Source organism: Melanerpes formicivorus, unplaced genomic scaffold (assembly GCF_026170545.1).
Source record: "Melanerpes formicivorus ecotype bairdi unplaced genomic scaffold, bMelFor1.0.p_v2 SCAF_9, whole genome shotgun sequence".
Taxonomy (NCBI): domain Eukaryota; kingdom Metazoa; phylum Chordata; class Aves; order Piciformes; family Picidae; genus Melanerpes; species Melanerpes formicivorus.
This window is the reverse complement of record NW_027142361.1, coordinates 695049-839227: the sequence shown is the minus strand read 5'-3', so window position 1 is coordinate 839227 and position 144179 is coordinate 695049. Positions and strand designations below refer to the sequence as shown.

General features: G+C 46.3%; 2 protein-coding genes across 3 annotated transcripts; one reads left to right on the top strand and one right to left on the bottom strand.

The window, feature by feature from the left end:
• Positions 1-12479: 12479 nt before the first annotated feature.
• Positions 12480-25326, bottom strand: KLHL31 (kelch like family member 31). Of its 2 annotated transcripts, none has more exons than XM_068142946.1 (3): positions 25157-25326; positions 21613-22816; positions 12480-19826 (listed from the first exon to the last, which is right to left on the bottom strand). In XM_068142946.1, exons 2-3 carry the CDS (start codon positions 22782-22784, stop codon positions 19094-19096), a joined length of 1905 nt encoding a protein of 634 aa, XP_067999047.1. In that variant the 5' UTR covers positions 22785-22816; positions 25157-25326; the 3' UTR covers positions 12480-19093. The 2 variants fall into 2 exon arrangements, with proteins under 2 accessions (XP_067999047.1, XP_067999048.1); XM_068142947.1 differs by having other exon boundaries at positions 21613-22786.
• Positions 25327-77085: 51759 nt separating this feature from the next.
• LOC137443493 (elongin-A-like) lies at positions 77086-138614 on the top strand. The gene is given in 10 exon segments (XM_068143256.1): positions 77086-77458; positions 78529-78694; positions 105443-106205; positions 108033-108132; positions 109974-109997; positions 110000-110134; positions 113662-113763; positions 114347-114486; positions 114488-114524; positions 138493-138614. Coding segments are annotated over 10 exon segments (1962 nt in total).
• Positions 138615-144179: the final 5565 nt, after the last annotated feature.

The window sequence follows — 144179 nt, the reverse complement described above, 5'->3', positions numbered from 1 at the left end:
CTCCGTCAGCCGGTAACTGGGGGAGATGTCTCCTGGCTTTGGGCCTGGCTAGGCCCAAGACCATGGGGGGATGGGCAGTCTCAGATCTGGCCAGCTGAGACTAGCCTATCAGTGGGAGGGGGAAGAAGGAGCCCTGGGGGCCTTGGGTGTACCCTCAGGTGGGGATGGGATCTCTCTGGGTCTGTTTTGGGATTTCTCTTTGTCACTGTGCTTTTGGCTTTCTGTAAAAGTTCACTGCTTTCTATTTAAACTTTCCATCACTTTTGCAATCCCTTTGTCTGAGTGTTTATTGTTGCCAGTGGTGGGGAAGGGTGCTGCCTCAACCCATCACACCATCCTAACGTGCGGCACGAAAATAGCTTGATTTATTGCTTGCTTGAGTCGGACTAGCAAATATTAGAATAAACTAGAATAAACCAAACCAGGTTGGAAGAGACCTTCAAGATCATTGCGTCCAACCCATGAACCAATCCAACCCGCCTAAACAACTAACCCATGGCACCAAGCACCCCATCAAGTCTCCTCCTGAACACCTCCAATGATGACGACTCCACCACCTCCCCAGGCAGCCCATTCCAATGGGCAATCACTCTTTCTGTATAGAACTTCTTCCTAACATCCAACCTAAACCTCCCCTGGTGCAGCATGAGACTGTGTCCTCTTGTTCTGGTACTGGGTGCCTGGGAGAAGAGACCATCATTCGCCTGTCTACAACCCCCCTTCAGGTAGTTGTAGAGAGTGATAAGGTCACCCCTGAGTCTCCTCTTCTCCAGGCTGAGCAATCTCAGCTCCCTCAGTCTTTCCTCATAGGGCTTCTGTTCCAAACCCCTCACCAACTTCGTTGCCCTTCTCTGGACTCGTTCCAGCAAGTCAACTTCCTTCCTAAACTGAGGGGCCCAGAACTGGACACAGTACATCAATAAAGATGTTAAAGAGCATGGGGCCCTGCACTGATCCTTGGGGCACACCACTAGTGACTGGCCGCCAGCTGGATGTGGCGCCATTCACCACCACTCTCTGGGTTCGGCCCTCCAGCCAGTTCCTAACCCATCGCAGTGTGCTCCCGTCCAAGCCATGTGCTGACAGCTTGGCCAGCAGTTTGCTATGGGGGACTGTGTCAAAGGCCTTGCTGAGGTCCAGGTAGACTACATCCACAGGCCTCCCCACATCCACCAGGCGGGTCACCTGATCATAGAAGGAGATCAGGTTGGTCAGGCAGGACCTGCCCTTCCTAAATCCATGCTGGCTAGGCCTGATCCCTTGGCCATCCTCTAAGTGCTGTGTGATTGCACTCAGGATGACCTGTTCCATAATCTTGCCTGGCACTGAGGTCAGGCTGACAGGCCTATAATTCCCTGGCTCATCCAACCGGCCCTTCTTGTGGATGGGCACAACGTTGGCCAGCTTCCAGTCTTCTGGGACCTCTCCAGTGAGCCAGGAGTGCTGGAAAATGATGGAGAGTGGCTTGGCCAGCTCATCTGCCAGGTCTCTCAGTAGCCTAGGATGGATCCCATGTGGTCCCATGGACTTGTGGGGATCCAAGCGTCTGAGGAGAGTTCCAACCACCTCCTCATGGAACATAGGGAAACTGTGCAGCTCCCTGGCTCCTTCTGCCAGCTCTGCAGGCCAGCTGTCAGGAAGACGTTCTGTCCTTCTAGTAAAAATTGAGGCAAAGAAGGTGTTAAGTATCTCTGCCTTTTCCTCATCTGTTGTTACAACATTTCCCTCCATGTCCACCAAGGAGTGGAGGTTGTCGTTGCCCTTCGTCTTGCTATTAATATATTTATAGAAGGACTTTTTGTTGTCCTTCACAGTAGAGGCCAGTTTAAGCTCCAAATGTGCTTTTGCCTCCCTAAATTTCTTCCTACATGATTTGGCAACATCCTTAAACATTCTGTGGGTTGCCTCCTCTCTCTTCCAAAGGTGATGCACCCTCTTTTTTTCCCTTAGTTCTATTAAAAGTTCATTAACCACCCAGGCTGGCCGTCTGCCCCGGCGGCTCATCTTCCGGCATATTGGCACAGCCTGTCCCTGAGCCTTCAACAATTCTTCCTTGAAGTAGGTCCAGCTCTCCTGGACCCCTTTATTATTAAGGGCTTTATCTCAAGGAACCCTCTGAATTAGTTCCTTGAGTAACCTGAAGTCTGCCCTCCGGAAATCCAGAGTGGAGGTCTTCTTGCTACCCCTCTTAGCTTGACCAAAAACCGAGAATTCAATTATCTCATGGTCACAGGACCCCAAACACCCTCTGACCACCACATCACCCAGCAGCCCTTCCCTGTTGGTGAAGAGGAGGTCAAGCATAGCCTTGCCCCTGGTAGGCTCTCGCAGCACCTGGGATAAGAAGCTGTCCTCCATGCATTCTAAGAACCTCCTAGACTGTCTCCTCTCTGCTGTGTTGAGATCCCAGCAGATGTCGGGCAGGTTGAAGTCGCCCATGAGAACAAGGTCCGGAGATCTTGAGACAGCCTTAAGCTGCCTATAGAATGCTTCATCAACACCTTCCTCCTGGTTGGGTGGTGTATAACAGACTCCAACCAGGGTGTCTGCCCTGCTGGTCTTCCCTCTAATTCTTACCCACAAGCACTCAACCTGATTGTCCATGATCTCCATCTCAATGGCCTCTAGTGCCTTCCTGATGTACAGGGCCACCCCTCCACCCCTTCTTCCTTGCCTGTCTCTCCTGAAGAGCCTGTAGCCATCAATTGCAGCGCTCCAATCATGTGAGTCGTCCCACCATGTCTCTGTGATGGCAACTACATCATAACTTTCCTGCTGCAGCAAGGCTTCCAGCTCCTCTTGTTTGTTACCCATGCTTCGTGCATTAGTGTACATGCACTTCAGCTGGTCTGCTGGTTTCACCTCTGACTCTAGCTTGTCACCCCCAGACTCTTGCCTGAGGGGACTTGTTTCAGCCCCTTCCCCCCTCTAAACTAGTTTAAAGCCCTGTCGATGAGACCTGCCAATTCCCTTCCCAGGATCTTTTTACCTTTGGGGGACAGGCCGTTCTCATATACTGTGACCTTTCCCCTTCTCTGGGACACATGTACTCCATCTGTTGCCAGCTGGCCTGGTGCAGTAGAAAGTTTCCCAAGATCAAAAAAACCAAAATCCTTTTGCCTGCACCAGCCTCTAAGCCACTTGTTGACTATAGCTGCTGACCTGTTCCTTATGGTATTCCCTCCTGCAACTAAAGGTATTGATGAGAAAATTATTTGTGCACCTGACCCCTCAACCAGGTCTCCCAGAGCCCTGAAGTCATCTTTGATAGCCCTGGGAGTTATGGTTGCAACATCATCATTCCCTAACTGCATAACTAATAAAGGATAGTAGTCAGAGGGCTGCACCAGTCTAGGCAGCCTACTGGTAACATCATTAACTTGGGCTCCTGGCAGACAACAGAGTTCCCTATGAGATGGGCCAGGCCGACATATAGGGCCCTCCTTTCCCCTCAGAAGGGAATCACCAATAACAATTACCCTACTCTTTTTTTTGAGGGAACAGGTCCTGATGCCAGGGGAAGGCTGTTTAACCTTAGGCTGCTTTGCCTTAGGCTGTTTAACCTTAGGCTGCTTTGCCTTAGGCTGTTTAACCTTAGGCTGTTTAACCTCAGGCTGTTTAACCTCAGGGACAACCCCAGATGGCGTGTCCTCCGGCATCAGGACCACCTCACCCTCGATCTCCAGTGCTCCATATCTGTTTTCCAAGAGCAGCGGGGAAGGTGAGGGGAGGCAAGGAGGTTTAACTTTGCGTCTTTTGAGAGGAACCTGCGTCCATCCCCCTCTGCTTTTTGAATAACCAGCCTCTGCTGGGGGAGCCTGCAGAGCCTGCTTACTCTGATTCAACTCTTTCCTCCTCTGGTTCATCTCTTTCCTCCTTTGGTCCATCTCCTTCCTCCTCTGGTTCATCTCTTTCCTACATTCCCTTACATTTCTAAGGCTAGCAACCTCATCCTTCAGTCTGGCCGCCAGATTAGGCAGATAGTCAACCTGCTCACACCTTATACAAGAGTTGCCCCCACAACCCTGCTTCTCAAGAGCCAGGCTCCAGCATTCTCTACAGCCAGATACCTGGACAGCTACCTGCTTGTGTTCTACCTCAGTCTGGGTCAACACTGATTTTTTTAGGGAGATTTTGCTGCGAGTTACAACCATGCCTGTCCCTGGCCACAGCACATACTGCACAAAAAAAAAAAAGAAAATTTAGAAAAAGTGGGGCGGCGCATGAGTGCACGAGAGAGTACAAGAGAATATGGGCTGCCTGCCGAACAGAGCCCCCGCGAGTGGCAGCTGACCCTTTTAAATTCAGCCGCTCCCGCCACTGGGATCACGAGTCTGACCACGTGAAAGGACGGCTGCTCCTTCCTCGCGGCAAACCTCCGCAGCGGTGGTGATTCCCGCAGCCCGAAAAGGAGAGCAGCGGCTGGTCCCTGGCGACTGCTGGTCTTTGTGCTGTCCCGAGAGGGCTGCCTGCCGAATAGAGGAAGGTGCTTTGGATTTTTAAGCAATTGCTCTTTTCAATATGTTCTGATTTACAAATATTGTTCAGGCCTACTTATCGAACACATAGGTAAATATTTAATGCAAAAATTATATTTATGGTTCAAGTATAAGATTCAGGTTCTGTATTACCACTGTCTGGGGTTCTTTTGGCTTATGAAATACAGAAATGTGACCTCTAGCACTCTCCCGATTGAGATACGGGAGTTTAAGATTCCAGCAGGTGAAAGAGTAATTTTAAGTGATGGCTGGGATCCAAAGGTGATTTGATGTGTGTGAATCTGCTGATGATGATAGTGATTGCGTATTTGTTATATTCTTTGCACCGGGAGAGAAAAGTATCTAAGGCCTGCTTCATTGTTAAGCATAGATCAAAGAAAAGGAGGCACACTTCTGGCTCAGCCCCAGAGACATCTAGTGATGAGGAGAGTGCAGAATCTGTATCAGTTAAAGATAAAGTTAAAAAGCCTATTGGAAAGGCTGCTTTGAACGGTTCTGTTGCTGATTCTGGCAAGCAGCCAGGGGCGGAAGCAGCTTCCAACATGGTGGCTCCCCCCTCTTCGGATACTATTAACGAGGCAAAGTCATTTCCGCCCTCCTTCTCGGCAGGACTGGAAGCGCCCTCCAAAGCAGCTGATCTGTCTCAAAACCTGTCAGCTTCTGTTAAGGTGGCTGTAAATTCAAACACAGCTCCAATTAAGCAAGTAGCAGTTTTAAGAGCAAGAAGAGGAAAAGCCAAAGCTGATCCGGGAGCTGATGGGGAAGAGGAGCAAGATGCTGATGTGGGGGAGGGACCTTCTGCCAGAAAAGATCCTGCTGAGGAGGAAGAGAAGGTTTTTTTTAAAGATCTAGCGGAGTTATTGAGATCAACACAGGATGGAGATGCAGCTAGGACAGCAGCTAGCAGTGGTGCTTCTCAGTTTAAAGAGATCCTTAGGAGAGTGACAGCAGGATTATTGGGACAACAAATTGAGGAAGAAGGGGCAAAGGAGGAAGGAGATGACATTTCTGAATGTTCTTCACCTCGGGAAGAACTTAGAAATGTCCGTAAAGATTACACTAGAGCAGATAAGGAGCCAGTTCAACCTTGGCTTAGTAGATGTTATGATACAGGTGCTCCAGCTCTAACAGTTGGAGACAAGTCAGCAGCTCAGTTAGGAACTCTCTCGAGGGATAACAGAATAGACAGACATCTAGGCAAGGCTCTCGGTAAGGTTAATCTGTGGATACGCCTTTTAATGGCAGTTTTCCTGAGATACTCTTCCTGAAATGATCTTCCATGGAATCCTAAGCCCTGGATTACCATAGATGAGGGAATTAAGTGCCTGAGAGAATTTGCTGTTAGAGAGATACTCTATGGTGAACATGAAACTCTGAATCCTGATGACATTCCTGTAGGAACGGGTCTTGCTAAAAAGCTCATCAGGCTTGCTCCTTCTAATTATGCAAACATTCTGGCAAGCAGGATTGTTGGGGAGAAATTATGGTGGAGCTCCTCCTACGGTTGGCCAATTCACTAATCAAATGAGACAATCGCAGGATAGCATGACACGTGTTCCTTTGTTTTCAGCCATTCAAATTCTGTCTGGAAAAAATGAGAATTGCATGAAAGAGCTGAAAGATTCCATATCCCAACTAGCACAAAGAGATAATTCCAATTCTTCCTCCAGGTGGATACAAGTTTCATCTGTGAGGAACAGACGTCCTCCAAGGAGGTCATTCCAAAACAGATCAAACCAAAACAGACCAACAAGGCAGTCACGTAGGACCATTTGGATAACTCTGCGTGATCAGTTTGGTGAGAACATGAACCGCTGGGATGGTCAACCAACTTCTAATCTTTTCAGGAGACTGAGGGAATTGCAAAGTGGCAGAACCCGAGGTAGCAATACCAGAAGGGTAGCTGTTACTTCCACAGTTCCCCAGAACAACTCTAGTAGCTCCAACAGTGGCTCCAGTTCTAACACTGCACACTGTGTGCAATGCACATGTGGGCATGTTCCCCATAACTAGGGGTGCCCTGCCTCCCGCCAGGGGGAGGAAAGGGATAATAGAGATTACAGAATATATTGGATATGCATATCCAGTGGCCTGGCACATCACAATTTCAGAAGTACAGGGCCTTGGTTGACACAGGAGCTCAGTGCACCATACTGCCATCAAATTATCAGGGATCAGAGTCTATAACTATTCTGGGAGTCACTGGTGGATCTCAAGAGTTAAGTAAGGTGGAGGTTAATATAAGACTAAATGGTAAACTGATTTTATGGTGTTTCGAAGACCCTAGAGGGTACAAATGGGCTTTTGGAGTAGCTTCTGAAAAGATAGATGGACAAAAACTGAAGCTGTCTGTCAGACCTGAGCTTTCTGTAATCCATGATACTCTGGAGAAAGGTGGTGCTCCAGAACACATCCAGTTCATCGATGATATAATTGTCTGGGGTGAAACTCCTGAAGAAGTCTTCGAGAAAGGTAACAAAATCATTGACATTCTTCTGAATGCAGGTTTTGCCATTAAGCGAGACAAGGTGAAAGGACCAACCACAGAGATTCAGTTTCTGGTAGTGCGGTGGCAGGATGGACGCTGACACATTCCAGTGGATGTGGTAAATAGAGTCTCTACCATGGCAAATCCCACAAACAAGCAAGAAACCCTATGTTTCTTGGGGATAGTGGGATTTTGGAGACTGCACATTCCTGGATACAGTCAGATTGTGAAACCTCTGTATGATGTGGCTCAAAAGAGAAAATGTTTCCACTGGGGACCTGAACAACAAGCAGCCTTTGACCAGATAAAGCAAGAGGTAATTCAAGCAGTGGGTCTGGGACCTGTCCGAAATGGTCCAGACATTAAGATAATTTTGTACACGGCTGCAAGTGACAATGGTCCAACCTGCTGCTTGTGGCAAAGAGCTCCAGGTGAGACACGTGGCTGACCTCTTGGTTTCTGGAGTCGAGGTTACAAATTATACTCCAACAGAAAAAGAGATTCTAGCTGCCTATGAAGGGTTAAAAGCATCTTCTGAAGTAATTGGAACTGAATCACAACTTCTCTTAGCCCCCAGATTACCAGATTTGAATTGGATGTTCAAAGGCAAAGGTCCACACCACATCATGCCACAGATTCCACCTGGTCTAAGTTGTTGGCTCTGATAACACAGAGAGCTCGAATGGGAAATCTTGAAAGACCTGGTCTAGTGGAGGAGATCGCAAGTTGGCCTGAAGGTACCAACTGTGCTAAACCTCCAGAGGAGAAAGTAATGCGTGCTGAGGAAGCTCCTCCTTACAATGACCTTTCTGATGATGAAAAGAAATATGCTTTGTTCACAGATGGTTCCTGTCATCTTGTTGGAAACAAGCGAAGGTGGAAGTCTGCAGTGTGGAGTCCAACACGCCGAGTTGCAGAGGCAAAGGATGGAGAAGGAGAATCCAGTCAGTTCGCAGAGGTAAAAGCTGTCCAGCTAGCTCTCAATGTAGCTGAACGTGAGAGATGGCCAAAGCTTTATCTCTACACCAACACATGGACGTTGCTGATCGAGTCGAGAGAATTCCAGTGAAGGTGAGACACATCAATGCTCACATTCCTAAGAGCAAAGCTACTGAGGAACAGCAACACAACCATCAGGCAGATCTAGCTGCAAGAGTTTCTCGAGTGGACATGGACTCTAATCTTGATCTCGACTGGAAACACCGAGGTGAGATATTCTTAACTTGGTGGGCTCATGATTCGTCAGGACATCAGGGCAGAGATGCAACATACCAGTGGGCTCGTGACCGATCCATAGACATTTCCATGGATGCTATCACACAAGTTATCCATGACTGCGACATTTGTACTGCTATTAAGCAGGCAAAACGACTTAAGCCCTTGTTGTATGATGTCAGATGGTCCAAGTACAAATTAGAATAGAATAGAATAGAATAGAATAGAATAGAATAGAATAGAATAGAATAGACCAGGTTGGAAGAGACCTTCAAGATCATCGCGTCCAACCTATCATCCAACACCACCTAATCAACTAACCCATGCAACCAAGCACCCTGTGAAGTCTCCTCCTGAACACCTCCAGTGATGGCGATTCCACCACCTCCCCAGGCAGCCCATTCCAATGGGCAATCACTCTCTCTGTATGGTGAAGCTTGGCAGATTGACTACATCACTCTACCACGTTCTCGTTCTGGTAAGCAATACGTGCTTACTATGGTAGAGGCAAACACTGGATGGTTGGAAACTTATCCAGTTCCACATGCAACTGCACGCAACACCATTCTCGGTCTGGAGAGACAAATCCTGTGGAGACACGGAACTCCAGAGAGGATTGAGTCAGACAACGGAACTCATTTCAAGAACAATCTTGTAAGGAACTGGGCAAAAGAGCACGGCATTGAGTGGTTCTGCTCAATTCCTTCAGTGTCAGGGGTGTACACTGAGAGGAATGGGAGAACCCACACCATCAACAATTGGCTCAGGGGATGGTGCCGGCGGCAGAACTTTGGGTTCTATGACCACGGGGCAACTTTCACTGCACCTGACCTGCTGGGTCCTGATGGGGTGCATCTATCTAGAAGGGGTAAAAGAGTCCTGGCACTGGAGTTGGCAGGGCTCATTAGGAGGGCTTTAAACTAGGTCTGAAGGGGGTGGGTGAGGCAATCGGTCCCTCTGCAGAGGTAAGAATAGGGCGCAAGGTAGGGTTAGTTGAGAAGTCAGGAACCCAGCTGCGATGCATGTACACCAATGCACGCAGCCTGGGCAACAAGCAAGAGGAGTTGGAGGTCCTAATCCATCAGGGCGACTATGATGTAGTCGCCATCTCAGAAACTTGGTGGGACAGCACCCACGATTGGAGTGCTACAATGGGGGGTTACAGGCTCTTTAGGAGGGACAGGCGAGGGAGAAGAGGAGGAGGGGTGGCTCTGTATATTAGAGAGTCAATCTCTGCCACACAACTTGTGGTGGAAGATGAGGTAGTTGAGAGCCTGTGGGTCAAAATCAGAGGACAACCTAACAAGTCTGACATCCTGATTGGAATCTGTTACAGACCACCCAACCAGGATGAGGCGGCTGATGAGTTGTTCTACAAGCAACTGGAGGCTGTCTCAAGATCATCTGATCTTGTCCTTGTTGGTGACTTCAACCTCCCAGATATCTGCTGGGAACTTAATTCAGCAGGGAGGAGGCAGTCCAGAAGATTCCTGGAGCGAATGGAGGACTGCTTCCTGACACAGCTGTTAAGCGAGCCTACCAGGGGACAGGCTCTGCTTGACCTGCTGTTCTGCAATAGGGAAGGGCTGGTGGGAGATGTGATCGTGGGAGGCTGCCTAGGGTGCAGTGACCACGAGATAGTGAAGTTTTCAATATGCAGGGAGATTGGGAGGAGCACCAACAGAACCTCCACCTTGGACTTCCGAAGGGCGAACTTCAGCCTATTTAAAAAACTTGTCTGCAAAGTCCCCTGGGTACCAGCCCTCATGAACCAAGGGGTTCAGGAGGGTTGGACCTACTTCAAACAGGAGCTCTTGAAGGCACAGGAATTGGCGGTTCCCATGTGCCGGAAGGCAAGCCGGCGGGGAAGGCGACCGGCCTGGATGAGCAAGCAGCTCCTGGAGGATTTAAGGGGGAAGAGGAGGCTGTATCACCTTTGGAAGGAGGGGAAGGCTTCTCGAGGTATGTTCAAGGAAGCTGTTAGATTATGTAGGAATAAAATTAGGGAGGCTAAGGCCCAGCTGGAACTGAAGCTGGCCACCTCTGTCAAAGATAATAAAAAGCATTTTTATAAATATATTAACAATAAGAAGAAGGGCAGGAAGAACCTGCACTCCCTAGTGGACCTGGAGGGGAACACAGTTACTGAGGATGAGGATAAAGCTGAGGTCCTGAACACCTTCTTTGCCTCAATTTTTAACAGCAAGGCAGGAGTTCAGGACGAGTGGTCTCCGGAGCTGGGCGTTGGGGTTGGGGAGCAGAGTAATACCCTGGAAATCCATGAGGAGTTAGTTCGGGACCTGCTGAGCCACTTGGATATCCACAAGTCCATGGGACCAGATGGGATCCATCCTAGGGTGCTGAGAGAGCTGGCGGATGTGCTAGCTAGGCCACTCTCCATCATTTTCCTCCAGTCCTAGCTCACTGGTGAGGTCCCAGATGACTGGAAACTGGCCAACGTGGTCCCCATCCACAAGAAGGGTCGGATGGAGGAACCTGGAAACTACAGGCCGGTCAGCCTGACCTCAGTGCCAGGGAAAGTGATGGAGCAGATTATCCTGGCAGCAATAACTGCGCACCTGAAGGATGGCCAAGGGCTCAGGTCCAGCCAACATGGATTCAGGAAGGGCAGATCCTGCCTCTCCAACCTGATCTCTTTCTATGATCAGGTGACCCGCCTGGTGGATGTGGGGAGGCCTGTGGATGTGGTCTACCTAGACTTCAGCAAGGCCTTTGACACCGTCCCCCACAGCAAACTGCTGACTAAGCTGTCAGCCCGTGGCTTGGACCACTACACTCTGTGCTGGGTTAGGAACTGGCTGGAGGGCCGGGCCCAGAGAGTGGTCGTGAACGGTGCCGCATCCAGCTGGAGGCCAGTCACCAGTGGTGTCCCCCAGGGATCAGTGCTGGGCCCTGTCCTCTTCAACATATTCATTGATGATCTGGATGAAGGGGTAGAGTCAGTCATCAGCAAGTTTGCAGATGACACAAAGTTAGGGGCAGATGTTAGTCAATTAGAGGGTAGAAAGGCTCTGCAGAGGGACCTCGACCGACTGGAAAGATGGGCAGAGTCCAATGGGATGGCTTTCAACAAGTCCAAGTGCCGAGTGCTGCACTTTGGCTACGGCAATCCCATGCAGAGCTATAGGCTGGGGTCGGAGTGGCTGGAGAGCTCCCAGACAGAGAGGGACCTGGGTGTGCTGATCGACAGCCACCTGAATATAAGCCAGCAGTGTGCCCAGGTGGCCAGGAGGGCCAATAGCATTCTGGCCTGCATTAGGAATAGTGTGGCCAGCAGGAGCAGGGAGGTCATAGTGCCCCTGTACTCTGCTCTGGTTAGGCCGCACCTTGAGTACTGTGTCCAGTTCTGGGCTCCTCAGTTTAAGAAGGACATTGAGACACTTGAGCGTGTCCAGAGAAGGGCAACAAGGCTGGTGAGAGGCCTTGAACACAAGCCCTATGAGGAGAGGCTGAGGGAGCTGGGATTGTTTAGCCTGGAGAAGAGGAGGCTCAGGGGTGACCTTATTGCCCTCTACAACTACCTGAAGGGTGGTTGTAGCCAGGAGGGAGTTGGCCTCTTCTCCCAGGCAACCAGCACCAGAACAAGGGGACACAGTCTCAAGCTGCGCCAGGGGAGGTTCAGACTCGAGGTGAGGAGGAAGTTCTTCACCGAGCGAGTCATTCGGCATTGGAATGGGTTGCCCAGGCAGGTGGTTGAGTCATCGACCCTGGAGGCGTTCAAGGGGAGATTGGACGTGGCACTTGGTGCCATGGTCTAGTCATGGGGTCTGTGGTGTCAGGTTGGACTCGATGATCCTCGAGGTCCTTTCCAACCTAAGTGATACTGTGATACTGTGATATTCCATATCCCCTACTATGCACCAGCTTCAGGGAAGATTGAACGCTACAACGGTTTGTTGAAGACCACTCTTAAGGCCCTGGGGGGTGGATCTTTGAAAAACTGGGAAAAACATTTAGCACAAGCAACCTGGCTGGTAAATAGTAGAGGTTCAGTGAACCAAGCTGGACCTGCACATTCAGATCTGCTACAGAAAGTAGAAGGTGATAGAGTTCCTGTTGTTAGAGAAAAGAATCTGTTAGGTAAAACTGTTTGGGTATTTTCACCCTCAGGAGAGGCTAAACCTGTCTGAGGGGTGGTTTCAGCTGAAGGTCCTGGTCACACTTATTGGGTAATGCAGGAGAATGGTGAAATTCAGTGTATTCCACAAAGAAATTTAACTTTAGCTGAAAGAGTTTAATTTCAGACTGTTGTACATCTACATCACGTCCAAAGGAAGAATCTATGAGGAATCTACAGTGCACGAACCCTGAGAGCTCTGAGTCAACTAAGAGACCCTGAGAATCCCTGTTTCCTTTTCTTTGCTTCGTCTGCGAAGAAACAAACTGTTTTCCATTTTTCTTCTTTCTTGATTTTCTTGGACTTCTGAATCATCCACAGCTGAGTATAGCCGGAATGGACTAGGAACTTTACTTACAAACTGTAAATATTGTTTTGGATTGGATGGACAGTATAAACAGCCAATGAAATAGTTTCGAAGGGGTAAGGTAATAAAGGCTCCAGTGTCATGCTGTACAGGTTAGTGGCAAGGTAATTTGACAGCCTGGGTGTACCAATTATTCCAGTTGGTTGGTACAAAAGCAAGGCTCATCACAGGGCTCAGAAAACAAAGCATATTTCAACTGCAATTAGGTGTTCATTAAAAAGAGTTCCAACGAGAATAATCTGTTTGTGCCTTATGTTAACATATTTATTTAAAGCATACAATGAAAAACACCACCATGCTGTTATTCCTTGTAATGTCAACTGCTGCACTACAAGTTTTCATTTTTAAGTAGTAACATTCTCCATTCTCTCATTGCACTTACATGTTTGTTTTTTCTTCCTTTTGAAATATGTTCCTTTTTGTTCTCACAGTCCATCCTTAAAGTGTCTAATTAGAAAAGCTATCTGTATAAGCACTATGTCTAACACTTATAAGCCAGAGAAATGTTTTACAGCAATAAGTTATATTTTTAACTTTTCTGGTTGACCAAAAAACCCTGCCAAGACAGCAACTAGTTTAACATCCAGAGTATCGAAATGTGTCTATGCCCACTCTTGCCAACAGAGATTGACTATGTACTCCTTGTAAGTTTACTAACTGCCTGTATTTTTATTGAAAATTTAATTTTCATTGTCACAACAATGAATTCATACTAATCTTTTGCATGGCAAAACTTATCTGGTTTTAACTGAATCTCTCTCACAAGGTGTATAGAATTGCATGTATTTTCTTTTATTCTTTAGGGAAATTCTGTGAACAGAGCTCTGAGCAGTGTCACACTTGCAAATGAGCACCAATGACTCATTCCCCCCTCCAGCAGGCATTCCATAATGTGATTAAACTATAACAATCATTTTCTTTATGGTGGCCACCAGCTATGAGATTTTTTTAAATTAGATTCACAGAGGAGGTTTTAAATACTGTTCACATCTGTGCACTGTCTTTGGTGCCCCATGAGTCACTCGGTTATAGATAAGAAAAGAGAAATTAAAAGAGACAAGAAATACTCCTTTTGCATGGAGGACTCAAAGTATAAATATGTGCATTACAATGCTTTTGATTACTTATACAGATAATATCTTTAACAAAAGGATGAGAAGATAAATTGCAAAAAGGTCAAGGGACTGCAGTAGAACTATTGGCTTCAACCACATTCTCCAGGCAGGAGGATTCAGACTTTGAAAAAATCTCCCATCTTGGGTAAACCTGGATTAAAATGGATTGAAAAATCAATTCATCTGAGAATTCAAGTTAAAGGCAATTGAAAATTGAACCTTGCTTTTAATAAGAAAGGCTGACCCATATCTGTTACAGAACATAAGCAAAGTTGTTGAAGTAGGTGCTTCTTTTCAGCATATATTTCTTGAACATCCTTGAGAACTGTAGAAAAATTTTAGTCAGCTGGTTGTTCTAAGGAGCTCCATCTTCCCCTTTCTAGAAACTGGAGGCTCATACCTTCCTGTTGCCTTTCAATAGATGTTTATCCACCCATGGATTTAGTTCTTGAATTTTAATTTTCTAATTTATCCCCACAAGAATAACTCTATACAGGAAAAGTCCCACTGAATTCAAGAAGGTATGTGTGCTCATACAACTACTTGTGTGACTGTTGGGTTTGCAACTAGAATTACCAAACCCAGGTGATACTGGGAAAAAATATACCCCTAAGCCCAGAGTGAGACTGGAAAGACTTAAAACTGTAAGATCAATTAATCTAGGTTTCAGAGTAATATAAATTATATTCTTACTCAGTCATGTCATTCATCATGTACTTTTTCCTGCAAGAACTGCCATTTAGAAAATCCCAGTAAAAACAACTTTTCAACACCTCGTACTTTGGTTGGCTAATTTTCTCTGCTTCCCTCTTTGACTGGCTAGAAGTTGGCACTTAAGCTTACTGGACTCTTGAGTGATCCACAAATTATCTTGCAGGTGAACTTCAGGAAGAGATTAAATGATTATGATCTGATCTTGATTAAGTACTAAGTACAACAACTTCATTTCAGCATAACTTTCCAACACTAAGTTACTCCCTCACAATCTTGTAACACTCTCATGCACCTACACAAACATGAATAAACATGAAAACAAATACCAAACTGTTTCACTCACAGACTGAAGAAACCTTATTTTCAGATTTGAATTCCTTGGAAGCACAGATTTTTATCAACTATAAAATGCATGTGCATAAGGAATTGTGAAGGTAACAGCATTTTTAAATTTTTTTACTCTTTTTTTTTTATTTTTTGGTTGGTTGGGTTTGTTTTTTACTATAACCTTGCATAATTTTAACAATCTGCATCTCACACAGCTGGAAGCTCTCTGCTCTACTTAATATTACCATACACAGTACTTCCTAAACAGCATTTTAAAATTTCTTTTGGGGATACACAATATTTCAAGTTCAACTGAGATTATTGTTATTATTAAACATCTGGAGATTGAAAAGATGATACTGTACAATAAAAGAACACTGTCCCACAAACCACAACATACAAACCATTTTTCACAGTTCTAACAAAAAAGGATTGTACATAAAAATGTCACAGATAGCTCAGTACATTGTTATGATCAAAATAATATTAAGTACAGCTGATATTGTCACATATTTAAGGGCCAAATCCTGGCTCAATGCGTAGTTGAAGCCTAAACAGATGTTTAGAGAAAATAATATAAAGTCACCCTGAACTGCTATACTGATAGCAATACCATTTTTAATCTACCTAAGATGTTTGGCCTGAAGCATGTATCTAATTTGTGCTACAGGAGCAACACATGGCCAGTGGTAATTGGCTCCTGTCCAGGACATGTCTATGGATTTGTCATTGCCAAGGGCAGTAGAGGCTGAGGAAGTCTTCCTCCTAGGTATGACAGTTTTTGGCAGGCATCTATATCAATTGTCCAGACAGAAGAGTTTGAAATCCTGCACATCTTATTCAGTAGTCCCCCTGAAGCCAATGGAACTTTTTTGTGAGTAAGATGAAAAGGATTTGGCCCCTAAAGTTTTTAACCCTTTAAGTAGTAAAAGAGTAGTTTCATTGCACTTAGCCCTCTTATTCACAAATAACTTTCTACTTGAAAACAGAAGATGGTCTTTGATGCATAGGAAGCATTGGCTCAAAAGGAAGAAAGCATGCAGTAATATCTGACCACTCATTTTGGAACTGAATTCCTAGAAGGAAAAAGAGAGACTTGCATATGACAATTTCATCCAATGTCTATCTGATGTCGAAATGATTGTTTCTTAAATTCCTAAGTACCATCTTATGGGTACATTATGAAACTAAATAACTGGACTACATATACAGTTATACTTGGGTATGTATATGTCTCCACTGGACTAGTCAGAAAAGCAATTTCATCTAACAGTATTAAAATTTTACCAAGAAATATCAGAGCAGATGGATTTTTCAAAGAGCTTCCTAAATACTTTCATATGGGACACATGATCGTGACTTCAAGAAATAAGAAATTTTTCTCTAATCCATTTTTGTATTTCAAACAAAGTAATCTTACTCTGTTACATGATTCCAGGTTCTGTGATTGTGGATTTGAATTATTATTCATTTGAATTAAATGGGATAAAGGCTATCTGTTATCTAATTAAATTAATCAAAACGATGTGATAGTGCTACTCTGACCAAAAGTCATTGCAGTGCAGTATATTCTAGTAACATGCTGTAGTGGTTTGAGCCTTAACTGGGAGTTAAAAGCCCAAATGGGGAAAAAAAAAGCTGAGAATCTCTTCCCCACTCCCCCCCCCCCTTTCCTCCCTCCAAACAGAGAGGGAAAGAAAAAAAAGGGGTAAGGAGCAAATCCACTAAACAACAATCTGGAGTCGACTTGGAAGTAGAGAGGCGAAGATTTTTTTTCTTTAAACTATATATATATGACAATAACAGGAAAAGTTCACAAGGGGCAAGGAACAAGAATGGATGGGAGCGGGACAGAAAAGAATAATAAGAAAACCAGTCTTTCTCTGAGGAGGCGCAGAGGCAGCAGGGAAAAAGATCAAGTCCGGCCACGTGGCTGAGGAGCAGGAGGGCAGCTGCAGTAGCTCTCATCCAGAAGAGGCAGGAGCCAAAAGGAGATCCAACAGCTATGATGTCCTGCCTTTTTATACCCTAGCTGGGCAGGGAGGGGGGAGTGGAACAGACTCAGCTTTCCCAGGGGGAAATGCCCTGCAGGGAGGGCAAAGTACCTGCAAGCCCTCCACCCTGCTTTGTTTTTTTGTTTTCAGAAAAGGGCGTTAACCCACCACACATGCAGAACTCAAAAATAGAATTTGGGATTTAAAGTTGTGTATTGAGGATGCAGACACAAACTCTGAGATAGAACTAGAAAACAGTACTGAGTACCATGGGATTTAATCCCAACTGACAGAGTGAATTACTTCAGCGCTAAAACTGTGTCATGCTCATGCTGATACTCAATATGCAGCTTCAACAAAGCTACAAAGACCAGAGCACAAGGCCTCAAAATGCTTGCCTCAACAACATCTGCACTTAGAGAGAATTTTTGTAGTGTTTCCTTTTTGCAAATGAGATAAAAATGTGGATGCCTTACATACATTGCTAAGAACATGCCTTCCCATTGGTACCAGAGCCTGGAGGTGCATGTGAAGCCTCTGTGATTTGGTTAAAGGGAGTGAACTTCTGCCCTTTTGGTGATAAGAATTAATCATTTTAGTTCCTTGTATTGCTTCTTTCTTTCCCAAACAGAAGGATATAGATATTTTCTGCTGACAGTAGTCCTTCAGTAACAAATTGTCAGGGAACCTTATGGGCTGCATATCCCTTTGGCTAAGGGAATAGGATTAGATCTCATGCTTAATTCCCCCATTGCAGGCTGAAATTAGGAAGAAAAGTTCCTGGAAGGTAATCTAAATTGAGCAAAGATTTCACTTGATTCACTAGGAAAACTTTGCAGGCACAGCATTAGTGTAGTCTTTGGAAAAAATCTGAATAAAAGCTCCATAAACAGGGCTGTAATGAAAGCCTCAAAATGAGATACATAATGGTATGCCTAGAAGAAGGTTACTTTGAGAGATGCTGTGCCTACACCTGGAAAGAAAGGTGTTAAGGTATCTCTTTGTTCCTATTAAAGAAAGTCTCTTTGATTACATCCAGTTTTCCCATGATTTACTGTTTTGCACACATACGTCCCATTCTTAAAGGCAGACCCTGGAGTCTATTTCATCTTCATTCCTCATTCCGCTAGTTATTACCAGAATGATACTGAATAAGAGATACACTCTGTGCATCTTCTCCATGCTCAGACATCATTAGCATCTCCTACTTCCTGGCATGAACTCTTCTTTCAGGTTTTGCCCTTGCTGTTGCAGTTTCTATCTCCTTGCATTGGTGAGGACCTTCTCAGATGAGAGAATAACACAGAGATACATTTCTACACAGATGGGAAGAGTAGGCACAGGAGGAAACACCCTGACTGACCTTCATGACTAATGCCTGGAATGACAAGAAAGTCACCCTGATGTGAGGAGGAGGATGGGGTGGTGGTCTGCTGCTTTGTGTACGCATGAAGGTCAAGAGACCAATATGTCCCGCAAGGTAGCCATTGGGGCTGACCCATAGTGCTTACAGGAGGTAATTTTGTAGATTCAGATGTTAAAGGCCATGTCACAACATTAGATGCAGGAATTAAATTACTTCATGGCAGAAGACAGGCATCTCTTTCTAACTCCCAAAGGAGAAAAATATTGTGAGAAATTTTTTGTGAATAACACTGCCCCCAAAGGAAAAGTATCTACATGCTATATACTCTTTTTTGGGGGCATTTTGGTTTTTTTTTCTCCCTTCTATTTGTCCAAATAGAAATTTCTTAGAAAAGAATAAAGATGATCTATTTTATGATGACATGGCACATTTCTGATGTATGTTGAGATTTATTGCTAGCAATATTTGACTTTCATTTTGGATTCTGAAAGCATTTAAATTCAGTATGAAAAAAACGCCTCACAACAATTTTCTGAAGCAAGTTTATCTCTATTTGGTGGGTATGGAAACCAAAACACAAATAAATGAAATTATTTACCACAAATAGTAAAGTAAGTGAGTGGCAAAGTCAGGAAGAAAATGGAATTGTGTGGTTATAGGCTAACTCTCTCTTCCTGCTAAGAAAATTTATCTTCTCCCTAATACACTGTTTCATGCCACCTGTAATCATGAAAACTGGTCAATTTGCACTGTCAAAACTGTTGCAAAGCCAATTTTTTTTTTCCATATAAGCACAAAAATGCTACTTAAAGGGCTAATCACACTGCTGTGCTAGTAAACATTTTTACTTATTGCTGGTTAGACCCATATTTAAATACTGACTGGGACAGAAGAGACTGAGCTGGCCCTGGACTCTCTTGTCTTGGTGCTGGGCATGGATATTGTACAACAGGATATGCCCACGGTGGCCTCAGGCAGCTCATCCTCCTCCATCCACTCATTGAGATCTGGGTTATAGCACTGGATGCACTTCTTGTATTTTTTCTCTATTTCATTCCAGCCACCCACTAAGTAAACTTTCCCATTAAGGATGGAGGCACCGGCTGTACTAACGCCAGTCTGAAGTGGTGCCACGTAACTCCATTGCCCTGTGTAAGGACTGTAACACTCCACAGGGAGAACATCAACCCTTTCGGCTTGCCCCCCTAGCTGAGACCCACCCATCACATAGACCCTCTCCAGAAAGGACACTGCACAATGCCACCCCCTTGGGGTGCTGAGGCTGGACTTACCCTGCCAGCTATCTTTGCTGGGGTCATACATGCACACTGAGCGAGAGTAAGCATTATTAATGTAACCTCCTGTGACCAGGATACAACCGTCCACCACGGCACTGGCATGGCAGCACCTGGGCACCTCCAGGGGTGCCTTCATCTGCCACTGATTAGTTGCAGGCACATAGCATTCAATCGAGGAGAGGCACCCCTCAGAATTGCGACCACCCACTGCAAAAAGAAGGCCATCGAATACATTCAGGCTAAAGTGGGTACGCTGCTGATTCATGTTTGCCAGGTGAATCCAGGTGTTGAAACGAGGATCGTATCTGAAAGCATTAAAAAAAGTTGGTAACTGTCTCATGTACTGTTCCACTGAATTCTACAGTCCTGTCTCTGCACCACTACTGCTGCAGGTGTGATGTTGCTAAAATTTTAGTTACTTAACCTATTAGAAGTTAGTGGAATGAAACTGGTATTCCTGATTAAATTTTCAAATGTAGTTTTTGACTGGAGAAATGTTACTATCATTCAAATCTGGTATTATTTCACTGAAGTTAATCTGACTCCTCTGTAATTTGACTTTGTACAATAAACTTATCAGAATATAGGGAGAAGATACTTCCAACATACAAGGGAAAGGGGTTTCTTTTTCAGTTTATGCCTACAGCAAAGATGTGAAAATTTACTCAAAGGGTTTTAAAAAATGATAGATGGTGATTTATACTTTCATCTTTCTAGTACTTTCTAAATGGCAAGTATTCCTTCCTTGACACTCACACAATCATGTGGAAAGAACATTTTTTCATTCTAACACCATTCTTATCTGACATAACTTTCTCTCCTTGACATTTAAATATGCAATTTCAAAAAAAAGAAATAGCAAATTATGACTTTTGAAGAAGCTGAGTTTAATAGGCACATACATTTCCCTTGTTGGATGCTAAGGGGATCAGAGAATCACACCAGAAAAACTATGAAAAAGTAAATACTAATTGGTAGCTGTCATTCAGCATTGTCACCTGCAGCTCTGAAAGCAAGCCCATAGACATACTGATGTGACTTGACATACTTAAGGTTAATGGCAGAACAGGGAGCAGAAGTAATTCAACCATCGACCACAAGGATTCCCCCACCTCCTTCCCACAATCAAGCTGTGCACCAAGTACACAGCTCCTTGTGAGAATGTGAGGCATAATTTAAAAGCAAAAGGTCAGGAGAGTGGCTGCATAATCTCCTATATACAATATATTTTTCTGACAAAATGGATTACACAATAAAATCGATCTTGAGAAGATTCCTCATCCATTAACTTTGTATGTTGATATCCTCAGGAGAATTTATCTGAATGTTCCTTCTGGGAGCAGAGAACGAAGCATTAGTGGCTGTGTATTGCCATTGCATGTCCATAGGCTGTTAGTAGATAAAAAGCTGAGTTGTCTCACCTCCAGCCTTTGCTTCAAGCTATTGTCAGCTTTTACACTGACTATTTAAAACCTAGTCCCACACATTTAACTATTGTGTGGAGCCTATGTACTTTGCTATCACCAGCACAGTCCTTGGATGACTATAGATAGGAACTGTAATATTTCAGAAATGAGGTATTATTTGGAGCAGAGACATAACCTTCAAGAGATGGTGATATTGCTTCTAAACTCTCAACAGATAAAAAAGCTAAAGGATAAGAAACGCAGTGTAAAAGCTGCTGAAAATATGGTGGAGAGTGCAGAGAAACTCATGATTGTAATACCTAACAGGTGGTTTGCAAAATATTCTGTGAGGCATCAGAACCACTTTGACTTTAAAAGTCTCACCATGTCTGATTTGTTGCATTTTAGTGGTATCATAGAACATCCTAGTTCCTATTTATTTCCTCTATTCAAAGTAAGTTTTCCCACTTCCCATTGTGCATGTGTAACCATGGGATTTTTTTGCACAACTTGCACATTTCTGGCATTCAAACTTTAATATAGAATATCATCCAAATCTCCTCCGTGCTGTCCCCTCTCCATTTATTTGTTTGGTTCATGGTGTATGCCACAAACCAGCTTGGTTAATCTACTTGCATTGTGTGGAATGGATCTCCCCATCCCTTTTAAATAGCTATCTAGTTACCTGCAGAAATTGCTGACTGCATGCTTGGCTTGGTTCCTGCCATCATTCTGGTCTTCCCCACCAGCCACATAGAGAAATCCATCCATCACTGTGACACACTGATTAAAGCTTTTAGCAGGCATTTCAGTCATCTTCTTCCACCCGTTTTCAGGATCTCTGTATAAGATATCTCTGCTAAGAGACTTTTCTGCTAGAGCAGGGCGTCCACCAACAGTAACTAAGACTCTGAAACCTCCACGGATCCTGGTTCTTCTGGACTGAAGTGTATTCTGGTGGTAGGGAAGCAAATGATAGTTCATGGCATCCACTAGGAGCTTATGGCAGTCTGCATCTTGCATCATTCTTGGCACAGTTTGAACATAATTGACAAGGTCTTGGGCTGAGATGGTACCAAAACGGATGTTACCTAAAAGATCGGCAGCAAACTTCACTCTTTTTTGGTCAAATTCCAGCCATTTTATTGCAGTCTGGAATGCAACAATTTCAGAAGGCAACTGCAATTCATCGTCTACAAGAAGTTCATTAATCTGATCAAACGTGAGTTTTAAGAACTGATCAGTTTCTGAAAATTCAATGAAGTTGTCTCTAATAAATTTGTGTGCTGCATCCTTGGCTGTTCTCAGTCCATATGTTTCTGCAATATTGGCAATGTACATACAATTCTCAACACTGATTTCTTGGATTAGAAAATCACAGCACATCTTTACAAGGGTGTGAATCTGTAGATAAATTGCTGTGGAAATAATACTACCTATTGTATAAAGTGAAAGAGTGAGTTTTCCAGTGTAAGCATAGGTGATAACAGTAGCTAGACCCAATGGAGATACATCATTGAGGTCTACTCTTTGAGTGGATGGATCTTTCTTTAAGATGTTGTGAAAGTAGTCACTGCTTGAAGCCATCACCACCTTATGAACACTGAAGGATTTAGTTTTGGTACTGATAGTCAAGTCACAAAGAAAATTTTCTTGTCTCATTCTGCTTAGACCTTCCAAGAGATTTGGGCTATATAATGGGTCAGAAACCTCAGATGAGATGCAGCTGAAACCATTTCCTCCATCTAAGAGTCCATTCAATCCATTTAGCTTACTGAGAGGGCCATCTTCCATGATGATAGTCATGTCGTTGATATCTGATTTGTTCTTTTTCACATTCTTCTTCTTAGGGGCCATGACTGCAATGAAATATTACAGCTAAGAGCTTGCTAAAAATAAAATTTAAATGTTTAGAGATATGTCATGGTTGTGAAATTTAATAGCTATGTGATTATGAAACAAATCTCAGCTTTGTTGATAACTTATAAAAGCCACAAACACAAACCAAAATAATAATATACCTTCCTAAGAGCTATTTTACTGTCCTGAATTGTAGTGTGGCTATTTATTAGTAACAACCAATATTCAAAGAGTGAAGAATATACCTGGAATTAATTCCTTTTTATAAAAAATAACAAGGTCATAAATTAACATTCACCTATTATCACCATATCCAAGGAACTGAGTGCAAAATTTTGTAAATACATATTGAAAGCAGCTAAGTTATAGATCTGAATTCATTAGTCCGAGGCAAGGGGAAAATATGGGCTCCTGAATTTGTTTGAGAGCTAGTAGAGACTTACAGCAAATTTTAGAATTAGACCAGTAAATATTAATAGTGGGAGAAACTCTCAAAATTTAGAAAAAAAAAAAAAAAAGAAAGGCGAGATGAGACATAAGAAAGTGAATTTTACTAGGATGTTAATACTGATTTTAGATTTAGGATCTGCTCCAAGCTGTTTCCAGGTTTTTGTAACTTTTAATTTTCTAGACTGATGATATTCTATTTCCCATGTCAGATTCACAAATAACTTCCACCTGTAGCACACTTTGCTTGCTTTTCAATATGAGTAATCTGAAATTTACAATCCAGCTTCTAGGATTTGGCAGAGATTTGGGGAGAAGATGTCTAATTTTTATTTGGAAAAATTGTCATGCAAACTCTATCAGGATGTGTTATTTTAAACAACTTCTTTATATGGGGAGGTAAAAATTATTCCCATACTGTCATATTAGAACAGGTCTCTTCCAACCTTAGTTATACTGTGATACTGTGATATTTGAATTATATGTATGAAGTCCAGGCAAGTTCTAGCTCTTGCTGAAATGAAGAGCTAATTTTTGTCAAATGCAATGTAAGACAGCCCCTAAGTAGTTTTCAAAGGAAATAGTTCAAACAAATATATGCCTATGGAAATACATGCAGAAGGAAAGCACTGATCTTCAACAACACAGAAAAATGTGTTATTGCTGAGGCTGACATTCAAATAGATTCAAATATAGCACTTATCTCTGTTATATCCACTGCTTTTAAAACAATTTATACATGCTGATTTTCTCTGTGATGTTGCACTCATAAAAACCAGAACATGAAGAAATGCTCCTTAATGATAACACAAACAACTGGATTCTTTTAGATAACTTAATAAAAAGACCTCAGTAATATTTCAATCTAGAGTCTCAGCACATCAGTGTTTGCTTAGGCACACAGCACATAACAAAATGATAATTTAATTATAGAAAGGAATGGTTGCTGCCTCTGAGCACCAGGATTATTTTTTTTTTTGGTGCTGCTGGGTGCCAACCATTTGCAGAGCAGGCAAGGGAGAAGGCCATGTGTGCTGAAAGTGTCAGTGTCAGCCTGCACTGACATGAGCTGTGATCCCTGAAATGTCAGTGTGCCAGTGTGGGGGTCAGCTGCTGCCCAGATCCCCCTCTCCGGCTGCATTCCAGAAGCTGCATCTGTTGAGACCTATCAGAGTCACCTCCCAGAATAGCAACCTCCCAGGAGCTTGCCATTTTAAGACAGGTTCAATCGAAAGTATAGCTGCTGTTTTAGTATATTTAGTTGTCTGACACAAGTTTTGTTGCAAAAAAACCCACTATGATATTGCAGGTGTCATGTATATTTGCTGGCATAGAATTAAAAAACCCCAAAACTTGGATGTCTTTTAATGCTGTCTTTGAAGTTATATCTTTGCATAGCAATAACCACAAATTCATAGCTGGCAAGGGCATATTATTTGGCAGTTGTATTTGTGGTTCTAAATATTTTTAGAGACCAATAATTTAAAAAGTTTACTACAGGCAGCACTTAATGTTTATTGCCTCACTACGGTATTGCAGAGCTCATTTCAATCCTCTCTGTTCAAAAATGCCCACTCTCCAAAGTTTTTTCCCTAAAACCCACTTTTCCATCAGCAGAAATGTCACCAGCTAGTTAAGTGTATTAGCACATAAGCAACAAAACATGCAAAACCAGTGAAACAAATCAAATGATTCTGTAATAAATCCAAGCTACTTAACTTTGAAAACCCACAGCAATTTTATATTCCATAGCTGCTTGCTTTCACCTGATTTATTTTACCTTAAGAACAACTCAGATTAAAGGACACTCAGGGACCCAAAACAATGATTCAAATATGCAACCTTCAAACCTCCCTTCCCCCCCCCCCCTTAATATGTTATTTTCTAAACACTATCAAAGTGAGGAGTTAAAACCCCCTTACCCTCCTCAGAAAAATGTTGTCCTAGAGCTGTCCAAGAAGCTGTCAGTGAAAATGTCTCTTCCTTGGAAAAATGAGAAGACCAAATGAGAGAAAATGTGATAAAAAACAGAGACAAAGATCAGAGGCCACTTGGTAAGTTCCAGCTTGTGGTTTCCAGCATGATGCTTTACTGTCACAGTGAGCAAAAGAGACCGGAGCCTGTGCTCGGGTGCTCTTTAAAATGACCCCTCCTCTCTGTGTCTCACTCCCTGTCTCTGCCCAACCATGGGACCTCAGTTTCCCAGGACTGCCTGGCCTCCAGAAACCAGCGGGACAAGGCAGATGCACAGGTACAAGGGAGGAAAAGGAATGGAATATAAAGACGGTAGATCCACATCAGGTCATAATTGTTTTGGGTAACTGTAGCGTGGACCACTGATTTCCCCATCTCTAAGCTGGTTGCCTGGGAGAAAGACAGTATGCTCAGGGAGGAGAAGGTTTAGATTAGACATAAGGAAAATGTTTTTTACTATGAAGGCACTGGAACACGTTGCCTAGACAAGTTACAGTATCACAGTATCACAGTATCACTTAGGTTGGAAAGGACCTCGAGGATCATCAAGTCCAACCTATCAACACAGACCCCATGACTAGACCATGGCACCAAGTGCCACGTCCAATCTCCTCTTAAACGCCTCCAGGGTTGATGACTCAACCACCTCCCTGGGCAACCCATTCCAATGACGAATTACTCGCTCGGTGAAGAACTTCCTCCTCACCTCGAGTCTAAACCTCCCCTGGCGCAGCTTGAGACTGTGTCCCCTTGTTCTGGTGCTGGTTGCCTGGGAGAAGAGGCCAACCCCTTCCTGGCTACAACCACCTTTCAGGTAGTTGTAGAGGGCAATGAGGTCACCCCTGAGCCTCCTCTTCTCCAGGCTAAACAATCCCAGCTCCCTCAGCCTCTCCTCATAGGGCTTGTATTCAAGGCCTCTCACCAGCCTTGTTGCCCTTCTCTGGACACGGTCAAGTGTTTCAATGACCTTCTTAAACTGAGGAGCCCAGAACTGGACACAGTACTCAAGGTGCGGCCTAACCAAAGCAGAATACAGGGGCACTATGACCTCCCTGCTCCTGCTGGCCACACTATTCCTAATGCAGGCCAGGATGCCATTGGCCCTCCTGGCCACCTGGGCACACTGTTGGATCATATTCAGGTGGCTGTCGATCAGCACACCCAGGTCCCTCTCTGTTTGGGAGCTCTCCAGCCACTCCGACCCCAGCCTGTAGCTCTGCATGGGATTGCCGTAGCCAAAGTGCAGCACTCGGCACTTGGACTTGTTGAATGCCATCCCACTGGACTCTGCCCATCTGTCCAGTCAGTTGAGGTCCCTCTGCAGAGCCTTTCTACCCTCTAACTGACTAACATCTGCCCCTAACTTGGTGTCATCTGCAAACTTGCTGATGACTGACTCTACCCCTTCATCCAGATCATCGATGATCCCTGGGGGACACCACTAGTGACTGGCCTCCAGCTGGATGTGGCACCGTTCACTACCACTCTCTGGGCCCGGCCCTCCAGACAGTTCCTAACCCAGCACAGAGTGTAATGGTCCAATCCACGGGCTGACAGCTTAGGCAGCAGTTTGCTGTGGGGGACGGTGTCAACGGCCTTGCCGAAGTCCAGGTAGACCACATCCACAGGCCTCCCCACATCCACCAGACGGGTCACCTGATCATAGAAGGAGATCAGGTTGGAGAGGCAGGATCTGCCCTTCCTAAATCCATGTTGGCTGGACCTGAGCCCTTGGCTGTCCTTCAGATGCGCAGTTATTGCCGCCAGGATAATCTGCTCCATCACTTTCCCTGGCACTGAGGTCAGGCTGACTGGCCTGTAGTTTCCAGGTTCCTCCATCCGACCCTTCTTGTGGATGGGGACCACATTGGCCAGTTTCCAGTCATCTGGGGCCTCACCGGTGAGCCAGGACTGGAGGAAAATGATGGAGAGTGGCCTAGCTAGCACATCTGCCAGCTCTCTCAGCACCCTAGGATGGATCCCATCCGGTCCCATGGACTTGTGAGTATCCAAGTGGCTCAGCAGGTCCCGAACTAATTCCTCATGGATTTCCGGGGCTTTACACTGCTCCCCGACCCCATCGCCCAGCTCAGGAGGCCACTCATCCTGAACTCCTCCTGCCTTGCTGTTAAAAATTGAGGCAAAGAAGGTGTTCAGGACCTCAGCTTTCTCCTCGTCTTCAGTCACCATGTTCCCCTCCAGGTCCAATAGAGAGTTCAGGTTCTTCCTGCCCTTCTTCTTATTGTTAATATATTTGTAAAAATGCTTTTTATTATCTTTGACTGTGGTGGCCAGCTTCAGTTCCAGCTGGGCCTTTGCCTCCCTAATTTTATTCCTGCATAAGCCCGCAAAGCCAATCAGATCCTGGGCTGCATCAGGAGAAGTGTGGCTAGCAGGTCGAGGGAGGTGATCCTCCCCCTCTACTCAGCCCTGGTGAGACTGCACCTGGAGTCCTGTGTCCAGTTCTGGAGCCCCTACCACAAGAGGGATGTGGAGGTGCTGGAACGTGTCCAGAGAAGGGCCACGAGGATGATCAGAGGGCTGGAGCACCTCTCCTATGAGGACAGACTGAAGGAGTTGGGGCTGTACAGTCTGCAGAAGAGAAGGCTCCGAGGTGACCTAATTGTCGCCTTCCAGTATCTGAAGGGGGCCTACAGGAGGGCAGGGGAAGGACTTCTCAGGATATCAGGTAGTGATAGGACTAGGGGGAATGGAATGAAGCTGGAGGTGGGGAGATTCAGGCTGGATGTGAGGAGGAGGTTCTTCACCATGAGAGTGGTGAAACCCTGGAATGGGTTGTCCAGGGAGGTGGTCGAGGCCCCGTCCCTGGGGGTGTTTAAGAGCAGGCTGGATGAGGCTCTGTCCAGCCTGATCTAGTGTGGGGTGTCCCTGCCCATGGCAGGGGGGTTGGAACTAGATGATCCTTGTGGTCCCTTCCAACCCTGAATGAAACTATGAAACTATGAAACTATAATCTAACAGCTTCCTTGAACATACCTCGAGAAGCCTTCCCCTCCTTCCAAAGGTGATACAGCCTCCTCTTCCCCCTTAAATCCTCCAGGAGCTGCTTGCTTATCCAGGCCGGTCGCCTTCCCCGCCGGCTCGTCTTTCGGCACGTGGGAACTGCCAGTTCCTGTGCCTTCAAGAGCTCCTGTTTGAAGTAGGTCCAACCCTCCTGAACCCCTTGGTTCATGAGGGCTGGTACCCAGGGGACTTTGCAGACAAGTTTCTTAAATAGGCTGAAGTTCGCCCTTCGGAAGTCCAAGGTGGAGGTTCTGTTGGTGCTCCTCCCTAGCTCCCTGCATATTGAAAACTTCACTATCTCGTGGTCACTGCACCCTAGGCAGCCTCCCACGATCACATCTCCCACCAGCCCTTCCCTATTGGAGAACAGCAGGTCAAGCAGAGCCTGTCCCCTGGTAGGCTCGCTTAACAGCTGTGTCAGGAAGCAGTCCTCCATTCGCTCCAGGAATCTTCTGGACTGCCTCCTCCCTGCTGAATTAAGTTCCCAGCAGATATCTGGGAGGTTGAAGTCACCAACCAGGACAAGATCTGATGATCCTGAGACGGCCTCCAGCTGCTTGTAGAATACTTCATCAGCCTCCTCATCCTGGTTGGGTGGTCTGTAACAGATTCCAATCAGGATGTCAGACTTGTTAGGCTGTCCTCTGATTTTGACCCACAGGCTCTCAACTCCCTCATCTTCCACCTCACGTTGTGTGGCAGAGAGTGACTCTCTAATATACAGAGCCACCCCTCCGCCTCTTCTCCCTCGCCTGTCTCTCCTAAAGAGCCTGTAACCCCCCAGTGTAGAACTCCAATCGTGGGTGTTGTCCCACCAAGTTTCTGAGATGGCGACTACATCATAGTCACCCTGATGGATTAGGACCTCCAACTCCTCTTGCTTGTTGCCCAGGCTGCGTGCATTGGTGTACATGCATCGCAGCTGGCTTCCTGACTTCTCGACTGACCCTACCTTGTGCCCTACTCTTACCTCTGCAGAGGGACCGATTGCCTCTCCCACCCCCTTCAGACCTAGTTTAAAGCCCTCCTAATGAGCCCTGACAACTCCAGTGCTAGGACTCTCTTACCCCTTCTAGATAGATGCACCCCATCGGGACCCAGCAGGTCAGGTGCGGTGAAAGTTGTCCCATGGTCATAGAACCCAAAATTCTGCCTCTGGCACCATCCCCTGAGCCAATTGTTGATGGTGTGGGTTCTCCCATTCTTCTCACCTGCCACTGCCACTGAGGGAACTGAGCAGAACACCACTTGAGCTCCTGCCCCATCAATCAATTGTCCAAGGGACCTGAACTCCTTAATCACCTTGGTGCCCTTCCTGTCAATCTCATCGCTCCCAGCCTGTATCACCAGCAGAGGGTAATAGTCAGTGGGCTGGATTAATTTAGGGAGTGTCTTTGCAATGTCCCTAACCCGTGCCCCTGGCAGGGAGCAGACCTCCCTGTGGCATGGGTCGAGACGACATATGGGTCCCTCAGTACCCCCCAGGAGAGAGTCCCCAACAACTATAACCCTTCTCCTTTTCTTTGTGGAGCTGGTCGTTATAGCTGATGGGGACCGCTTGGCCTTAGGCTTCCCCCCGGAGCTGGTTGTTACAGCTGGTGGGGTCCGCTTGGGCTTAGGCTCCCCTCTGGATGGCTGCTCCTCAGCCTCAGCCCTCTCATCCTTACTGCCCTCAGCCTGCAGGGCCTCGTACTTATTATGCAAGGGCAGCGGAGGAGGAGGAGAGGGTCGGGGTGGATTTCTCTTGCCACCCCTGGCAGGGACCTGTATCCATCCCTCTCCGCTTCGAGGGACCCTTCCCTCAGCAGGGGAGATCTGCAGAGCCTTCTCCCACAAATCTAACTCCCTTTCACTTTCCCTTATTGTCCTTAGCCTAGCTACCTCCTCCTTCAGTTCGGCCACTTCATCCTTCAGCTCTGCCACCAGGCTGAGGAGAAAATTCACCTGCTCACACCTGACACAGCTGTCCTCTCCCACCCCTTCTATTCCAAGTGCCAGGCTGAAGCACTCTCTGCAGCTGGCAGCCTGGACTCCAGCATGTTGGTAAAACAGCTCTGTCTGGGCAGATGCTGCTTTTTTACCCTTCGTCTGAGTGACGACCATGATGCAACGTTTAAGGTTTGGTTTTTGTGTTTGGGTGGGGTGTTTTTTGGTGGTGGGTTTTTTTTTTTGTGTTTTTTTTTTGTCACCCAGCCAATAGGCTAGCTACTGAACCACAATGGCGCCGCACGCACAGCCCGGGCAGTTTTTAAAACTGCCACGGCTGACGTCAGGCACCCGTGCCCGTGCAGGCTCGCATGAGCACGATCCTGCCGGCTCCTCCCCCTACCAGGAGTCCTCCCGACCCACGAAACCCTGAAAGGAAAGCAAAAAAAACTCCGAGAAACTCACAGCTTAAGCGGAGCAGTTCCGGATGAGTGTTCCGGAAGTTATGGCTCCTCATCCCTGGAAGTGTTCAAGACCAGTATGGATGGGGCTCTGAGTTAACCCAAACTAATGAAAGATGTCCCATGGCAGGAGGTTTCATAGTTTCATAGTTTCATTCAGGGTTGGAAGGGACCACAAGGATCATCTAGTTCCAACCCCCCTGCCACGGGCAGGGACACCCCACACTAGATCAGGCTGGACAGAGCCTCATCCAGCCTGCTCTTAAACACCCCCAGGGACGGGGCCTCGACCACCTCCCTGGACAACACATTCCAGGGTTTCACCACTCTCATGGTGAAGAACCTCCTCGTCACATCTAGCCTGAATCTCCCCACCTCCAGCTTCATTCCATTCCCCCTAGTCCTATCACTACCTGAGATCTTGAGAAGTCCTTCCCCAGCCTTCCTGTAGGCCCCCTTCAGATACTGGAAGGCCACAATTAGGTCACCTCGGAGCCTTCTCTTCTCCAGACTGAACAGCCCCAACTCCTTCAGTCTGTCCTCATAGGAGAGGTGCTCCAGCCCTCTGATCATCCTTGTGGCCCTTCTCTGGACACGTTCCAGCACCTCCACATCCCTCTTGTAATAGGGGCTCCAGAACTGGACACAGTACTCCAGGTGGGGTCACACCAGGGCTGAGTAGAGGGGGAGGATCACCTCCCTCGACCTGCTGGCCACACTTCTCCTGATGCAGCCCAGGATCTGATTGGCTTTGCGGGCTGCAAGTGCACATTGAGAGCTCATGTTGAGCTTTTTGTCCACCAGCACCCCCAAGTCTCTCTCCTCAGGGCTACTTTCCAGCCAGTCACTGCCCAGCCTGTATTTGTGCCTGGGATTGCCTCGACCCAGATGCAGGACCCTGCACTTGCTCTTATTGAACTTCATGAGGTTGGCTTGTGCCCACCTCTCCAGCCTGTCCAGGTCCCTCTGGATGGATCCCTTCCCTCCAGCGTGTCTGCTGCACCACACAGCTTGGTGTCATCAGCAAACTTGCTGAGGGTGCACTCAATGCCACTGTCCATGTCACTGACAAAGATGTTGAACAAGACAGGTCCCAGGACTGATCCCTGAGGGACTCTGCTTGTCACTGGCCTCCACTGGGACATGGACCCATTAACAGCCACTCTTTGGGTGCGGCCATCAAGCCAGTTCCTTATCCATCTAGTGGTCCACCAATCAAACCCATGTGTCACCAGTTTGGAGACCAGGATGTGGTGCGGGACAGTGTCGAAAGCTTTGCTCAGATCCAGGTAAATGACATCAGTTGCTTGCCCCTCATCTATTAATTTTGTCACCTGCTCATAGAAGGCCACCAGGTTGGTCAGGTAGGATTTGCCCTTGGCAAAGCCATGCTGACTGTTCCCAATCACCTCTTCACTATTCTTTTGAGCGAGTAGTGACTCCAGGAGGATCTGCTCCATGATCTTTCCAGGCACAGAGGTGAGACTGACTGGCCTGTAGTTCCCTGGTTCCTCCTTCTTACCCTTTTTGAAGATGGACTTCCCCAGACTGCCATGACTTTTGAAATATAATAGAGAGGGGTTTAGCAACCTCATCTGCCAGTTCTCTCAGCACCCGTGGGTGTATCCTGTCGGGTCCCATGGACTTGAAAACTTTCAGGTTCTTCAGATGATCACGAACCTGATCTGCACTTACAATGGGCAGTTCTTCCTCCCCGTCCCTGGCTTTGACTTCCATAACATCAGGAGTGTGGCTAGAGGCCCTTGCAGTGAAGACTGAGGTAAAGAAGTTATTAAGTACCTCAGCCTTTTCCTCATCACTTGTGACCATGTCACCATTTTCCTTTCTGAGGGGGCCCACACCTTCCCTAGTCTTCTTCTTCCCATTAATATACCTGTAAAAGTTCTTAGTGTTCCCTTTAATCTCCCTGGCTAGATTAAATTCAAACTCTGCTTTGGCTTTCCTGACCAGGACTCTTGCTGCTCGGGCAGCTTCCTTATATAGCCCCTGTTCTACCTGTCCTTCTCTCCACTTCCTGTAGAGTTTCCTTTTAAGTAATAGTGTGTCCAGTAGCTCCTTGCCCATCCAGGCAGGCCTCCTAGCATTCTTACCTGCTTTTCTCTTTGTTGGTACACAGAGCTCCTGGACACAGAGGAGGTGGTCCTTGAATACTGACCAGCTGTCCTGGGTCCCTCTTCCCTCCAGGGCTTTGTCCCACGACACTTTGGCTAGCAGATCCCTGAAGCGATCAAAATCTGCATGCCTAAAGTCTAGGGTCGTGAGCTTGGAATACTTCCTCCTGATTGCCCTGAGGATATTAAATTCAACTGCTTCATGGTCACTGCAGCCAAGGCCGTCTCTGAGCCTCACATTGCTTACCAGCCCTTCCCTGTTGGTGAGAACAAGGTCCAGCATAGCACCATTTCTTGTTGGTTCCTCCACCATTTGGAGGAGGAAGTTGTCTTCTATGCAGTCCAGGAACATCCTGGATTGCTGGTGCCTTGCTGTGCTGTCTCTCCAGCAGATGTCCGGGTGGTTGAAATCACCCATGAGGACCAGGGCTTGTGACCTGGAAGCCGCTTCTATTTGCCTATGGAGGGCCTCATCTGCTTGGATCTGCTGGTCAGGTGGCCTGTAGGAGACCCCCACAGTAATATCTCCTTCCCCTGTCCTGCCTTTAATTTTAACCCATACGCTCTCAACTAGCTCATCATCCCTCCCCAGTTGGAGCTCCACTGATTCCAACTTGCTATTGACATAGAGGGCAACACCTCCTCCTCTCCTTCCCTGCCTATCCTTCCTAAAGAGTTTATACCCATCTATGCCTACATTCCAGTCATGGGATTCATCCCACCAAGTTTCAGTAACAGCCACTATGTCGTGGCATCCGAGCAGCACAGTGGCCCTTAAGTCATCCTGTTTGTTGCCCAAGCTGCACGCATTCGCATAGAAGCACTTCAGCTGGGCTGGTCCTGTCCTCCTCTTGTGCCAAATCCCCTCGGTTTCCACCGGATGTCCTGGTGGATCATTCGTGGCTTGCCTCAGGGCAGCAAGCTGAGAGCCCTTACCAGCTCTCCTTCTCTCTACTGCTGGTGAGCTGCCCCTCTGTTTGTCACCAACAACAAACAGGTTGGACTGGATGATCTTTGAAAGTCCCTTCCAACCCAAACCATTCTGTGATTACATAATTCTATGATCTAACATAACAAGCAGGAAATTCCAAGGAACAGCTGGCACTTTAGTTCCACTTTCTTATGATTTCAATGCTTAACCCTAGGCAGAGGGAAGGAGACTGGCTGATGGGGATTCATAGCCATGTCCTATTTCTTGACATTAGGTCATTGCTTCCTGTAGTGGGTTTGGAAGGGGTAAGGCCAAGAAGCCTCCTCCCTTCCCCCTTGTAAAGTAAAAGGGAAAAAAAATTGAAGGGAAAGGAAAAAAAACTCACAAGCTGAATTAGCAAAGCAGTGGAGCTATATTTGCAAAGCAATGTAGGGAATGCAGGGGAATATTTACAAATTTACAATATCTACAATATATACAAAGATATACAACAGAGCAACACAGAAATGAGAGTAAGCCCCCTCGGCAGAGAGGGGGGTTCCCCACCTCCGCTCTCCCCTCTTTCCCCCCCCTGTCCCTAGAATGGGATAGAAAGAGAAAGAAAAGAGAGGAAAAAAAAAATGTTAGAAGCAGTTTGTGTTAATTGGAAAGGAGTTAATATACAGGCCTGGTATCTTGTTTTCAAGGCCGAGGCCTTGGCAGAAAGCCCAGCACAGAGACAGAGCTGCAGAGCTGCTGCACCGTGGAAAGGCAGAAGCAAGACTGACAGAAAAGTCGTGGAAATGTCCAGTTCACTCCCAGTTCAGAAAGTGCTTCCTCCAACTCTTCCAAAGAAATAGTTTAGACTATTCCTTCCGTTTACCAACTTCCGTCCACCATATTCCCTTTCTTAAGGGGGCAACGTCAACCGGCCACAGTCCACCCCTTCTAAACAATTTCATTGGCTGTTCACACTGTCCATCCAATCCAAAACGATATTTACAGTTCGTGAGCAAAGTTCATAGTCCATTCCGGCTATGCTCAGATGTAGATGATTCAAAAGTCCAAGAAAATCAGAAAATGAGAAAAATGGAAAACAGTTCATTCCTTCGCCGACGAAGCAAAGAAAAGGGAAACAGGGATTCTCAGGGTCTCTTAGTTGACTCAGGGCTCTCAGGGATCTCAGGGTTCGCGCACCGTAGATGTCTCGTTGATTCTTCCTCTGGATGCGATGTAGCTGTACAACAGTTCGAAATTAACCTCTTTCAGCTAAAGTTAAATTTCTTTGTGGAATACACAGAATTTCACCATTCTCTTGCATTACCCAATAAGTGTGACCCGGACCTTCAGCTGAAACCACCCCTCAGACAGGTTTAGCCTCTCCTGAGGGTGAAAATACCCAAACAGTTTTACCTAACAGACTCTTTTCTCTAACAACAGGAACTCTATCACCTTCTACTTTCCGTAGCAAATCTAAATGTGCAGGTCCAGCTCGGTTCACTGAACCTCTACTATTTACCAGCCAGGTTGCTTGTGCTAAATGTTTTTCCCAGTTTTTCAAAGATCCACCTCCCATGGCTTTGAGAGTGGTCTTCAACAAACCGTTGTAGCGTTCAATCTTCCCTGAAGCTGGTGCATAGTAGGGAATGTGGAATATCCACTCAATACCGTGCTCTTTTGCCCAGTTCTTTACAAGGTTGTTCTTGAAATGAGTTCCGTTGTCTGACTCAATCCTCTCTGGAGTTCCGTGTCTCCACAGGATCTGTCTCTCCAGACCGAGAATGGTGTTGCGTGCAGTTGCATGTGGAACTGGATAAGTTTCCAACCATCCAGTGTTTGCCTCTACCATAGTAAGCACGTATTGCTTACCAGAACGAGAACGTGGTAGAGTGATGTAGTCAATCTGCCAAGCTTCACCATATTTGTACTTGGACCATCTGTCACCATACCACAAGGGCTTAAGTCGTTTTGCCTGCTTAATAGCAGCACAAATGTCACAGTCATGGATGACTTGTGTGATAGCATCCATGGAAATGTCTATGGATCTGTCAAGAGCCCATTGGTATGTTGCATCTCTGCCTTGATGTCCTGACGAATCATGAGCCCACCGAGCTAAGAATATCTCACCTCGGTGTTTCCAGTCGAGATCAAGATTAGAGTCCATGTCTACTTGAGAAACTCTTGCAGCTAGATCTGCCTGATGGTTGTGTTGCTGTTCCTCAGTAGCTTTGCTCTTAGGAATGTGAGCATCAATGTGTCTCACTTTCACTGGAATTCTCTCGATTCGATCAGCAATGTCCTGCCACAGGTTGGCTGCCCAAATGGGTTTTCCTTTCCTCTGCCAACCACTCTTCTTCCAGTTCTTTAGCCAACCCCATAGAGCATTGGCTACCATCCATGAGTCGGTGTAGAGATAAAGCTTTGGCCATCTCTCACGTTCAGCTACGTCGAGAGCTAGCTGGACAGCTTTTACCTCTGCGAACTGACTGGATTCTCCTTCTCCATCTTTCGCTTCTGCAACTTGGCGTGTTGGACTCCACACTGCAGACTTCCACCTTTGCTTGTTTCCAACAAGACGACAGGAACCGTCTGTGAACAAAGCATATTTCTTTTCATCATCAGAAAGGTCATTGTAAGGAGGAGCTTCCTCAGCACGAGTTACTTTCTCCTCTGGAGGTTTAGCACAGTTGATGCCTTCAGGCCAACTTGAGATCACCTCCACTAGACCAGGTCTTTCAAGATTTCCCATTCGAGCTCTCTGTGTTATCAGAGCCATCCACTTAGACCATGTTGAGTCTGTGGCATGATGTGGTGTGGACCTTTGCCTTTGAACATCCAATTCAAAACTGGTAATCTGGGAGCTAAGAGAAGTTGTGATTCAGTTCCAATCACTTCAGAAGATGCTTTTACTCCTTCATAGGCAGCTAAAATTTCTTTCTCTGTTGGAGTATAATTAGCCTCTGAACCTCTGTAACCTCGACTCCTGAAACCAAGAGGTCGTCCACGTGTCTCACCTGGAGCTTTTTGCCACAAGCACCAGATTGGACCATTGTCACTTGCAGCCGTGTACAAAATGTTCTTAATGTCTGGACCATCTCGGACAGGTCCCAGACCCATTGCTTGAATCACCTCTTGCTTTATCTGGTCAAAGGCTGCTTGTTGTTCAGGTCCCCAGTGGAAATGGTTTCTCGTTCGAGTCACATCATACAGAGGTTTCACAATCTGACTGTATCCAGGAATGTGCAGTCTCCAAAATCCCACTATCCCCAAGAAACATAGGGTTTCTTGCTTGTTTGTGGGACTTGCCATGGTAGAGACTCTATTTACCACATCCACTGGAATGTGTCGGCGTCCATCCTGCCACCGCACTCCCAGAAACTGAATCTCTGTGGTAGGTCCTTTCACCTTGTCTCGCTTGATGGCAAAACCTGCATTCAGAAGAATGTCAATGATTTTGTTACCTTTCTCGAAGACTTCCTCAGCAGTTTTACCCCAGACGATGATATCATCGATGAACTGGATGTGTTCTGGAGCACCGCCTTTCTCCAGAGCATCGTGGATCACTGCATGACAGATGCTTGAGCTGTGGATCCAGCCCATTGGCAGTCTGTTGAAAGTGTACTGGATTCCTCTCCAGGTGAAAGCAAACTGAGGCCTGCATTCCTCTGCTATGGGAATAGAGAAAAATGCATTAGCAATGTCTATGGTGGCATACCATTTGGCCTCTTTGGATTCCAGCTCATACTGAAGCTCCATCATGTCTGGTACTGCTGCACTCATAGGTGGTGTCACTTCATTTAGGGCTCGGTAGTCTACTGTCAGATGCCAGTCTCCATTCTGCTTCCGCACAGGCCACACTGGACTGTTGAAAGGTGAATGAGTTTTGCTGACGACTTTCTGACTCTCCAACTGACGAATCAGATTCTGAATGGGCAACAAAGAGTCACGGTTGGTTCTGTATTGTCTGTGATGCACAGTCTGAGAAGCAACCGGCAATTTAATGTCCTGTATCTTATGTTGTCCCACAAATGCAGATTCATCAGAAAGTTCAAGTCTGGCAGATAGCTTCAATTTTTGTCCATCAATTTCTATAGAAGCTACTCCAAAAGCCCATTTGTAACCTTTAGGGTCTTTGAAATGCCCTTCTCTCAGAAAATCAATTCCCAAAATACAAGGTGCGTTAGGTCCGGTCACAACTGTATGCTTCCTCCATTGTTTACCAGTTAGACTTATATTAACCTCTACCTTACTTAACTCTTGAGATCCACCAGTGACTCCCAGAATAGTTATAGACTCTGATCCCTGATAATTTGATGGCATTATGGTGCACTGAGCTCCTGTGTCAACCAAGGCCCTTTACTTCCGAAATTGTGAAGTGCCAGGCCACTGGATGTACACATCCCAATAGATTCTGTTATCTCTGTTATCCCTCTCCTCCCCCTGGCGGGAGGCAGGGCACCCCTAGTTATGGGGAACATGCGCACATGTGCATTGCACATAGTTTGCAGGGTTATAACTTTGCATGTTATAACTGGAGCCACTGTTGGAGCCATAAGAGTCGTTCTGGGGAACTGTGGAAGTAACAGCTACCCTTCTGGTATTGCTACCTCGGGTTCTGCCACTTTGCAATTCCCTCAGTCTCCTGAAAAGATTAGAAGTTGGTTGGCCATCCCAGCGGTTCATGTTCTCACCAAACTGATCATGCAGAGTTATCCAAACAGTTCTACGTGATTGCCTTGGTGGTCTGTTGAATGACCTGTTTTGGAATGTCCTGTTTTGGAATGACCTCCTTGGAGGACGTGTATTCCTCACAGATGAAACTTGTACCCACCTGGAGGGAGAATTGAAATTATCCCTCTGTGCCAATTGGGATATGGAATTTCTAAATTCATCCTTTAACTCTCTTATGCAATTCTGTATATCACCAGACATAGTTTTAATGGCCGACACCAAAGAACCACGTGTCATGCTATCCTCCAATTGTCTCATTTGATCACTGAATTGGCCAACCGTGGGAGAAGCTCCACCATAACTTCTTGACACAATTCTGCTTGCCAGAATGTTTGCATAATTAGAAGGAGCAAGATTGATGATCTTTTTAGCAAGACCAATACCCACAGGAATATCATCAGGATTCAGAGTTTCGTGTTCACCATAGAGTAGCTCTCTAACAGCAAATTCTCTCAAGCGTTTAATTCCCTCATCTATGGTAGTCCAGGGTTTAGGATTCCAGGGAAGATCATCTCGGGAAGGGTATCTCAGGGCAACCGCTATTAAAAGGCGTATCCACAGATTAACCTTACCGAGAGCTTCGCCTAGATGTCTATCTATTCCATTGTCCCTTGAGAGAGTTCCTAACTGAGCTGCTGACTTGTCTCCAACTGTTAGAGCTGAAGCACCTGTATCATAACACCTACTAAGCCAAGCTGGAACTGGCTCCTTATCTGCCCTGGTGAAATCTTTACGGACATTTCGCAATTCCTCGCGGGGCGAAGAACAGTCTGTAATATCATCTTCCTCCTCGTCTCCCTGAATTCTTTGCCCATATAATCCTGCTGTCATTCTCCTAAGGATCTCTTTAAGCTGAGAACCACCTTTGCCAGCTGCCTTCCTAACTTCATCTCTATCCTGCTTTGATCTCACTAGGTTAGCTAGATCTTTAAAACAAACCTTCTCTTCCTCCTGAGCAGGATCTTTTAGAGTAGAGGGCCCCTCACCAGGATCAGTCTCCTCCTCTTCTTCTCCATCTTTGCCCTTTCCACCTCTAGTCTTTAAAGGAGCCACCTTAACTGGAGCTGTGTTTGAATTTACAGCCACCTTAATGGAAGCTGACAGGTCCTGAGATAAATCAGCTGCTGAGGCAGTGACTCCCGGTCCCACCGAGGGAGTGGGTGGAAGTGACGTTGCTCCGTTAATGGCCGACGGAGAAGAAGAAGAAGGAGAAGTGGGAGAAGGAGTAGGCGCCATGTTGATACCAGCTGATGCCCTTGGCTGCTTGCTAGAATCAGCAAAGTCATTTAGAGCTGCCTTACCAATTAACTTTTTAGCCTTCTTTTTGACTGACACGGGTTCTACACAGTCCTCGTCACTAGATGACTCTGGGACTGATCGAGAGCCACGGCGTTTTCTTTTTGATCTAGTTTTAATAACAAAACACGCCCTGGACACCTTTTTCTCTCGCCACAAGGAATACAGAGAAAACACATTAGTTATCACCAGCAGCAGAATTATACACATCACATAAATCACCTTTGGATCCCAGGCATCACCTAAAGTTACTGTCTCCTCAGGCGGAATCTTAAAACCCTTTATCTCAATTGGGAGAGTGGTGGAGGTAACATTCCTGTATCTCACTGGCCATAAGATATTAATACATTTTCCATACCATAATTTGACTCTATACATAACCCACATATAAATTGTCCGCACCAAATATTTACCCAGGTAATCCAAAATCAAACCCAAACAATACCTGTAAACCAGAGCCCCAAAACTTGAAAAGAATAATCGCTCCACAAACCAGAATACCTTCATGTTTGCTAATTCAGCTAGAAAACACTAAATCAATCAAGTAATAAATTAAACTAATTATCTGCCGCACGTTGGGTACGCCAATAAAAAAAAATGAGGTGGGTTTGGAAGGGGTAAGGCCGAGAAGCCTCCTCCCTTCCCCCTTGTAAAGTAAAAGGGAAAAAAAATTGAAGGGAAAGGAAAGAAAACTCGCAAGCTGAATTAGCAAAGCAGTGGAGCTATATTTACAAAGCAATGTAGGGAATGCAGGGGAATATTTACAAATTTACAATATCTACAATATATACAAAGATATACAACAGAGCAACACAGAAATGAGAGTAAGCCCCCTCGGCAGAGAGGGGGGTTCCCCACCTCCGCTCTCCCCTCTTTCCCCCCCCTTTCCCCAGAATGGGATAGAAAGAGAAAGAAAAGAGAGGAAAAAAAAATGTTAGAAGCAGTTTGTGTTAATTGGAAAGGAGTTAATATACAGGCCTGGTATCTTGTTTTCAAGGCCGAGGCCTTGGCAGAAAGCCCAGCACAGAGACAGAGCTGCAGAGCTGCTGCACCGTGGAAAGGCAGAAGCAAGACTGACAGAAAAGTCGTGGAAATGTCCAGTTCACTCCCAGTTCAGAAAGTGCTTCCTCCCACTCTTCCAATGAAATACTTTAGACTATTCCTTCCGTTTACCAACTTCCGTCCACCATATTCCCTTTCTTAAGGGGGCAACGTCAACCGGCCACACTTCCATAAAGACTTCTATCAGCATTCAAGTATACTGGCTGACATCCCCTGATATATTTGCAGAGAGATGTAAATGTTGATCTTCTGTCCCTCAAGCAAGTATCTTAACTTCTGGACTAAACCATACATAGTTTCATAGTTTCATAGTTTCATTCAGGGTTGGAAGGGACCACAGGGATCATCTAGTTCCAACCCCCCTGCCATGGGCAGGGACACCCCACACTAGATCAGGCTGGACAGAGCCTCATCCAGCCTGCTCTTAAACACCCCCAGGGACGGGGCCTCGACCACCTCCCTGGACAACACATTCCAGGGTTTCACCACTCTCATGGTGAAGAACCTCCTCGTCACATCTAGCCTGAATCTCCCCACCTCCAGCTTCATCCCATTCCCCCTAGTCCTGTCACTACCTGAGATCCTGAGAAGTCCTTCCCCAGCCTTCCTGTAGGCCCCCTTCAGATACTGGAAGGCCACAATTAGGTCACCTCGGAGCCTTCTCTTCTCCAGACTGAACAGCCCCAACTCCTTCAGTCTGTCCTCATAGGAGAGGTGCTCCAGCCCTCTGATCATCCTTGTGGCCCTTCTCTGGACACGTTCCAGCACCTCCACATCCCTCTTGTAATAGGGGCTCCAGAACTGGACACAGTACTCCAGGTGGGGTCTCACTAGGGCTGAGTAGAGGGGGAGGATCACCTCCCTCGACCTGCTAGCCACACTTCTCCTGATGGAGCCCAGGAATACTTTGCCTCCACTTCTTGTCAGTCAATTTCAGATATAATATAAAGACAAATCTACACATCCCAGGAGAATTTCAACCCATGAGAAAGATAAAAAAGATGTGACTTCACAGAAAGGGAAGTATATTGATCTGCACCAGTGAGGACAGGCTGAGAGAGTTGGGATTGTTCACCCTGGAGAAGAGAAAGCTTCAGGAAGGCCTTATATCTGCCTTCTGGTACTTAAAGGGGGCCTACAGGAAAGGTGGGGAGGGCATGTAGCAATATAGAGGACAAGGGGTAATGGTTTTAAACTGAAGAAGATAGATTTAGATTAAATAAAAGGAAGAAATTCTTTATTATGAGGGTCATGAAGCACTAGAACAGGTTGCCCAGAGACACTGTGGATTCCCCCTCCCTGGAAGTGTTCAAGACCAGGCTGGATGCAGCTTTGATCATCCCGATCTAATGGAATATGTCTCTGCCCATGGCAAGGAAATTGAAACTAGATGACCTTTAAGGTCTCTTCCAACTCAAATCACAGAATCACAGAATATTAAGGGTTGAAAGGGACCTCAGAAGATCATCTACTCCAATCCCCCTATCAGAGCAGGACCATCTAGAGCAGGTCACACAGGAATGCATCCAGGTAGGTTTGAATGTCTCCAGTGAAGGAGACTCCACAACCTCTCTGGGCAGCCTGTTCCAGTGTTCTGTCACCCTCACAGTGAAAATTTTTTTCCTTATGTTTACATGGAACCTCCTATGCTCCAGCTTGCACCAGTTGTCCCTTGTCCTATCATTGGACATCACTGAGAAGAGCCTGACTCCATCCTTTCACATATTTATAAACATTAATGAAGTCATCCCTCAGTCTTCTCCAAGCTAAAGAAATCCAGGTCCCTCAGCCTTTCCTCATAAGGGAGATGTTCCACTCCCTTAATCATCTTTATGCTGGACTCTTTCGAGCAGTTCCCTGTCCTTCATGAACTGACTGGCCCAGAACTGGACAGAACATTCCAGATGCAGCCTCACCAGGGCAGAGCAGTGGGGGAGGAGAACCAGGAGAACCACAGAATCATTCTATGATTCTATGACTCTGTGATCTGACAGACTTACTCAATTGCCTCCAGGCTATTGCAATAACTGTTGCAAAATAACACTTGTCATTTTGAACAAAAGGACATCTGTGTTGTACTGGAGTTACAAAAAGTTATGAGATAAAACTGAAAAAAATGTAAGAGGGGATTAAAGGCAATCAAGCTTGTGAAATGAGAGTGAAGGAGAGGGACGTAAAGCCAAGCCCTCCCAAGAGCAACATGGTAACCAGCTTTCCTTAAAAAAAATAATAAAAAAATTAGGGTCACAGCTGTGAAAAATTAAGAACAAAGCCTTATTTTAAGACATAGTTTAGGAACAACTTCTTGTTATACCACATTTTTTTTCCTCATATGTAAATTCCCACTGCTTCAAACACAAAACTCAGTATAACATCAATTTAACATGTGGGATGATATCTATCACCTTCTTAACATATCTAAATATGTTTTAATTTGTGAGACAAATCTAATTATGAAATTCCTTACATGGACAACTATTCTTAACATTTTTTGAAGCTCTGCCGTAATGGGATCAGCTGTAATGATTTTTACACAAAGAATATATTCCCTGCCATGCTTCATGAATTTAAAGATTAAAAAACAAAATATTTTCTGTAGAAACAACAGGCATATATCTGAAAAGATTTCTAAACAAGTACATACTAGTGAACCCAAGTTACTCATCATGCCTTTATATGACTGCTTAGTCCACACATCTCACATTGTTCCACCCCCTGAAACTCTTATCTAGCTCTTCTCCTTAGTTCACACAACATCTGTTTCTCTTTCTGATTTCACTCTTTCCTTGGAAACTCATGAAGCACTGACAATAAGGCATGGAGAGGACCTTAGGGATGAGATGAGCGCTTGTGAGCCTTGGGGAGGAGCTGATGGCACAACACAGCTCTTGAGCTCTTGGGGAAGGGGCTGAAAAGAGTCCTCTCAGACAAGAGTCTGGGGGCAACAAGCTAGAGTCGGAGGTGAAACCAGCAGCCCAGCTGAAGTGCATGTACACTAATGCACGAAGCATGGGTAACAAACAGGAGGAGCTGGAAGCCCTGATGCAGCAGGAAAATTATGATATAGTTGCCATCACAGAGACGTGGTGGGACGACTCACACGACTGGAGCACTGCAATTGACGGTTACAAGCTCTTCAGGAGAGACAGGCAAGGAAGAAGGGGTGGAGGGGTGGCCCTTTACATCAGGAAGGCACTAGATGCCATTGAGATGGAGACTAGGGACGATCGGGTTGAATGCTTGTGGATAAGAATTAGAGGGAAGACCAGCAGGGCAGACACCCTGGTTGGAGTCTGTTATAGACCACCCAACCAGGAGGAAGATGTTGACGAAGCATTCTATAGGCAGCTTAGGGCTGTCTCAAGATCTCTGGACCTTGTTCTCATGGGCGACTTCAACCTGCCTGACATCTGCTGGGAACTCAACACGGCAGAGAGGAGACAGTCTAGAAGGTTTTTAGAATGCATGGAGGACAGCTTCTTATCCCAGGTGCTGCGAGAGCCTACCAGGGGCAAGGCTATGCTTGACCTCCTCTTCACCAACAGGGAAGGACTGGTGGGCGATGTGGTGGTTGGAGGGTGTTTGGGGTCCAGTGACCACGAGATAATTGAATTCTCGGTTTTTGGTCAAGTCAAGAGGGGCAGCAAGAAGACCTCCACTCTGGACTTCCGGAGGGCAGACTTTGGGTTACTCAAGGAACTAATTCAGAGGGTTCCTTGGGATAAAGCCCTTAAAAACAAAGGGGTCCAGGAGAGCTGGACCTACTTCAATGAAGAATTGTTGAAGGCTCAGGGACAGGCTGTGCCAATGTGCCAGAAGATGAGCCGCCGGGGCAGACGGCCAGCCTGGATGGTTCATGAACTTTTAATGGAACTGAGGGAAAAAAAGAGGGTGTATCACCTTTGGAAGCGAGGGGAGGCAACCCACAGAATGTTTAAGGATGTTGCTAGGTCTTGTAGGAAGAGAATTAGGGAGGCAAAAGCACACTTGGAGCTTAAACTGGCCTCTACTGTGAAGGACAACAAAAAGTCCTTCTATAAATACATCAATAGTAAGAGGAAGGGGAAGGAAAACCTCCACTCCTTGGTGGATACGGAGGGGAACATTGTAACCAAGGATAAGGAAAAGGCAGAGATACTTAACACGTTCTTTGCCACAATTTTTACTAGAAGGGCAGAACGTCTTCCTGACAGCTGGCCTGCAGAGCTAGCAGAAGGAGCCAGGGAGCTGCACAGTTTCCCTATGTTCCATGAGGCGGTGGTTGGAACTCTCCTTAGCAGCTTGGATCCCCACAAGTCCATGGGACCAGATGGGATTCATCCTAGGGTGCTGAGAGAGCTGGCAGATGAGCTGGCCAAGCCACTCTCCATAATTTTCCAGCAGTCCTGGCTCACTGGCGAGGTCCCAGAGGACTGGAAGCTGGCCAACGTGGTGCCCATCCATAAGAAGGGCCGGTTGGATGAGCCAGGGAATTACCGGCCTGTCAGCCTGACCTCAGTGCCAGGCAAGATCATGGAACAGGTCATCCTGAGTTCAATAACACAGCACTTAGAGGATGGCCAAGGGATCAGGCCTAGCCAGCATGGATTTCGGAAGGGCAGGTCCTGCCTGACCAACCTGATCTCCTTCTATGATCAGGTGACCCGCCTGGTGGATGTGGGGAGGCCTGTTGATGTAGTCTACCTGGACCTCAGCAAGGCCTTTGACACCGTCCCCCATAGCAAACTGCTGGCCAAGCTGTCAGCCCATGGCTTGGACGGGAGCACACTGCGATGGGTTAGGAACTGGCTGGAGGGCCGAGCCCAGAGAGTGGTGGTGAATGGTGCCACATCCAGCTGGCAGCCAGTCACTAGTGGTGTGCCCCAAGGATCAGTGCTGGGCCCTGTGCTCTTTAACATCTTTATTGATGATCTGGATGAGGGCATTGATTCCATCATCAGTAAATTTGCTGACGACACCAAGCTGGGGGCAAGAGTTGATCTGCTGGAGGGTAGAGAGGCTTTGCAGAGGGACCTCAACAGGCTGGACAGATGGGCAGAATCCAACGGCATGAGATTTAACACATCCAAGTGCCGGGTTCTGCACATTGGTCACAACAACCCCATGCAGTGCTACAGGCTGGGGTCAGAGTGGCTAGAGAGCAGCCAGGCAGAGAGGGACCTGGGGGTGCTGGTTGATGGTAGGATGAACATGAGCCTGCAGTGTGCCCAGGCAGCCAAGAAGGCCAATGGCATCCTGGCCTGCATCAAGAACAGTGTGGCCAGCAGGAGCAGGGAGGTCATTGCACTATTACAGATTATTGGTCCAACTACTAATGACACAACGAGGTTGTTGATGCAGGTGCATGTCCTGTTATCCCAAGATAACTGTCCATGTTTATAGCTACCAGAGCCTTGGTTTAGTTACATGCTGCAGGCACAGCACTGTTTTGCTACACTGCTAGCTGGCTCTGCATTTATGCTGAGCATGGCCTACCACCATGTCAGGCTCTAGGCCTACACTGCCAGATTGCTCACACTGCTCGTCGCTGGCATTGCCACACACAGGAACTAGAGAACCAGTCTGCAACAGGGACATAGATTTATTTTTTCCATACCCAACCTGAACACTCTACCTATTGTACTGTGGTTTCTCCACTGATGAATTTGCTATATGCTGTGCCAAGCTGTAATAAGATAATTTTTTTCGTAAGAATAGTAACTTTCATATGCAAATAATGGACTTAAAATTCCACTGTTAATTGAGACTGGATACACTTTTCTAACACTTTCCCTGAACACTGCTTGAAAGAATGAAAGGGCTTGTTCTATATATCTATTTTAATTATATCTACACTAGCTTCCAAGGAAACACTGCAAACCCACGGATCTTTTTAGGAGGTCCTTATTCAGCTTGGAGTCTTTCAAGACATGTGCTCAGCCTCAGCAAGCTCCAGCGCAGAGATCTTGTTTCACTTACACAGTTTGCACAGCACCAAAAAATGTTTCCCTGCCCTGTGTTTTTCGTAGAATCATAGTATCATTCAGGGTTGGAAGGGACCACAAGGATCATCTAGTTCCAACCCCCCTGCCATGGGCAGGGACACCCCACACTAGATCAGGCTGGACAGAGCCTCATCCAGCCTGCTCTTAAACACCTCCAGGGACGGGGCCTCAACCATCTCCCTGGACAACCTATTCCAGGGTTTCACCACTCTCATGGTGAAGAACCTCCTCGTTGCATCTAGCCTGAATCTCCTCACCTCCAGCTTCATTCCATTCCCCCTAGTCCTATCACTACCTGAGATCCTGAGAAGTCCTTCCCCAGCCTTCCTGTAGGCCCCCTTCAGATACTGGAAGGCCACAATTAGGTCACCTCGGAGCCTTCTCTTCTGCAGACTGAACAGCCCCAACTCCTTCAGTCTGTCCTCATAGGAGAGGTGCTCCAGCCCTCCGATCATCCTCGTGGCCCTTCTCTGGACACGCTCCAGCACCTCCACATCACTCTTGTGGTAGGGGCTCCAGAACTGGACACAGGACTCCAGGTGCAGTCCCACCAGAGCTGAGTAGAGGGGGAGGATCACCTCCCTCGACCTGCTGGCCACACTTCTCCTGATGCAGCCCAGGATCTGATTGGCTTTGTGGGCTGCAAGTGCACACTGAGAGCTCATGCTGAGCTTTTTGTCCACCAGCACCCCCAAGTCTCTCTCCTCAGGGCTGCTTTCCAGCCAGTCACTGCCCAGCCTGTATTTGTGCCTGGGATTGCCTCGACCCAGATGCAGGACCCTGCACTTGCTCTTATTGAACTTCATGAGGTTGGCTTGTGCCCACCTCTCCAGCCTGTCCATGTCCCTCTGGATGGCCTCCCTTCCCTCCAGCGTGTCTGCTGCACCACACAGCTTGGTGTCATCAGCAAACTTGCTGAGGGTGCACTCAATGCCACTGTCCATGTCACTGACAAAGATGTTGAACAAGACAGGTCCCAGGACTGATCCCTGAGGGACTCCGCTTGTCACTGGCCTCCACTGGGACATGGAGCCATTGACAGCCACTCTTTGGGTGCGGCCATCAAGCCAGTTCCTTATCCATCTAGTGGTCCACCCATCAAACCCATGTGTCACCAGTTTGGAGACCAGGATGTGGTGCGGGACAGTGTCGAAGGCTTTGCTCAGGTCCAGGTAAATGACATCAGTTGCTCGCCCCTCATCTATTAATTTTGTCACCTGCTCATAGAAGGCAACCAGGTTGGTCAGGCAGGATTTGCCCTTGGCAAAGCCATGCTGACTGTTCCCAATCACCTCTTCACTATTCTCCTGAGCCATGACATTAGGAAAATGACCGAGGAGCCACACTGATAGCTGCAGGGCCCAAAAGTGCTCTGAACTGTCAAAAAACCCCAAATCAATCAATCAATCAACAAAACCCCCATTAGCTATCAGACTGTAAGTAGAGTAGAACAGAAAGGGTGCCTGCTTGAGCTTGTGTGCTACCTTCACCTGCAGGTTAGGACTGCCAATCATGCCTGTGGGCACTGGTTGTGTCTTCAGGGGCTTGGCTAGCTACCCCTACATAAGCCATGTGCTTAACATCTGCTAAGCAACCTTACTGCCATGCAGAGACAACAGAAATACCACAGACCTTATTTACCTGCAGGTGACTGAACCAGTTTGCATGAGCACCTGGTGCACTCCACGGGCATAGCATCTCACAGCTTCACAAGGCTGGCATGGCTGCACAGACAGACCCATCTTGCTGCTCTTGAAAGATGAGAATACATACCACAACATTTCTTGGGGCAGGATGCTATTCTCTTTGCCCAACTTACCTCTCCCCAGGCTGTTTAATTTATAGCTGTGCTTGTACCACACTGTGTATTTAAATAAAATCAAAAGATGCAGAACAGAGAAATCCACACGATCTTTATTGCTTATATCGTTTAGTAGCAAACAAGCAGGTCAGTTGCAGGTATCAACACAAAGCCTAGTAGGGATGAGCCACTTTGTGTCAGGCCCTGTTGGCTGTACCTGCCCTTGCAGGACAAAAAGGCCCAAGTTCGGGCCCGGGCCCCACCATGATTCAGCCCCTGGCTGTCGAACCCCCTTTCATGAAACACCAGCGGAAAGCTCAGACGTGGGCATAAGGCGGCTCAGAGGGCCCAGCGGCACGGCTTGGGGCAGAAAGCCTGGAAGAGGCAGAGCTAAGGTGACAGCGGGCAGTGATGACCCCGCTGGCAGGGACAGGCGGAAACACCTGACACAGGACTGGGCCTCGGTGCCGCCTACGGCGCTCTGGACTCCGCTACAAGAGGGGCATGCGGAGGCCGCCCCACACCAGGTGAGGCGGGGAGGGAAGAGGAATTGGGTACACCGCCATTGCAGAGGGCCAAAGCATCGTACAGCAGGTGCAGGAACTGAAAGAGCGGCTGGGCTACACAGAGGAGCCTGCGGAGGTACCTTCCCAGTGACCACGCTAGTTCCGGCGGAGGAGGACAAACAAGGGGCATTAGGGCCTGTCCCGGTCTCCTAACGTATAGCACATACGTTTGCCTGTTTTGTGTAACGCAGCAGCAGTGCAAGGGGCCTCCGGCGGGCAAAGCACTGGCGAGATCCGGGCCCGTAGAGCCCCCTTCCACCGCGGTGTTGGCGGCCTGTCATGCTGATCAGGGAGAGCGATGTTTGAGCTGGGCTACTGAGGGCAAAACTCTGCGTGAGACTACAGTCCTGTGTCTCCATTGTATTGCCCTCCCTTGTCATGACCGGAGCAGGAGGTTAAAGGAAGGCTGGGTGGAGGTCAGATTACAGGCCCTTATTTTGCCAGGTGGGTAAAGGCTAAAGCTTTCAGTGGGGGGGCTAGGAGGCACTGCGTGCAGTCAGCTGAGGAGAAGATGGACAGTCAAAGTTGGTGTCATGTCAGTACATCTAACTAGTAGCTCTGGTTCCCTGAAGTCTTCTCAGTCTGGCCAAAAGGTCAAAATTCAGCAGCCGAGGTGCTGCTCTCTACGTTTGTAAGAGCTTTTCCGAGAAATAGGTGATTCCACTTTCATTTAAGGCTTGCAGCAGGAATAGTGGGAGCTGTCTCATCTTGAATTTTTGTTATTCCTAGTGCAATAAGAACAAAGCTGCTCTTATCTCTGAAAGAAATGGAACAACTTCTGTAGGATAGTGGGGAGCTCAGTAGCTGCAAAGACTTGATAAAGAATCCTTGAATCGAGCAAACATCATTAGGGGAGAGGGATCAGAGCAGCTTGTGGAAGATGCACTTAACACTCGAGGTACTAAAGAGTCAGGCTCCAGGGTGGAGGGGGAAAGAAGACATCTTCTGTTCCAAAGGGCAGCCTGGACTCCGTCAAATTTGCTTCCGTGTTATACAAAGTAGTAAACCACATTTGACTGAACAAGGTGTAATCAAAATGAGGAGTCGTTTGAAAGTCTAGAACACATTTGCCATGATAGGTTTCTAAGACATTAAAATTGAACTTTGTGGAAGTTCTTGGAGGCACAGAGTGGCAGTAAAATTTAATTTGTATTGTATTTGGTAGTTAATGAACTTGAAAAGATTACTTATTAATCATATCTGCTGTGTGTTTTCAAAGTATCTGTAGTGGTTTGAGCCTTAACTGAGAGTTAAAAGCCCAAATGGGGAAAAGGCTGACAATCTCTTCCCCACTCCCCCCCCCACCTCCTCCCTCCAAACAGAGAGGGAAAGAAAAAAAAGGGGTAGGGAGCAAATCCACTAAACAAGAATCTGGAGGCGGCTTGGAAGTAGAGAGGCAAAGAATTTTTCTTTAAACTATTGTGGTGGGTTTGGAAGGGTAAGGCCGAGAAGCCTCCTCCCTTCCCCCTTGTAAGGTAAAAGGGAAAAAAAAATTGAAGGGAAAGGAAAAAAAAACTCACAAGCTGAATTAGCAAAGCAGTGGAGCTATATTTACAAAGCAATGTAAGGTATGCAGGGGAATATTTACAAATTTACAATATCTACAATATATACAAAGATATACAACAGAGTAACACAGAAATGAGAGTAACCCCCCTCGGCAGAGGGGGCTTCCCCACCTCCGCTCTCCCCTCTCTCCCCCCCCCCTTTCCCAGAGTGGGATAGAAAGAGAAAGAAGAGAGAGGAAAAAAAATGTTAGAAGCAGTTTGTGTTAATTGGAAAGGAGTTAATACAGGCCTGGTATCTGGACTTCAAGGCCGAGGCCTTGGCAGAAAGCCCAGCACAGACAGAGAGCTGCTGCACCGTGGAAAGGCGGAAGCAAGACTGATAGAAAAGTCCTGGAAATGTCCAGTTCACTCCCAGTTCCGAAGGTGCTTCCTCCCACTCTCCCAATGAAATTAGTTTAGATTATTCCTTCCGTTTACCAACTTCCGTCCACCATATTCCCTTTCTTAAGGGGGCAACGTCAACCGGCCACAACTATATATATATATATATATGACAATAACAGGAAAAAGTTCACAAGGGCAAGGAACAAGAGTGGATGGGAGTGGGACAGAAAAGAACAGTACAAAACCAGTCTTCCTCTGAGGAGGCGCGGAGGCAGCAGGGAAAAGGATCAGGTCCGGCCATGTGGCTGAGGAGCAGGAGGGCAGCTACAGTAGCTCTCATCCAGCAGAGGCAGGAGCCAAAAGGAGATCCCACAGCTATGATGTCCTGCTTTTTATACCCTGGCTGGGCAGGGAGGGGGGAGTGGAACAGACTCAGCTTTCCCAGGGGGAAACGCCCTGCAGGGAGGGTAAAGTACCCGCAAGCCCTCCACCCTGCTTTGGTTTTTTTTTGTTTTCAGAAAAGGGCGTTAACCCCACCACAATCCACCCCTCTGTTCCACTTCCTCTCTCCTGCCACAACCCCTTCATGCAATTTTGACACGTGGTATTTGAATCCTTGGTGCAAGTCTCTTGTTATCCTGGCTCGCGCTCTCCCAGGGCAGTCTCTCTCTCTCTCTCTGGTGATGGTCACTGTAGGTGGTGCTTGAACTGGGCAGGCATGTGGAGAAGAATCAGGAATCAGACTGTCTTTGAAAGGGAAGGAAAAAAATCAGGAACAGTCCGTTGCTGTAGGAACATCAGGAACAGTCCATTGCTGTAGGGACATCAGGGACAGGTGCAGGTGAGATGATGCAGGAGCTCTCTGGGTTGGTGTGCAGTGGGTACGTTGAGTCCTGGATGCTGGGCTGGTATTAAGCTAGGATGGAGAAACTTAGAACAACTTATAACTATTCACATAATTACATTGATGAGTGTTGCCTCCTCTGAGTTCATCCCCTCTCAGCCAGAGTCACATTCCACTGTGGGATACACTGAATGTCCCCAGTTTCTAACATGACCCAGTATGTGTGACCAGGACCCTCAGCTGAGACCACCCCTCGGGTTAGTTTGCCCCCACCAGCAGCAGGGAAAACCCACACTGACTTCCCCAGCAGGTTCTTCTCAACAATCACAGGAACTCCATCTCCATCCACTGTTTGCAGCAGGTCGGACTGGACAGGACCAGCTCGGTTCACAGATCCTCTGCTGTTCACTAACCAAGTGGCTTGAGCTAGGTGCTTTTCCCAGTTCCTGTAGGTTCCACCCCCCACGGCTTTTAGGGTGGTCTTTAGCAAGCCATTGTAGTGCTCGACCTTCCCTGCAGCTGGTGCATGGTATGGGATGTGGTAAATCCACTCAATCCCATGTTCCTTTGCCCAGTCCCTTATGAGATGGTTCCTGAAGTGGGTTCCATTGTCTGATTCAATCCTCCCGGGGGTGCCGTGTCTCCACAGGATATGTCTCTCTAGGCCCAGGATGGTGTTGCGAGCAGTGGCATGAGGAACTGGATAGGTCCCCAGCCACCCTGTACTTGCCTCCACCATGGTCAGCACATACTGCTTGCCACTGTGAGACCGAGGAAGGGTGATGTAGTCGATCTGCCAGGCCTCTCCGTATTTATATTTTGACCATCTCCCCCCATACCACAGAGGCTTCATGCGCTTGGCCTGCTTGATGGCAGCACAGATGTCACACTCATGGATGACCTGTGAGATGGCCTCCATAGAGATGTCCACGGATCTGTCCCGAGCCCACCGGTATGTGGCATCTCTCCCTTGGTGGCCAGAAGTGTCATGGGCCCAGCAAGCTAAGAACAGCTCGCCCTTGTGTTCCCAGTCCAAATCTATTTGGGAGATCTTAGCAGCCAAGTCTGCTTGGTGGTTGTGCTTGTGCTCCTCTGTGGCTCTGCTCTTGGGGATGTGTGCATCCATGTGCCGTACCTTGGTTGGCATCCTGTCCAGGCGGGCAGCGATGTCTTGCCACAGGTCAGTGGCCCAAACAGGCTTCCCTTTTCTCTGCCACCTGTTCCTCCTCCATTCCTTCAGCCACCCCCACAAAGCGTTGGCTACCATCCAGGAGTCAGTGTAGAGGTACAGCACTGGCCAGTTCTCTCATTCTGCTATATCCAGGGCCAGCTGGACAGCTTTTACCTCTGCGTACTGACTGGATTCACCTTCTCCATCCCTTGCTTCTGCCACTTGCCTTGTTGGGCTCCAGACAGCTGCCTTCCATCTCCGCTTGCTTCCTACAAGCCGGCAGGACCCATCTGTAAATAGAGCATAGCCCTTCTCGTTGTCAGGGAGATCGTTATATGGGGGAGCCTCCTCAGCACGGGTCACTGTCTGCTCTGGTGGCATTCCAAAGTCAGCACCCTCTGGCCAGTTGGTGATCACTTCCACTATGCCAGAGCTCGCCGAGTTATCAGGGCCTTCCACTTACTCCAGGTAGCATCTGTGGCATGATGTGGGGTTGAGCCTCTCCCTTTGAACATCCAGGTCAGGACTGGAAGTCTCGGAGCTAGAAATAGAGGTGACTCAGTCCCAATTACCTCAGAGGCAGCCCGGATGCCCTCATAGGCAGCTAGGATTTCCTTCTCTGTCGCGGTGTAATTGGCCTTGGAGCCTTTGTACCCTTTACTCCAGAAACCTAGGGGCCTGCCCCTGGTTTCACCAGGAGCCTTCTGCCACAAGCTCCATGTAGGACCATTCTCACCAGCCGCAGTGTACAGCACATTCTTGATCTCTGGCCCAGTTCGAACAGGTCCCAGAGCCATAGCATGGACCACCTCTCGTTTGATCTGGTCAAACGCCACCTGCTGCTCAGGTCCCCACACAAACTCATTTTTCTTCCTTGTTACATGGAAGAAAGGCTTCACAATTTGACTGTACCCGGGAATGTGCATTTTCCAGAAGCCCACAAGCCCCAAAAAGGACTGTGTCTCTTTCTTGTTTGTGGGCTGCACCATAGTGGCTACCCTGTTCACCACCTCCTGAGGGATGTGGTGACGGCCATCCTGCCATTTAACACCCAAGAACTGGATCTCCCTGGCAGGCCCTTTCATCTTGCTTCTCTTGATGGCAAAGCCAGCCTCCAGCAGGATGTCGATTATCCTCTTACCCTTCTGGTAAACTTCCTCTGCTGTCTCACCCCATACGATGATGTCATTGATGAACTACAGATGCTCAGGGGCTCCACCTTTCTCGAAGGCAGTCTGGATCACCTCATGGCAGATGGTTGAGCTATGGACCCAGCCCTGAGGCAACCGATTCCATTGATATTGTACTCCCCTCCAGGTGAAAGCAAACTGTGGCCTGCATTCTTCTGCAATGGGAATGGATAAAAAGGCATTAGCAATGTCAATTGTGGCATACCACTTGGCTGCCTTCGATTCCATAGTTTCATAGTTTCATAGTTTCATTCAGGGTTGGAAGGGACCACAAGGATCATCTAGTTCCAACCCCCCTGCCATGGGCAGGGACACCCCACACTAGATCAGGCTGGACAGAGCCTCATCCAGCCTGCTCTTAAACACCCCCAGGGACGGGGCCTCGACCACCTCCCTGGACAACCCATTCCAGGGTTTCACCACTCTCATGGTGAAGAACCTCCTCCTCACATCTAGCCTGAATCTCCCCACCTCCAGCTTCATTCCATTCCCCCTAGTCCTATCACTACCTGATATCCTGAGAAGTCCTTCCCCAGCCTTCCTGTAGGCCCCCTTCAGATACTGGAAGGCGACAATTAGGTCTCCTCGGAGCCTTCTCTTCTGCAGACTGAACAGCCCCAACTCCCTCAGTCTGTCCTCATAGGAGAGGTGCTCCAGCCCTCTAATCATCCTCGTGGCCCTTCTCTGGACACGTTCCAGCACCTCCACATCCCTCTTGTAATAGGGGCTCCAGAACTGGACACAGTACTCCAGGTGGGGTCTCACCAGGGCTGAGTAGAGGGGGAGGATCACCTCCCTCGACCTGCTAGCCACACTTCTCCTGATGCAGCCCAGGATCTGATTGGCTTTGCGGGCTGCAAGTGCACACTGAGAGCTCATGTTGAGCTTTTTGTCCACCAGCACCCCCAAGTCTCTCTCCTCAGGGCTATCCTCCAGCCAGTCACTGCCCAGCCTGTATTTGTGCCTGGGATTGCCTCGACCCAGATGCAGGACCCTGCACTTGCTCTTATTGAACTTCATGAGGTTGGCCTGTGCCCACCTCTCCAGCCTGTCAAGGTCCCGCTGGATGGCCTCCCTTCCCTCCAGCGTGTCTGCTGCACCACACAGCTTGGTGTCATCAGCAAACTTGCTGAGGGTGCACTCAATGCCACTGTCCATGTCCCCCACAAAGATGTTGAATAAGACAGGTCCCAGGACTGATCCCTGAGGGACTCCGCTTGTCACTGGCCTCCACTGGGACATGGAGCCATTGACAGCCACTCTTTGGGTGCGGCCATCAAGCCAGTTCATTATCCATCTAGTGGTCCACCAATCAAACCCATGTGTCACCAGTTTGGAGACCAGGATGTGGTGTGGGACAGTGTCGAAGGCTTTGCTCAGGTCCAGGTAAACGACATCAGTTGCTCGCCCCTCATCTATTAATTTTGTCACCTGCTCATAGAAGGCCACCAGGTTGGTCAGGCAGGATTTGCCCTTGGCAAAGCCATGCTGACTGTTCCCAATCACCTCTTCACTATTCTTTTGAGCGAGTAGTGACTCCAGGAGGATCTGCTCCATGATCTTTCCAGGCACAGAGGTGAGACTGACTGGCCTGTAGTTCCCTGGTTCCTCCTTCTTGCCCTTTTTGAAGATGGGGGCAATGTTTCCCCTTTTCCAGTCTGTGGGGACTTCACCAGACTGCCAGGACTTTTGAAATATAATAGAGAGGGGTTTAGCAACCTCATCTGCCAGTTCTCTCAGTACCCGTGGGTGTATCCCGTCGGGTCCCATGGACTTGAACACTTTCAGGTTCTTCAGATGATCACGAACCTGATCTGCACTTACAATGGGCAGTTCTTCCTCCCCGTCCCTGGCTTTGACTTCCATAACATCAGGAGTGTGGCTAGAGGCCCTTGCAGTGAAGACTGAGGTAAAGAAGTTATTAAGTACCTCAGCCTTTTCCTCATCACATGTGACCATGTCACCATTTTCCTTTCTGAGGGGGCCCACACCTTCCCTAGTCTTCTTCTTCCCATTAATATACCTGTAAAAGTTCTTAGTATTCCCTTTAATCTCCCTGGCTAGATTCAACTCAAACTCTGCTTTGGCTTTCCTAACCAGGACTCTTGCTGCTCGGGCAGCTTCCTTGTATTCCCCCTGTTCTACCTGTCCTTCCCTCCACTTCCTGTAGAGTTTCCTTTTAAGTAATAGTGAGTCCAGTAGCTCCTTGCCCATCCAGGCAGGCCTCCTAGCATTCTTACCTGCTTTTCTCTTTGTTGGTACACAGAGCTCCTGGACACAGAGGAGGTGGTCCTTGAATACTGACCAGCTGTCCTGGGTCCCTCTTCCCTCCAGGGCTTTGTCCCACGACACTTTGGCTAGCAGATCCCTGAAGCGATCAAAATCTGCATGCCTAAAGTCTAGGGTCGTGAGCTTGGAATACTTCCTCCTGATTACCCTGAGGATGTTAAATTCAACTGCTTCATGGTCACTGCAGCCAAGGCCGTCTATGAGCCTCACATTGCTTACCAGCCCTTCCCTGTTGGTGAGAACAAGGTCCAGCATAGCACCATTTCTTGTTGGTTCCTCCACCATTTGGAGGAGGAAGTTGTCTTCTATGCAGTCCAGGAACATCCTGGATTGCTGGTGCCTTGCTGTGTTGTCCCTCCAGCAGATATCCGGGTGGTTGAAATCACCCATGAGGACCAGGGCTTGTGACCTGGAAGCTGCTTCTATTTGCCTATGGAGGGCCTCATCTGCTTGGATCTGCTGGTCAGGTGGCCTGTAGGAGACCCCCACAGTAATATCTTCTTCCCCTGTCCTGCCTTTAATTTTGACCCATACACTCTCAACTAGCTTATCATCCCTCCCCAGTTGGAGCTCCACTGATTCCAACTGGCTATTGACATAGAGGGCAACACCTCCTCCTCTCCTTCCCTGCCTATCCTTCCTAAAGAGTTTATACCCATCTATGCCTACATCCCAGTCATGGGATTCATCCCACCAAGTTTCAGTAACAGCCACTATGTCGTGGCATCCCAGCAGCACAGTGGCCCTTAACTCATCCTGTTTGTTGCCCAAGCTGCGCGCATTCGCATAGAAGCACTTCAGCTGGGCTGGCCCTGTCCTCCTCTTGTGCCAAATCCCCTCGGTTTCCACAGAATGTCCTGATGGATCATTCGTGGCTTGCCTCAGGGTAGCAAGTTGAGAGCCCTTACCAGCTCTCCTTCTCTCTACTGCTGGTGAGCTGCCCCTCTGTTTGTCACCAGCCAGCAGGAGACTATTAACCCCTTCCCCCTTCAAATCTAGTTTAAAGCCCTATCAATGAGCCCTGCCAATTCCTGCCCCAGGATTCTTATCCCACTCTGGGACAAGTGTGTCCCATGAGTTGTTTTCAGCTCAGGTGCCTTGAAAACCAATCCATGATTGTGGAACCCAAAGCCCTGTCGATGGCACCAGCCCCTGAGCCATGAATTGATCTGTTGGCCCTTCCTCAGTGTGTCCTCATCCATTGCTGACGTTAGAGGGATAGTAGAGAACACGACTTGAGCCCCTGATCCCTTTAGCATTTGCCCTAAGGTTCTGAAGTCTTTTTTAATAGATTGTGAGCCTCTCATTGTTACATCGTCACTGCCCACCTGAAAGACCAGCAGTGGGTAGTAGTCTGAAGGACTCACGAGGTTGGGAATTCTATCTACTACGTCTTTTACTTGGGCACCAGGGAGGCAGCTGACCGCTCTATGAAATGGGTCTGGTCTGCATATTGTGCCCTCTGTTCCCCTCAGTAGGGAGTCTCCTATGACGATGACCCTGCGAGGTTTCTTTTCTGGGTAAGTTTTGATGGCTGGCCTGAGGCAACCTGTCATTGGTGCAGCTTCTGACCTTCTTGGGTCCTCGACCTTACCAATGACCTGTTCCTCCTGCAGAGCCTCATACCTGTTCTGTAACTGCACTGGAGGCAGCGTGCTGCTCACAGGAGCAGACTTCCTTTGTTTGCATTTCTTCCGTCGGGCAGAGACCTGTTCCCATTGGCCCTGCTCATGGGGGTTACTACAGGGAGGTTGAGAATCTTGCTTCTGGGAAGGTATCAAACTCCCTGTTCCACTAAGAGTTACCCCCTGTTCTGGTTTAGAAGAGATTACATTATGGGAATTGTCAATTTTCTGCTCGCCATCTCTTCTAGCTCTTAGCCTTTCCACCTCTTCTTTTAGTTTGACCACCATGCTCATCAGATCACTGACCTGCTCACACCTGAAACAGGAGCTGCTCCCTCCAGCCTCCATATCGAGTGCCAGGTTCCAGCACTCACTGCAGCCACCTGCCTGAACATCTGCATGCTTGTGTGTGGTCTCTGTTTGGGTGCCCACTGTCCTTCTGCTAGCCTTTGCTCTAGTGGTGACCATCTTGTAGTAACCACCCTCTCCACGCGGCTTTTTTTTTTTTTTTTTTTTTTTTTTTTTTCCCTGTCCGTGAGAAGCCGAGCTGCGCTGCTCAAGCTGCCTCCTCTCTCAGCCACGCGCTGGGGTCTGTTTGGTTTGCGCGCGGTCTCCGCGGCAACCCCTCCCCCAGCTACGTCACTGCCCTCCGGCAGGTAGGCAATCCGAGCCCGCTGCCCCTCCTCCTCTCTTTGGAAAGTCCCAAGCCACCAGCCCCTTACCGCCTGAAAAGCAAGGGAATTAAAGCCAAAAGCCAAACTCCCAGAGCTGCGCTGCTCAAGCTGCCTCCTCTCTCAGCCACGCGCTGGGGTCTGTTTGGTTTGCGCGCGGTCTCCGCGGCAACCCCTCCCCCAGCTACGTCACTGCCCTCCGGCAGGTAGGCAATCCGAGCCCGCTGCCCCTCCTCCTCTCTTTGGAAAGTCCCAAGCCACCAGCCCCTTACCGCCTGAAAAGCAAGGGAATTAAAGCCAAAAGCCAAACTCCCAGAGCTGCGCTGCTCAAGCTGCCTCCTCTCTCAGCCACGCGCTGGGGTCTGTTTGGTTTGCGCGCGGTCTCCGCGGCAACCCCTCCCCCAGCTACGTCACTGCCCTCCGGCAGGTAGGCAATCCGAGCCCGCTGCCCCTCCTCCTCTCTTTGGAAAGTCCCAAGCCACCAGCCCCTTACCGCCTGAAAAGCAAGGGAATTAAAGCCAAAAGCCAAACTCCCAGAGCTGCGCTGCTCAAGCTGCCTCCTCTCTCAGCCACGCGCTGGGGTCTGTTTGGTTTGCGCGCGGTCTCCGCGGCAACCCCTCCCCCAGCTACGTCACTGCCCTCCGGCAGGTAGGCAATCCGAGCCCGCTGCCCCTCCTCCTCTCTTTGGAAAGTCCCAAGCCACCAGCCCCTTACCGCCTGAAAAGCAAGGGAATTAAAGCCAAAAGCCAAACTCCCAGAGCTGCGCTGCTCAAGCTGCCTCCTCTCTCAGCCACGCGCTGGGGTCTGATTCCAGCTCGTACTGGAGCTCCAGCATGTCCGGCACGGCAGCGCTGATCGGAGGAGTCACTTCATTCAGGCCACGGTAGTCCACGGTCAGTCTCCATTCCCCATTTGCCTTCCGCACTGGCCATATCGGGCTGTTGAAGGGGGAGTGAGCCTTGCTGATCACCCTCTGGCTCTCCAGTCGTCGAATCAGTTGGTGTATGGGGTGCAGAGAGTCTCTGTTGGTCCTGTATTGCCTGCGATGTACTATGCGAGAGGCAATAGGTAACTTCAAATCCTGCACCTTATGGCTGCCCACTATGGAGGGGTCATCCGACAGCTCAGGCATGGTGGACAGCTGTTCTTTGCCTGCAGTCTCCACAGCTGCCACCCCAAACGCCCACTTGTGCCCCCTAGGGTCCTTGAAGCATCCCTCCCACAGAAAGTCAATGCCAAGAATGCAAGGTGCATCTGGACCAGTCACTATGTTGTGCTTTCCCCATTCATTCCCGGTCAGGCTTATCTCAGCTTGCAGTACAGTCAAGTCTTGTGAGCCTCCTGTGACTCCCTGAATGCTTATGGGCTCAGCCCCTTTGTACCTCGAAGGTATCAGGGTGCATTGGGCCCCTGTGTCCACCAGAGCTCGGTACTTCAGGGCTTCTGAAGTGCCAGGCCATTTCACGTACACATCCCAGTATACTCTGTTGTCCCTGGCCTCCACCTGGCTGGAGGTAGGGCACCTCTAATGCTGGTGGCAATGTCCACACTTGTCACATGATCCTGTGTTACTAAGGGAAAGGTCTCTTGAGCGAGAGGGACCACTCCGGGAAACTGGGGCAGCCCTTCTCCTGGATGAGTTATCCCCGTGGTGCCCACCTTGCAGTTCCCACACCCTGTTCCAGAGGGCAGAGGTGGGTTGGCCATGCCAGGTGTCCATGTCCTCTCCATGGTCACAGAGGAACCTCCACAGAGACCCCCTTGACATTCCCCGATTGGCTTGGGGTGATCTCCTAGGGGAAGGTCACCTGTTCCTGATTGCCGAAACCTGGACCCATTTTGAAGGAGAAGGGGAAAAGGAGGCATCGCTCCCCTTTTTCAGTTCAGACATGGAGGTCTTGATCTCTTTGACAATGTCTTTAGCCATAGTTTCTATGGCTGAGATCAGGGGTTTCTGATTTACACTGTCCTCATATTCCCTTAAGTCATTGGCAAACTCACAGACAGTTTTAGGACTTCCATCCTGTCCAGTCAAGAGTATCCCTCCTAATGTGTGAGCATATTTCTGAGGAGCACCCTGGGTGAGTTTCTTTATGAAGGGCCGTCTCATGGGCACCTCATCTGGGTCCAAAGGGAGCTGGCCATCCCCATAAATTATTTCCATCATGACTATCTGCCTCAGATACCGAATGCCCTGTTCCATATTTGTCCATCTAACTGGGGCCCAGGGCAGGTCATCTCTTCAGCGGTACCGGCTCTTGATGGCATTGAGAATCCGGGCCCAGAGAGTGTGTATTCCATGAAGTTTGGCTAACTCTTTGTCCAGACCAGCATCACAAGTTAGGGAGCCTAAAAGCTTCGTTTCCTTCTTATCCAGGTCCACTGTGTCCACCCCCTCGTCCCAGCATCTCAGGGCCCAGCTTAGTATTGGCTCACCCTCTTTCCTTGCATAATCCAGACGAGTTTGCCTTAGTTCCTTTCTGGGCAGCGATGTAACAGTTATTTACTGGTCTGAATCATCTTCATCCACCGCTGGGTTCTGTGAGGTGCTGGGGCCTGCTGAGGTTCCTTCGTCACCATCTGTGCTTGGTGAAGATTTTTGACTTCTTTTCCTGCGTGTGGTGACCGGTGCTAGAGAGACTGCATTGGCAGGAGCATCAGGGGTCAAGCGTGGAACTGCTGGTGGTGGGGCAAACCCTTGTGCCTGGGGCTCAGGCTGAGAGCTGGCACAGTCATTACAACCCGACCCCTCCCTCTTTGTGTCTACAGAGTGCTTACAATGCCCACAGCAGACACGCCCCCAGTCATTAAAGAGCACAAAGGAGTGTGTTATCACCCTCCAAAGAGCTCTTAATGGGTTAGCTCGTCCCCCACCCAACACGGTCACAGCAAATGCCCCTATAAGGATTACATTTAAGCATATCGAGCATATTGCAATGTAAAGCAATTTCCCATCACAGGCAGTTTTATCTACACCATTGGTTTCATAGCCTGCTTCAGGAAAATTTCCTATGTTAGAAAAGTTACCACTGACAGTGAAATTCAATGAATTCAAGAGATACATGCCTAACTTAATTGGTAAAGTTTTTATCCAGTTGATCTGCATCTCTATCATTAACCACACCACATGGTAAGTTATTAATTTGTAGATGTGGGTCCAAAAGATCCAGCCAAAAGCCCATGCAAAGGCTTGGACCATCAGGTTCTTTAAAACTGCCATTTATACTTCCAGTTCCTTTTTCAGAAAAAGTATTGCTTTCCCAATACAGGATTAATTCCCAAGCCCCATGCTGGAGGCACCAAAAATTGTAGTGGTTTGAGCCTTAACTGAGAGTTAAAAGCCCAAATGGGGAAAAGGCTGACAATCTCTTCCCCACTCCCCCCCCCCCACCTCCTCCCTCCAAACAGAGAGGGAAAGAAAAAAAAGGGTAAGGAGCAAATCCACTAAACAACAATCTGGAGTCGGCTTGGAAGTAGAGAGGCAAAGAATTTTTCTTTAAACTATATATATATATATATGACAATAACAGGAAAAAGTTCACAAGGGCAAGGAACAAGAATGGATGGGAGTGGGACAGAAAAGAACAATACAAAACCAGTCTTTCTCTGAGGAGGCACGGAGGCAGCAGGGAAAAGGATCAGGTCCGGCCATGTGGCTGAGGAGCAGGAGGGCAGCTACAGTAGCTCTCATCCAGCAGAGGCAGGAGCCAAAAGGAGATCCCACAGCTATGATGTCCTGCTTTTTATACCCTGGCTGGGCAGGGAGGGGGGAGTGGAACAGACTCAGCTTTCCCAGGGGGAAATGCCCTGCAGGGAGTGTAAAGTACCCGCAAGCCCTCCACCCTGCTTTGTTATTTTTGTTTTCAGAAAAGGGCGTTAACCCCACAGTATGCATATATAGGAAATACAGATTTTTCTGAGCCAATAATGGTTTGTCTTTCTAAATGTCAGTGCTGTAGGCTATGCCTACCTAAATACAAATATCTGTGCAGGTCCTTTATCAGATGTTTTAATTTGCAGTTCAATGAACCTAGACTTTTCTTGTGCTACAGAAGTGATCAGATACTTTCTTTTTTGATGAGCTATTCAGAAAAAGAGATTGAGAAGGAAGATAAACAAACCATTCTAGAGGTAATTAATTTTTAAGTGATCTGAAAACAGTAAGTTTCACATTCAGTTCAAATGAAAAATGTGAATAGCTGTGGTGGGGTGGAAGGGTAAGGCCAAGAAGCCTCCTCCCTTCCCCCTTGTAAGGTAAAAGGGAAAAAAAAATTGAAGGGAAAGGAAAAAAAAAACCTCACAAGCTGAATTAGCAAGGCAGTGGAGCTATATTTACAAAGCAGTGTAGGATTTGCAGGGGAATATTTACAAATTTACAATATCTACAATATATACAAAGATATACAACAGAGTAACACAGAAATGAGAGTGACCCCCCTCGGCAGAGGGGGTTCCCCACCTCCACTCTCCCCTCTCTCCCCCCCTTTCCCCAGAATGGGATAGAAAGAGAAAGAAAAGGGAGGAAAAAAAAAATGTTAGAAGCCGTTCGTGTTAATTGGAAGGGAGTTAATACCAGCCTGTATCTGGTCTTCAAGGCCGAGGCCTTGGCAGGAAGCCGAGCATATAGAGAGCTGCTGCACCGTGGAGAGGCGGAAGCAAGACTGACAGAGAAGTGCCTGGAAATGCCCAGTTCACTCCCAGTTCAGAAGGTGCTTCCTCCCACTCTTCCAATGAAATTAGTTTAGATTATTCCTTCCGTTTACCAACTTCCGTCCACCATATTCCCTTTCTTAAGGGGGCAACGTCAACCGGTCACAATAGCCCTGGCAGATTTGGAGCCCTCAAGGGAAGAGATACACAGTTTTTATGTGGTGTGACTGCAAGCAGGTACTGCATGAAGTGGGACAAGTGCTGGTGCTGAAGTACTTCCGCTGTATCTGGCGAAATAGGGATATTTGGGCATTACAGATGCTAAGGAATGGTAGGGAAAGTGATAGTTATGAAATGTACCGCTAATAAAAGGTAAATCTAGTAATAGAAATTGTATTTAAAGTCAGAGAGGACAGTTTTTGGTGTGTGTGGAAAAATAATAAATTGATACTATGAATGTGTGTGTAGGTATGTGTTGATGTTGCCAGTATTTTTCTTGCCAGTATTTTTGCTCCATACTTGAGAATATTTGTCTTGGCACTTTTTAATAATTGTCAAATACTTTTTGATAGTAACTAGATGTGGCAATGCCAGCGACAAGCAGTGTGAGCAATCTGGCAGTGCAGGCCTAGAGCCTGACATGCTGGTAGGCCATGCTCAGCATAAATGCAGAGCCAGCTAGCAGTGTAGCAAAACAGTGCTGTGCCTGCAGCATGTAACTAAAACAAGACACTGGTAGCTATAAACATGGACAGTTATCTTGGGACAACAGGACATGCACCTGCATCAACAACCTCGTTGTGTCATTAGTAGTTGGACCAATAATCTGTAATAGTGCAATGTGTGGTCACTCAGAGGGAACCAATGGAGCTATGCCAACAAGGCACTCCGAGTTTATATAAGTTGTAGCAGTTCCCTTGCTACGCACTTCTGCCTATCCTGTCTCCTGTTTCTTCTTTACTTTGCTGTGCTATACTTGCACTACAGGCCTGCTCCATAGGCCTGCACCTCAGGCCTGCACCATCGGCCTGCAACACTGGAACAATAAAGGAACAATACACGATCACATTGGTCAGCCGTATTGATTCCTAGCTCTGTCGTCTACATCTGGCGCCCGAATAAACCTGAACTCGTGGACAAGGGATCCTCGGACTACAATACTGATCGACTCAGCACAAAGAGGTACGTCCGAGCGATACGGAAAGCCGGTCGAGCAGCACTGCCCCGGTGTTGTAAAAATTAGCAGCACGCGCTCAAAAAGGAAGTGAATCTCACCCTGGCCTGGTGAGCGACCGGAGGAGGGGCAAGGGGAAGCACGCCACCACAGAAGAGGCTGTACTAAACTCCCTCCACCTATCCTCTCTGTGAGAGGTATTACTGGCAATTCTGGGATCTTAAAAGGGCTATTAGCCTGTGCCCAGAGTCATCCCCATGGCAACTAAGCTTTTACTTCCGAAGCACGGGACGAAATTTCAGCCCAGCTGTGGGATGAGGTGCTACATGCTTAAAAAAGCAGCTTTTCGCTATAGCACCATGTGACGGATCGTCACGGACATTGCAATCGAAAAAAGCAGAGCAGTCTACTCCCGATTCAGCTGCTGTGGCGTTTGGTTCTAACCAAGACGAGAAAGAGAGACTCGGAAGGCACTCCCCGCCCTCCGCCCCCCTCCTCTCTCCCTGCACATCGTCTGCCGCTCCGTCAGCATCCTCTTCAATTTCAATTGCCCGCTACTCCTTTTACACAAATCGCGACTCTCTATTACCGTCCTTTTGTGCGGAAAAATCTGCTCCTGCCATGTCAATAGCGGCAGAAGCGAATCCAGATCGAACTGATAAGGTGCTCAAAATCAAAATGGAGATCGCTACACATTAGGAATTAGACAAAGAAGATGCCACCTCCACCATCTTGGCCAGCACACCGTGTTTATTAACACACCGCCACAGCCGCCCACGCCCAGCGGAGAAACCCATTAAAAGAAAAAAAAAAAAAAGCGGCGAAACCTGCGGCTTGGCGTTTTCCATCCCCTTCATCAACATCTTCCTGATACCGCCAGCGACGGCTTGGGCTTGGAAGCCAGACAGCGCGAACTCTGCCCTAGAACTCCTGGAGCGCTTGCAGGCTCGCGATCACGGCACTTTTGCACCCCCGCCCCACCGCGAGCCCTGGCCACCCCGATGGTGGCCCCCACCACCCCGGCAGCGCTCACCACGGCAGCCCTCAGCCCAGCGGCGCCCACCTCAACGGCGCCCCACACTCCGGCAGCTCTCCTGGCGATGCCTCCCGCGACCCCCCATGGCCCCCGCGAGTACCGGCGGCTCCGATCAAGCAGCATCGACCGACGCACCACCGACAAGAGCGGGCCCAGCAGCAGCCACCCCCACAGCAGCGGCAGGAACGGCCCTAGCGGCCCCTTCCCCCCAGCGGTTTCAGCTGCGCTACACCCCCCCCCCCCGCCTCCTACATTCCACACGTTATCAGGACTCGGACAGAGATTCCAATTGAGTCCCGATGGGGCGATCGGGAGGTGCGAGGGACAGGGAACTATCCCGCTGCGCTGGTGGAAAGGTATTGTGGGAAATGTAGTCACAGATGGAGAAGGTTAACAATGACTATGGTAATCTGAACTGACTAATGCTCTTTAAGAGAAGCCAGACAAGCTATAGCTACCTATGGGCTACAGTCAGGATACACAACTGCTGTAATCAATCAGTTGTTTCCAACACATGTGTTAATCCCTTTTGACACACGTATGTCAGCAAATGGTGTTTATGACGAGGTCTGGGAGCGATCATGGAGGAGATGGGTGCCTTACAACCTGGCCTCCCAACTCCCAGTCCCCACAAATTGGGACCTGATTATTATTCATTTGAAGGATTGTTTTCTTTACAATTTGCTTACACCCGGAGGACTTAACAAAGTCTGCATCTACTGAATGAGTCATCGATTAAGGCAGACTCCACACACCAATATCAATGGGTAGCCCGAAGGCACTCTCTTCTCACTTAAACAGACTCATTGTGACATAGACTTGTGAAATCTATAAGTCTATGGATGATATTCTGATTGCAACAAAAAATTACATCCAAGACAGTGCTGAGTTTCAGCAGCAAGCAGACTTGAAAGTCACACTGCCTTAGACCTTGCAACTTCTCAATTAATTGGCAATTTACTTGCAAATGCCTGGGAAGCCATGCCCCGGCAGCCAGCAGACTCTACGAGGTGTCACCATTAACCATCTCGTTGGGGCGAGATCTTTGCCAGATCTTATCAGCACATACAGCTTCCTGAGAAGGCTTTGCAATTAAGTCAGGATTTAGTGATCAGAGTGGTCCAAAACTCTGATCCTGTGTTTCTTATTACTGAGCAGGGTCTAACAGGGACACTTGGTTCCTTTGTCAATACCATCCCTTACAGACGGCATTCAATACTAATTCAGACCTGACTCACGATATGAAGGTAGAAATGTGGATATTTTGGCATTTGACAATGCTAATGAAGAAACTAAACAGGTTCTCAGCATTTTATCAACAGGTGCCACTGCCTCATGACTGCAGGACCACAACGAATGAAGGCATCGACAAGCAGCAATATATCTAGCCACGGCCATAGAAGCAGTCCCGAAATCATCGTGCCTCTGAGAAACCCAGGTACCTTAAAGTGTCTGACTGCTGGACAGACTTGAAAGTGTCACAGATCTAATCATTTTACTCGAGATCATCGCAAAAGCTGCTCCCACAGTGCAAGTACACCCCGCGATGACACCAAACCAGGGTGCTTGGATCGCGCCCCCCCCCCCTTCCCCCCCTTTCCCCCCCCCCCCGGCAGCGCACAGCGGACCTGACAACAGCCGCATATCACCTTTGAATACACAGAGCTTTGTCGAGTTCAATTGGCATGGTCCTTTGGGTCACAGACCCTGTGCTCTGTTAATTGGCAGACTGTCTACCTTTAGACAGGGCATTCTTATAATTCCTGGTTCAATACATTCTGATTATGACTGGGCTATGAAAATTATGCTCTATACCATTGCCTCTCCTGTTAGCACTCTTGTTGGGACAGAAATTGCTCAGCTAATACCATCCCGAGTGCCTAAAACTTCTAACAGGATCCAAGGGCAAGAAGGCTCGGGTTCCACCGATATGCCTAGTACCTTATTAGCCCTAGAAATCCAAAAGGGAAAACTGGAACAGATTGTATCTGTCAGACACCCTTGTGGACAAATTATACAATTTTCAATTATTATGGATACTGGAGACGATGTCATCATTATACCTTGTCATAAATGGAATGGTCACTAGCCATTGCTCATGGCAAATGTTGAAGTCATGTGTTTAAAAGGTATCCAAACAACCTAGGTTAGCAAAGAGCCAGTGCAATTAGCTTTTAACTACGGCAAATCAATCACTGTAAGACCGTACATGTTAACCCTTCCAGTTGCTCTATTGGGCTGATATGCCTTAAGTCAGCTAGGAGCAAAACTTGTTACCGTTCCTTCTTTGTAGTGGCTACTAGTCAGCAAGCAACCCTCAGATTAAAATGGAAAACACATAATCCAGTATGGGTGGAACAATGGTCATTCAGACACGATAGGCTGCAAGTCATTAAGACCCTAATACAGAAACAATAGCAACTAGAGCACACCTTGCTAGCCACCCACCCCTACCCCCACCCCCAGAAAAGGGAGGATTTTCTGGTACAACTCTTGCCAACCAAAGCTCTGCTCTGATTTAAAGTTACAGTGCTAATTTCTTCATTTCTGATTGCAATGTCCTTAAGAGACTTGTTATTTAGAGTTTTGCTAAGTTTTCCTGGTAAGCATAATGAATGGTAAGCATTTGGTATTTACAGACACCTAGTACATAGTAATTGTAGTAAGGTGTAAGTACTTAGTAATGAGTTCACATTGTAAGATTTTTTGGTTTGAACCTTCTTAGTTGTGTGCCATGGCATTTCAAAGGAGCTCCATGTAATATAGTTAAGACTTGTAGTAAATAGGTATTCATTTTAAAAAGTATTCCTTAGCTAAGGTAATGTCTTTATAATTCCTTCTTAGACATAGACTAGAAAAAATACAAAAAATGCAAAAAAAAAAAAAAGGTAAACCAAAAGGTAACATGTGCAAAGAAAAAATGTAAACGTAGAAATATATAACTGTGACCGTTTGAGGCTGTGCCCTTAAGAAAGGGAATATGGAGGACGGAAGTTGGTAAATGAAAAGAACAATCTAAACTAATTTCATTGGTAAAGTGGGAGGAAGCACCTTCTGAACTGGGAGTGCAGGAGGGTATCCTGGGCATTCCAGCACTTTATCTTCAGTCTTGCTTCCGCTTCTCCTTCGGGCAGCAGCTTGCAGCTCCTGGGCTTTCGGCCAAGGCTTTGGCCTTGAAAACTGATAAAGGCCTGTATTAACTCCTTTCCAATTAACACAAACTGCTTCTAAATTTTTTTTCTCTTTCTCTCTCTTTTTCTAACCCACTCTGGGGAATAGGGGGAGAGAGGGGGAGAGCGGAGGTGGGGAACCCCCTCAGCAGGGGGGGGTAACTCTCATTTCTGTGTTACTTTATTGTATATCATTGTATATATTGTAAATATTGTAAATCTGTATATATTTCCATGCATATCCTGCATTGCTTTGTAAATATACAGCTCCACTGCTTTGCTAATTCAGCTGTGAGTTTTTTTTTCCCTTTCCCTTCAATTTTCTTTCCCTTTACTTTACAAGGGGGAAGGGAGGAGGCTTCTTGGCCTTACCCTTCCAACCCTACGACAATAACAAAAGCATAAAAATCTCTGGATACAAAACATAGAGCACTAAATAACAGAATAGTAATAAAAAAGAAGAGCAACAATAAAAACAAATATTAAAAACAAATATGACGCACTGAAAAATCATAAAGATTACTAACAAAAAATAGCTATTAACAGAAAAAACATAAGAATTGTTAGCAAAAAATAAAAATAAGGATTATCAAGACAACAAGATTAAAGCAAACAAAAATTATACAAAGGAAAACCAACAAAATTAGAATGAAAAATTATAATAAAAAAGAATTAATAGAAAACAAGGTTAAAAAAAATAATAAAAAATAAAAAATAAAAATTAAAATAGAAAATAGATTAAATAAGGCAAACATGCAAAATAATTACAATAATATAAGATAAAAAATAAAAGATTAAACACTAGATAACAAGAAAAAATAGAAATTATAAAAATAAAATTAATTGAAAATGAAAAATTTATTAGAATAACAAATTAAAATACAGATTAAAAAATTACTATAAGAAAATTAAAATGTTAATAAAGAGCGTAAAAAAGAAATAAATTAAGAATGACAAAAGTAAGTTAAAAATAATAATAAAAATTTAAAGAACAAAGAAAAATTAAAATACAAAATAACAAAAATTAATTGAATAAAATTATATAAAAATTAGAGTAAAATTAACAAAACAAAAAAGTTAACAAAAAATAATTAAAAAGTGCGGATAAAAAAATAATAAAATGCAATGAAGAAAAAACCACATTAAAACAGTATAGAAATAATTTAAAACAAAAATCAAAATTAATTAAAGATTAAACAAAATAACTAGATTAAAAGGCAAAATATTAAACATTTAAAAATAATAAATTCAGAATAGAAAATAATAAAATTAAATGAAATAACAAAAAAAACACCAAAAAACAAATAATAAAAGAGATATATTCAACATAAAGCGTGAATCAACTCAAGTTAGAATTAAAAAGAAAAAACTATAAAAATAATTTACAAAAAATCAAATTGAAATGAAAAGAAATTAAAAAATTATGTAAAACCAATTGCAAACATGTAAAAAATAATTTTAAAAAAATATACATATAATGAAATCAAACAAAAATGAAATAGATTTATTCAAAGTAGATTTCAAAATATTAAAGAAATGAAGCAAAAAGTTAATCACAAATTTAAAAATAGCTCACATTAAAAACAAACAAAAACACTCAAAATTAGTTACAAAATATGTGGAATCATAGACTCATGGAATGAGTCAGGGTTGGAAAGGCCCACAAGGATCATTTAGTTCCAACCACTGCCATGGGCAGGGACATCTCACACTGGATCAGGCAGGCTAGAGCCTCGTCCAGCCTGGTCTTGAACACTTCCAGGCATGGGGCCTCGGCCATCTCCTTGAGCAACCCATTCCAGGGCTTTACCACTTTCACGGTGAAGAATTTCTTCTTCACATCCAGCCTGAATCTTCCCATCCCCAGCCTTGTTCCACTCTCCCTAGTCCCGTCATTTCCTGACATGCTAGGATGTCCCTCCCCAGCATTCTTGTAGGCTCTCTTCAGATACTGGATGGCCACGATCAGGTCACCTCCAGCCTTCTTTTCTGCTAACTGCAATCATCGCAATAAACAACGGCGCAAGAATCAAGACCATGAGGACACAGCATTTCCCATGCAGTCGAACATCGATCACAACAACTGCTATGATAATCTGGGATCAAACAGCATCACTCTGAAGAATGTACCACAGCATCATGTGAATCACGACTGAATATTGTGGTTGCGTGATAACTTTGTATTCTCTCTTGTTAACTAAATGTGCCTCAGAATGTAGACATCCTAGAGGATACAGTTTCATCTTTACATTTTGCTTAGTAGACATTATTAAAAAAAAAAAAAGGGGGGGAAAGAGAGAATACCCCATAGCAAAAAATTAGCTCATGGCAACCCTAGAAATGCTGTAACCCTAGAAACATCAACCCTAGAAAGTGCTGTAACCCTAGAAACATCAACTTTGCAATGTGCTGTAACCCTCTCACCACGAGACAGCACAAACACGGCACAACTGTCATGAAAATGACAATCAGCAAACCTGCTTAGCACTGACAACAGCGACTGTCACGATAAACCAAGATGTCAACAGAAAGCATCTAACTTATAACTGAGTGTCGTGACTGCTTAACTGTTATGTGAACATTAAGAGATCAGAATTACTAGGATGAGCAAAAACACATTATTCTGTGTAATTTTATATTGGGCAATGCAATGAAGCTCTTTTTGCTCTTGCTGCTTGCCTGCAAGTTTTCTGTCTGTGAAGCTAGAGCCTGGCCAGATCTACCTTTACAGATTAAAGAAATCTTGCTACCGTTAAACAATTCATGATTTTTGACCATCCTAGAGAAAATAAAGATGCAACATAATCCTAAAGCAGATTGCAAAAGACAGTGCTAAGGATTGCATTTGTGCCTCAATCTCTGTGTGCAATGCGTTCAGGCATAATCAAGTCTTCTCTGTCAATAAGAGGAGTGAAATGTAAAGATCAGAACTGTTAAGATCTAAGTTCTTCTTTACAATGTTTGTTATCTTTGACCATGTATTATGCCAGCTCTGTAGAGCATTGTAACTAGCTCAACTTAAGCTTTGTGCCTTGTATGGGTTTCACCAGTCTGTTAGACAAGCTGCACTACAGAACTCTTGCTTTTGCTATACAGCTTAGCTTTACCTTGCTTGCTTCTGTGTTTGCAGCAGCATCTTGTATGGGACATCATGGGAACAACTCCCATGACCAGATTGCTCACAAAAACAAAAAGGGGGATTTGTGGCAATGCCAGCGACGAGCAGTGTGATCAATCTGGCAGTTCAGGCCTAGAGCCTGACATGGTGGTAGGCCATGCTCAGCATAAATGCAGAGCCAGCTAGCAGTGTAGCAAAACAGTGCTGTGCCTGCAGCATGTAACTAAACCAAGGCTCTGGTAGCTATAAACATGGACAGTTATCTTGGGACAACAGGACATGCACCTGCATCAACAACCTCGTTGTGTCATTAGTAGTTGGACCAATAATCTGTAATAGTGCAATGTGTGGTCACTCAGAGGGAACCAATGGAGCTATGCCAACAGGGCACTCCGAGTTTATATAAATTGTAGCAGTTCCCTTGCTACGCACTTCTGCCTATCCTGTCTCCTGTTTCTTCTTTACTTTACTGTGCTATACTTGCACTACAGGCCTGCTCCATAGGCCTGCACCTCAGGCCTGCACCATCGGCCTGCAACACTGGAACAATAAAGGAACAATACTCGATCACATTGGTCAGCCATATTGATTCCTATCTCTGTCGTCTATAACTAGAGAAGATGCAGAACATTGTTCATGTTGAAAGCTTGTTAATGTGCAAGTTATGACGGCAACTCTAGTGAGCTCTCCGAGAACTGACAAAGGAACTAATGATGTAAGTATTGAATGATGCTCAAGGTACTAGGGAAGTTCATCAGGACAGGAAAAATGTACTGTGCTATTGCTTATACAGGTGAGTGGAATCATCTTCACTGACATTGATCACAAAGGCAGGGATTGAGCAGCTGAATAGTGTTGCGTATAAGATACTGTTGATGCAGAGTTAAGGAATGGTGCCATGATCCATGCCATTCAGTGAGACTATGTAGATATGTACTGCCAAATTTATCACAAATTGTATTCAGCTGACACAAACTGTCATAAATCTGTGCAAGGCATTTGATTTGCTTTTGTATGATGCTGGTAACTGTAGTAATATTATGGACCTGATACAGTACATAAAATGGATTTTAGTTGCACTCCCCCAAATAAGTGCCAGACCTTATCAGAAAACAATGTTGTTTTGTGGGTTTGGCTGTGGGGTGTTTTAGGTTGGGGAGTGATTATGCAGGTGTTCTTTGTTAATTTATAAGGAATACAAGAATTGTAAGGAAATGCTATAAATACTGAAGTAGTTTGCATCACAAGGGCCACAAGGATGATCAGAGGGCTGGAGCACCTCTCCTATGAGGACAGACTGAAGGAGTTGGGGCTGTTCAGTCTGCAGAAGAGAAGGCTCCGAGGTGACCTAATTGTGGCCTTCCAGTATCTGAAGGGGGCCTACAGGAAGGCTGGGGAAGGACTTCTCAGGATCTCAGGTAGTGATAGGACTAGGGGGAATGGAATGAAGCTGGAGGTGGGGAGATTCAGGCTAGATGTGAGGAGGAGGTTCTTCACCATGAGAGTGGTGAGACCCTGGAATGGGTTGTCCAGGGAGGTGGTCGAGGCCCCGTCCCTGGGGGTGTTTAAGAGCAGGCTGGATGAGGCTCTGTCCAGCCTGATCTAGTGTGGGGTGTCCCTGCCCAGGGCAGGGGGGTTGGAACTAGATGATCCTTGTGGTCCCTTCCAACCCTGAATGAAACTATGAAACTATGAAATTGAGAGACTTTTCTAGAAATGAACTTGGATCATGTGCTAGGCTACACTCATTCGAGCAGCATGCATTTTAACATGGTTCAGTGGAAAGTCACAGCTAGGAGCTATGAATATAGGTCATTCAGGATAGGAGACTGTATTTTGGAAAGCATTGACTCCAAAAATTATTTGGAGCTCTGATGTAATACCAGTTGAGCATGAAATTGTAGTACAACACAGTGACTTAAGGAATAAATACAATCTTTGTGTAGATGAGCAGGGTTATGCTATTACTGCTATATAATATGAGAGGAACATTATGTCCTGTTCTGGGGTCTGGTTTTATAGATAACACTGCTAGGCTGGAAAGATAGGTGGACAGAGAATGGCTATGGCTCTGGCTAGCATAACTTACTGAAACCAAAGAACCAAGGTGAAGTGTGTATATTTCTCTTGTATAAGAAAGACTGCTTTAATTAGCAGGAAGAGGTCATTAGATTCAGTAGAGCAATGCAAAACTAGATAAATGTTTTTAGGCAAATAGGATTTTCTCATGTGATTTTAGATTTGGGGGTGTTTTTTCTGTTTTGTTTGTTTGTTTTACTAAGGATATAGGACTTACTTTCCTGGGGATGCATTGGATTTTTCTAATGTGTTGTCTTGATGCCCTTTCAGATAAGGTGTCTAACTCATCTCGAAGTTAAGGACTTGGTGAAATTTCACAAGCTGTGTTACAATAGAGAATGAGCAAAATAATCATAATTAATTTTTTTTTAAAGAGAGATGCGGCTAGTGGGGAGGGAAGGAGAGAAAGCAGCAAAGAGTTAACTGTGGTGGCATTGAGTTAGTCTCTTGACCACAAATGGCCTTCAGAGCTGTTAATGGGCCCCATCCTTCCTGAGGGTTCAGACATAACTACGAAAAATGAGGAGGATGTACAATGCTTGTATAAGAGAAAATGGAGCAACACTGCAGTGGCAACCAGTGGTGTCCCCCAGGGATCAGTGCTGGGCCCCGTCCTCTTGAACATCTTCATCGAAGATCTGGATGAAGGGGTAGAGTCAGTCATCAGCAAGTTTGCAGATGACACAAAGTTAGGGGCAGATGTTAGTCAGAGGGTAGAAAGGCTCTGCAGAGGGACCTCAACCGACTGGACAGATGGGCAGAGTCCAATGGGATGGCATTCAACAAGTCCAAGTGCCGAGTGCTGCACTTTGGCTACGGCAATCCCATGCAGAGCTACAGGCTGGGGTCGGAGTGGCTGGAGAGCTCCCAAACAGAGAGGGACATGGGGGTGCTGATCGACAGCCACCTGAATATGAGCCAGCAGTATGCCCAGGTGGCCAGGAGGGCCAATAGCATCCTGGCCTGCATTAGGAATAGTGTGGCCAGCAGGAGCAGGGAGGTCATAGTGCCCCTGTACTCTGCTCTGGTTAGGCCGCACCTTGAGTACTGTGTCCAGTTCTGGGCCCCTCAGTTTAAGAAGGACATCGAAACACTTGAACGTGTCCAGAGAAGGGCAACAAGGCTGGTGAGAGGCCTTGAACACAAGCCCTATGAGGAGAGGCTGAGGGAGCTGGGATTGTTTAGCCTGGAGAAGAGGAGGCTCAGGGGTGACCTCATTGCCCTCTACAAGTACCTGAAGGGTGGTTGTAGCCAAAAAGGGGTTGGCCTCTTCTCCCAGGCAACCAGCACCAGAACAAGAGGACACAGTCTCAGGCTGCGCCAGGGGAGGTTTAGGCTCAAGGTGAGGAGGAAGTTCTTCACCGAGCGAGTAATTCGTCATTGGAACGGGTTGCCCAGGGAGGTGGTTGAGTCATCGACCCTGGAGGCGTTCAAGGGGAGATTGGACGTGGCACTTGGTGCCATGGTCTAGTCATGGGGTCTGTGTTGATAGGTTGGACTCGATGATCCTCGAGGTCCTTTCCAACCTAAGTGATACTGTGATACTGTGATACTGTCTAAACGTGATGCACCTGGGATCTGCTGCTATAATTTTTTGGTTTCAGTTTTGACTCTTGGAAAATTGTTTATTTACATGCACTTTGCCCTCTGCTTTCTAAATCCCCACCTGCTTTTCCTCAAGTATGCTTTAGCTTGCTTTTGTTCCTATTGTCATCTTTACTTTTGTCTCACACCAATATGTGTGAGAGTTTCTCCATAATGCTCTGCTTCTGTTGTCTGTTTACACTTTATGAAGATCTATGTCTTGGGTTTGCTTGGAATGTCATTTATTGGAAGAACCAACAATCTTTGTAAGGATTTTGGATCATTCTTGAGAAATCAGTATTTGGGAATTACACAAAACAGTTCAGGAACTGTATATAGTGAACTCTATATTCTTCATATTTTTTTAATGAAGTTTAAGTCAGTCAAGCTTTTCCATGAGGGCTAGATAGGTAGTATAGTATGCAAGGTAAAATAGTCTGAAAAGCAGTGGAGAGTTACATGTGTCTTGTGTCTACATGGAAATACTTGGGGAAGAGGGGATTTACTGGATAAAGAAGAGCTAGATGGGCTGCATATAATCTGTTAAAAGATATGATTAAAGCAAGGCACTTCAACAGTCAATTTTTAAGTTTTGAAGGCCTTCTCAGAACAGACTCCAGATAAATTATTTTGTCTTTTGTATTTTATGCAATAATTGTAATGATGCACCATATAAATATCAAGGCACCAAAGCTTGTGTTTCTAACAAGCTTTAGTTTCAGTGACAAAGCTTTACTGTGTTTTACATTTCACAGTATACCAATTTGTGGCCTTCACCAAAGTCTGGTAGACACCTGAGCTTGATACTTGTGCTTCAAAATGCAAACAACTCCTACTTTGATAGAGAAATTGGAACTCTCTAGAAGATGGGATAAATACAAAGTTTCTCTGCTGTCACAAATTCCCTCATTTCCTGATTGTGTCTGTAAGTTTGTTCAATTCCAAGTGTCAAGGGCTTGGAGGTGATTCCTACCTGCAGACTGGATGCTGCCATGCACATTGCCTGGTTGCAGTACAAGGCTGAAGGGTTAAATCTTGGAAAGCTGAGCTCCAAGCACTGCTGGACTGATAAGAAGGAGACAGTGTCGGCCTTGATGGCTTGTGAACTATGGGAACTCAGTGCAGCAGTGCTGTTGGAAGAGGGCAGATTTTTGATTACGTGTGGTTATTATGACCTGAGAGGGTCAGTCTTCAGACATACAGAAGGATGTAACGGAGTCCCTGTTCCTGTTGTAAACGGCTTCTGCACTGTATTAGTTTTATAAAGAATAATTCTGTATAATAAAGTGGACACCTGGCCTGCATCAGGCTGCATCCCATCTCTTAATCGTGGCAAATGGTGACCCCCGACATGATAGGGGCGATGAAACGCTAAGCTGCGTCCTGCCGTGTATTCCCTCGGAACTTTGAATGAGCTGCTGAAAGGAAGCAGGAAAAGCTGGCTGGCCAGAGCAATCCCTCCCACTGGATGAGAGGTGAGCCGTGGGAAACATGGGGAACCAGGAGAGTTCCTCAGAAAGAGACGCTTGTGAATTAATGCAAGAACTCCTTAAAAAGCATGGCAAGGTTATCTGTGGCCGTGATCTTAAGGAGATGCTGGAGTGGGTGCAGGAGAACATCCCGACAGTTACAATATCCCACATGTTTACGAGTGAAATCTGGGATCAAGTGGGGGTGAAGTTATGGGATGCTGCTACTATAGGGAATGCTGAGGCGCAGCATATGTTCCCATGGTGGCGGATTATATTCGAGATGCTTAAAGCACAAGAAGGGAACTCGGAACAGAGTATTGAGGGAGCTCAGACTCCTCCTCCATTACCCTCTAAGCTGCCACCAAAGCCGAAGCTGCGGACTGAGACTTTGGGTACATACGCAGCAGAATACCCCCCCCCCCCCCCCCCCCCCCCGAAGACGACCTCCTAGATCCAGGTCCTGTCTATCCTGAACGGGAACCAGACCTTTATCTCCAGGATCCTCACGATGTGTGGGCTTCTATTAAGCGCCAAGCTTTGCGGGATGGAGACACTGAGGTTGCTGCAAGAATCGTAGCTCCTGTACTGTATGCGGGAAGAGGGGGTAACCCTCAATGGGAGGCTTTGTCCTTCCCAGTGATTAAAGAACTCCCTCATACTGCCGCTGAGCATGGGCTCTCTTCTCCTTATTTTGCTAATCTTTTAACATCTATACTCGACAATCACGTAATGACACCATACGACTTAAAATCTCTAGCGCAACTGTTGCTAACTCCGTCTCAGTATACTTTATGGGAGTTCCAGTGGAGAAAAGGGCTCCAAGAGCTCTTACCTACATATGCAGGACATAACAATCAGGCTTTAGCGGCACTCACATTAGATCACCTCATGGGCACAGGTCAACACAGCGACCCGGCAGCGCAAGCCCGCGACTGCCCGTGGGAAGCCCTGGAAGCATCGCGAGAGGAGGCACGAAAGGCTTTTCTTAAAGTCCCGGACTCCCAAAAGCCACAAAAAGGTTTTACGAATATCGTTCAGGAACCGCAGGAACCTTATATGCAATTCATAGACAGGCTTAAACTAGCTTTAGAACGCCAAATCGATAATGGGGAAGCAAGGGAAATATTACTGTTGAAATTAGCTGTGGAAAATGCAAATGCAGATTGTAAGAAGCTGTTAAAATCTTTGCCTAATCAAAACCCCACCTTGCTAGAAATGATTGAGGCATGTAATAAGATAGGTACGATGGAATATAAGTATGAAACTATGGCTGCAGCTTTTGCAGCTATGAATGGTCCAATGAATACAAGAGTTTGTTATGGCTGTGGGAAACCAGGTCATCTCAGAAAGAATTGTTTGGTAGCTAATACTGGAGCCAAACCTAAGGCACCCAGGATTTGCCCTAAGTGCCAGAAGGGGAGGCATTATGCTAACCAGTGTCGGTCTAAGTATAATTCTCAAGGACAGCCTGTGCAGGGAAACTGGACGCGGAGCGCGGGACGGCACTGCGTGCAGACACAAATCATCCAGCCGTCACCGGCCAGCCAGATGCCAGCAGCACACACGTCTCTGACCTCCGCCCAGCAACAGCAGGCAGCGCAGGGCTGGACCTGGCAACCTCCGACACAGTAACTTTACTTGATACCACGGTACATTTATTGCCAACAGGTGTGTCAGGTCCTCTTCCAGTTAAAACTCAGGCATTAATATTAGGTAGATCATCAACAATGATATCAGGGCTTTTTGTGCTTCCTGGGGTTGTCGATTCTGACAGCGCAGATAAAATTCAGATTATGGCATGGATTCCGTTTCCTCTCTGCACGGTACCGAAGGGAAGTCGTATTACATAGCTATTATTGCTTCCCTTGGGATCGGAACGTCCCCCTGCAAAGGGACCTTTAAGAAATAAAGGAGGGTTCGGGTCTACTGGGGATCCACAGATTCTGTGGGTACAGACCATCTCTCAAAAATGTCCTATTTGTCAATGTGTCCTGATGTATGGTCAGCAGAAAATAGTGCTTAGTGGTATTATTGATACTGGAGCAGACGTCACAGTGATATCTAAAGCTAAATAGCCCCCCCGCTGGCCTGTAGCTAGTGCATCTCAGACACTGGCAGGCATAGGGGGAGCTGGAGAAAGTCATCAGAGCCTGAATTTCATTCAGATTCAGGGACCAGAAGGACATATAGCTTCTGTGAAACCTTTTGTTTTATCTGTGCCTATGGTGCTATGGGGTCGTGATGTGCTTTCACAATGGGGGATGACCATGAACACCCATTTTTAGAGGGGGCCATTGCGGTGTGTCACACCCTCCAGTTAACATGGAAAACAAATTCCCCTGTCTGGGTGGATCAATGGCCCCTACCATTGGAAAAGCTTTGCGCACTCCAAGAACTAGTCACAGAGCAACTGGGGAAAGGGCATATTGTACCCTCCATGAGTCCATGGAACTCTCCTATTTTTGTCATCAAAAAACAAACAGGCAAGTGGCGCTTACTCCATGATCTCAGAAAGATTAATGATGTTATGGAAGATATGGGGAGCCTTCAACCAGGGCTACCCTCACCCACAATGATGCCACGATATTGGCATTTAACTGTTATTGACCTGAAAGATTGCTTCTTTAGCATTTCTTTACATCCAAATGATGTTCCTAAATTTGCTTTTTCAGTTCCAGACATCAACATGCAACAACCTTTGCAGAGATATCATTGGGTTGTGCTTCCACAAGGAATGAAAAATAGTCCTACAATTTGTCAGTGGTATGTGGCAAAAATTCTTAGTCCTGTTTGAGAGGCATTTCCTGATGTTCTGATTTATCATTACATGGATGACATTCTAGTGGCAGCACAAAGCCTCGAGCTCATGGAGAAAGCCGTAGCCCTTACTGTATCTACTGTGACTAAAGTAGGTTTTTGTGTAGCACCTGAGAAAATTCAGAATGTACCACTTTGGAAATATTTAGGGTGGAGGATTCGGACCCAAACAATTGTTCCACAGTCTTTACAGATCAATGTACATGTGAAAACACTTCATGATGTTCAGAAATTGCTTGGAACCATAAATTTCCTTCATCTTTTAAATTGCTTGCTAATTGGGGACTTTTTCTCTGGCTTTGTAGTTTTCTTAGAACAATTATGTATGTTTTTACTGCTTTATTCTTTTTGCTACTTTTACCTTGTTTATTGTAATGCTTATAGAGTTTGATTAATAGCTTTGTTAAGTTTATTGTAATGTTTATAGAGCTTGATTAATTGCTTTGTTAAGGGGATTCTTGTTATATAACAGAAGGGGGAAATGAAGGGTTAAATCTTGGAGAGCCGAGCTCCAAACACTGCTAGACTGATAAGAAGGAGACAGTGTTGGCCTTGATGGCTTGTGAACTATGGGAACTCAGTGCAGCAGTGCTGTTGGAGGAGGGCAGATTTTTGATTATGTGTGGTTGTTATGACCTGAGAGGGTCAGTCTTCAGACATACAGAAGAAGGATGTAACGGAGTCCCTGTTCCTGTTGTAAATGGCTTCTGCGCTGTATTAGTTTTATAAAGAATAATTCTGTATAATAAAGTGGACACCTGGCCTGCATCAGGCTGCGTCCCATCTCTTAATCGCGGCACAAGGCAAATGGAGCTCCCTCTCCTGTGGTAGTCCTGTACAAACAAAGCTGCCCATCTCACTGTAGACTGAGCTTTTCCCTGCTTTTGAGAGATCCGATCTGCTTCTCCTAAAAGCCTTGTCAGAGTGTTTGATCAGTGTTTTCTATTTCTAATGTAACCCTCATGTTTATCTTAAAGTGCCTGTCACATTTGACATATTAAGAAAGCAAAATAAACAGTTTGGTCTTTGGCTTAGAAAGTTTCATCGTTCATGAAAATGTGTGGACTTGTAGCGGGTTGAAAGAGAAGGCCTAGCTCTTCCTCCCCCACAAAGAAGAAAAAAACCCACAGCTAACTCAGTTGGAAAAGCAAAAGGGATGCTATATTTACAAGCAATGTGAAAATGCAGGTTATATATTGTGACTGTTTGAGGTTGTGCCTTTAAGAAAAGGACAGTACTGGGACACTATGGCTGAATGTTTTGGAATGTTAACAAAAACAATCAGATATTCTAAACTAATTTCATTGGTGGATTGGTAAAAAAGGCAGTCTTAAGCTTAGGTGCAACTGGGACTTTCCTTAGTTCACTCCTTTCATTTCTCCTTTCCAGCTCGTCTGCCTCTGGGCTCCCTGCCAGACTGACCTTGGACAGATAAGGCCTACTAACATACTCTGCTTTATTAATAATTGCTCTTTTTCTCTCTTTCTAACCCTCTTTGGGGAAAAAGGGGAGAGAAGAGGGTACGGGGGGGAACCCTCCTCCAGAGGAGGGAATTTCGTTCCTGTATTATTGTTTTTCTTTTTACTTTGCTGTATATTTCTGTGTATATATTGTAAATACTGTAAATTGTGTATATATCCTGCATTCCCTAAAAATTGCTTGTAAATATAGCATTTCCCTTTTGCTCCTCCGGTTGGCTAGCTGTGGTTTCTTTCTTCCTCTTTGTGGGGGAGAGGAGGCTGAGCCTTTTCTCTCAAACCCACCACATATATATACACAATATATACAGTATTTATAATATATATACAGAAATATACAGCAAAGGAAAAAAAAAAAAGAAAATACAGGAACGAAATTCCCTCCTCCATACAGAGGAGGGTTCCCCCCCGTACCCCAATCTCTCTCCCTACCTCCCTTTTTTCCCAAAAAGGGTTAGAGAGAGAAAAGGCAGTTATTAAGGAAGAAAGCTCTTATTAGGGCCTCCAAGCACATGCAGGATTAATGCTTATCTTATCCAAGGTCGTTCTGGCTAGGTGCCCAGAAACAGCCAAACTGGAAAGGGAGAAGGAAAGGAACTGAGAAAAATTCCAACTGCACTAAAACTTAAAGCTGCGTTCTACCAATGAAATTCGTTTAGACCTGTCTTTGTTTACAAAATATTCAGCCAGTGTCCCAGCACTGTCCCTTTCTTAAAGGCACAGCCTCAAACAGTCACAGGACTGCTTTTGGACATGCTTGTCATCTAGGTAATTTTGTGATTTAGCCGGTTGGTTTGAAGTTGTATGAATGGTAATTGTATGCTTCCTGAATCTGTTTTGAAATGAAATGACCTTTATAAATTAGATTAGTCTAAAACTCATCAAGAGGAAGGACTCAACCCCCCCATTGTCTTTGTAACTTTATGAAAATATCTTCTAGCATTCTTCCACATACAGGTTTGTCTGTGGCAAATGGGGTTTATTCCCAGTGGTTTGCACTACTGAAGTATCTAGTTGTCTTGTAAACCACAATATAATCTGCTAGCAATGAGTTGCTTTCTTCTTCATTGCAAAATTAATTAAATGAATGGGGATATATTAAATAAATAACCTGACACTCTGTGACCGTTTGAGGCTGTGCCTTTAAGAAAGAGACAGTGCTGGGACACTATGGCTGAATGTTTTGGAATATTAACAAAAACAATCAGATATTCTAAACTAATTTCATTGGTGGATTGGTAGAATGCAGTTTTAGGTTTAGGTGCAGCTGGGATTTTCCTCTCAGTTCGCTCCTTTCCTTCTCCCTTTCCAGCTCGTCTGCTTCTGGGCTCCCTGCCAGAGTGACCCTGAACAGATAAGCAACTATGGCCTACTAACAGTCTGCTTCAATTAATAACTGCTCTTTTTCTCTCTTTCTAACCCTCTTTGGGGAAAAAGGGGAGAAAAGGGTGTACAGGGGGGGAACCCTCCTCCAGAGGAGGGAATTTCATTCCTGTATTATTGTTTTTTTTTTTAGTTTGCTCTATATTTCTGTATATATGTTGTAAATACTGTAAATTGTGTATATATCCTGCATTCCCCAAAATTGCTTGTAAATATAGCATTCCCCCTTTGCTTCTCTGGCTGGCTAGCTGTGGTTTTTTTTCCTTCCTCTTTGTGGGGGAGAGAAGGCTGGGCCCTTCTCTCTCAAACCCTCCACATTTCTCTTTGGCCGCCCAAGTCGGGGCTTGAGGATAATTAGCTTGATTTATTGCTTGCTTGACTCGGAGAAGCAAACATGAAGGTGCTTTAGATTTTTAAGCAATTGCTATTCTCAATATTTTCGGTTCTGATCTACAAGTATTGTCTGGGCCTCCTTATCAATCATCTAGGTAAATATTTGATGCAGAAGTTATATTTGTGGTTTACGTACAAAATGCGGCTTTTATATGATCGCTGTCTGGGATTCTTCTGGCCTACCAGATACAGGAATGTGACCTCTAGCACTGTCCTGATTGAGATAAGGCAGTTTAAGATCCCAGTAGGTGAAAGAGTAATTTTAAGTGATGTCTGGGATCCAAAGGTGATTTATTTGATGTGTGTAATCCTGCTCTCAGTGATAATTAATGTGTATTTGCTGTTTTCCTTGTGCTGGGAGAAAAAGGTGTCCAGAGCATGTTTTATTATTAAGCATAGATCAAAGAGAAGGAGGCGTACCTCTGGGTCAGCCCCAGAGACATCCAGTGATGAGGAGAATGGAGAATCTGTGTCAGTTAAAGATAAAGCTAAAAAGTCTATTGGAAAAGCTGCTTTGAACGGTTCTGTTGCTGATTCTGGCAAGCTGCCAGGGGTGGCGGCAGCTCCCAACATGGCGGCTCCCTCGGCTCCAGCTGTAGCCACCATTAACGAGGCAAGGTCATTTCCGCCCACCCTCTCGGCAGGATCGGAAGCCCCTTCCACAGCAGCTGATCTGTCTCAAAACCTGTCAGCTTCTGTTAAGGTGGCTGTAAATTCAAACACAGCTCCAATTAAGCAAGTAGCAGATTTAAAGACTAGAAGTGGAAAGGCCAAAGCTTATCCAGGAGCTAATGGGGAAGAAGAGCAGGAGACTGATGCAGGTGAGGCACCTTCTGCCAGAAAAGATCCTGCTGAGGAGGAAGAGAAGATCTGTTTTAAAGATCTAGCGGAATTATTGAGATCAACACCAGAAAGAGATGCAGCTAGGACAGCAGCTAAGGGTGCTTCTCAGTTTAGAGAGATCCTTAGGAGAATGACAGCAAGATTATGGGGACAACATGTTCAGGAAGATGTGATAGATGGGGAGGAAGATGACCTTTCTGGGTGTTCTTCTCCTCGCGAAGAGGTTAGAAATGTCCGTAAAGATTACACCAGAGCAGATAAGGAACCAATTCTAACTTGTCTTAGTAGATGTTATGATACAGGTGCTCCAGCTTGGAGACAAGTCAGCAGCTCAGCTAGGAAGTCTCTCGAACGATAATGGAATAGATAGACAGCTAGCAAAGATTCACGGTAAGGTTAATCTGTGGGTATGCCTTTTATTTGCAGTTGCCCTGAGATGCCCTTCCCGAGATGATCTTCCATGGAATCCTAAACCCTGGACTAGCATAGGTGAAGGAATTAAGTGTCTGAGAGAATTTGCTGTTAGAGAGATACTCTATGGTAAACATGAAACTCTGAATCCTGATGACATTCCTGTGGGAACTGGTCTTCCTAAAAAGATCATCAAACTTGCCCCTTCCAATTATGCAAACATTCTGGCGAGCAGAATTGTGTCAAGAAATTATGGTGGAGCTCCTCCTATGGTTAGCCAATTCACTGATCAAATGAGACAATTGGAGGATAGCATGACACGTGTTTCTTTGATTTCAGCCATTGAAACTCTGTCCAGAAAAATTGAGAATTGCATGAAAGAGCTGAAGGATGAATTTAAAAATTCCATATCCCAATTGGCACAAAGAGATAATTCCAATTCTTCCTCCAGATGGATACAAGTTTCATCTGTGAGGAATAGACGTCCTCCAAAGAGGTCATTACAAAACAGATCAAATCAAAACAGACCACCAAGGCAGTCACATAGGATTATTAGTGTGGCAATGCCAGCGATGAGCAGTGTGAGCAATCTGGCAGTGCAGGCCTAGTGCCTGACATGCTGGTAGGCCATGCTCAGCATAAATGCAGAGCCAGCTAGCAGTGTAGCAAAACAGTGCTGTGCCTGCAGCATGTAACTAAAACAAGACACTGGTAGCTATAAAGATGGACAGTTATCTTGGGACAACAGGACATGCACCTGCATCAACAACCTCTTTGTGTCATTAGTAGTTGGACCAATAATCTGTAATAGTGCAATGTGTGGTCACTCATAGGGAACCAATGGAGCTATGCCAACGAGGCACTCTGAGTTTATATAAGTTGTAGCAGTTCCCTTGCTATGCACTTCTGCCTTTCCTGTCTCCTGTTCTTCTTTACTTTACTGTGCTATACTTGCACTACAGGCCTGCTCCATAGGCCTGCACCTCAGGCCTGCACCATCGGCCTGCAACACTGGAACAATAAAGGAACAATACTCGATCATATTGGTCAGCCGTATTGATTCCTATCTCCAAGGGACACTTGGTTCCTTTGTGAATGCCATCCCTTTCATACAGCATTCAATACTAATTCAGACCTGACTCACGATATGAAGGTAGAAATGCTGGATATTTTGGCATTTGACAATGCTAATGAAGAAACTAAACAGGTTCTCAGCATTTTATCAACTGGTGCCACTGTCTCATGACTGCAGGACGCCATAAGGAATGAAGGCATCGACAAACAGCAATGTATCCAGCCACGGCCATAGACGCAGTCTTGAAATCATCGTGCCTCTGAGAAACCTAGGTACCTTAAATCAAAGTGTCTGACTGCTGGACAGACTTGAAAGTTTCACAGATCTAATCATTTTACTTGAGATCGTCGCAAAAGCTGCTCCCACAGTGCAAGTACACCCCGCGACGACACCAAACCAGGGTGCTTGGACCATGCCCCCCCTTCCCCCCCTTCCCTGCCCCCCTCCCTCCCCCTCTGGCAGCGCATAGCGGACCTGACAACAGCCGCATATCTCCTTTTCAATCCACAAAGCGTTGTCGAGTTTAACTGGCATGGTCCTTTGGGTCACAGACCCTGTGCTCTGTTAGTTGGCAGATTGTCTACTTTAGACAGGGCATTCTTATAATTCCTGGTTCAATACATTCTGATTATGACTGGGCTATGAAAATTATGCTCTATACCATTGCCTCTCCTGTTAGCACTCTTGTTGGGACAGAAATTGCTCAGCTAATACCATAGTTTCATAGTTTCATAGTTTCATTCAGGGTTGGAAGGGACCACAAGGATCATCTAGTTCCAACCCCCCTGCCATGGGCAGGGACACCCCACACTAGATCAGGCTGGACAGAGCCTCATCCAGCCTGCTCTTAAACACCTCCAGGGACGGGGCCTCGACCACCTCCCTGGACAACACATTCCAGGGTTTCACCACTATCATGGTGAAGAACCTCCTCCTCACATCCAGCCTGAATCTTCCCACCTCCAGCTTCATTCCATTCCCCCTAGTCCTATCACTACCTGAGATCCTGAGAAGTCCTTCCCCAGCCTTCCTGTAAGCCCCCTTCAGATACTGGAAGGCCACAATTAGGTCACCTCGGAGCCTTCTCTTCTGCAGACTGAACAGCCCCAACTCCTTCAGTCTGTCCTCATAGGAGAGGTGCTCCAGCCCTCTAATCATCCTTGTGGCCCTTCTCTGGACACATTCCAGCACCTCCACATCCCTCTTGTAATAGGGGCTCCAGAACTGGACACAGTACTCCAGGTGGGGTCTCACCAGGGCTGAGTAGAGGGGGAGGATCACCTCCCTCGACCTGCTAGCCACACTTCTCCTGATGCAGCCCAGGATCTGATTGGCTTTGTGGGCTGCAAGAGCACATTGAGAGCTCATGTTGAGCTTTTTGTCCACCAGCACCCCCAAGTCTCTCTCCTCAGGGCTACTTTCCAGCCAGTCACTGCCCAGCCTGTATTTGTGCCTGGGATTGCCTCGACCCAGATGCAGGACCCTGCACTTGCTCTTATTGAACTTCATGAGGTTGGCTTGTGCCCACCTCTCCAGCCTGTCCAGGTCCCTCTGGATGGCCTCCCTTCCCTCCAGCGTGTCTGCTGCACCACACAGCTTGGTGTCATCAGCAAACTTGCTGAGGGTGCACTCAATGCCACTGTCCATGTCACCCACAAAGATGTTGAACAAGACAGGTCCCAGGACTGATCCCTGAGGGTCTCCGCTTGTCACTGGCCTCCACTGGGACATGGAGCCATTGACAGCCACTCTTTGGGTGCGGCCATCAAGCCAGTTCCTTATCCATCTAGTGGTCCACCCATCAAACCCATGTGTCACCAGTTTGGAGACCAGGATGTGGTGTGGGACAGTATCGAAGGCTTTGCTCAGGTCCAGGTAAATGACATCAGTTGCTCGCCCCTCATCTATTAATTTTATCACCTGCTCATAGAAAGCAACCAGGTTGGTCAGGCAGGATTTGCCCTTGGCAAAGCCATGCTGACTGTTCCCAATCACCTCTTCACTATTCTTTTGAGCGAGTAGTGACTCCAGGAGGATCTGCTCCATGATCTTTCCAGGCACAGAGGTGAGACTGACTGGTCTATAGTTCCCTGGTTCCTCCTTCTTACCCTTTTTGAAGATGGGGGCAATGTTTCCCCTTTTCCAGTCTGTGGGGACTTCACCAGATTGCCATGACATCTGAGTCCCGAGTGCCTAAAACTTCTAACAGGATCCAAGGGCAAGAAGGCTCGGGTTCCACCGATATGCCTAATACCTTATTAGCCCTAGAAATCCAAAAGGGAAAACTGGAACAAATTGTATCTTTCAAACACTCTTGTGGACAAATTATACAATTTTCAATTATTATGGATACTGGACACGATGTCATCATTATACCTTGTCATAAATGGAATGGTCACTAGCCATTGCTCATGGCAAATGTTGAAGTCATGTGTTTAAAAGGTATCCAAACAACCTGGGTGTCGTAGGGTTGGAAGGGTAAGGCCAAGAAGCCTCTTCCCTCCCCCCTGTAAAGTAAAGGGAAAGAAAATTGAAGGGAAAGGGAAAAAAAAACCTCACAGCTGAATTAGCAAAGCAGTGGAGCTGTATATTTACAAAGCAATGTAGGATATGCAGGGGAATATATACAAATTTACAATATTTACAATATATACAAAGATATACAATAAAGTAGCACAGAAATGAGAGTTCCCCCCCTGCTGAGGGGGTTCCCCACCTCCGCTCTCCCCCTCTCTCCCCCTCTTCCCCAGAGCGGGTTAGAAAGAGAGAGAAAAGAGAAAAAAAGTTAGAAGCAGTTTTGTGTTAATTGGAAAGCAGTTAATACAGGCCTGGTAGGTTATCAGTTTCAAGGCCAAAGCCTTGGCAGAAAGCCCAGCACAGAGAGCTGCTGCTCGGTGGAGGAGCGGAAGAAAGACTGAAGATAAAGTGCCGGAATGCCCATGATACCCTCCTGCACTCCCAGTTCAGAAGGTGCTTCCTCCCACTCTACCAATGAAATTAGTGTAGACTGTTCTTTTCACTCACCAACTTCCGTCCACCATATTCCCTTTCTTAAAGGCACAGCCTCAAACAGTGACACTGGGTTAGCAAAGAGCCAGTGCAATTAGCTTTTAACTACGGCAAATCAATCACTGTAAGACCGTACATGTTAACCCTTCCAGTTGCTCTATTGGGCTGATAAGCCTTAAGTCAGCTAGGAGCAAAACTTGTTACCATTCCTTCTTTGTAGTGGCTACTAGTCAGCAACCAACCCTCAAATTAAAAAGGAAAACACATAATCCAGTATGGGTGGAACAATGGTTGTTCAGACACGATAGGCTGCAAGTCATTAAGACCCTAATACAGAAACAATAGCAACTAGGTCACACCTTGCTAGCCACCCACCCCTACCCCCACCCCCAGAAAAGGGAGGATTTTCTAGTACGACTCTTGCCAACCAAAGCTCTGCTCTGATTTAAAGTTACAGTGCTAATTTCTTCATTTCTGATTGCAATGTCCTTAAGAAACTTGTTATTTAGAGTTCTGCTAAGTTTTCCTGGTAAGCATAATGAATGGTAAGCATTTGGTATTTACAGATACCTAGTACATAGTAATTGCAGTAAGGTGTAAGTACTTAGTAATGAGTTCACATTGTAAGATTTCTTTTGGTTCAAACCTTCTTAGTTGTGTGCCATGGCATTTCAAAGGAGCTCCATGTAATATAGTTAAGACTTGTAGTAAATAGATATTCATTTTATAAAGTATTCCTTAGCTAAGGTAATGTCTTTATATTTCCTTCTTAGACATAGACTAGAAAAAATACAAAAAATGCAAAAAAAATGGAAAACAAAAAGGTAACATGTGCAAAGAAAAAGTGTAAACGTAGAAATATATAATAAAAGCACAAAAACTCTGGATACAAAACATAGAGTGCTAAATAACAGAATAATAATAAAAAAGAAGAGCAACAATAAAAACAAAATATTGAAAACAAAATATGACACAGTGAAAAATCATAAAGATTACTAACAAAAAATAGCTATTAACAGAAAAAACATAAGAATTGTTAGCAAAAAATAAAAATGAGGATTATCAAGACTACTGGATTACAACAAAAATTATACAAAGAAAAATCAAGAGAATTAAAATGAAAAATTATAATAAAAAAGAAATTATAGAAAAGAAGAAGGTTAAAATATATAATAAAACAAGTAAAAATAAAAATTAAAACCTAAAATAGATTAAATAAAACAAACATGCAAAATAAAAAATAATTACAATAAAGAATATAAGATAAAAAATAAAAGATTAAACACTGGATAAAAGGAAAACATAGAAATTACAAAAATAAAATTAATTGAAAATGAAAAATTGATTAGAATAACAAATTAAAATACAGATCAAAAAATTGCAATAACAAAATAAAAATTATAATAAAGCAGGTAAAAAAGAAATAAATTAAAAATTACAAAAAGTAAGTTAAAAATAATAATAAAAATTTAAAGAACAATGAAAAATTAAAATACAAAATAACAACAATTAATTGAATTAAATATATATCAAAATTAGATTAAAATTTACAAAACAAAAAAGTTAAGAAAAAATAATTAAAAAGTGCAGATAAAAAAAATATAATAAATTACAATGAAAAAAAAACACATTAAAACAGTATAGAAATAATTTAAAAACAAAAATTCAAATGAATTAAAGATTAAACAAAGAGCTAGATTAAAAGTAAAAATATTAAACATATCAAAATAATAAATTCACAATAGAAAATAATAACTAAAAATGATAATAAATAAAAGAAACAAAATAAATAATAAAATACATACGTTCAGCATAAAATGTGAAACAACTCAAATTAGAATTAAAAAGAAAAAATATAAAAATAATTTACAAAAAATAAAATTGAAATGAAAATAAATTTAAAAATTAAATAAAATCAATTGTAAACATGTAAAAATAATAATTTTTTAAAAACCTTAGAAATAAAATATATATACATATAACAAAATCAAACAAAAATGAAATAGATTTATTGAAAGTAGATTTCAAAATATTAAAGAAATGAAGCAAAAAATTAATCACAAATTTAAAAATAGCTCACATTAAAAACAAACAAAAACACTCAAAATTAGTTACAAAATCTGTGGAATCATAGACTCGTGGAATGAGTAAAGGTTGGAAAGGACCACAAGGATCGTTTAGTTCCAACCATTGCCATGGGCAGGGACGTCTCACACTGGATCAGGCAGGCTAGAGCCTCGTCCAGCCTGGTCATAAACACTTCCAGGCATGGGGCCTCGGCCACTTCCCACTTTCCACTTCCACTTTCACGGTGAAGAATTTCTTCTTCACATCTAGCCTGAATCTTCCCATCCCCAGCCTTGTTCCACTCTCCCTAGTCCCGTCATTTCCTGACATGCTAGGATGTCCCTCCCCAGCATTCTTGTAGGCTCTCTTCAGATACTGGATGGCCACGATCAGGTCACCTCCAGCCTTCTTTTCTGCTAACTGCAATCATCGCAATAAACAACGGCGCAAGAATCAAGACCATGAGGACACAGCATTTCCCATGCAGTCGAACATCGATCACAACAACTGCTATGATAATCTGGGATCAAACAGCATCACTCTGAAGAATGTACCACAGTATTATGCGAATCACGACTGAATATTGTGGTTGCGTGATAACTTTGTATTCTCTCTTGTTAACTAAGTGTGCCTCAGAATGTAGACACCCTAGAGGATACAGTTTCATCTTTACATTTTGCTTAGTAGACATTATTAAAAAAAAAAAAAGGGGGGGGGAAAGAGAGAATACCCCATAGCAAAAAATTAGCTCATGGCAACCCTAGAAATGCTGTAACCCTAGAAACATCAACCCTAGAAAGTGTTGTAACCCTAGAAACATCAACTTTGCAATGTGCTATAACCCTCTCACCACAAGACAGCACAAACACGGCACAACTGTCATGACAATGACAATCAGCAAACCTGCTTAGCACTGACAACAGCGACTGTCACGATAAACCAAGATGTCAACAGAAAGCATCTAACTTATAACTGAGTGTCGTGACTGCTTCACTGTTATGTGAACATTAAGAGATCAAAATTACTAGGATGAGCAAATACACACTATTCTGTGTAATTTTATATTGGGCAAGCAATGAAGCTCTTTTTGGTCTTGCAGCTTGCCTGCAAGTTTTCTGTCTGTGAAGCTAGAGCCTGGCCAGATCTACCTTTACAGATTAAAGAAATCTTGCTACCGTTAAACAATTCATGATTTTTGACCATCCTAGAGAAAATAAAGATGCAACATAATCCTAAAGCAGATTGCAAAATACAGTGCTAAGGATTGCATTTGTGCCTCAATCTCTGTGTGCAATGCGTTCAGGCATAATCAAGTCTTCTCTGTCAATAAGAGGAGTGAAATGTAAAGATCGGAACTGTTAAGATCTAAGTTCTTCTTTACAATGTTTGTTATCTTTGACCATGTATTATGCCAGCTCTGTAGAGCATTGTAACTAGTTCAACTTAAGCTTTGTGCCTTGTATGGGTTACATCAGTCTGTTAGACAAGCTGCACTACAGAACTCTTGCTTTTGCTATACAGCTTTGCTTTACCTTGCTTGCTTCTGTGTTTGCAGTAGCATCTTGTATGGGATGAGAACAACTCCCATGACCAGATTGCTCACAAAAACAAAAAGGGGGATTTGTGGCAATGCCAGCGACGAGCAGTGTGATCAATCTGGCAGTGCAGGCCTAGAGCCTGACATGGTGGTAGGCCATGCTCAGCATAAATGCAGAGCCAGCTAGCAGTGTAGTAAAACAGTGCTGTTCCTGCAGCATGTAACTAAAACAAGACACTGGTAGCTATAAAGATGGACAGTTATCTTGGGACAACAGGACATGCACCTGCATCAACAACCTCGTTGTGTCATTAGTAGTTGGACCAATAATCTGTAATAGTGCAATGTGTGGTCACTCATAGGGAACCAATGGAGCTATGCCAACAAGGCACACCGAGTTTATATAAGTTGTAGCAGTTGCCTTGCTATGCACTTCTGCCTTTCCTGTCTCCTGTTCTTCTTTACTTTACTGTGCTATACTTGCACTACAGGCCTGCTCCATAGGCCTGCACCTCAGGCCTGCACCATCGGCCTGCAACACTAGAACAATAAAGGAACAATACTCGATCATATAGGTCAGCCGTATTGATTCCTATGTCCGTCACCCCGATATATTTGGATAACTCTGCGTGATCAGTTTGGTGAGAACATGAACGGGGGGCATGGCCAACCAACTTCTAATCTTTTCAGGAGACTGAGGGAATTGCAAAGTGGCAGAACCCAAGGTAGCAATACCAGAAGGGTAGCTGTTACTTCCACAGTTCCCCAGAACGACTCTAGTAGCTCCAACAGTGGCTCCAGTTCTAACACTGCACACTGTGCTCAATGCACATGTGGGCATGTTCCCCATAACTAGGGGTGCCCTGCCACCCGCTAGAGGGAGGAGAGGGATAACAGAGATAACAGAATCTTTTCGGATGTGTACATCCAGTGGCCTGGCACTTCACAATTTCGGAAGTACAGGGCCTTGGTTGACAGAGGAGCTCAGTGCACCATAATGCCATCAAATTATCAGGGATCAGAGTCTATAACTATTTTGGGAGTCACTGGTGGATCTCAAGAGTTAAGTAAGGTGGAGGTTAATATAAGTTTAACTGGTAAACAATGGAGGAAGCATACAGTTGTGACCGGACCTGATGCACCTTGTATTTTGGGAATTGATTTTCTGAGAGAAGGGCGTTTCAAAGACACTAGAAGTAACAAATGGGCTTTTGGAGTAGCTTCTATAGAAATTGATGGACAAAAACTGAACCTGTCTGTTAGACCTGAACTTTCTGATGAATCTGCAGTTGTGGGACAACACAAGATACAGGACATTAAATTGCCGGTTGCTTCTCAGACTGTGCATCACAGACAATACAGAACCAACCGTGACTCTTGGTTGCCAATTAAGAATCTGATTCATCAGTTGGAGAGTCAGAAAGTCGTCAGCAAAACTCATTCACCTTTCAACAGTCCAGTGTGGCCTGTGCGGAAGCAGAATGGAGACTGGCGTCTGACAGTTGACTACCGAGCCCTGAATGAAGTAACACCCCCTATGAGTGCAGCAGTACCAGACATGATGGAGCTACAGTATGAGCTGGAATCAAAAGAGGCCAAATGGTATGCTACCACTGACATTGCTAATGCATTTTTCTCTATTCCCATAGCAGAGGAATGCAGGCCTCAGTTTGCTTTCACCTGGAGAGGAATCCAGCACACTTTCAACAGACTGCCAATGGGCTGGATCCACAGCTCAAGCATCTGTCATGCAGTAATCCACGATGCTCTGGAGAAAGGTGGTGCTCCAGAACACATCCAGTTCATCGATGATATCGTCTGGGGTAAAACTGCTGAGGAAGTCTTCAAGAAAGGTAACAAAATCATTGAGATTCTTCTGAATACAGGTTTTGCCATCAAGCGAGACAAGGTGAAAGGACCTTTAAGGGCAACAAGGCTGGTGAGAGGCCTTGAACACAAGCCCTATGAGGAGAGGCTGAGGGAGCTGGGATTGTTTAGCCTGGAGAAGAGGAGGCTCAGGGGTGACCTCATCGCCCTCTACAACTACCTGAAGGGTGGTTGTAGCCAGGAGGGGGTTGGCCTCTTCTCCCAGGCAACCAGCACCAGAACGAGGGGACACAGTCTCAAGCTGCGCCAGGGGAGGTTTAGGCTCAAGGTGAGGAGGAAGTTCTTCACCGAGCGAGTCATTCGGCATTGGAACCGGTTGCCCAGGGAGGTGGTTGAGTCATCGACCCTGGAGGCGTTCAAGGGGAGATTAGACGTGGCACTTGGTGCCATGGTCTAGTCATGGGGTCTGTGTTGATAGGTTGGACTCGATGATCCTCGAGGTCCTTTCCAACCTGTGATACTGTGATACTGTGACCTACCACAGAAATTCAGTTTCTGGGAGTGCGGTGGCAGGATGGATGCCGACACATTCCAGTGGATGTGGTAAATAGAGTCTCCACCATGGCAAATCCCACAAACAAGCAAGAGACCCTTCGTTTCTTGGGGATAGTGGGATTTTGGAGACTGCACATTCCTGGATACAGTCAGATTGTGAAACCTCTGTATGATGTGACTCGAAAGAGAAACAGTTTCCACTGGGGACCTGAACAACAAGCAGCCTTTGACCAGATAAAGCAAGAGGTAGGTTTAGCTATGGGTCTGGGACCTGTTTAAAATGGTCCAGACATTAAGAACATTTTGTACACGGCTGCAAGTGACAATGGTGCAACCTGGTGCTTGTGGCAAAAAGCTCCAGGTGAGACACGAGGACGACCTCTTGGTTTCTGGAGTCGAGGTTACAGAGAATAAACTTTATGAGAATAAACCAAACCAGGTTGGAAGAGACCTTCAAGATCATCGTGTCCAACCCATCAACCAATCCAACCCACCCAAACAGCTAACCCATGGCACCAAGCACCCCATCAAGTCTCCTTCTGAACACCTTCAATGACGGCGACTCCACCACCTCCCTGGGCAACCCATTCCATAGCGCAATCACTCTTTCTGTATAGAACTTCTTCCTAACATCCAACCTGAACCTCCCCTGGCACAGCCTGAGACTGTGTCCTCTTGTTCTGGTACTGGGTGCCTGGGAGAAGAGACCATCATCAGCCTGTCTACAACCTCCCTTCAGGTAGTTGTAGAGAGTGATAAGGTCACCCCTGAGTCTCCTCTTCTCCAGGCTAAGCAGCCCCAGCTCCCTCAGCCTCTCCTCATAGGGCTTGTGTTCCAAACCCCTCACCAACTTTGTTGCTCTTCTCTGGACTCGTTCCACCAAGTCAACATCCTTCCTAAACTGAGGGGCCCAGAACTGGACACAGTACTCGAGGTGTGGCCTAACCAGTGCAGTGTACAGGGGCAGAATGACCTCCCTGCTCCTGCTGGCCACACTGTTCTTGATGCAGGCCAGGATGCCATTGGCCCTCTTGGCTGCCTGGGCACACTGCAGGCTCATGTTAAGCCTACCATCAACCAGTACCCCCAGGTCCCTCTCTGCCTGGCTGCTCTCTAGCCACTCTGACCCCAGCCTGTAGCACTGCATGGGGTTGTTGTGGCCAATGTGCAGAACCCGGCATTTGGATGTGTTAAATCTCATGCCGTTGGACTCTGCCCATCTGTCCAGCCTGTCGAGGTCCCTCTGCAGAGCCTTTCTACCCTCCAGCAGATCAACTCTTGCCCCCAGCTTGGTGTCGTCAGCAAATTTACTGATGATGGACTCAATGCCCTCATCCAGATCATCAATAAAGATGTTAAAGAGCACAGGGCCCAGCACTGATCCTTGGGGCACACCACTAGTGACTGGCTGCCAGCTGGATGTGGCACCATTCACCACCACTCTCTGGGCTCGGCCCTCCAGCCAGTTCCTAACCCATCGCAGTGTGCTCCCGTCCAAGCCATGGGCTGACAGCTTGGCCAGCAGTTTGCTATGGGGGACGGTGTCAAAGGCCTTGCTGAGGTCCAGGTAGACTACATCCACAGGCCTCCCCACATCCACCAGGCGGGTCACCTGATCATAGAAGGAGATCAGGTTGGTCAGGCAGGACCTGCCCTTCCGAAATCCATGCTGGCTAGGCCTGATCCCTTGGCCATCCTCTAAGTGCTGTGTTATTGAACTCAGGATGACCTGTTCCATGATCTTGCCTGGCACTGAGGTCAGGCTGACAGGCCGGTAATTCCCTGGCTCATCCAACCGGCCCTTCTTATGGATGGGCACCACGTTGGCCAGCTTCCAGTCCTCTGGGACCTCGCCAGTGAGCCAGGACTGCTGGAAAATTATGGAGAGTGGCTTGGCCAGCTCATCTGCCAGCTCTCTCAGCACCCTAGGATGAATCCCATCTGGTCCCATGGACTTGTGGGGATCCAAGCTGCTAAGGAGAGTTCCAACCACCGCCTCATGGAACATAGGGAAACTGTGCAGCTCCCTGGCTCCTTCTGCTAGCTCTGCAGGCCAGCTGTCAGGAAGACGTTCTGCCCTTCTAGTAAAAATTGTGGCAAAGAACGTGTTAAGTATCTCTGCCTTTTCCTTATCCTTGGTTACAATGTTCCCCTCCGTATCCACCAAGGAGTGGAGGTTTTCCTTCCCCTTCCTCTTACTATTAATGTATTTATAGAAGGACTTTTTGTTGTCCTTCACAGTAGAGGCCAGTTTAAGCTCCAAGTGTGCTTTTGCCTCCCTAATTCTCTTCCTACAAGACCTAGCAACATCCTTAAACATTCTGTGGGTTGCCTCCCCTCGCTTCCAAAGGTGATACACCCTCTTTTTTTCCCTCAGTTCCATTAAAAGTTCATGAACCATCCAGGCTGGCCGTCTGCCCCGGCGGCTCATCTTCTGGCACATTGGCACAGCCTGTCCCTGAGCCTTCAACAATTCTTCATTGAAGTAGGTCCAGCTCTCCTGGACCCCTTTGTTTTTAAGGGCTTTATCCCAAGGAACCCTCTGAATTAGTTCCTTGAGTAACCCAAAGTCTGCCCTCCGGAAGTCCAGAGTGGAGGTCTTCTTGCCGCCCCTCTTGGCTTGACCAAAAACCGAGAATTCAATTATCTCGTGGTCACTGGACCCCAAACACCCTCCAACCACCACATCGCCCACCAGTCCTTCCCTGTTGGTGAAGAGGAGGTCAAGCATAGCCTTGCCCCTGGTAGGCTCTCGCAGCACTTGGGATAAGAAGCTGTCCTCCATGCATTCTAAAAACCTTCTAGACTGTCTCCTCTCTGCCGTGTTGAGTTCCCAGCAGATGTCAGGCAGGTTGAAGTCGCCCATGAGAACAAGGTCCGGAGATCTTGAGACAGCCCTAAGCTGCCTATAGAATGCTTCGTCAACATCTTCCTCCTGGTTGGGTGGTCTATAACAGACTCCAACCAGGGTGTCTGCCCCGCTGGTCTTCCCTCTAATTCTTATCCACAAGCATTCAAACCGATCGTCCCTAGTCTCCATCTCAATGGCATCTAGTGCCTTCCTGATGTAAAGGGCCACTCCTCCACTCCTTCTTCCTCGCCTGTCTCTCCTGAAGAGCTTGTAACCGTCAATTGCAGCGCTCCAGTCGTGTGAGTCGTCCCACCACGTCTCTGTGATGGCAACTATATCATAATTTTCCTGCTGCATCAAGGCTTCCAGCTCCTCCTGTTTGTTACCCATGCTTCGTGCATTAGTGTACATGCACTTCAGAGGCAAATTATACTCCAACAGAGAAAGATATTCTAGCTGCCTATGAAGGGTAAAAAGCATCTTCTGAAGTAATTGGAACTGAATCACAACTTCTCTTAGCTCCCAGATTACCAGTTTTGAATTGGATGTGCAAAGGCAAAGGATCCACACCACATCATGCCACAGACTCAACATGGTCTAAGTGGACGGCTCTGATAACACAGAGAGCTCGAATGGGAAATCTTCAAAGACCTGGTCTAGTGGAGGAGATCGCAAGTTGGCCTGAAGGTACCAACTGTGCTAAACCTCCAGAGGAGGAAGTAACTCGTGCTGAGGAAGCTCCTCCTTACAATGACCTTTCTGATGATGAAAAGAAATATGCTTTGTTCACAGATGGTTCCTGTCATCTTGTTGGAAACAAGCGAAGGTGGAAGTCTGCAGTGTGGAGTCCAACACGCCGAGTTGCAGAGGCGAAGGATGGAGAAGGAGAATCCAGTCAGTTCGCAGAGGTAAAAGCTGTCCAGCTAGCTCTCGACGTGGCTGAACGTGAGAGATGGCCAAAGCTTTATCTCTACACCGACTCATGGATGGTAGCCAATGCTCTATGGGGTTGGCTAAAGAACTGGAAGAAGAGTGGTCGGCAGAGGAAAGGAAAACCCATTTGGGCAGCTGACCTGTGGCAGGACATTGCTGATCGAATCGAGAGAATTCCAGTGAAAGTGAGACACATCGATGCTCACATTCCTAAGAGCAAAGCTACTGAGGAACAGCAACACAACCATCAGGCAGATCTGGCTGCAAGAGTTTCTGAAGTAGACATGGATTCTAATCTTGACCTCAACTGGAAACACCGAGGTGAGATATTCTTAGCTCAGTGGGATCATGATTTATCAGGACATCAAGGCAGAGATGCAACATACCAATGGGCTCTTGACAGATCCATAGACATTTCCATGGATGCTATCACACAAGTCATCCATGACTGTCACATTTGTGCTGCTATTAAGCAGGCAAAACGACTTAAGCCCTTGTGGTATGGTGACAGATGGTCCAAGTACAAGTATGGTGAAGCTTGGCAGATTGACTACATCACTCTACCACGTTCTCGTTCTGGGAAGCAATATGTGCTTTCTATGGTAGAAGCAAACACTGGATGGTTGGAAACTTATCCAGTTCCACATGCAACTGCACGCAACACCATTCTCGGTCTGGAGAGACAGATCCTGTGGAGACACAGAACTCCAGAGAGGATTTAGTCTGACAACGGAACTCATTTCAAAAACAACCTTGTAAAGAAGTGGGCAAAAGAGCACGGTATTGAGTGGATTTTCCATATACCTTACTATGCACCAGCTTCAGGGAAAATTGAAATCTACAACGGTTTGTTGAAGACGACTCTTAAAGCCATGGGGGGTGGATCTTTGAAAAACTGGGAAAAACATTTAGCACAAGCAACCTGGCTGGTAAATAGTAGAGGTTCAGTGAACCGAGCTGGACCTGCACATTCAGATCTGCTATAGAAAGTAGAAGGTGATAGAGTTCCTGTTGTTAGAGAAAAGAATCTCTTAGGTAAAACTGTTTGGGTACTTTCTCCCTCAGGAGAGGCTAAACCTGTCCAAAGGGTGGTTTCACCTGGAGGTCCGGGTCACACTTATTGGTTAATGCAAGAGAATGGTGAAATTCAGTGTATTCCAGCAGGGAAGGACTGGTGGGCGATGTGGTGGTTGGAGGGTGTTTGGGGTCCAGTGACCACGAGATAATTGAATTCTCGGTTTTTGGTCAAGCCAAGAGGGGCGGCAAGAAGACCTCCACTCTGGACTTCCGGAGGGCAGACTTTGGGTTACTCAAGGAACTAATTCAGAGGGTTCCTTGGGATAAAGCCCTTAAAAACAAAGGGGTCCAGGAGAGCTGGACCTACTTCAATGAAGAATTGTTGAAGGCTCAGGGACAGGCTGTGCCAATGTGCCAGAAGATGAGCCGCCGGGGCAGACGGCCAGCCTGGATGGTTCATGAACTTTTAATGGAACTGAGGGAAAAAAAGAGGGTGTATCACCTTTGGAAGCGAGGGGAGGCAACCCACAGAATGTTTAAGGATGTTGCTAGGTCTTGTAGGAAGAGAATTAGGGAGGCAAAAGCACACTTGGAGCTTAAACTGGCCTCTACTGTGAAGGACAACAAAAAGTCCTTCTATAAATACATTAATAGTAAGAGGAAGGGGAAGGAAAACCTCCACTCCTTGGTGGATACGGAGGGGAACATTGTAACCAAGGATAAGGAAAAGGCAGAGATACTTAACACGTTCTTTGCCACAATTTTTACTAGAAGGGCAGAACGTCTTCCTGACAGCTGGCCTGCAGAGCTAGCAGAAGGAGCCAGGGAGCTGCACAGTTTCCCTATGTTCCATGAGGCGGTGGTTGGAACTCTCCTTAGCAGCTTGGATCCCCACAAGTCCATGGGACCAGATGGGATTCATCCTAGGGTGCTGAGAGAGCTGGCAGATGAGCTGGCCAAGCCACTCTCCATAATTTTCCAGCAGTCCTGGCTCACTGGCGAGGTCCCAGAGGACTGGAAGCTGGCCAACGTGGTGCCCATCCATAAGAAGGGCCGGTTGGATGAGCCAGGGAATTACCGGCCTGTCAGCCTGACCTCAGTGCCAGGCAAGATCATGGAACAGGTCATCCTGAGTTCAATAACACAGCACTTAGAGGATGGCCAAGGGATCAGGCCTAGCCAGCATGGATTTCGGAAGGGCAGGTCCTGCCTGACCAACCTGATCTCCTTCTATGATCAGGTGACCCGCCTGGTGGATGTGGGGAGGCCTGTGGATGTAGTCTACCTGGACCTCAGCAAGGCCTTTGACACCGTCCCCCATAGCAAACTGCTGGCCAAGCTGTCAGCCCATGGCTTGGACGGGAGCACACTGCGATGGGTTAGGAACTGGCTGGAGGGCCGAGCCCAGAGAGTGGTGGTGAATGGTGCCACATCCAGCTGGCAGCCAGTCACTAGTGGTGTGCCCCAAGGATCAGTGCTGGGCCCTGTGCTCTTTAACATCTTTATTGATGATCTGGATGAGGGCATTGAGTCCATCATCAGTAAATTTGCTGACGACACCAAGCTGGGGGCAAGAGTTGATCTGCTGGAGGGTAGAGAGGCTCTGCAGAGAGACCTCGACAGGCTGGACAGATGGGCAGAATCCAACGGCATGAGATTTAACACATCCAAGTGCCGGGTTCTGCACATTGGCCACAACAACCCCATGCAGTGCTACAGGCTGGGGTCAGAGTGGCTAGAGAGCAGCCAGGCAGAGAGGGACCTGGGGGTGCTGGTTGATGGTAGGCTTAACATGAGCCTGCAGTGTGCCCAGGCAGCCAAGAGGGCCAATGGCATCCTGGCCTGCATCAAGAACAGTGTGGCCAGCAGGAGCAGGGAGGTCATTCTGCCCCTGTACACTGCACTGGTTAGGCCACACCTCGAGTACTGTGTCCAGTTCTGGGCCCCTCAGTTTAGGAAGGATGTTGACTTGCTGGAACAATTCCAGAGATGATCAACAAGGTTGGTGAGGGGTTTGGAACACAAGCCCTATGAGGAGAGGCTGAGGGAGCTGGGGCTGCTTAGCCTGGAGAAGAGGAGACTCAGGGGTGACCTTATCACTCTCTACAACTACCTGAAGGGAGGTTGTAGACAGGCTGATGATGGTCTCTTCTCCCAGGCACCCAGTACCAGAACAAGAGGACACAGTCTCAGGCTGCGCCAGGGGAGGTTCAGGTTGGATGTTAGGAAGAAGTTCTATACAGAAAGAGTGATTGCGCTATGGAATGGGTTGCCCAGGGAGGTGGTGGAGTCGCCGTCATTGAAGGTGTTCAGAAGGAGACTTGATGGAGTGCTTGGTGCCATGGGTTAGCTGTTTGGGTGGGTTGGATTGGTTGATGGGTTGGACACGATGATCTTGAAGGTCTCTTCCAACCTGGTTTGGTTTATTCTAATAAAGGTTTATTCTAATTCCACAAAGAAATTTAACTTTAGCTGAAAGTGTTTAATTTCAAACTGTTGTGCAGCTACATCACGTCCAAAGGGAGAATCAGCGAGGAATCTACGGTGTGAGAACCCTGAGAGCCCTGAGTCAACTAAGGGACCCTGAGAATCCCTGTTTCCCTTTTCTTCGCTTCGTTGGCAAAGAGATAAACTGTTTTCCATTTTTCTCGTTTCCTGATTTTCTTGGACTTTTGAATCATCTACATCTGAGTATAGCTGGAATGGACTATGATCTTTGCTTACGAACTGTAAATATTGTTTTGGATTGGATGGACAGTGTGAACAGCCAATGAAATTGTTTAGAAGGGGTGGACTGTGACCGTTTGAGGCTGTGCCTTTAAGATAGAGACAGTGCTGGGACACTATGGCTGAATGTTTTGGAATATTAACAAAAACAATCAGATATTCTATACTAATTTCATTGGTGGATTGGTAGAATGCAATTTTAGGTTTAGGTGCAGCTGGGACTTTCCTCAGTTCGCTCCTTTCCTTCTCCCTTTCCAGCTCATCTGCTTCTGGGCTCCCTGCCAGAGTGACCCTGAACAGATAAGCAACTATGGCCTACTAACAGTCTGCTTTAATTAATAACTGCTCTTTTTCTCTCTTTCTAACCCTCTTTGGGTAAAAGGGGAGAGAAGGGTGTACAAGGGGGGAACCCTCCTCCAGAGGAGGGAATTTCATTCCTGTATTATTGTTTTGTTTTTTTTTTTTACTTTTTTCTATATTTCTGTATATATGTTGTAAATACTGTAAATTATGTATATATCCTGCATTCCCCAAAATTGCTTGTAAATATATCATTCTCCCTTTGCTCCTCTGGCTGGCTGTGGGGTATTTTTCCTTCCTCTTTGTGGGGGAGAGAAGGTTGGGCCCTTCTCTCTCAAACCCTCCACACACTGATAACATAGTTTCTTATTCTTGAGAGAGTTGACGTCTTACCCCTGTTCTTAACTGTATGTCTTACTGTTAAAGCTTTTCTCATGTTTTCCCAGCTTGTGAATCATTTCTCCTGTCCTTCTGTAGGTTTCAGAAAACCCTATGGAATACTGTTCCTTCAGTTCCAAATTAATTCTGTAATCTACATAACATAGCTTCATGGATGTTTGTGAAAGAAAAAGCACGCTGCTTGCCTGTGGTCACCTGCAAGACTCTGGGTTGCTGTCTAGCCATTGCCAAAGAAATTTATACTCTGCTTATAAATGAGCCTTTTGTTGAAACACTTCTCATAGGAAGATGAGGATTTTGTATTTGAAAAAGTCTTTCTTACTTTGATGGAAATGTTGAGGTTTTGTAACTTTGTCTGTGTGATATGAAACAGTTGTTCTAGCTCAAGCTTGTTTTGTTAATGTACAAATTGCTGTTAAGTTTTCAAAACATTATTTTTTTGCAAACTGGGCCAGCTCTGACTTTTCTTGGTTTAGACTGGTGGAGTGATGCTGCTGAGTGGGAGACCTGCTGGGAGACTTGTTGATTTTTTGTGTGGTGCTGGTTCTGCACAGTGTAGCTTTTTCTATTGGTTCTGTGACAAATGAGTATTGAAGCTACATGAGGAGCGTGGGCATATATATGTAGCCTGTGTTACTATATTACTGATCTTTAATGTAATATGGAAGGTTGGCAGAACTGTACTGGTTCACAGCACAGCCCTGATGTGCAGTAAGGGAGTGCTTACATGTTCCTGGATATTCCTCAACATCTTTGACTATTTTTTCCAATTAAATGTGTGAATGAGGATGAGAAAAACACAATAGAACTTTAGATTATTATTTTTTAAGCAAATATTCATGTGTTTCCTTCCAGATTATAAAAACACTCAAGGTACTACAGGATTTAGATATGTCTCTGCATGTTCTAGTGCTAAGTGACCAATAATAAACTCTTCCATAGTGAATTACTGTGTTAAATGCTGAGGTCTGCAACTATAGTAGCAGTGAACATGTTGCATTCTGTAATTGTGACTCTTAAACAAAATTTGTTCAGGGCTCTGTGCAGGGAACCGTGGAGGCTTTTCCAAAGGCCAGTTGGAAGCTGATCATGTAGCTGAACATAAATGAAGTGTTTGTACTGAGCAGTGATCTGTGCCTGTAGAGAGCACTCTTACTCAGGATTGATTTCTTTTCACTGTAAAACTCCAATTAATGATTAAGACAAAGCAAATAATTGTTTAGGTCAGTTATCTAAATATTTTATTAGCAAGGTCAAGATTATTTATTTAAATTTAAAAACCAGGCATCCCAAGTAAGGATACTTATGACTTGTATCCTTATCCATGCTGTATCCTGTCAGTTGTTACATTAAACATTCTCACACTGGTTTATGAAGCTTTTAGTTGGTGTGAGCAATGTGTCTGTGTTTTGGTAAGAAGAGAAATGTGGGTTTAATGAGAGCTCTTTGGAGATATTTGACTGGTCTGTTCAGGCAAAGGCATTTGTCTGCCCTAAATACAGGTACACTTAATACATTAATATTTCTGTATTCTTATGTTGCAGTTAGCTGTTTAAAATGACAGAGGGCTTCTGCAGACAATCCATGTTCCCAGAAAACTTTCATGATTTACAATATGACACACTTCTCAGGAGGAAAGAGATCTCAGAGGAAAGAGATGTCTTTCTTACAACTGAAGACTCCATGTGTTTTGAATGCATTTGGAGATCATAAATGGCTTTAAGAAATAATCCTGCTGAATTTCTTACATCTATTTTCAATACACTGATCTACCAAACCAGCATTGCTCAAATTGTATACAAGCTAATTAGAAGGAATTTAAGAAAAAGCTTTCTAAGGTGTGAGCTGATTATGCGGGAGTAGCACATCACAGTATAACTAAGGTTGGAAGAGACCTCGAGGATCATCGAGTCCAACCTATCAACACAGACCCCATGACTAGACCATGGCACTAAGTGCCACGTCCAATCTCCTCTTGAACACCTCCAGGGACAGTGACTCCACCACCTCCCCAGGCAGCCCATTCCAATGACGAACGACTCGCTCGGTGAAGAACTTTCTCCTCACCTCGAGTCTAAACTTCCCCCGGCACAGCTTGAGACTGTGTCCCCTTGTTCTGGTGCTGGTTGCCTGGGAGAAGAGGCCAACCCCTTCCTGGCTACAACCACCCTTCAGGTAGTTGTAGAGGGCAATGAGGTCACCCCTGAGCCTCCTCTTCTCCAGGCTAAAAAATCCCAGCTCCCTCAGCCTCTCCTCATAGGGCTTGTACTCAAGGCCTCTCACCAGCCTTGTTGCCCTTCTCTGGACATGTTCAAGTGTCTCGATGTCCTTCTTAAACTGAGGGGCCCAGAACTGGACACAGTACTCAAGGTGCGGCCTAACCAAAGCAGAGTACAGGGGCACAATGACTTCCCTGCTCCTGCTGGCCACACTATTCCTAATGCAGGCCAGGATGCCATTGGCCTTCTTGGCCACCTGGGCACACTGCTGGCTCATGTTTAGGTGGCTGTCAATCAGTCCCCCCAGGTCCCTCTCTGTTTGGGAGCTCTCCAGCCACTCCGACCCCAGCCTGTAGCTCTGCATGGGATTGCCGTGGCCAAAGTGCAGAGTGCAGTCTTGGTCTTGTAAAATTGAGTGTGACTCAATGCTTTTAGTACTAAAAATATAAGTAAAAAATGATTTCTCAAGCATTTGGCATCAGATGTAGCATGGAATGTGATTAAAAAAACAATTATTTTATTTTTTACATTGCAGTGCTCACAGAGGAAGAAAACAAAATACTGAAAAAATTGAGGCAAAATCTTCTGTTTCTGAGGAGACTAAACCTTCAGGGAAATCCAAAATGTCTGTACTGGTGTCCAGACATTCCAATAGTGCTCCCATTTCTAAAAAGTTGGATAAGCAGCATACTTGTAGTGGAAAGACCCACCAAAGCAGAGATGTCGAGTCTCAAAAAGAATGTGATAATAAAGAATGTAGCAGCAGTGGTTCTGATAAGCAGCATACTTGTAGTGAAAAGACCCACCAGAGTAGAGATTTTGAGTCTCTCAAAAAATCTAGTAGCAGTGGTTCTGATCATGCTTTCCAGGGTACCAATCCTCAAGCTAAAAAAAGTGACTTCAAAGAGAAAGGCAGCAAGAAAGTTTTAGCAAAGCAGTGTTCCTCTGTAGTCAAAGACTTTTCATTCCTGAAGGAAAAGCCTAGTAAGGATGTTTCCAAACAGATAAATCCTAAGCATCTGAAGAAACCAAAACAAAATCTTATAATAAAAAGAAAAGCTGAGGATGAAGATGAGGAATTTGAGCCTCCTACCATGTCTTTTGAATCTTATCTTAATTACGATCAGGTCCCTGCAAAAAGAAGGAAGGCTTGTTCTACGGGCCGGCAGCCAAAGAAGTGCAATAAACAGAAAAGCAGCTCGTTATTACAAAAGGCTTCAGCGTTTTCTCATGCAAATGAGGGAGATAAAGATGTGAAAACAAGTGAAGGTGATCAATCAGAAACTCCCAATAAAAAGGTAAGCCACTGCATGAGTGAGATAATAGCAAAGAAAGCACAGACAAATAAGTTTCATAGTTTCATTCAGGGTTGGAAGGGACCACAAGGATCATCTAGTTCCAACCCCCCTGCCATGGGCAGGGACACCCCACACTAGATCAGGCTGGACAGAGCCTCATCCAGCCTGCTCTTAAACACCTCCAGGGACGGGGCCTCGACCACCTCCCTGGACAACCCATTCCAGGGTTTCACCACTCTCATGGTGAAGAACCTCCTCCTCACATCTAGCCTGAATCTCCCCACCTCCAGCTTCATTCCATTCCCCCTAGTCCTATCACTACCTGAGATCCTGAGAAGTCCTTCCCCAGCCTTCCTGTAGGCCCCCTTCAGATACTGGAAGGCGACAATTAGGTCACCTCGGAGCCTTCTCTTCTGCAGACTGTACAGCCCCAACAGTAAGTGCTTTAGACTCTGTGAAATTCAGCTGTGTTTATTTTAAACAACAGATTGCATAGCTCTGGCACATCAGCTGCATTTCAATTGCCAATAATTGAGGCAAAAAATGATTGTTTATTGCATACTGACAGTTTACCATTGACTCATCTTGCTTTTTTAGAGTGATTTCCAATATAACAATAGCCTTTGTTCCATATCAGCTAATCTACTTTTTACCTGCAAAGTAAGCAAAGTATTGCATGTTAAAATAGCTTAGCCATGTTTGTAATGTGAACTGTTCTAGTGCTTTGAAGTGGAAGTAGCTTAAGTAGTTCCTCTGAGCCAAGGCAGAGCTAAATGTGTGTTAATTAGACCTTTTAAATTAAGCCCTTTTGTGCACTGGGAATTAGAGGTCTCTTCTGTCTTTTATCTTTACTGTGATGTAATGTACTGTGTGGTGGGTTTGGGGGTGGGGTTTTTTGTTGGTTTTTTTTTTTTTTTTTCTTTCTTTTTAATTGTGGAAGATCTGTAATCTGAATGTGGTATTTTCTGTCCCAAATGGAGAAATACCAGTGTAGAGGCTTGTGTATGATACTCTAACATAAACTATTTGATGAAAAGTCTTGGATGGTCAAGCAGTCATGAGAAGTTGTTAAAGATACTGAAATGAAGTTAAGGGTAATGCAAATTTTGGGCTGTAAGTGTCTGGCTTACAACTGGAGGACACCAACGACCAAATTTAGATGTTGCACATAATGCTTTACCAGACTGCTGCATCTTTACTGACTGCAGCATATTTAAAACCATTCTTAAGGGGTTGTTGTCGAAGAGTAAAAAGGGACTTAGCTTGTCTTGTCTCAGACCAGCTTGGAGCTGTTGAGTGGGATGAGATGGTTATCTGTGAAAATTTGTGGCTTATTCAGCCTACTAGAGGAGATTTCCCAGGACTGGGTGTAAAGCTGTTTGTTGTCTTTAAGGATGGTGTTTAATTTACTTGTAAACATTTAATTGATGTTTTGCTGTCTTGTTTTGTCTCATTCACTGCATACCTCTGACCTCAGTAGTTATTTATCTGAAAGCCTGTTACCTGAACTACTACTTCTCTGTTCTTTACTGTTTTTATGAACAGATTGCAGTTAGCCCACTAAATTCCTTTTGTGGTATAGTCTTAGTAAATAGAGTATAAAAACAGTAGGTCTAGTTATCCTGAGTTAAATCAGGGGGTTTGTTAAAGCTGGGTAGGGTTATTTTCTGGTTGTTGGTTGGTTTGGGGGGTTTTGTGTGTTGTTGGTTGGTTGTCTTTTTTTTTTTTTTGGTGGATTTTGTTTTGTTTGTTTGGGTTTAGCTTATTTTAAGACTCAGGAAACCTAAATTTGTAATGTTGAAACAATGTTTTCTTGACTGTACACAGGCCAAGATGGCATCCCTCCAAGATCATCTTAATACTCCACTGCCTGAATTTCTGACAGGCATCTCAATCTCATCTCCCCCATATGCTGCAGACTTTGAAAGTAAGTAGTATGCAAGGCTAATACATGTGAAATAGTCCAGATATTTAAAGCTCTCCATACAGATGTCTTTATACCTTTTCCTGTTAAACTGTATGAGCTCACATGTCCATGTCAAAGAAATGCCTCACCTTCACTTTCTCATCTGAAAAACTACTTTGAAGCTGAAGAGAATTACAGTCTTCACTCTTATGGCTTGCTGAATAAATAAATACTGTGGAAGGTTACCATTAATGGAGACATGGCATAGATCAGGTGATAGTTCTGTGGGCTCTATTTATCTTTACCCCGTCTACACCTTATAGCAGTGTCCTGGATGGACAAAAAGCCTCAAAATTACTCTGAATCAGACAATGAGGCAGAAGTTAGTAGATCTGGTTCTTTAGGCTTGCTTGAACATGTCTCAGAGCCAGAATGAGCCAGGTGGGCATGCTTTTGGCCACATTTAGAAAGAAGGCTTTCTATAGGTTGCAATACCAGGGTTTTATCCCTAGATCTGTGTTGCTACTGGCCATTGTTGCCTCGGGAAACCTATAAGTATCAGCCCAAAGAGCCAGAGCCTTGTCTTGCAATTGTCCGTGCTCTGGAAGGAACCATAAGCTTCGCTTGGAAGCTGAACTGTTTCAGTTTACCCAGACAAGACAGCACGGACTCCTCACTATTTTCAGTGTTGTAAAGCCCAGAGGACAGACACGCATCTTGCCGGGCCGAGAGGCGAAACCCCAGAGGAGCTGAGTCTCCGGGACAGTTTTGTTTGACTGGAGAAAGGAGCGAGCACTGCTACAAAAGGATTACAGCCGAGAAACGTCCTCTCTACAAAGCTTTCAGCTGCAAACCCTTTGGGAATAAATCCTGCCTCAGTAATAAGCTGCAGACACCAACAGAAAGTGAAACGGTGCTCCTGCAGCTTCCACGTGGTCGAAGCCATTTTGGTTTGTCTAGATCTTAACGTGTGCCACGAGGTATCAGGATCAGCGAGTAATTACAATATCTGATTTTTCTAAGTATCTATTGAAGGTCTGTTGCCTTAGGGAATTCTAGAGTTCCCCCCTCGTTGGGGGCAATCACCGGCTTCATTGCCGAGGTTGCTTTTCTTTACAGTTTAAAGTGCTGTTTGTTGTTTCTGGATTTTTGTACATATTGTTTAAATTGTTACTTGTTCCTGCTGGTGTGGTATCTGTTCCGCAACCGAACCCCTCGAATCTGTAAATAGGTTTTGATTAGTGGTTTTTTGGCGGAATTTTTTTTTATTAATAAAATTATTAATATTTTTTTTAATTAATTGCCCTGCTTATTGAACATCCTTTTATAGACCACAACAAGCAGGCAACTCCTTGGTAGAAATTATCATAGGCAAGACAAACACAGGAAGTGTTTTGGCATTGGAACTTGCCAACACCTTTACAGGTGGTAGTGGTTCTCCTAGTAGCTCTTGTGATGTTTCATGTTGCTCTGGTCTTGAAATATCATTGCCATTGCAGCTTCTGGATTCTCTAGGATAACTCCGGAAGATCAATGATGTGTTGTAGACTGGTAACAGAGTAATCTAGCTAAGAGTACAGCTCATACAGGCCTAAGCTAAATAAAGTAAGGCTGGTTTGAATTGGTGTGGCTCATTTGCAATGTACATGCTGTCTTGGTGCTGGATGATGGTGAGTGGACTTTTATAGCATTTGTGTAGGAACCCCAGATTGTAATGAAATAATTCTGTATTTCAAGAAAAATGAATATACACGTGTCTTACCAGTTGTATTTCTCTCAAAGTTGAATGTTTAAAATACTGTAAAATGTCAGGAGGGAGGTAAAGGAAACACTTTCCAATGTTTTGCTTCCAACCTCCCTAGAACCTGTTGAAAAAGCACCTGAGAAAGAGAGGCTGTTCAATTCACAGGACAGAGACTGAACTCCAAAATGCAAGTTTACTCTGGCCCTAAAACAGTCCATCTTTCAAAGATGCTTACAATGTATGAACAGTGCATCCGTGTGCTTCAAAATAACATTGACTGTGAGTACTGTCAGGGATTTGTAGCAGCCTGAAAGACTATCAGGTTTCTTTTTAATCTATGCCAGCAACTGGCCTACTGGAAGATACTGCTCCTCCTTACAAATGGTGACTCAGAGCAGGTTGAAAAGCACTTAAAAAACTCGATTTATAGCTGTGCTAAAATGTAGTTTTGTTTTGAAAGCTTACCTTTCATAAAGTTTTGATTGCAGTTAAAAATTATAATGTCTTTAGCCAAAAAGGCTGCTGGTTTTGTTGGTGATGGGGTGGGTTTTTGAGGGGTGTTTTATTTTGAGTTTTTTCCCTCCAGGATGCTTGCTTACATAAGTTTGAATGAGTGATCAAGAAGCCATTCATTCTCTTGTGCAGGCAGAGAGGGGAGTGATGCACAGAGGTAAAGATGGGCCAATAGCTATTCAAAGATGCATTCTTCCTCCTCAAATACAAATGCCACAGAAAAACAAATATTCAAATTGGAAAAGACCCTCAGGATCACTGAGTCCAACCAATAACCCTACTCCACAAAGTTCACCCCTCAACCATATCCTCAAGCACCACATCCAAATGACCTTTAAAAGCATCCAAGGTTGGTGTTGCAGTTTGAGCTGGGTGCTCCCCTGCAATGTTTACTTCCTGTGTCCAGAAGTCCAGCCCAGAGGGGTGTACACAGGAAATTATGTAGTATTTCCTACCACAATCCTTTGCACCACTATAAGATACAGTGCGGAGTCTAGCACTGTCTCTTTTCTTCCTCCTCCGTCAGCTGGTAACTGGGGGAGATGTCTCCTGGCTTTGGGCCTGGCTAGGCCCAAGGCCATGGGGGGATGGGCAGTCTCAGATCTGGCCAGCTGAGACTAGCCTAGCAGTGGGAGGGGGAAGAAGGAGCCCTGGGGGTCTTGGGTGTATCCTCAGGTGGGGATGGGATCTCTCTGGGTCTGTTTTGGGATTTTTCTTTGACACTGCACTTTTGGCTTTCTGTAAAAGTTCACTGCTTTCTATTTAAACTTTCCATCACTTTTGCAATCCGTTTGTCTGAGTGTTTATTTTTGGTCGGGGTGGGGAAGGGGGCTGCCTCAACCCAGCACATTCTTGGTAGCAGAGGATGGTTAAGGTGGGCAGAGGGTCTGCCCCCAACCCCTTTACATTCTTGGCGAGCCAGCCAGGAGTAGGAGTTGGTTCTTGTGGCTACTCTGCAGATCGGATTGCAAAAGATAAGGGAGTTTAAATTTAGTTCTGGGCGTCGTTTTGGCCTTCTGGCAGTTGGGGGCTCATGTGTTGTTGTTGGGACGATTGTGTTAAGTTCTCGTGGATTGCAGGGGGACACCTGGTGCGTGACTGGTGGCACAGAGTCCCTCCTGCTATTTCAAGCAGGGGTGGTTCTTAACCATCGGAATGGGGGCACCGCTTGAGAATGCGGGACCTGCCCTTCTCCACCTTTATTCTCTGCAGAGCGGCAGAAGCGGCAGGGAGTGAAGTGGGGGAGAGGCAGCGGCGAGCAGATCAAAGTCAGGTCCGTTTTCGCTGTGGGGTAGGGTCAGCCGCGGCAAGCGGGCGAGCTCGGTTCTCTATGGGCGAACGGGGACTCCAGCTGAAAGCTGTTCTCAAGGACCCTGAGGACATGCTCATGGCTTTCGCTGGAGGAGGCGTTTGAATGCCCGAGGGGTGGAGGTGATTTTGATTCTGTACCGCGGCAATAGAGATTGCCAGAGCCCTCCTGTGCGCTCGGGCTGCAGCGGCGGTGAGCACAGCCGTGCGCTTGGAGCGGCGATGGCAGTGAGCACGGCCGTCCACTTGAGCTGCGGTGGCGGCGGGACCGGCCGTGCGCTCGGAGCGGCAACGGCGGTCCCCGGCCATCCACTCGGGCTGCGGCAGGGCCGGCCCTAGTCTTTTCCCCGACCTTTTCGGACGAGTTCCGAAAATGGCGCCGAGCACCTGGCTCCACCTCCCTTCTTCTCACTAGGTTGTGGTGCAGCTCCTCCCTCTGCCAGGGGAGGGTTAAGTTGTTGGATGCTGTCACGTCTTGGTACGCGAATGCCTAGCGGGAAGGCGGTATACTGTGATATGCATCTGTAGAGCCTCGGGCCGCAGCTGGAAGCGGTCAGCACTGGGCTTGGGATAGGTCCGTGCAGGGTTGTGAAAGGCTCAGCGTGCTGTTTTCCTGGAAGGGTGAAGAAGCAGTTGGAGCCTGATTGTTCTGACTGGCTTGCCCCAGGGGTGGAAATATGCCACTGAGTAAATAGAGATGGGAATAAAGGTTTGGTTGAGAAGTTGTGAGGTTCTTTCCAGGTGACCAGGATGTCCAACGGATCCATGAAGAGCTTGCACCGCAGAAGAGTGAACTCTGCATCGCTGAGAGGTTCCATTAGATGAGGGAAGAAGAACTGGAATGGACTGACACTTGAGCCTGAATGAGAGACTGTTTGGGTGGACGCCCAGATGAAGATATGGACTTCGCCGAACATGTCATCGGAAGATTTCTGATTTAATGATGTGTTTGGGTGCAAAGATTATGGTATGAAATAAGGGGTGGCATGTTGCAGTTTGAGCTGGGTGCCCCCCTGCAATGTTTACTTCCTGTGTCCAGAAGTCTAGCCCAGAGGGGTGGACACAGGAAATTATGTAGTATTTCCTACCACAATCCTTTGCACGACTATAAGATCCAGTGCGGAGTCTAGCACTGTCTCTTTTCTTCCTCCTCCATCAGCCGGTAACTGGGGGAGATGTCTCCTGGCTTTGGGCCTGGCTAGGCCCAAGGCCATGGGGGGATGGGCAGTCTCAGATCTGGCCAGCTGAGACTAGCCTAGCAGGGGGAGGGGGAAGAAGGAGCCCTGGGGGTCTTGGGTGTACCCTCAGGTGGGGATGGGATCTCTCTGGGTCTGTTTTGGGATTTTTCTTTGACACTGCACTTTTGGCTTTCTGTAAAAGTTCACTGCTTTCTATTTAAACTTTCCATCACTTTTGCAATCCGTTTGTCTGAGTGTTTATTTTTGGTCGGGGTGGGGAAGGGGGCTGCCTCAACCCAGCACAGTTGGCGACTCTCTGGGCAGCCCATTCCAATGCCTGACTGCTTTCTGTGAATTTTTTTTTTTCTAATGTCCAGTCTAAACCTACTCAGTAGCAGCTTGAGACCAGCACCAACCTCTCCACAACATCCTTTCAGGTAGCTGTAGAGTGTGATAAGGTCTCATTTCAGCCTCCTTTTTCAAACTAAACAGCTGCAGCTCCATCAGTCACTCTTCATAAGGTTTACTCTCCAGGCCCTTCACCACCTTTATTGCCCTTCTCTACACTCACTCCAGCACCTCCACATCTGTCTTGTATTGAGGTGGTCAAAACTGAACACAGTACTTGATGTGTATCCTTGAGTATTGTGTCCAAATGGAACTGCTGGTTTACAAATGCTTTCATAGCCTGATTTCTACACCTGTGTTCTGTTACTGCTTGTTAAAATTGTGTTTTTCAACTGTTTGAGTGGTGTTGCCCACTGACTAAAACAAATGAGATACTGAAAGCACTGTCCTCTTCCGTAGCGCTACATGAAGTAGGAGGTGTGCCTTTTGAAATTCTTGAGCCTGTGCTAACACGTTGCACACCAGAGCAGTTGTTTCGAACAGAGGAGTGTAACCTGGTAAATTCTGCCTTGTTAAATTCAGGGAACCATGGAGATCATCATCGGGCTGCCTTTCTTGCACGCCTTCCAGAGAAAAATTCTTTATGGGTTATTCTGGGTTTCTGTCTGGTGTACATACTTCTTTGAATCCAGCTCTCATTGTCAGCAAAACATACCAATCAGGAAGTATCAGGGCTGAAGTTTCATGTGGGTGGTAGATTTTTTTTTTTTTTTTTTTTTAACTGCACTATTAGGACTTCAGCACCATGATGGATCTGGACACTGAGGTTCCAAGCAGGTTGGCCATTTCTCTGCGTGCCTGAAGTTGAGAGCTGGTTTAGCCTGAGCCTGTGCTAGTCTAGCCTGTAAGCATGTCTCATTAACTCAGAGCACTGCTATTTCAAGCTATGTGATTTTGAGACTGCAGTCAGTATCTCTGCATGATATTGCCATGCTCTGTGTTTGAGCTACCTGTGACAGCATGTGCTCTGCTCCTTTTTCCACTAGGGTTTTGGGCTTTGTCTACAGGCTCAGATAACAGGTATACTCTTGAAAAATGGTACTTTTAAATCTTTGCTTTAAGATGTCTTGTGTTCAAAATAGACATTTGCAGAAGTCTGACCTCTTGTGGAAGAAACACTGCCAGAGAGATTTTAAAAATGAGAGCCTCCTGGAATGTGAGTCTTGGCGTGAAATGTACTCAAGACACTTTAATCGGAGAGAAGAAAAACTGAAGACTCTTACAAAAAAACATTATTTCAGCTCAGTCTGAGAAACCAAAAGGTAAGATATGTGGTTAGCTTTTCCACTTAAAAAACCCAGTCTCTTCTGCTATTCTTAATAATAATAAACCAGGTTGGAAGGGACCTTCAAGATCATCGTGTCCAACCCATCAACCAATCAAACCCACCTAAACCATGGCACCAAGCACCCCATCACGTCTCCTCCTGAACACCTCCAATGATGGTGACTCCACCACCTCCCTGGGCAGCCCATTCCAATGGGCAATCAGTTTCTCTGTATAGAACTTCTTCCCAACATCCAACCTAAACCTCCCCTGGCACAGCCTGAGACTGTGTCCTCTTGTTCTGATACTGGCTGCCTGGGAGGAGAGACCAACGTCTGCCTGTCTACAACTTCCCTTCAGGTAGTCGTAGAGAGCAATAAGGTCACCCCTGAGTCTCCTCCAGGCTAAGCAACCCCAGCTCCCTCAGCCTCTCCTCATAGGGCTTGCGTTCCAACCCCCTTACCAACTTTGTTGCCCTTCTCTGGACTCGTTCCAGCAAGTCAACATCCTTCCTAAACTGAGGGGCCCAGAACTGGACACAGTACTCGAGGTGCGGCCTAACCAGTTGTTGTGGGTTTAGAATAGAATAAACCAGGTTGGAAGAGACCTTCAAGATCATCACGTCCAATCTATCACCCAACACCACCCAATCAACTAACCCATGTAACCAAGCACCCTGTCAAGTCTCCTCCTGAACACCTCCAGTGACGGCGACTCCACCACCTCCCCAGGCAGCCCATTCCAATGGGCAATCACTCTCTCCATGTAAAACTTCCTCCTGACCTCCAGCCTGAACTTCCAATGGCGCAGCCTGAGACTGTGTCCTCTTGTTCTGGTGCTGGCTGCCTGGGAGAAGAGACCAACCTCTGCCTGTTTACAACCCCCCTTCAGGTAGTTGTAGAGAGCAATAAGGTCACCCCTGAGTCTCCTCCTCTCCAGGCTAAGCAGCCCCAGCTCCCTCAGTCTCTCCTCATAGGGCTTGTGTTCCAAGCCCCTCACTAACTTCGTTGCCCTTCTCTGGACTCGTTCCAGCAAGTCAACATCCTTCCTAAACTGAGGGACCCAGAACTGGACACAGTACTCGAGGTGTGGCCTAACCAGTGCAGTGTACAGGGGCAGAATGACCTCCCTGCTCCTGCTGGCCACACTGTTCTTAATGCAGGCCAGGATGCCATTGGCCCTCTTGGCTGCCTGGGCACACTGCAGGCTCATGTTCATCCTACCATCAACCAGCACCCCCAGGTCCCTCTCTGCCTGGCTGCTCTCCAGCCACTCTGACCCCAGCCTGTAGCACTGCATGGGGTTGTTGTGGCCAATGTGCAGAACCCGACACTTGGATGTGTTAAATCTCATGCTGTTGGACTCTGCCCATCTGTCCAGCCTGTCAAGGTCTCTCTGCAAAGCCTCTCAACCCTCTAGCAGATCAACTCCTGTCCCCAGCTTGGTGTCATCAGCAAATTTACTGATGTTAGACTCAATGCCCTCATCCAGATCATCAATAAAGATGTTAAAGAGGATGGGGCCCAGCACTGATCCCTGGGGGTCTCCGCTACTGACTGGCTGCCAGCTGGATGTGACACCATTCACCACCACTCTCTGGGTTCGGCCATCCAGCCAGTTCCTAACCCAGCTCAGAGTGCTGCTGTCCAAGCCATGGGCTGACAGCTTGGCCAGCAGTTTGCTATGGGGGACGGTGTCAAAGGCCTTGCTGAGGTCCAGGTAAACTACATCCACAGGCCTCCCCACATCCACCAGGCGGGTCACCTGATCATAGAAGGAGATCAGGTTGGTCAGGCAGGACCTGCCCTTCCTAAATCCATGTTGGCTGAGCCTGATCCCTTGGCCATCCTCTAAGTGTTGTGTTATTGCACTCAGGATGACCTGTTCCATGATCTTGCCTGGCACTGAGGTCAGGCTGACAGGCCTGTAATTCCCTGGCTCATCCAACCGGCCCTTCTTATGGATGGGCACCACGTTGGCCAGCTTCCAGTCCTCTGGGACCTCGCCAGTGAGCCAGGACTGCTGAAAAATGATGGAGAGCGGCTTGGCCAGCTCCTCTGACAGCTCCCTCAGCACCCTAGGATGGATCCCATCTGGTCCCATGGACTTGTGGGGATCCAGGCGGCTGAGCAGATCACCAACTACCCCATTTTGGAACAGTGGAAAACTATGCTGCTCCCTGGCTCCTTCTGCCAGCTCTGCAGGCCAGCTGTCTGGAAGACATTCTGTCCTGCTAGTAAAACTTGAGGCAAAGAAGGTGTTAAGTATCTCTGCCTTTTCCTCATCCCTTATCACAACGTTCCCCTCCGTGTCCACCAAGGAGTAGAGGTTGTCTCTGCCCTTCCTCTTACTGTTAATGTATTTATAGAAGGACTTTTTGTTGTCCTTCACAGCACAGGTCAGACTAAGCTCCAAATGCGCTTTTGCCTCCCTAATTTTCTTCCTGCAAGACCTAGCAACATCCTTAAATTTTTCACAGGTTGCCTCCCCTCTCTTCCAAAGGTGATACACTCTCTTTTTTTCCCTTAGTTCCATTAAAAGTTCATGAACCATCCAGGCTGGCCGTCTGCCCCGGCGGCTCATCTTCCGGCACATTGGCATAGCCTGTCCCTGAGCCTTCAACAGTTCTTCCTTGAAGTAGGACCAGCTCTCCTGGACCCCTTTGTTTTTAAGGGCTTTATCCCAAGGAACCCTCTGAATTAGTTCCTTGAGTAGCCTGAAGTCCGCCCTCCGGAAATCCAGAGTGGAGGTCTTCTTGCTACCCTTCTTAGCTTGAGAATTCAATTATCTCGTGGTCACTGGCCCCTAAGCACCCTCCGACCACCACATCACCCACCAACCCTTCCCTATCGGTGAAGAGGAGGTCAAGCATAGCCTTGCCCCTGGTAGGCTCTCGCAGCACCTGGGATAAGAAGCTGTCCTCCATGCATTCTAAGAACCTCCTAGATTGCCACTTCTCTGCTATGTTAAGATCCCAGCAGATATCAGGCAAGTTGAAGTCACCCATAAGAACAAGGTCAGGCGATCTTGAGACAGCCTTAAGCTGCCTATAGAATGACTCATCAACATCCTCCTCCTGGTTGGGTGGTCTATAACAGGCTCCAACCAGGATGTCAGCCCTGTTGGCCTTCCCTCTAATTCTTACCCACAGGCACTCAACCCGATCGTCCCTAACCTCCGTCTCAATGGCATCTAGTGCCTCCCTGACGTACAGGGCCACCCCTCCACCCCTTCTTCCTTGCCTGTCTCTCCTGAAGAGCCTGTAGCCATCAATTGCAGCACTCCAGTCATGTGAGTCGTCCCACCACGTCTCTGTGATGGCAACTACATCATAACTTTCCTGCTGCAGCAAGGCTTCCAGCTCCTCTTGTTTGTTGCCCATGCTTCGTGCATTAGTGTACATGCACTTCATCCGGGCTGCTGGTTTCACCTCTGGCTCTGGCTTATCACCCCCAGACCCCAGCCTGGGGGGACTGGTTTCAACCCCTTCCCCCTTTGAAACTAGTTTAAAGCCCTATCTATGAGACCTGCCAATTCCCTCCCCAGAATCTTTTTCCCTTTGAGGGATAGGCCATTCTCGTACACTCTGATCTTACCCCTCCTCTGGGACAGAGCTCCATCTGTTGCCAGCTGGCCTGGTGCAGCAGAAAGTTTTTCAAGATCAAAAAACCCAAAATTCTTTTGCCTGCACCAGCCTCTAAGCCACTTGTTGACTACAGCTGCTGACCTGTTCCTTATGGTATTCCCACCTGTAACTAAGGGTATAGACGAAAAAATTATTTGTGCCCCTGATCCCTCAACCAGATCTCCCAGGGCCCTGAAGTCATCTTTGATAGCCCTGGGAGTTCTGGTTGCAACATCATCATTCCCTAACTGCATAACTATCAAGGGATAATAGTCAGAGGGCTGCACCATACCAGGCAGTCTTCTGGTAACATCTCCAACCATGGCGCCTGGAAGGGAACAAACCTCCCTGTGAGTAGGGTCTGGCCGACATATGGGGCCCTCTGTTCCCCTCAGGAGGGAATCGCCAATAACAATTACCCTCCTCTTTTTTTTAAGGGAGCAAGTCCTGATGCCGGGGGAAGGCTGTTTCACCTTAGGCTGTTTTGCCACAGGGAAAACCCCAGATGGTGTGCCCTCCGATATCAGAATCACCTCACCCTCAACCTCCAATGCCCCGTACTTGTTTTCCACGGGCAGTGGGGGGGGTGAGGGGGGGCAAGGAGGTTTAACCTTGCATCTTTTGATAGGAACCTGCATCCATTCCCCTCTTCTTTTTGGATAACTGGCCTCTGCTGGGGGGGCCTGTAGAGCCTGGTTACTCAGGTTCGTCACCCTTCTGCAATTGCATTCATCTCTAAATCTAGCAACCTTATCCTTCAGTCCAGCCACCAGGCTAAGCAGACAGTCAATCTGCTCACACCTAAAGCAGGAGCCGTCCCCTCTACCCTGCATCTCAAGTTTGAGAGGAAGGCCCAGCCTTCTCCCCCCCACAAAGAGAAAAAGAAATAAAAACCACAGCTAGCCACAGCCGGAGAAGCAAAAGGGAAAATGCTATATTTACAAGCAATTTTTAGGGAATGCAGGGGAGGATTCCCCCCCTGTTCCCCCTTCTCTCCCCTTTTTCCCCAAAGAGGGTTAGAAAGAGAGAAAAAGAGCAATTGTTAAATAGAAGCAGTTATAAATTAAAGCAAAGTGTTAGTAGGCCACGCTTATCTGTCCAAGGTCAGTCTGGCAGAGAACCTAGAAGCGGACGAGCTGCAAAAAGGGAGGGGGGAAGAGTGAACTGAGGAAAACCACAGCAGCACTCAAAACTTAAAGATGCATTCTACCAATCTACCACTGAAATTCGTTTAGACCAGTCTTTTAATTACAAAACATTCAGCCACAGTGCCCTAGCAATGTCCTTTTCTTAAAGGCACATCCTCAAATGGTCACAGTCCACCCCTTCTAAACAATTTCATTGGCTGTTCATACTGTCCATCCAATCCAAAACAATATTTACAGTTCGTAAGTAAAGTTCATAGTCCATTCCGGCTATACTCAGATGTAGATGATTTAAAAGTCCAAGAAAATCAGGAAATGAGAAAAATGGAAAACAGTTTATCTCTTTGCCGACGAAGCGAAGAAAAGGGAAACAGGGATTCTCAGGGTCTCTTAGTTGACTCAGGGCTCTCAGGGTTCGTGCACCTTAGATTCCTCGTTGATTCTTCCTTTGGATGTGATGTAGCTGTACAACAGTTTGAAATTAAACTCTTTCAGCTAAAGTTAAGTTACTTTGTGGAATACACTGAATTTCACCATTCTCTTGCATTACCCAATAAGTGTGACCCGGACCTTCAGCTGAAACCACCCCTCGGACAGGTTTAGCCTCTCCTGAGGGACAAAATACCCAAACAGTTTTACCTAAGAGATTCTTTTCTCTAACAACAGGAACTCTATCACCTTCTACTTTCTGTAGCAGATCTGAATGTGCAGGTCCAGCTCGGTTCACTGAACCTCTACTATTTACCAGCCAGGTTGCTTGTGCTAAATGTTTTTCCCAGTTTTTCAAAGATCCACCCCCCATGGCTTTAAGAGTGGTCTTCAACAAACCGCTGTAGCGTTCAATCTTCCCTGAAGCTGGTGCATAGTAGGGAATGTGGAATATCCACTCAATGCCGTGCTCTTTTGCCCAGTTCCTTACAAGGTTGTTCTTGAAATGAGTTCCATTGTCTGACTCAATCCTCTCTGGAGTTCTGTGTCTCCACAGGTTCTGTCTCTCCAGACCAAGAATGGTGTTGCGTGCAGTTGCATGTGGAACTGGATAAGTTTCCAACCATCCAGTGTTTGCCTCTACCATAGTAAGCACATATTGCTTACCAGAACGAGAATGTGGTAGAGTGATGTAATCAATCTGCCAAGCTTCACCATACTTGTACTTGGACCATCTGTCACCATACCACAAGGGCTTAAGTCGTTTTGCCTGCTTAATAGCAGCACAAATGTCACAGTCATGGATGACTTGTGTGATAGCATCCATGGAAATGTCTATGGATCTGTCACGAGCCCATTGGTATGTTGCATCTCTGCCTTGATGTCCTGACGAATCATGAGCCCACCGAGCTAAGAATATCTCACCTCGGTGTTTCCAGTCTGTCGTAGTTTGGGCTGGGTGCCCTCTGCTACAGGGGTGTTTCCTGTGTCCAGAAGTCCAGCCCAGTGGGTGGACACAGGAAATTAGGTTATTTCCTACCATGATCCCTTGCACCACTATAAGTTTCGCGGCGGGGTCTGGCACTTCCTCTTTTCTTCCTCCTCCGTCAGTCGGTAACGTGGGGGAGAGATCTCCTGGCTTTGGGCCTTGCTAGGCCCAAGGCCACAGGGGGATGGGCAGTCTCAGATCTGGCCAGCTGAGACTAGCCTAGCAATGGGAGGGGGAAGAAGGAGCCCTGGGGGTCTCGGGTGTACCCTCAGGTAGGGATGGGATTTCTCTGGGTCTGTTTTGGGTTCTTTTCTCTTGTCACTGTATTTCTAGTTCTCTGCACGCACTCACCGTTCTATTTAAACTTTTCATCACTTTTGCAATCTGTTTGTCTGAGTCGTTATTTCTGCGCGTGGTGGGGAGGGGGTCTGCCCCAACCCATTACACAGTCGAGATCAAGATTAGAGTCCATGTCTACTTGAGAAACTCTTGCAGCTAAATCTGCCTGATGGTTGTCTTGCTGTTCCTCAGTAGCTTTGCTCTTAGGAATGTGAGCATCAATGTGTCTCACTTTCACTGGAATTCTCTCAACTCGATCAGCAATGTCCTGCCACAGGTTGGCTGCCCAAATAGGTTTTCCTTTCCCCTGCCAACCACTCTTCTTCCAGTTCTTTAGCCAACCCCACAGAGCATTGGCTACCATCCATGTGTCGGTGTAGAGATAAACTGTTTTCCATTTTTCTCATTTCCTGATTTTCTTGGACTTTTGAATTATCTACATCTGAGTATAGCTGGAATGGTCTATGAACTTTACTTACGAACTATAAATATTGTCATGGATTGGATGGACAGTATGAACAGCCAATGAAATTGTTTAGAAGGGGTGGACTGTGACCATTTGAGGCTGTCCCTTTAAGAAAGGGACTGTGCTGGGGCACTGTGGCTGAATGTTTTGTAAACAAAAGACAGGTCTAAATGAATTTCAGTGGTAGATTGGTAGAATGCATCTTTAAGTTTTGAGTGCCGCTGAGGTTTTCCTCAGTTCACTCTTCACTCCTCCCTTTTTGCAGCCCGTCCGCTCTCTGGCTCTCTGCCAGACTGACCTTGGACAGATAAGCGTGGCCTACTAACACTTTGCTTTAATTTATAACTGCTTCTATTTAACAATTACTATTTTTCTCTCTTTCTAACCCTCTTTGGGGAAAAAGGGGAGAGAAGGGGGTACAGGGGGGGAACCCTCCTCCAGAAAACGGGGGGGAATTTCGTTCCTGTGTTATTTTTTTTTACTTTGCTGTATATATCTGTGTATATATTGTAAATACTGTAAATTGTGTATATATATCCTGCATTCCCTAAAAATTGCTTGTAAAAACAGCATTTTCCCTTTTTGCTTCTCCGGCTGTGGCTAGCTGTGGTTTTTATTTCTTTTTCTCTTTGTGGGGGGGAGAAGGCTGGGCCTTCCTCTCAAACCCACAACACCACTGCAGTGTACAGGGGCTGAATGACCTCCTTGCTCCTGATGGCCACACTGTTCTTGATGCAGGCCAGGATGCCATTGGCCCTCTTGGCTGCCTGGGCACACTGCAGGCTCATGTTCAGCCTACCATTGACCAGTACCCCCAGGTCCCTCTCTACCTGGCTGCTCTCCAGCCACTCTGACCCCAGCCTGTAGCACTGCATGGGGTTGTTGTGGCCAATGTGCAGAACCCGGCGCGTGGATGTGTTAAATCTCATGCCGTTGGACTCTGCCCATCTGTCCAGCCTGTCGAGGTCTGTCACCGGTTGGGGCTGTCCCCTTAAGAAAGGGAATATGGTGGACGGAAGTTGATAAATGAAAAGAACAATCTAAACTAATTTAATTGGTAAAGTGGGAGGAATCACCTTCTGAACTGGGAGTGCAGGAGGGTATACTGGGCATTCCGGCACTTTATCTTTAGTCTTTCTTCCGCTTCTCCTTCGGGCAGCAGCTTGCAGCTCCTGGGCTTTCGGCCAAGGCTTTGGCCTTGAAAACTGATAAAGGCCTGTATTAACTCCTTTCCAATTAACACAAACTGCTTCTAACTTTTTTTCCTCTTTCTCTCTCTTTCTAACCCACTCTGGGGAAAAGGGGGAGAGAGGGGCAGAGCGGAGGTGGGGAACCCCCTCAGCGGGGGGGGGTAACTCTCATTTCTGTGTTACTTTATTGTATATCTTTGTATATATTGTAAATATTGTATATTTGTATATATTCCCCTGCATATCCTACATTGCTTTGTAAATATACAGCTCCACTGCTTTGCTAATTCAGCTGTGAGGTTTTTTTTCCCTTTCCCTTCAATTTTCTTTCCCTTTACTTTACAGGGGGGAGGGAGGAGGCTTTTGGGCCTTACCCTTCCAACCCTCGACAAGGTCCCTCTGCAGAGCCTTTCTACCCTCCAGCAGATCAACTCCTGCCCCCAGCTTGGTGTCATCAGCAAATTTACTGATGATGGACTCAATGCCCTATTCCAGATCATCAATAAAGATGTCAAAGGGCACAGGGCCCAGCACTGATCCTAGGGGCACACCACTAGAGACTGGCCGCCAGCTGGATGTGGCACCATTCACCACCACTCTCTGGGCTCGGCCCTCCAGCCAGTTCCTAACCCAATGCAGTGTGCTCCCATCCAAGCCATGGGCTGACAGCTTGGCCAGGAGTTTGCTATGGGGGATGGTTGAGGGTTGGAAGGGAAAGGCCGGGCCTTCTCCTCCCACCGTAAAGTGAAGGGAAAGAAAGTTGAAAGGGAAAAAAAAAATCACAGCCGGATTAGCAAAGGAGTGGGTGCTGTATATGTACAAAGCAGTTTAGGGAACGCAGGGAAACATATACAGAATTTACAGTATTTACAATATATACAGAGATATACAACAAAGTAACACAGAAATGAGAGTTCCCTCCTCTACTGAGGGGGGGTTTCCCACCCCTGCTCCCCCTTCTCTCCCCCTTTCCCCAGAGACGGTTAGAAAGAGAGGAAAAGAAAAAGCAGTTGTTAATTGGAAAGCAGTTAATACAGGCCTTGCAGTTTATCAGTTTCAAGATCAAGCCTGGCCGAGAGCCCAGAAAGCTGCAAGCTGCAAGCCACCGAAGGAGGGGAAAAAAGACTGACCAGAAAACTGCTGTACTCCCAGTTCAAAAGGTGCTTCCCCCCAATCTACCAATGAAATTAGTTTAGATCCGTCTTTTGTTTACAAACATCCGACCACCATATTCCCTTTCTTAAGGGGACAGCCTCAAACGGTCACAGTCCACCTCTTCTAAACAATTTCATTGGCTGTTCATACTGTCCATCCAATCCAAAACGATATTTACAGTTCATGAGTAAAGTTCATAGTCTATTCCAGCTATACTCAGATGTAGATGATTCAAAAGTCCAAGAAAATCAGAAAATGAGAAAAATGGAAAACATTTTGTTTCCTTGCTGACAAAGCGAAGAAAAGGGAAACAGGGATTCTCAGGGTTCTCAGGGTTCGTGCACCGTAGAATCCTCGTTGATTCTTCCTTTGGACGTGATGTAGCTGTATAACAGTTTGAAATTAAACTCTTTCTGCTAAAGTTAAATTTCTTTGTGGAATACACTGAATTTCACCATTCTCTTGCATTACCCAATAAGTGTGACCCGGACCTTCAGCTGAAACCACCCCACGGACAGGTTTAGCCTCTCCTGAGGGACAAAATACCCAAACAGTTTTACCTAAGAGGTTCTTTTCTCTAACAACAGGAACTCTATCACCTTCTACTTTCTGTAGCAGATCTGAATGTGCAGGTCCAGCTCGGTTCACTGAACCTCTACTATTTACCAGCCAGGTTTGCTGCGGCCAGGTAGAGGGGAGCAAATATACCGACACGATATACTATCAGAAGACTCCGTTTATTGCACACACAGTGACTATTTTTATACAGTTTTCTTCTTCCTTACATGCAATCAGGCACTGTTCATGCATTATAGGATTGGATGGCTCGCTTTGTCCACGCGACAAGCATGCATCAAGGCTTTTCTTCTATTGGCTCACAGCTACTTGTGTGTTCTTTCTTTAAGCTCCAGTTCTGTGGTTAACATCATCCTGTTTTGTACCTCTCTGTGTCCAAGTTCCTTATCTCACTTCCTTGTTATCTCAGTTCAGTTTCAGGTCAAAACAGGGTGTATTCATATTTTGGTATAAACATGTTCTATTGCCCAAGGGCTGGCCCCAACATCTCCCCCTCTTTTTTCAAATAAGGAGGAAGAAATGCTCTGCAAGCGGTACATCAAACATTGCAAAAAACAAGGAATAATTAAAAACAAAATAATTAAAAACACACCTGCATAACACAAAATTTTTACAAGACTGCGAAACCAACCAGTTAGACCCCATCCAGAAAAGAGTTGGTCTAACCAATCAAACCTGTCATCTACCTTTAATTTATTAACTCCATCTTTAAGCATTTGTATACTAGCATGGACAGATTCAGAATGATCAGACAAATTCATGCAACACATTCCCTCAAAGTCTTCACAACCATGTCCTTGAGCTAACAGCAAAAAATCAATTGCAGCACGGTTCTGTAAAGTATCATGTCTAACACTATCAACATCTAATAACAAACCTGACAAAGCCAAGCTAGTAGCATTATTCTGTTTAGCACGCCAGCATCCTAACTTCCTTAAGGTACTTAATGCTTTGCTAGAAGCAATCCCTGGCACAAAAATAGATGCAGCAAACACTTCTCCTTTACTCCAAAAGTCAAGGTTATCATCACAGCTTTGCTCAAAGGCATGAAGAGCACGTTTATATTGCCAATGGTTACGATATTGCTTTCGCCACTGCAACAAGGTGGTATCATTGGGTGTAAGCATTGTAAGCCTAGCAAGTGTACATGGTCCTCCTTTTATGTAGGCAGGGACAGCAGGCCAAGCTCTATCCCCACACACCAGAAACACACCAGGCGGTAACTGCAAAGGTATGTTAGCAGATTTTGACACATTTTTCGAAGTATAATTACACCACAGGGAGCTATTACGAAAAACAGCGTGGATTGGTGAAACATCCCAGGCCTTAGTCTGATTTTTTCCAGTATAATTAAACATTAAACAATAATCTGCTTGTACAGATCCCAAAAGATCTATTTCTTGTGGATTCAAAGCTGTTTGGGGCAAGTGCGGTGCCCATCCATCCCAGTTGTCAACACAACCCGTGTCTTTTACGGGCTCTTGAGGAAAAGTTGCCGGAATTGGCCATCGATCTAAGGGTACTCCTACCAAACAAGTAGAAAAAGGGTTCTGTACAGTGGCAGTAGCCAAACAAATTGATTGTAAGCCTGATGCGTTGGCTAAAGTAATCCATACATTGGTGTCAAATGTATATATACCAAGCCCCATTTGTATTTGCCAAAACCAAAAACCCATTTTAATCATTTTTGTCAGGGTTACTCTTGTTGTCCAACCCATCTCGTGTTGACGTTGTTAATGACGGGCAAACCCACTTTGCTGGGACCCAACGAGGCTTCTCGTCACCTGTTGAAACACAAGCATACCCACGACCCCAAGTTAATAAATCATAAGACTGTTCCCATGTCCCCATTTTTGGATTCCAAACTTGAACTGGAGCATGAATCACAAAATTTTCATTTGCAAAATGTAGCTTTATAGGGATTTCTGTTTGTCGATCACTTATGGCCACAGGATTCTTCCAATTCAATACATAACATGCCTTGCTTAATAAATCATGAGGCGAAAGAACCAACTCCCCCTCTTTTTTCAGAGCACTAAGTAAACGTTTAATGTCCTGATGACGACGTTCCACTATGCCCTGGCCAGTGCTATTATAAGGAACTCCAGTGATCCATTTTGGCTCAGTAGCTGATCGGGACCGCTCGTCCGGAACCGCTCTGCTTAAGCTGTGAGTTTCTCGGGGTTTTTCTTTTGCTTTTGCTTTCCTTTCGGGGCTTCGCGGGTCGGGAGGACTGCTAGTAGGGGGAGGAGCCGGCAGGATCGTGCTCACGAGAGCCTGCACGGGTCACGGGAGCCTGACGTCAGCCGCGGCAGTTTTAAAAGCCGCCCGGGCTGTGCGCGCGGCGCCATTTTGGCTCAGTAGCTAGGCTAGCAGCCGGGTGACAAAAAAAAAAAAAAAAAAAAAAAAAAAAATAATCCCAAACAGAAAACCCGAACCTTAAACATTGCATCATGGTCGTCACTCGGACGAAGGGTAAAAAAGCAGCGTCTGCCCAGACAGAGCTGTTTCACCAACATGCTGGAGTCCAGGCTGTCAGCTGCAGAGAGTGCTTCAGCCTGGCACTTGGAATAGAGGGGGAGGGAGAGGACACCTGTGTCCGGTGTGAGCAGGTGAATTTTCTCCTCAGCATGGTGGCAGAGCTGAAGGATGAAGTGGCCGAGCTGAAGGAGGAGGTAGCTAGGCTAAGGACCATAAGGGAAAGTGAAAGGGAGTTAGACTTGCAGGAGAAGGCTCTGCAGATCTCCCCTGCTGAGGGAAGGGTTTCTGGAGGCAGAGAGGGATGGATACGGGTCCCTGCCAGGGGTGGCAAGAGAAATCCACCCCGACCCTCTCCTCCTCCTCCTCTGCCCTTGCATAATAAGTATGAGGCCCTGCAGGCTGAGGGCAGTAAGGATGAGAGGGCTGAGGCTGAAGAGCAGCCATCCAGAGGGGAGCCTAAGGCCAAGCGGACCCCACCAGCTGTAACGGCCGGCTCTGGGGGGAAGCCTAAGCCCAAGCGGTCCCCACCGGCTATAACGACTAGCTCCACAAAGAAAGGGAGAAGGGTTATAGTTGTTGGGGACTCTCTCCTGGGGGGTACTGAGGGACCCATATGTCGTCCCGACCCATCCCACAGGGAGGTCTGCTCCCTACCAGGGGCAGGGGTTAGGGACATTGCGAAGAGATTCCCTGAATTAATCCAGCCCACTGACTATTACCCTCTGATGGTAATACAGGCTGGGAGTGATGAGATTGACAGGAAGGGCACTAGGACAATTAAGAAGGAATTCAGGGCCCTTGGACAATTGATTGATGGGGCAGGAGCTCAAGTGGTGTTCTGCTCAATTCCTTCAGTGTCAGGGGTGTACACTGAGAGGAATGGGAGAACCCACACCATCAACAATTGGCTCAGGGGATGGTGCCAGCGGCAGAACTTTGGGTTCTATGACCACGGGGCAACTTTCACTGCACCTGACCTGCTGGGTCCTGATGGGGTGCATCTATCTAGAAGGGGTAAAAGAGTCCTGGCACTGGAGTTGGCAGGGCTCATTAGGAGGGCTTTAAACTAGGTCTGAAGGGGGTGGGTGAGGCAATCGGTCCCTCTGCAGAGGTAAGAGTAGGGCGCAAGGTAGGGTCAGTTGAGAAGTCAGGAACCCAGCTGCGATGCATGTACACCAATGCACGCAGCCTGGGCAACAAGCAAGAGGAGTTGGAGGTCCTAATCCATCAGGGCGACTATGATGTAGTCGCCATCTCAGAAACTTGGTGGGACAGCACCCACGATTGGAGTGCTACAATGGGGGGTTACAGGCTCTTTAGGAGGGACAGGCGAGGGAGAAGAGGAGGAGGGGTGGCTCTGTATATTAGAGAGTCAATCTCTGCCACACAACTTGTGGTGGAAGATGAGGTAGTTGAGAGCCTGTGGGTCAAAATCAGAGGACAACCTAACAAGTCTGACATCCTGATTGGAATCTGTTACAGACCACCCAACCAGGATGAGGCGGCTGATGAGTTGTTCTACAAGCAACTGGAGGCTGTCTCAAGATCATCTGATCTTGTCCTTGTTGGTGACTTCAACCTCCCAGATATCTGCTGGGAACTTAATTCAGCAGGGAGGAGGCAGTCCAGAAGATTCCTGGAGCGAATGGAGGACTGCTTCCTGACACAGCTGTTAAGCGAGCCTACCAGGGGACAGGCTCTGCTTGACCTGCTGTTCTGCAATAGGGAAGGGCTGGTGGGAGATGTGATCGTGGGAGGCTGCCTAGGGTGCAGTGACCACGAGATAGTGAAGTTTTCATTATGCAGGGAGATTGGGAGGAGCACCAACAGAACCTCCACCTTGGACTTCCGAAGGGCGAACTTCAGCCTATTTAAAAAACTTGTCTGCAAAGTCCCCTGGGTACCAGCCCTCATGAACCAAGGGGTTCAGGAGGGTTGGACCTACTTCAAACAGGAGCTCTTGAAGGCACAGGAATTGGCGGTTCCCATGTGCCGGAAGGCAAGCCGGCGGGGAAGGCGACCAGCCTGGATGAGCAAGCAGCTCCTGGAGGATTTAAGGGGGAAGAGGAGGCTGTATCACCTTTGGAAGGAGGGGAAGGCTTCTCGAGGTATGTTCAAGGAAGCTGTTAGATTATGTAGGAATAAAATTAGGGAGGCTAAGGCCCAGCTGGAACTGAAGCTGGCCACCTCAGTCAAAGATAATAAAAAGCATTTTTATAAATATATTAACAATAAGAAGAAGGGCAGGAAGAACCTGAACTCCCTAGTGGACCTGGAGGGGAACACAGTTACTGAGGATGAGGATAAAGCTGAGGTCCTGAACACCTTCTTTACCTCAATGTTTAACAGCAAGGCAGCAGGAGTTCAGGACGAGTGGTCTCCGGAGCTGGGCGTTGGGGTCGGGGAGCAGAGTAATACCCTGGAAATCCATGAGGAGTTAGTTCGGGACCTGCTGAGCCACTTGGATATCCACAAGTCCATGGGACCAGATGGGATCCATCCTAGGGTGCTGAGAGAGCTGGCGGATGTGCTAGCTAGGCCACTCTCCATCATTTTCCTCCAGTCCTGGCTCACTGGTGAGGTCCCAGATGACTGGAAACTGGCCAACGTGGTCCCCATCCACAAGAAGGGTCGGATGGAGGAACCTGGAAACTACAGGCCAGTCAGCCTGACCTCAGTGCCAGGGAAAGTGATGGAGCAGATTATCCTGGCAGCAATAACTGCGCACCTGAAGGATGGCCAAGGGCTCAGGTCCAGCCAACATGGATTCAGGAAGGGCAGATCCTGCCTCTCCAACCTGATCTCTTTCTATGATCAGGTGACCCGCCTGGTGGATGTGGGGAGGCCTGTGGATGTGGTCTACCTAGACTTCAGCAAGGCCTTTGACACCGTCCCCCACAGCAAACTGCTGACTAAGCTGTCAGCCTGTGGATTGGACCACTACACTCTGTGCTGGGTTAGGAACTGGCTGGAGGGCCGGGCCCAGAGAGTGGTCGTGAACGGTGCCGCATCCAGCTGGAGGCCAGTCACCAGTGGTGTCCCCCAGGGATCAGTGCTGGGCCCTGTCCTCTTCAACATATTCATTGATGATCTGGATGAAGGGGTAGAGTCAGTCATCAGCAAGTTTGCAGATGACACAAAGTTAGGGGCAGATGTTAGTCAATTAGAGGGTAGAAAGGCTCTGCAGAGGGACCTCGACCGACTGGAAAGATGGGCAGAGTCCAATGGGATGGCTTTCAACAAGTCCAAGTGCCGAGTGCTGCACTTTGGCTATGGCAATCCCATGCAGAGGTATAGGCTGGGGTCGGAGTGGCTGGAGAGCTCCCAGACAGAGAGGGACCTGGGTGTGCTGATCGACAGCCACCTGAATATGAGCCAGCAGTGTGCTCAGGTGGCCAGGAGGGCCAATAGCATTCTGGCCTGCATTAGGAATAGTGTGGCCAGCAGGAGCAGGGAGGTCATAGTGCCCCTGTACTCTGCTCTGGTTAGGCCGCACCTTGAGTACTGTGTCCAGTTCTGGGCTCCTCAGTTTAAGAAGGACATTGAGACACTTGAGCGTGTCCAGAGAAGGGCAACAAGGCTGGTGAGAGGCCTTGAACACAAGCCCTATGAGGAGAGGCTGAGGGAGCTGGGATTGTTTAGCCTGGAGAAGAGGAGGCTCAGGGGTGACCTTATTGCCCTCTACAACTACCTGAAGGGTGGTTGTAGCCAGGAGGGAGTTGGCCTCTTCTCCCAGGCAACCAGCACCAGAACAAGGGGACACAGTCTCAAGCTGCGCCAGGGGAGGTTCAGACTCGAGGTGAGGAGGAAGTTCTTCACCGAGCGAGTCATTCGGCATTGGAATGGGTTGCCCAGGGAGGTGGTTGAGTCATCGACCCTGGAGGCGTTCAAGGGGAGATTGGACGTGGCACTTGGTGCCATGGTCTAGTCATGGGGTCTGCGGTGTCAGGTTGGACTCGATGATCCTCGAGGTCCTTTCCAACCTAAGTGATACTGTGATACTGTGATACTGTGATATGGTGAATGTTCCACTGAGTCAGAAATTGCTCACTTTGCTTACAAACGTAACCAGGGCCATTGTCCGTTTTCACAGTGTGAGGGACTCCCAATACTGCAAAAGCTTGCAACCAATGTTGCTTTACAGCTCGAAAAGCGGTAGATGTAAGGGCGGTTGCCCACACAGCATGACTATGGGTGTCTACCGACACATGAATATATTTCAAACGGCCAAAAGATGGATATTCAGTAATGTCTGTCTGCCAGATAGAACGAGGCTCAAGCCCACGAGGGTTAACTCCATGGTTTTGCAAAGAAGGAAGACGTGCGCAATCAGGGCAGGCAGCAACAATGTCCTGTGCCTGTCCCTTGGTAAGGTTAAACTCCTTCTGCAGTCCTCGCGACGATTGGTGAAAAAATTCACGAGACCGATGGGCAGCGTCAAAATTTTGTAAAGACAAAGCTCCAGAGACAAGTCGATCAATGACAGCATTGCCCTCAGTAAATATCCCCGGAAGGTTAGTGTGACTGCGTATGTGGGTGCACCAAAGTTTGCAAGTACGTTCTTCCAAAAGACCCTTAAGTTGTACTGTTAGGCTTGCAATGCGAGGAGTACCTATTTTGCCTATAACAGCACAATCAACTCGACATAAAACGCTGATTACATATTGAGAATCAGAAATCAAATTCAAAGGCAAAGTACTAAAGACAGTCAAAGCCTGTACAACTGCTTGCAATTCTAGAATTTGTACAGAGCAGCCAGGTTCAGACCAAATCTGTTGGTTCCATTTATCACTATCTTTCCACACAAATCCATACTTTCCTGTTTTCCCATTAGCATCGGTAAATACAGTTGGAGCATCCACCAATGGTTTTTGTGCAATAACTGGACCTCTTGATATTATTGAGGTTGTTTTAAAAAGAGGATGTGAGGGATAATGTACAGACAGTTCAACACCAAAAGTTGCCAGTGCAAAAGAAACTGATGCCTCAGACCATTCATGAACCAAACTCACAGTTTTCCATGGCAGAACAAAAAGAGATGGTTCAATTCCAAACACCAAGCGAACTCTTTCTTTAGCTTTTAACAACAAGAGTCCAATGTAGTCTGGTAGTGATACAACAGATGAAGTCGTTTGAAAAGAGGGAAAAACCCATTCTAGAATAGCCAAGCATGTTGGCAAAAGCTGTACAATAACTGCTGATCGATTCTTTTCTGGGCCATAAATAACAATCTGTATAGGGTATTCAGGATCATACCGGAAAACCTGTTGACAAGCAATCTTGTATTCAATAATTTCTAGGGCCATTTGAGCATCTCGAGACAAGCTACGAGGTTCAGAGGGGTGAACAGAATCCCTAAGCAATTCAAACAAAGGGGCTAAATCTTCATTAGTAATACCACACCATGTGCGAATCCATTGTATGTCTCCTACCAATTTCTGCACATCATTAACAATTTTGATGTCTTTGTATAATTTAAGTTTTCCTGGACGAACCCTTGTCTCTGTTACTGACATTCCAAGATAGAGCCAAGGGCTAGTCCTCTGTATTTTTTCGGGTGCTATGGAAAGACCATAGCATCGAAGGGTGTCAATCAAAGAAGTTTCCATCTGTGAATCAATCTCATCTTCACTGGCTAGCAAGATGTCATCCATATAATGATATAAAATAACATTTGAATACTGTTGTTTCCATTGTGAAAGAGCTAGATCTACATACCATTGACAAATTGTTGGTGAATTACGCATGCCCTGAGGCAGTACCGTCCACTCATACCTGAGTGTGGGTTGAGAAGTATTTTTGCGCGGCACACTAAACGCAAAGCGTTCCGTATCCAATGGGTGTAAAGGTATAGAAAAGAAACAGTCCTTCAAATCTATTATCAACAGTTTCCATTCCTTGGGTAATGCTACAGGAGAGGGTAAGCCTGGTTGTAAAGCCCCCATTGGTTTCATCAAAGCATTAACTGCCCTTAAGTCATGCAGAAGTCTCCATTTCCCTGATTTTTTCTTAATTACAAAAATAGGTGTGTTCCATTCACTCACAGAGGGTTTAATATGGCCAAGTCTTAACTGTTCTTTAACTAGTTCTTCCAGGGGTTGTAACGTTTCCTCTGAAAGCGGCCACTGAGGTACCCAAACTGGATCATTTGAGATCCATTGAAGTTTTAAAGCGGGTAACCCCTGGCCCTCAGCAGCCGCCATTAAAAACTTTGAGTTTGTAACATAAGACCCCACTGGGACATAACATCGCGTCCTATAATCCATAGTGGTGTACACATAATGTAGGGCTTTACCCAAGCCTGCCTTTTTTCCTTAACATCTTCAACACACACAAATTGAGTGCTTTGTTTTGTTCGAGAGTCACCACCAATGCCACTGACTATTGTATGAGCGTTGTGAATTGGCCAATGTTTAGGCCATGCCGACACAGGGCCACCTCTGTCAAAGATGATAAAAAGCATTTTTATAAATATATTAACAATAAGAAGAAGGGCGAGAAGAACCTCCACTCCTTATTGGACTTGGAGGGGAATACGGTGACTGAATACGAGGAATAGGCTGAGGTCCTGAACGCCTTCTTTGCCTCAATTTTTAACAGCAAGGCAGGAGTTCAGGACGAATGGCCTCCGGAGCTGGGCGATGGGGTCGGGGAGCAGTGTAATGCCCCGGAAATCCATGAGGAATTAGTTTGGGACCTGCTGAGCCACTTGGACACTCAAAAGACCATGGGACAGGATGGGATCCCGCCTAGGGTGCTGAGAGAGCTGGCAAAGCTGCTGGCCAAGCCACTCTCCATCATTTTCCTCCAGTCCTGGCTCACTGGAGAGGTCCCAGGTGACTGGAAACCGGCCAATGTGGTCCCCATCCACAAGAAGGGTCGGATGGAGGAACCTGGAAACTACAGGCCAGTCAGCCTGACCTCAGTGCCAGGCCTTTGACACCGTCCCCCACAGCAAACTGCTGTCTAAGCTGTCAGCTCGTGGCTTGGAGCACAACACTCTGTGCTGGGTATTGATTCCCATCTCCATTGCCTCCCATAAGGAACTGGCTGGAGGGCTGAGCCCAGAGAGTGGTGGTGAAAGGTGCCACATCCAGCTGGCGGCCAGTCACCAGTGGAGTCCCCCAGGGATCAGTACTGGGCCCCGTCCTCTTCAACATCTTCATTGATGATCTGGATGAGGGGGTTGAGTAAGTCATCAGCAAGTTTGCAGATGACACCAAATTAGGAGCAGATGTTAGTCAGTTAGAGGGTAGAAAGGCTCTGCAGAGGAACCTCGACCGACTGGACAGATGGGCAGAATCCAATGGGATGACATTTAACAAGTCCAAGTGCCGGGTGCTGCACTTTGGCTATGGCAATCCCATGCAGAGCTACAGGATGGGGTCACGGTGGCTGGAGAGCTCCCAGACAGAGAGGGACCTGGGGGGACTGATCGACAGCCACCTGAACATGAGCCAGCAGTGTGCTCAGGTGGCCAAGAAGGCCAATGGCATCCTGGCCTGCATTATGAATAATGTGGCCAGCAGGAGCAGGGAAGTCATTGTGCTCCTGTACTCTGCATTGGTTAGGCCGCACCTTGAGTACTGTGTCAAGTTCTGGGCCCCTCAGTTTAAGAAGGACATCGAGACACTTGAACGTGTCCAGAGAAGGGCAACAAGGCTGGTGAGAGGCCTTGAACACAAGCCTTATGAGGAGAGACTGAGGGAGCTGGGGCTGCTTAGCCTGGAGAGGAGGAGACTCAGGGGTGACCTCATTACTCTCTACAACCACCTGAAGGGGGGTTGTAAACAGGCAGAGGTTGGTCTCTTCTCCCAGGCAGCCAGCACCAGAACAAGAGGACACAGTCTCAGGCTGCGCCAGGGGAGGTTCAGGCTGGAGGTCAGGAGGAGGTTTTACACAGAGAGAGTGATTGCCCATTGGAATGGACTGCCCGGGGAGGTGGTGGAGTCGCCATCACTGGAGGTGTTCAGGAGGAGACTTGACAGGGTGCTTGGTTACATGGGTTAGTTGATTAGGTGGTGTTTGGTGATAGGTTGGACGCGATGATCTTGAAGGTCTCTTCCAACCTGGTTTATTCTATTCTACAACTACCTGAAAGGTGGTTGTAGCCAGGAAGGGGTTGGTCTCTTCTCCCAGGCAACCAGCACCAGAACAAGGGGACACAGTCTCAAGCTGCGCCAGAGGAGGTTTAGACTCGAGGTGAGGAGAAAGTTCTTCACCGAGCGAGTCGTTCGTCATTGGAATGGGCTGCCCAGGGAGGTGGTGGAGTCACCGTCTCTGGAGGCGTTCAAGAGGAGATTGGAGGTGGCACTTGGTGCCATGGTTTAGTCATGAGGTCTGTGGTGACAGGTTGGACTCCATCCTTGAGGTCTCTTCTAACCTTAGTTATACTGTGATACCTTTCTGATGATGAAAAGAAATATGCTTTGTTCACAGACGGTTCCTGTCGTCTTGTTGGAAACAAGCGAAGGTGGAAGTCTGCAGTGTGGAGTCCAACACGCCGAGTTGCAGAAGGAAAGGATGGAGAAGGAGAATCCAGTCAGTTCGCAGAGGTAAAAGCTGTCCATCTAGCTCTCGACGTAGCTGAACGTGAGAGATGGCCAAAGCTTTATCTCTACACCGACTCATGGATGGTAGCCAATGCTCTATGGGGTTGGCTAAAGAACTGGAAGAAGAATGGTTGGCAGAGGAAAGGAAAACCTATTTGGGCAGCTGACCTGTGGCAGGACATTGCTGATCGAGTCCAGAGAATTCCAGTGAAGGTGAGACACATCGATGCTCACATTCCTAAGAGCAAAGCTACTGAGGAACAGCAACACAACCATCAGGCAGATCTAGCTGCAAGAGTTTCTCAAGTAGACATGGACTCTAATCTTGATCTCGACTGGAAACACTGAGGTGAAATATTCTTAGCTCGGTGGGCTCATGATTCGTCAGGACATCAAGGCAGAGATGCAACATACCAATGGGCTCGTGACAGATCCATAGACATTTCCATGGATGCTATCACACAAGTCATCCATGACTGTGACATTTGTGCTGCTATTAAGCAGGCAAAACGACTTAAGCCCTTGTGGTATGGTGACAGATGGTCCAAGTACAAGTATGGTGAAGCTTGGCAGATTGACTACATCACTCTACCACGTTCTCGTTCTGGTAAGCAATACGTGCTTACTATGGTAGAGGCAAACACTGGATGGTTGGAAACTTATCCAGTTCCACATGCAACTGCAAGCAACACCATTCTCGGTCTGGAGAGACAGATCCTGTGGAGACACAGAACTCTAGAGAGGATTGAGTCAGACAACGGAACTCATTTCAAGAACAACCTTGTAAGGAACTGGGCAAAAGAGCACGGCATTGAGTGGATATTCCATATTCCCTACTATGCACCAGCTTCTGGGAAGATTGAACGCTACAACGGTTTGTTGAAGACTACTCTTAAAGCCATGGGGGGTGGATCTTTGAAAAACTGGGAAAAACATTTAGCACAAGCAACCTGGCTGGTAAATAGTAGAGGTTCAGTGAACCGAGCTGGACCTGCACATTCAGATCTGCTACAGAAAGTAGAAGGTGATAGAGTTCCTGTTGTTAGAGAAAAGAATCTGTTAGGTAAAACTGTTTGGGTATTTTCACCCTCAGGAGAGGTTAAGCCTGTCCGAGGGGTGGTTTCAGCTGAAGGTCTGGGTCACACTTATTGGGTAATGCAAGAGAATGGTGAAATTCAGTGTATTCCACAAAGTAACTTAACTTTAGCTGAAAGAGTTTAATTTCAAACTGTTGTGCAACTACATCACATCGAAAGGAAGAATCAACGAGGAATCTACGGTGCACGAACCCTGAGATCCCTGAGAGCCCTGAGTCAACTAAGAGACCCTGAGAATCCCTATTTCCCTTTTCTTCACTTTGTCGGCGAAGAGATAAACTGTTTTCCATTTTTCTCATTTTCTGATTTTCGTGGACTTTTGAATCATCTACATCTGAGTATAACCAGAATGGACTATGAAGTTTACTTACGAACTGTAAATATTGTTTTGGATTGGATGGACAGTATGAACAGCCAATGAAATTGTTTAGAAGGGGTGGACTGTGACCGTTTGAGGCTGTGCCTTTAAGAAAAGAGACAGTGCTGGGATACTCTGGCTGAATGTTTTGGAATATTAACAAAAACAGTCAGATATTCTAAACTGATTTCATTGTGTTACAGTTTGAGCTGGGTGCCCCCCTGCAATGTTTACTTCCTGTGTCCAGAGGTCCAGCCCAGAGGGGTGGACACAGGAAATTATGTAGTATTTCATACCACAATCCTTTGCACCACTATAAGATCCAGTGCGGAGTCTAGCACTATCTCTTTTCTTCCTCCTCCGTCAGCTGGTAACTGGGGGAGATGTCTCCTGGCTTTGGGCCTGGCTAGGCCCAAGGCCACGGGGGGATGGGCAGTCTCAGATCTGGCCAGCTGAGACTAGCCTAGCAGTGGGAGGGGGAAGAAGGAGCCCTGGGGGTCTTGGGTGTACCCTCAGGTGGGGATGGGATCTCTCTGGGTCTGTTTTGGGATCTTTCTTTGTAACTGCGCTTTTGGCTTTCTGTAAAAGTTCACCGCTTTCTATTTAAACTTTCCATCATTTTTGCAATCCATTTGTCTGAGTCTTTATTGTTGCCAGGGGTGGGGAAGGGGGCTGCCTCAACCCAGCACACATTGGTAGATTGGTAGAATGCAACTTTAAGTTTTGAGTTCAGTTGGAGCTTTCCTCAGTTCGCTCCTTTCCTTCTCCCTTTCCAGCTTGTCTGCTTCTGGGCTCCCTGCAGAGTGACCCTGAACCGATAAGGCCTACTAACAGTCTGCTTTATGAATCTTCTGCCTTATTTCTCTCTTTCTAACCCTCTTTGGGGAAAAAGGGGAGAGAAGGGGGTACAGGGGGGGAACCCTCCTCCTCTGGAGGGAATTTTGTTCCTGTATTATTGTTGGTTTTTTTTACTTTGCTGTATGTTTCCTTATATATGTTGTAAATACTGTAAATTGTGTACATATCCTGCATTCTCCAAATTGCTTGTAAAATATAGCAGTTTTTTTCCTTTTGCTTCTCTGGCTGGCTAGCTGTGGTTTTTTTCTTCCTCTTTGTGGGGGAGAGAAGGCTAGGCCCTTCTCTCCAAACCACCACACTATGCATGAAATGGGCAGTTCAAGAAGAATAGAAACCACTTTCCACTTCCTGCCAGTGTGTGTTTTACAGCATTCAGGAATGTTTGCCATCCTGTTAGCAGTTGAGCCCATGAAAGCTGAGCTTGACTGCTCTTCCACTGCTCTGCCATTTAAACAGTGTCTGTGGTAGGAAGAGAAAATACTTTTGAGGTAAAGTGTTCTTGGGTGACGCTGCTCAGAAGGCATGTGAAGTTGCAGGAGCTAAGCTCTTCTCAGGAGCCATGTAGGTGTTCAAATACTAGATTAAGTCCTGGGCCAAAGCCAGCAAGGAGTTTAGGGTTTGGTGTGATCCTTCTGGGTGGATTTAGAGAGCTCAGTGAACTGCCTTATGCATGCTGATGTCAGTTGTTGCTGTTCCAGTGATCAGTATTTCAGCTGCTGCTGAAGCAAGATGCAACTGGCGTCCCCGTCAGCAAGGAGGACGTTGAAGCTCTGAGCATGGTGCCACTGGCTGCCTGGTACCTGGAGATCTCTGAGGATTTCTGGTAGCCATAGCAGAGGGAGAAGAGATCCCTTCACCCTGAAAATCTCAACCTTGCCATCTGAAGGCTCAAAAAATATCTTTGCCAGGGTTTAGGGTGGTGAAAATTCTGGGTTAATAAGTAAAAAGACATTTCTAAATATACTGGTTTGGGGGGCAAAAGCCCCAAACACAACATCACACAATAAAAACAAAGAACAAAGCATAAAAGACAGCAAACAAAAAAAGCCCCTCAATAACAGAAAAACCACACACAGACAAAACTCAAGAAACCAAACACAAACCAAACAACAAAACCCCAAAATAACCAATGTGGATTGCCTGGTTCTATTTGTTTTTTCCCTCTCTGCCCTTACTGACAGGAGAGGTCTTTGATTGGGTGATTGAAGGTCTTGGCTAGACAGCCTGCTGTTCCGCTTGCAGCTATCCCCAACACTCAGCATAGGTTTTATTCCTCCCACAGAGTTGCCAAAGGCAGTATTCACAAGATAATTTATTCAAGATCTTTTCCCTGTAGTTGTAACTTGTTATTTGCACTGGAGGAACAAGTCTAGTTCTCTCCAGATCTGTAGTGCCTGCTTGTGACAAGGGAAGGAGGAGTAGCTTCAAGGAGTACCTTGTTCCCTGGTTCACCATCTATAGGAGAAATGGTCTTTTTCTTTTTTCTTGGAAAGCTGAGCATTGCTGTGGATGGTTGTGTTGTTTTGTTTTGCTTTATTTGTCAGAAATCTCCACATGAGCAATTCTTCCCTCCAGCCCCCAACGCATTACCTTCTGCTCGGCCCAGTCAGTTGAGTGGAAAAAGTCAGTGATGTCTGCTCATGATTAATCAGCTTTGATCTGTTGTATGGGTTGAGCTCAGCATTAGTGTCGTTTCCCTCTGTTTTTCAGTGGGTTTGGTGCTGCTGTTCAGCGCTGAAACTCTTTGGGTAGGTAGGTGGTGGGATCACTCTCCACAGCTGTGCTACTTGGCAGGAGAACAGGAATAAATATTCTTCCTCCTGCTTAATAGAAGGGATGTGCTATGTACAGAGATGTATTGCTTTCCACTCTCTTAAGAGTTTCTAGTACATTTATTGTGCTTTTAAAATTGTTTTGTGCACTTGTGAGTTGCATCCTTACACAATTGCTGGATCTTCTGTCTCTCAACTTCTTCACAGGGCTGCGCTACATTTAATTCTGTGATACAATAATTTCATTTGGTTACATTCGTTGTTTCTAAAACTTTAACCTTAATCTGTAGCAAAAAAGGGGCCTCTGTGACAGCATACATTTTAGAGAGAGAATTGCAGGCTTTTCTGAAAATAAATATAATCTGTGGAGATTTGGGATCTAAACCAAAACCAATCAAACAAAAAAACATGAAACCCTGTCACTGGTTGATGCTGTCCCCTTAAGAAAGGGAATATGGTGGACGGATGTTGGTAAACGAAAGAAGAATCTAAGCTAATTTCATTGGTGAAGTGGGAGGAAGCACCTTCTGAACTGGGAGTGCAGGAAGGTATACTGGGCTTTCCAGCACTTTTCTGCAGTCTTGCTTCCACCTCTCCTTCGGGCAGCCGCTTGCAGCTCCTGGGCTTTCTGCCAAGGCTTCGGCCTTGAAAACTGATAAGCTACCAGGCCTGTATTAACTGCTTTCCAATTAACGCAAGTGCTTCTAACCTTTTTTTTTTTTTCTCTTTTCTTTCTCTTTCTATCCCACTCTGGGGAAAGGGGGAAAGAGGGGAGAGCGGAGGTGGGAAAACCCCCCTCAGCAGAGGGGGGGGGACTCTCATTTCTGTGCTACTTTATTGTATATCTTTGTATATATTGTAAATATTATAAATTTGTATATATTTCCCCTGCATATCCTACATTGCTTTGTAAATATACAGCTCCACTGCTTTGCTAATTCAGCTGTGAGGTTTTTTTTCCTTTCCCTTCAATTTTCTTTCCCTTTACTTTACAGGGGGGAGGGAGGAGGCTTCTTGGCCTTACCCTTCCAACCCCACGACATTTCCAAATATACAAAGGAATGTACTAATCACAGAAGACTGTTTGAGCAGATGGACATGCAAAAGCAAAGTCTCTCATGGCCTAGAACCATAAAGATGATGAGAAGTTGTGTTCTTCAAGATGGAGCATCCTGGAATCTGAGGTCTAATGGTCCTGTGCATTTAACCTTCCTCAACTTCCTCACCAATGTGGCCCTAGACAAAAATAGTACTAGAAGTAGAGCTTGTAATTGCCAGGATTGTAGAATTATGTACATGATAATGCTGTGATAATTTATCAGAAATTAAGTATCAATTAGGAAATTACCAAAATATTTTAAGGCCTAGAAATCTAGTTTCAGAATCCAGTTGTCTTAGAAGAAGAAACTATTCAGGACAAGACAGTGCAAAAGGTTGAGTGGGTTTTTTGTTTGCTTGTTTGGGGTTTTTTGTTTGTTTGTTTTCCCCTCAAATTGCAAGACTTCAAAATCTCTGCTTTAAATATGAAACTACGAAGTCACGAACATCGTCTTTGTAGCTTAAGCCCTAAACAGTGGGCTTACTGTGGGTAGTGCTGTCAGAATCCTTCAGCAGCTTATATTTTGTGAACTCTGTTTACAGAGTTGTGTCGTCTTGTCCCTGGTGACACACCTAAAAATGGCACTTGCTTAGGGAGAGGGCTGAACAGGTCTGGAAAATCTTACATAGCTGTCCTCCTACAGAACTGCAAGTGGGTATCTAAGCAGTAGACAAAGCTCTTTACCACTTCTCCAGGCCCTGTCCTTTAACATGTAAGGAGCTATTGAGGCTGCAGAAGAAGGGATGCTGCTTGCTGAAGCCTGCAAAATTGGGAAAACAAGCTGCTTGGGCAGAAGGGAAGAGGAGCAAGCTGCTGCTTGCCCCTGGAAGAAGGAACCTATCTGCTTGCAAGAGGGGAGAAAGCTGCTGAGAGCCATTTGGGAAGCAATATTCTTTTTAAGATGCTGACCTTTCTGAGGAGCCTCTTGTCCTCCTGCCACCTTTCTCTGTGTATTTCATAATTTCCATTCACTAGACAAGGCATTTTCCCTAGAGCTCTTATCGAGGGTTGAAGGGGAAGGCCGCAAAGCCTTCTTGCCCCCCCCCCCGTAAGTAAAGGGGAGAAAATTGAAAGGGAAAAAAATGCAGCCGGATTAGCAAAGGAATGTGCTATATTTACAAAGCAGTTTAGGGAATGCAGGTTTATATACAGAATTTACAGTATTTACAATATATACAGAAATATACAGCAAAGTAACACAGAAATGAGATTCCCTTCCCCCATATGGAGGGAGGGTTTCCCCCTCTATCCCCTTCTCTCCCCTTTTTCCCCAAAGAGGGTTAGAAAGAGAGAAAAAGGAATAATTTGTTAATTAGAAGCAGTTATATGTGTTAGTAGAGGCCTTACCTTTGCTCAAGGTCAGTCTGGCCGAAAGCCCAGAAGCTGTGAGCTGCAGGAAGGAGAAAGTGCAAGACTGCCCAGGAGTCTCTGCTGTACTCCCAGTTCAAAGGTGCTTTCCACCAATCTACCAATGAAATTAGTTTAGATCTGTCTTTCATTTATAAACATTCAGCCACAATGTCCCCTTTCTTAAAGGGACAGCCTCAAACGGTCACAGCTCTTCACAACACTCAATGAGCACTAGGCTTTTCTTTCCCATGGATGTCCTGTAGCCAGCTCTCTGCAAAACACATTTTCCCACAGTTACCTCTGTTGATGTGCTTTGCAATGCTTTCACACCTTTCAGCCTAAAAGCTAATTAATCTGTATGAAATCTAGATAAACACTAAAGTGGTGCATTGAAGTGTGACTTTTCAGAGCATTAGTATCATGCTGGAGCAGTACTGACAGCTGAGTTCTGGCCTTGGGCACTTAGGCTTGAAGAGAATGAAATGTAGAGAAGTTTCAAAGGCTTATGCACAAAGCAGCTTTTCCAGGTTTCTAGAAAGCTTGAGACCTGAGTTTACTTCTGCAGTGGAGGGATGAACACTACAGAACCTGAACAGAGGTTCTGTAGTGTTCTGTCTCTGAAGATGCAAAGCCAATAGACGAGGACCTCATTATAACAAGGAGCTCTCTGCCCTATGCCACAATGATTTGTTGTGATCTGGATATTGGTCACTGGCATAATTTAAAATTCCTTTCTTTGGTCAGGGGGAATTGCATCATGAGGAGACAGTCTCTCTGACCTTTATTATCATAGCAAAAATGATTCAATAATTTAAGAAGGGCAGAAACATGAGGAAATAAGACTTATGTTGCCTCCTCCATCTACTCTTCTCTTTAGGCCCGGGGAAATGTGTATTTTCTGAACTCTGTTTTCCCAGTGATTATTTGGACCACAAATATTTCTATAACAGGCAAAACCTAGAAATGTAAAGACATTGCTTTATTCTCAAAGTCCTCATAAATTCTTACTGGCCCTTAGAAGAAGCTAAGGTACTGGGCCCTAAGAAGGGAAATGTACCCAGATTCTATTTAATTAATCTTCCAGATGTTTCCTGATCTGGAGAGGTGCATTAAACTGTATCAGCATTTCTTCTGCTGTTTGGTGTAGCAACACAGTTTTCATTGCTGAGGGCTCAAATCTCTTTGGCCTGCCTAAAAAGAGAGGCTCGGGGAAGAGTTCCCTGGAGAAAATCCTTGGAGTGGTTCTACTATCAAGTTATTTAATCATTCAGTGTTATCAAAACTGTCAACACTAAGATGACAGTGTATCTTCATTCTCTATAATCTTTATCAAGAGCTTTGTGGAAGAACTTATGCATGATGCACGAAGCACTTGTCCTGGTTGGTTGAGTAAGATTGAGCTATATTTCACATGCAAGTCAGTGTTAAACATTGAAAACACAGTATAATTACCTTAACATTATGGCACTTACAGCACAGAAAGGATTTTTTTTTTCTGGCAGCTGCCCCATGGTCCAGAAGGGTGGTTCTAGAAGGGTTCAAGTGCTGGCCACACTGTTCTTGATGCAGGCCAGGATGCCATTGGCCCTCTTGGCTGCCTGGGCACACTGCAGGCTCATGTTAAGCCTACCATTGACCAGTACCCCCAGGTCCCTCTCTACCTGGCTGCTCTCCAGCCACTCTGACCCCAGCCTGTAGCACTGCATGGGGTTGTTGTGGCCAATGTGCAGAACCCGGCACTTGGATGTGTTAAATCTCATGCCGTTGGATTCTGCCCATCTGTCCAGCCTGTCGAGGTCCCTCTGCAGAGCCTTTCTACCCTCTAGCAGATCAACTCCTGCCCCCAGCTTGGTGTCATCAGCAAATTTACTGATGATGGACTCAATGCCCTCATCCAGATCATCAATAAAGATGTTAAAGAGCATCTGTTCTTGAAAGGAGATGTTTCAAATTCACTAAGTCAAATTTTGATGCCTGTGTTTGAAAATGGGGCTTCTAAAAAAAACAAACCCAGAGCTGTCTTCCTACCTGCAACCTGACTTGCTCTCAGGCATTGGTCATCTGCAGGTCCACTTACATGCTCACATGACAAGTGACCTGTGCCTTTTTGGAAGCAAGTAGATAAATGTGCTGTCCTCTGCTTACCTAACTCTGGCTCTGATGTCTTTTGG

Excerpts from the sequence above, each read along its gene's own strand:
- KLHL31 (XM_068142946.1), bottom strand. The coding sequence starts at position 22,784 with ATGGCCCCTAAGAAGAAGAATGTGAAAAAGAACAAATCAGATATCAAC. Across the intron at positions 19,827-21,612 it reads GCAGTCAGCAATTTCTGCAG|ATACGATCCTCGTTTCAACA; the intron begins GTAACTAGATAG and ends TAATGCTTTCAG.